This window comes from Zeus faber, assembly GCF_960531495.2.
Source record: "Zeus faber genome assembly, chromosome: 1".
Taxonomy (NCBI): domain Eukaryota; kingdom Metazoa; phylum Chordata; class Actinopteri; order Zeiformes; family Zeidae; genus Zeus; species Zeus faber.
This window is the reverse complement of record NC_137193.1, coordinates 56538351-56653528: the sequence shown is the minus strand read 5'-3', so window position 1 is coordinate 56653528 and position 115178 is coordinate 56538351. Positions and strand designations below refer to the sequence as shown.

The window sequence follows — 115178 nt, the reverse complement described above, 5'->3', positions numbered from 1 at the left end:
CTCAGTCAGTTGCCAAGCCAAGTTCTTGTGTCATGAGGTCATAAGCAGGTGGGGACTTCCAGATCGCATATCTTCAGATAATGGGAAAGAGTTTGTGGATAAAACAGTAAAATTAATTCAGCAATAATTGGGAATTAAACAACTTCTAGGAGCTGTTTATCATCACAAGGTGTTTGTGAAAAAATGAATGGTGTGCTGAAAAATCGCATTGTTCAAATCTGTCAGCATACAGGACTGAATTGGGTAGAGGTGTGTAGTTAGGAGCTAACACTAGTAGAAAAATATCCATTCTAAATATCTGATTCCGTCATGTACTCAAAACTATTTTTGACTGAGAAAATGCATGGACAAAGGGGGGAAAAGGAAAATGTTAATCATATATTGGAATAATGTTAAAGCGTAATGCAAAAGTGAAACTATTATACTGTATTTGATGTGTGTGCAAGATACTGGCTGGTGAATTTTTCTTTCAGGACCAGTCTGAGGGTGGCTGTGTCCGGAGACCCTAACAGCCTACTGGACTTGAACACTCAAACATGGACATTCAAAAATGGAGGATGAAAATGGACGACGGAACCTGAAAGAGGACATCATGATCAGGCGTGTCGAGTGAAATATCATTAAAAGTGGATGGTGTTAAAAAGCAACAGTTCAATACATACATATGTGTTATGCAGGTTTTAATAATATTGGAGTTTGTTTATTACAAGGTAACCTGTATTATTGATGAAAAGTCTGTATTCTACATTAGATATTTTTAGCAAGACATATTACTTTGATTTAGTATTGTTTTCTTTGAAGTCTTCTGTAACGGTGAAATGAATATATTGGGACCTCAGGTGTTTTATTTTTTTTGCGGGGTTTTGAGGGACATTGATGATAGGCAGGGAAAGGTTCATTTGAAGGTCCGATGGGTCGACCAGCCTGACTTTGGACAAAATTTTTTATTTTTTTCTGAGGTTATGAATTTATGCATTTACATGTAACATCCTGTACAGTTGTCTAAACCCTTGTTCTTTGCGGTTAATTGATTTGGAGTGCAATAGGTGGTTGCCTGGGGCAGAGGAACCATGAGAGAATTTTCCTGTCTTGATTGTTTGTTGAAAGAACTAAGAAAGGAAGCTGCCAGATGGGTTTTTACCCTCTCACACTCCACAAATTTATTGTATTGCTACGACTAAGCATGTTCAGAAGGGTATATTATAATCAGTTTGTTTGTTAGTAGGTGATTTCTATTAAGCCAATTAATGTCGCAAGTTCAATGACTCTTATCTCTGTCAAGACTTTGTGTAGTCTCAAAGGGTTAGGGTTAGGGTTAGGGTTAGGGTTAGGGTTAGGGTTAGGGTTAGGGAAATATGAGGTGTCTGGGAATGAGTGGCGTCCCAAGACAGTACCCATTGTATAAAATAATAATTATTAACAGACGGTGCCAGGGGTCTCAAGAGAGAAAGACAGAGCCAATTGTCAGGGGTCCCGGTGATAAGGGAGGTGAAAACGTTAACGGTGACCTATGTAGGGGAATCAGAGGGTCAACGTTGTCTCTGGCTTAGCATAAAAGTACCTGCCTGAGTTTCATTCGACAGAGAATGCATCCAGCTCGGTTCTCTCCCGGACGTCCTAGGCAAGTCTGGTCTGATGCTGTTCTTTTGTAATAAATCTATTATTTTACTCAAGTCAGCGTCGACGGTCTCTGCTTCTTCATCAACACCTCAAATTCATCAAGAAACTACAACATTTACTGCCTCGCACTGTATAACTGTTTACACTCATTAATGCACTGTCTAGCATTGGACTTTTAAATGGCTACCTGCTTACCTGTTGCATTTCACTCTCTGCAATGTCTACCTGTTTACATTTAAAGCTTTGCACTGTATAACTGTTTACACTCACTACTGCACTGTTTCATCAATTGCCCTTGCACTGCTATCACCTAAAAACTGCACAATACTCTTTTTAACTTTTTTATATTCCATAACCTTACCAAAACCTGCACAATATACATAGATATACTACATGTATATATATAGTATTTATATAAAATGTCTATTTATACTCTCTGTACATAATCCCCCTATACTCCTGACAAACCTGTATTTATAACCTTTCACTGTTGTACATAATACATCTCTTTTGCCTACATAACTGCACAGAAACACTGTACTCAAATAGAACTTTGGTATTTAAATGCTTCTTTTGCACTTCTGGTTAGACGTCAACTGCATTTCATTGGTTCTGTACCTGTACTCTGCTAGTGACAATAAAGTTAAATCTAATCTAATCTAATCGAATTAATCATGAATTTTCAGTCTGCAGCTGTTGCCCAGACTGACTTTATTGAAGCAGGTTAAAATGTTATGCATGAGTTTAACTGTCTAAATAATAATGTTTTTGATGAAAATGTGAATTGTGTGACACCAGGTCATGCAAAGCAATGATTTAAAGGGGTTAATTTTGGAAAAGCTTAACATATTCTTAATATCCTCCTTGTCATAATGTATGCCAATAAAGGGCAGTGTAATTTAGCTCAGTTTCAGTGTACAGTGCCACAGTATAAACCTAATTAACAACCTAAATCACAAAATTATTCATCTAACCAAACTGTCAGATTAAATGTTATTATGGCAGTGCTTCAATAATGTTTGAAAGTTATCCCACAATTCTCCTCGTAACCTCTTAAATTGAAATTAAATGCGCATTTGTACAGACTTGTCATTTTAGAAAATAAATGTCTCTCCGTCATTTCAGCATAAACACCATGGTATAAACGCTTGCTGTTATCACCATGGAAATTCTTTCTTGTCATCATAAACTCAAGAGATTTATTTTTAAAACAGACAAAAATGCAGTCTGCCAGAAGCATCGATGTGAAAGGTAAAAGACTCGTCATGGTTGCTAAGCTCCAACATCCAATCGTACGCGAGGTCAAGGCTCCTGCACAACAACAAATTACATAACGGTAGAACACAGAAGACGACTCTGCTGGCAGAGCAACTTCATCACATATTTCACTGAGGAACATGTATTGCAACATAACATCACTGAGGTTGTATATAAACTGCACAGCAGACTGAGTGATGCGTTCTGAATGGGAGGTGTGGGAGCTGTTGCAGCCTGACTTTTAATGAATGAATGCATGCCATCTTGCATGAGGTTGTCTAATCCAGTGTAATCCCTTCCTGATGAAACCAGATAGATGGGGGAAAAATTGGCAAAAGAGAGGGATTAGTGACTGGGAAGTCTGGCAAAACATCTGATCTCGGCCGACAATGTGTGTGTGTGACACATTTTCCTCACTCCGCATGCAACTTTTTCCCTGTCACACACCGAGCACATTAAAGCTCTTAAGTTCATTCATGAGGTTTTTTTCTGCTTCTAAAATATGAAAGATTATCAAGAGGGTGTACTAATTGCTGTGTCGTCGAAATGGTTAAGTAAATCCAGTTTCTATGTTACGATTCTGTGATCGTGGTATCATTGTTCCTTATTCTATAGCATACAGTATAGGAGCACATAGATTCCCAGCTTCGTAAAAACATATATATATATATAAATATTTTTTTCTTCTTCTGGTTGGGGGATCTGGTGACCCAACACAGTCTTGTTTAGGAACAAACTGGGAAGGACAAAGCAAAGGTTTGGGTCAGTGGAAGATTAAAACTGCACTCTACATAAAAACACACAAAAAAAAATTAAAATAAATAAACAATACAACGGTTCAATGCTTTGTTTTGCACGAATGCAAAACATTTGTACATCTTCAAATTGGATACCACACCGGGCAATAAGATGATTCAATGGACAGAATCAGTACCTTTATGGTTAATTAAGCCACTTGCTGCTTGCCATTAAAACACAGCCCAAAGCAGGCAATATATCTTTAGTTAATGAGGAAAATTCTGCAGATCTTACAGGAAAAAGTATGGCCGCAGCACACTGACAGCAATCTCTGGAAATCCAATCAACCTGCTAATCCCCAGCATTTCCACAGGCTTTCAAAGGCATTTACATACATTACTGAATAGAATCATTATCAACTGTAAAGCCCTGATGCACATGCTACCTCCCCGTGGCCGCAGCAGGAGGATGTGATGCATTGAACTATTAATCCAATGTCATGTTACATTCCACTGATATTTTATACATTCATCAGGGACACTCATTTCTCATTTCATGTTTGGTTATATTGTTGAATTATGATGTGCACTTATCATTATACATTTTCTAACCAACGAATACATCCCTGAACTTTGCAAAGTCTATAAAACCTAGAAACTTCCCCTCTCTCGCTCTCTCTCTCTCTCTCTTTCTCTCTCTCTCTCTCTCGCTCTCTCCCTCTCTGCCCCCTCCGTTGTCCTCTTTCAGTTCAGTTAATTTCAGTTCAGTGCAATAATATTTCATTGCAACAGTTGTCCAAACAGTTTACTCTAGATTGGTGCCAAACAGCGGGGGGTTCAAAAATCCCCCCATTAGACCACCTGAAGACCTCATGACTTTAGAAAATGCTGTGATGCAGTATCAATAACTTTTGAAAATTGGAGATTTGTACATTTGGATGACAAGCACTGATTTCTGAAAATGTTTCAGAAAAATGGTCTAGGTGCCTAGATTTTGGGTCAAGAGTTTGATGAGCCTGTTATCATCCTAGAGGTCACAATAGGTCATTTTATACAATAAGGTCAAGTTTTAAAAAATGCGGACATTACATTGAAATGGTTACTATGAGGCCATATTTCATCACACATGAATGCAATTAGGCTCAGTCACAGGAGTCTCAGCTTTGTAGCCATACCCAATCTCTACAATTCCATGACTGTTTAGCTACCACAGTTTGCAGGAAATAGGGAATAGAAAAAAATAATGCAAAAATAACATATTTTCACTGCATGCAGAACACGGTGTGTTTAGGACCCTGAAGCCAACGTACCCTATGTAACTGACATAATGTCATGCATGGCTGTAAAGGTGAGACTCTTGCAGTTCTATTTAGCCAGATGCCGTTCAGAGATCTTGATGTGAGAGGTCAAGGGACCGGTTTGAAAATGGTCGTGCCCGTTTACTTTTGTCAAAAAAGATTACTGACTTTGACACTCGTTTACAATGCGAACTTACATGGACCCAAGTGGGTGCAGATCAAGACGCTCAACACGAGGTTAACATGCAGAGGACCGTGCAAGGTTGTGGGGTAAACTCCCTTAAAATGATCCTAATTTCCAGATTACCGTCCTTCCCACAAGCAGGATTCCATGTTTCATGATTATGCCTCAATATAACGCATACAATTTTGATTTCGGTTCCAATAAGAGTAGTCTGGTAAAAGAACAGTCAAATAGGAAATTCAATTGAAGTATGAATATGGTTTAAAATCATAATTTTTAAGTATTAAAGTATAACTTACTACTACTATTACTTACTATTAGTAAGTATTACTTTAAAGTATTAAAGCTCTATCGTTATGATTCTTAGGACTGGTATTACTTTATCAAGGATACATTGGATATTTTAACGCTAGATTGTTCGGTCATTTTTGTGTGTGCACAAGTCGAGCAGTTTACTGCGAATGCCACTGAGGCTGAATTTGGACACAATGGGTTTATCCCACTGCATTCAGGTCCTCCTCTTTCTTCAATAGACACAGTAATAGCTGCAGATGCATAAAAATGAAAGAAATCTTTAGTGTACAGCTATACATTTTTTATTACTATACTTTTTATTATTATATTACTTATAATTATTGTTCAGATAGTTTTTTATCATTACATTTCACTCAATGTACAAGGTGACAATACTACAGTATATGTTGAGTTTCAGCGAATAAATATGCATCAGTCGTTTAGGGAGCAACAATATTATGAATCATGATATTAATGTAGTGATGGACCCAGAGGTATAGCGCTGAGTATGGAATTTGGGAAGTTATAGCCTGGCTATAGGAAGGCATCGTGGGTACACGCCCTCTGAGTCAGTTTGTAACATTTTTCCAATTATTTGTGGATCTTTAATCCAGCATCAAACCTCTTTAATACAGTGGCACTCTAACAGGATTGGTGCTGTTAACCCCAGGGACATGGCTACCAGCTGTCTCAACCCCCCTGGTGGTGGGTCAGCGCACACAGGGCCTGGTTTTTGCCCTGATAGGCGGAGCAGTGTGGGAGGCGATGCCTGGAAAGTATGATGATCTTCTTAACTCAGATTGCCATGTTGGACGGACGAGTGCAACGCTCAGTCCCAAAGTGCTTTAAACGTGGAGGTTAAAAGGGATATCTCACAAAACATCCCACCTTTTCCTGCCACCACCCACCATCTTCTTTTCCCAATCCTGGCACCTGGGTTTCCGGAGTTGGAGAGCTGGTGTCTATATGGATTGCTGGTAAAGCACGGGCAGGTGTCTCACGATGGCTGTGGCTCTGGATGCGGCGTGGCTGAGGGTGAAGAATGTGTGCAAGCAGAACGGTCTCCTCATCCTCTCGGTGCTGGCTGTGGTCATAGGATGTCTTTTGGGGTTCTTCCTCAGGACTCGCCGCCTCACAGAGCAGGTCAGTTGCAGCCCCCCTCTTGAGGTGTATTGTCCATTTACTGTAGAACATGTTGTTTGGGCTTGAGCTTAAGGTGAATGGGTAAATGAAGGAAAACAAGGATTTGTTACCCATCTTTGTCCAAGGTCAGCCATTCCCAAATCTGCATCCTGACCCAAAGTGGTCATGAGGTTGACTTACTTCCAGCAGTAGCTGACAATTATAAGCCGTTCCTGGAATTTTAGTAACAGAAAGAACCAACTTCACGGCACTGGCTTCTACTGTATGGAATAAATCCTATTCAAGAGGGATGCACAAACTGAGAAACATCTGCATTAATATCGACAAAGCTTTTGACATAGTATCAAACAAGAGCAAGGTCAATCCCACCAGATACCACCAAACCAAATATAGTAGGACGTTATAAAGTCAATGAGGGTTTTTAAACATGGCTCCAAATGAAAGCAAATCATTGTTTCTGTTAGGTAGTTCTGTTAAGATTTATTTTCTGAATCTTTCAAATGATTGGCACGATTCTGTAAGTTCCCACATTAATTCTGCTATTTCCTCTAGAAACAGCAGTATAGGCTTTTCGCGATTTCTGAATGTTGTTCATTTCCAATGAAAATGTATTCTTTTAGAAATGTTTATTTTGTTTATTGATTTAAAAAAAAATGTGTTGGCACACAAATATCCCCAATGTAATGCTTTGTGTCCGCTTAGATTTATACAAACTCCATCTGATCAAGTTAAGTTCAACATTATTATCTGGCCATTGAATCTTCTGTTTTATTAGTCATTTTGGTTTTTACTAGTTTTTGTATCTAAGGCACTGCTCCATAAGTTTTGTAGTTGATCACATATTAAGTGAACTCAAAATTTTGGATGGACCTTAGATTTGCAAAATGCATGGAGATGCATACACCCTCACACAAATGCACACGCGCATGCAGACACACGGAGAGAAACAGACATACACACATGCAGAATGAGTGCAATTCTCAACAGTGACCAAATGAAATGAGATGCCGATGCCAGCTTTGGCACAATACTTCTTTTTCCCAGTGATGTCACGAGGGGTTGATTGAGGCAGGTTGTCTAGACTTTTACTTCATGTCTACTCCTATTCACAAAACGCCTTCTCATATTCTCAAATCTCAAATAGGCCTAAAAATAACCAGCGGGCCCTTTACTCTCTCAGTAGAGGATTAGCATCCAATCAAGCAAATGCTTGCTGTATTTGTAGATGAACCAAGAGCCCCTGTCAGTGTGACACACTAAAAAGAATTACACACTGGAGACACAGACCTCTGTGTATTCAGAAAAATTAGAGTGGGCTTTAGGCCTTTGTGTTGCGGGAGCTGGTAAGGGAGAAGAATATTTGTGTCTAAATGTGTGTGTGTGTGTGTGTGTGTGTGTGTGTGTGTGTGTGTGTGTGCGTGTGTGTGCGTGCGTGCGTGCATGCGTGTGTGTGTGTCTATAAGTCACCATAGCAGGGAAATTGCTTTTGCTATTGTGAACCGTACTCATATATATTTCATCAAATTTTGTAGTCACTGTACTACACTAAATAACACCATGAATACATAAATACAACAATTCACAAAAATGGAACAAGTATGTATATTTCATTGGCATGATATCTAATTATTGATATGACGAAGCATTTTCATGAGATATGCATATTATGCTTAATATATGATTAAGTTTTTCCGAAAAAATCCTATATAATTTATGTAAAAATAAGTGTAAAGGTAACACAATGGTTAAGGTGAATTGTCAGACACAGACTTGGCTACATCCATATGATGTAGGTTGGGTTGTGCCCCTAGCTATGCCACAAAAAAAGAAAAAATATCCATACCCCCCAAACCACATAACTATGCAAATGTGCACATTAATGAGGTGAACATAAAAAGTATTTTTATGTTATTGTCCGTGCAAACTTTTTATATCTTTGTTAAGACTCAGCTTGCTTCCATTTGACTTATGATCTCTCGTAGGAGTGGTATTTGGTTTTCATAATGTCTATTAACTCTTCAATAATTACTCTAATCTAGTGGAATAAAGGATTGATGCAGTTTTGAAAAGCACTATTTAAAACAAGTGATGCATTTTGATACAGCCTTGCATGAATGCAATGAAAATAAAGGGCAAGCAGAATCCCCAAATAAGCCTTTAACGCATCAGCCCCATGTGCAGTCTCTCCCAGCAATGTTCCGGAACTGTTTCTGCTTGGGGTCATGTGTGAATGGGAGTGGGGATCGATATTTCAAGTAATCTATTCTGGCAATTTCCCACCTCAAGACATAATATAATTTCCGGGAAAATGCCGGGACAGCTATGGTACAGCTGTGTTGTGATTATTTATTTCGTACATTATTTTTTATTTAGAGTCCAAACCGAGACCAAACCGTTGACTTCGGCTGCAAAGACAAGAAACTGAAATGCATCCAGTCTCTACGGAGACAGGTCTTTCTTTTTCTTCTTAAAAATGCCTCTCACACCCTAGACTTGTCTTTGTGAGTTAGGGGTGCAGTACCGGGACATTGGTCCCAAACACTTTGCTTGCCTGCAGGCTGCACCAGAGCACGCAGTCGGAGAGAGAGCGAGTAGACAGGGAGAGGCTAAACGGGTGGAGAACCTTCCTTCTCCGGAGGGAGAAGTGTACATTAGCACAGGTTGAAAATGATCACACCGATTTAATAACACCGGGTTAGGGTTATTGCATCTGGGGACGCGGGGCTCCCTCTGTTCCAGGTCCATTAATGGAGGTAACTAAGTCGGTCAAGGAGGGGCAGAGAGACGGGGAGACAGGGAGACGGGGAGACGGGGAGACGGGGAGCAAAGTGCTGGTCTCTGAGAAGGAAAAAGGAAAATTACGAAACTGGTTCAGATTGTACATCGATTGCCGACCTAAATGATCGCATCTACACTGAAACGGACTGTACCCATCTATTCCAGTATTGTCATGGCATGTGTAAAAGGCGCAAGACGGAAATGTTCTGGAATGTAGCTGCATGTGTGAATAGTGAAAATCAATAGCGGTGCCAGAAAGGATCCCAGTAATTTATCGGGAACCATGTGTGAAAGGGCTTATAGTTGTCAAAGGTTTGTAAGCATTTTAATGTGAACTATATGTTGCAACAGCAAAAAAATAAAGTTACCTTTTTCCACAATTTAAATTAAGAGAATCATGACTCAAATGCAAAGTGGATTTGATAGTAGTTAAACTGAAAGCCGTTAATGTATAAGGAATTATGACCAACAAAGACCAGTTAAATAAATAAACACTGAAATGCACAGGCAGGCACCAACCATTCAGACCCGCATCATGTGCTGGCCGTTTTCGTATTTCATCACTCTTGATGCTACGATCAGAATGGCTCGCTGCCACCGTGACCCTGACCCGGATAAATAACATGTTAATGGATACAGGGTCTCCATCATCAGGCAGGATGTAAATTCTCTCCTTTTACAGATGGAGAGAGGTGGAGAGCTCAGCAGCATTACTTACTGCTCCTATACAACTGTGCTCGTAGTCATGAAAAAATTAATCTATCGAATCGTGAACACGATTGTCCGTTGTTGTTTTTTTTTCACGCTAAATAGAACTACATTTAAATGAATTCATTTAAATGGAGAGATTTTCTTCAACTTAGAAGGGGGGTGTTATGGATACGGTCTGGTGAACCCAAATGCAGGACACAACAAGGTCTTAGGAGTAGGTGTAAGGTTTAATGTTGAACTGGCGATGGATCAAGGTCCAGGAACAGGCAGGGAATCAGGATCGTAGACAGGACCGAGAATTCAATAGAGACACACAGAGAGACACAACAATCGGACAGCGACAGAGTGAATGGGGATCAGGTTAAATACAATTGGAGAGAGGAGGAAGGTGAAGACAGGTGGTGAGATTGCTGTCTGGGAACAGGTGCACAGTGGCAGGGATATGAAACCAGAGACAGACAGAGGGAGCCAGAGAGGGACAGAGGCAGAGAGACAGATAACAAGCAAGAGCAGGGCAGGATCCTGAAAAGGGGGCTTGAGGAAGGGCGCAGATACATATACTAAAACTAAAACTAACCTGACGAAAGTGCGCCACCATGTGGAGGTTGTGGGGGGGACCATAGATGAAATTAAATTTTGTTCTGACTAGGAAATAAAAGCGGGATACTGGGTGTACTTTTTCTCTGTTGTATACTGTAGTCTATCAAATTTAAGGCTGGGCGAGAATAGGGATACAAGATCATACCCTCATTAGGATAATTTAACTGTATATAAATGTCAGCATTTGCACGCCTGGCTGCAAATTTGAATGTACCCATCAGACAGTGCGGTAAACATTTCCATGGCAACAGCGAGCTCCACCAATCACAGACGTTGCATGATATAGTGAATTTAAAATGTTTTTCTGAAAACAAGGTTTATATCATACAGATTTTATTGGACTATAATATTTGTAACATACATAAGACAATCCACAGAGCTTATTGTGTGTAATCACCGGGTGTCATGACATTTCACTGCATGTATGACAGTATGTATATGTATGTGACAAATAATCTCTTGAACTTGAACTTGAAATGTGTGCCAGGATCCACAAATATCTCCCTATCCACAAACTTGTATTTGTTTATTTGTGTTGTGTAAAGTCCTATTAACAAAAATACGGACGATTTACAAATATGCATAACTTAGTCTGTAAACACATATTTTAATAAAACATAATAATGTTATACGTTCTACAAATGTAAATATTTTCACCACAACAAATACATGTAAAGTCAATTTGCACCTTATTTTTACCTGAGAAGAAATTAACAAATGTGAGCTGCAGTTATTGGCTACACCAGCAGGTGGTGGGACACAGAGTAAAAAAATATCCCATTATATTTAATTTCGATTATGAATGGTCTTGGAATCCACACTTTGCATCCCACTGCATTGACGGGATTGGATTTTTTTCACTTTGTCATAGAACAAAACCAAACACATTTTTGGAAAGGAATCAGCTTGTAGGTTAACATATGTACGTTTGAGATATTTCTGTGCACCCTAAACTAAGACCACCCTAAACTATTGACCTTTGAACCCTGACGAGGTCACCTTTGAAGCCCTATATCTCAGAAATTAAAGAGCCCCCAAAACAAGGTCAGCTGTTTTGGGAAGCTCTGGAAATGTACTTTTAGAGGGGTGGTAGCGTCTTAGCGGGGGCCACTTAAAATGGCCTAACATATAATTCAGGGCTTTGCAAGTTACATGTGCAAAAGCAGGCATATTCAACGACCAAATTAACCCCCAGTAACACATGCATGTATTTTTTCACCAATAACTAATTTTCCTTTTTAAGTTAATAATATTGTAACTAACTTACCCATGATGCAATTGCATAATGGGTAATTTTAGTTTTTGTAGTTGACTAGGGTTAGGGTAAAATGTTTAAGAATAATTTCGTAGATATGCCTTTCACTCAGGGATTGGATGATGCGTAAATATTACACAGTGTATATAATAATTCATTTTTTCTCCCATAGAAGCCTAAAGTCTGTATGATATCAACCATATTTTAAGAAAAAAAAACATGTTTTATTCTTGATGTCATGGAGAAGTACTACACTAGCCACAATACTAAGTATAAGAGTGTAACAGCTCTCTGTTGCATGGAAATGTTCTACAGCATTGTCTGATGGGTACATTAAAATTCCAGCCAGGCGTGCAAAAGCTGAAAATTTATTTACAGTTAAATTATATTTATGAGTCAAATTCATACTGAGGGTATGACCCTCCATCCCTATTCTCACTTAACCTTGACTTTAAAAGACTATTCAATAGAAAAAAAGTGAAACGAGTATCCCACTTTCATTTCATGCTAGTTTGCCTGTCTGTCTGTCTGTCTGTCTGTCTTTCTGTCTGTCTGTCTGTCTGCCTGTCTGTCTGTCGCTCTGTCTATCTATATATCTATATATATATATGAAAGAAAATAAAAAGGAGAGGAGAGATTTGGGTCTAATATCCTAACTTTGACAGTGGTTCGTGTGCTCTCTCTGTCACACTTGGCTGTAAAAACTGTCACACTCTGGTTGCCCTGTTGACTAGTCCTTTGGCAACAGATGCAGTTGCTCCTCATGTTACAAACACACACACACACACACACACACACACACACACACACACACACACACACACGCACACACACGCACACACACGCACCCACACGCACCCACACGCACCCACACGCACACACACACATACACACACATACACACACACACACACACATTTTCCACACACACACACATTTTCTGTCATATGCAAGTGCTGATCCTGCTCTTATACAGTAGAGCAAACTAAGCTCTCTCTGCTTAATGCCGTACAGAAAAGCTCTTTAGCTGTCATTATGCGGCAGCCTCGCTCTGTCCCTCAATCCAGTTCCTTTCTCGCTAGCCTGACACCGCCAATCTTACGTTCCCTTCCCTCTACTGCAAACAATACAATTCACTTTGCTTGTATAAAGTTATTTTTTTTACTCTCCTCTGATGTCTTTCAATCATTCCCAACATGTTCTCATTGAATGTTATGTATTTACCAGTTGTTTTCCCTCTAAGTTGATACATAATTTGACACGTAATTTTGTGTATTGTGGGATTGACTCACACCATATATAAACAAGGAATTTCCAAACATACCTTCATTCTTTTAATTCATAGAGATATAGTGTAGCCAAAAATCCGACAAATTTGTGTCTATCTTTAATGAAAAATTTCCCTCACTCCGGTGTGTGGATTCTGTTCTGTACAAAAAATCTGTTCTCAAGTCACACACACATTTTTCAGAGCCAAACTGCAGCTCATGTACTAATTTTTTTGACATAAGCTGTTGCATGTCAGGGTGGCGTCACGGTGCAGTGGTTCGGGCTGTAACCTCACAGCTTCAGATCAGAGACATGTGTTCAAATCTCATCTGGGTTATCTCATGCCTATGTGGAAATTGCATTTACTCCAGTGAGTGTGCGGGGTTGTTCTCCCAGCTGTTCCTCCCAGCTCCTGGTTTTTTGCTAATTGGAGAGACCCATACTGCCCTTGGGTGGGAGCATTCGAATGTATGTAGCCTTGCGATAAACCGGCATCCAATTTAATCTTTCTCCTCCTCGCCCTGCACCCGTTGTGAGCTGAATAGGCTGCAGCTCCTCGTACTGTGATCCGGGGCAGGGGAGAAGAGAAAATAAAAAGTGTGTATGTAGACATTTAGGCAATTTTTTTGATATGTAGTTCAAATTCAAGTTCAAGTTCAGGTTATTTGTCACATAGCAGTGAAATCATGTCATGTAAGCATATTATTCATCATATTAGTCCTTTCCTGAAATAAAATTCCCACAGTGTGAGGGAGATAGGAGAAGGTTGATCAACTGAATTGTAATCACCCGTAACTAACTAACTACATCTCTGTAGCATAAATCCTCAATAGTAAAGCATTGGACAGAATCCCAGAAATATGGAGCAAATTTTTGCATGAATGTTGTGTTGATGCTCCCAGGTTTATAAAGCTGTATATCCTCCTGAGACCTGTGAGTAGAACGCTGTCTCCGTGAAAATGATGCGATGCGGGCCGAAAACCTTTTTCCCTGACCTCAAAACAGAACTCAGAACTCTTACCTCTGGGATTTCTGTTTTTTATTTTATTTATATTTTGATACAAATTCACCTATAAATTCTTCGTACAACTGTAACAACCCCCCAAAAACTGCATTGAAATCATGTCATTGTTATCTTAATATGACAGGTCTTCTAAAGGAGAAAAAGGTTTATACACATAGATTGTGTGTCTCAGCTGCATATTTTTGAATATGCAAACACAACAGTGAACATGCTTTAGATATTAACATTGTATGTTCCATTTATGTTCCATGTTTTTTTAAGAGATATACCGTTTGTTCACTCTACCGAAGGCATCCACACGAAAATTATTTCAAAACATCAGCTGACCAGTCAATACGAGGGGCGGGACGTAATGCTCCCATTCTCACAGAAGAATCATAATTACATCTAAATTGGCTTTAGGATTCATTGCTTGAAAATATAGCTGAGGTTATCGAGGCTGAATTGGACCCATCCTTATTTTGAGTTACACATTAAGGTTAGGGTTAGGGTCGTTATTGGTGTTGAGCCCTGAGTTTAACTATGACCAAAATTCCTAAAGTCGCCAGACCGTGAAAATAACAATTTAATCCGTTCTTCCTATGTCGATTGTCATCTTAAACATTTATTTCTCCCCACAACAGGAAGTGAAGTATTTCCAGTTTCCCGGTGAGCTGCTGATGAGGATGTTGAAGATGCTGATTCTGCCCCTGGTGGTGTCTAGGTAAACCTGTTGTCAAAACAGTCCCCAGCTCTCACGTCCATTCAGTTTGACATGTTGCAGCCTCTTATGACTCTTCCTGTATTCCACTTGAAGCATCTTGGGTCGCACTTTTTATTATGGGTCATGGCATTTTTGTCTTTAATATTCTTCGGAAATCATGATGGGTTATTCATTTTTTTGTTTATTTGTTTATCTTGTTAAAAGGGACTTGCAAATTCATTAAAACAGCATGACTTTGTTGTATACTTTCGAGTAGTAAAACATTTCCCCAACTTGTTCAAACAACTTGGTAAGTTGTAACGAGATCAACTTTGCCTTTTTCACCTCATCACTGAGGGCTTACATTATATCCAATGAATTCATAGCGAATTATTTTAGATGGCGTCCGTTTGAAAATGAAGAGAATAAGTGTGTTTAGGGATATTACAAGGTCAAAAGTAAGCTACACTTTTGGCTCTGAACACGAATAGTATTTAAATTGCAACATACATTTTATATGGAAGAAGGAGAATAATTTTCTCCAAAACATAAATTACATCACCTTGAGATTTGTTAACATAACTTTTTGTAAAGAAGGAGCAGTATGAAATATAACAAAGACAGACTCTCTCTGTACTCAGGCAGCTGGTGCTGCTCTTCTTATGTAAGCAGGGGTCAAGCGTCTGAATGAGATTATTGTAATTATTGATTTAAAGATAGGCGGTCGGGGAGGATAATACAATTAACCTAAAGGGCTCTATTCTCAAAAAGGAGCTGTTTGCTACCCAACCCGGTCTCCCTTTTTTTTATGCTTATAGTCACAAAAATTAATCTTTTGAATCATGTCGTGGAGCATGATTGTCAGATTTTTTTCATGCTACACATAATAAAATGTAAACCAATTGATTTGAATGGGGAGATATTTTGCGCTACACAGAATAAAATTCAAACCAATTCATTTGAATGGGGAGATTTTCATTTACTTTAGCTCTCTCTCTCTCTCTCTCTCTCTCTCTCTCTCTCTCTCTCTCTCGCTCTCTCTCTCGCTCCCTCTCTCTCTCTGCCCCCTCCTTTGTCCTCTTCCAGTTCAGTTCATTTCAGTTCAGTGCAATAATATTTCATTGCAACAGTTGTCCAAACAGTTTGCTCTAGATTGGTGCCAAACAGCTTGTCTCACTCACTCCACACAGTTGTTTTGCTTACGCTTTTAACCTGTTAAGCTCGGAGCCACTTTCTTTGGGGAGTTTAGGGAATGGGCATGGGGAAGGTGGGTGGGGAGACGCAGATACACTAACACTACACTAAACTAACCTGACCAAAATACCCCACTTACATACATTGCATAATATTTACGCAGTAATTTATGAACGTTTGAAACTCTAGCACTTAACCTTAACTCTAAAAACTACACAAATTACAATTCCGCATCATTTTGTTATGCATCTTTGACCCATAAATGCATTTCATTTTTAGGTTTTTGATAATGCAACTTTTTCACCCATGAGACAATTGCATCAAGATGTATTACAAAAGGTTACATAATAGACCATTCAATAGAGAAAAGGCGAAGCCAGTATCCGACTTCTCATTTGTGATAGTACTAAACGAGAACAAAATTTAAACCAATGCATTTTAAATGTAATTACATCCATGCCATGTCCATTTTCGTGACTATAAGCACAAAAAAGCGTGATCCCACCAGAAAAAATGCCTTTCCAAATGACTGGGCTAAAGCAAAAAAATAAATAAAATAGACATAATTTATAATATTTTACAATGCTGAGATCATTGTGAAATATTCTGTACAACTCAAATACAAATATGTATAATAACTAATTTAATAAAGAACACCATTTAGTAGGTTGTTTTAGTAGGTAATAATAATAATAATAATAATAATAATAATAATAATAATAATAATAACCTCAATTCAGAGAAGTAGAAAGAAAACAAATAAAATATCAGTGCATTAAAAGAGTCAGATGAGGTAATATAAAAAAATAAGAATATGCAAATAAAAGAAAAGAAACAAAAGTGCATAAAAAGAACACAATCAATTTAATTCAACAATTAAAATTAGGTCTATTAGCTAACCTGAAAAGATAGATTTTCAGCCTTCACTTGAATACACTTACAGTCAGTGCCTCACCTACCTCTGTAATATTGTTTTAAAATTGTGTTGCAAAATTTAGAAGCAGTGTTAAATGGAATTTAGAACGGCAGCTATTCTGTAATTTATGGATTTTGGACTTCATGATCGAATCTAAATAATGCTGGTCGCCAGTCCAGTGTAGCTAAAACTGAAGTGATATGCTCACTTTCTTGTTTTTGTTAAAAGTCCAGCTGCCAAGTTCTGGATAAGTTGAAATCTCTCAATAGATGTTTTAGGAAGGCCAGCTGTCGTCCAATTGACTTGTAGTAAATGCAACATCTCTTCAGCACCTTTCTGGATCAGGAATAGCTGTACTTTGGCAATGTTTTTAAGATAAAGGATTGCTCTTCTGGTCACCTTCTTTTCATGGGAATGAGAACCAGGCTTGTTACTTAGAATTTGATCTAATTTACATCTGATTTGAAGACCTAGTGGCTTTCTCCGCAGCTTCAGTAGCAAATCTGATAGCCTTCCTCTTTGTCTCTCCAGTGATGCCCAGTAGTGTAAACGCAGCCCACCTCCTCAGGCTCACAGTGAGTTTGTCAGCATTGCATTCTGCACTCTTCCACAAGCTCCTGGTACTTGTTGCACTTCCTCTCGTTGGCCTCCTCCACACTCTCTTCCCAGGGAACTGTGAGTTCCAGCATGATCAGATGCTAGATGGACTCTCAGCAACTGCCTTACGCATCCTGGGGCTAAGGGCTTTTTGTCAGCTGTTGTTCCAATGATCATCTCCCAGAACAGCGAGGGCAGGAAGGTGTCTCACCTTTGCCCTATATGTAAAGTTTTCTGGTCTTGGTAGGACATCATAGACACCTTGGACCGTGAACCTGATGCAATGGAAGTGTGCTTGCCAGATGTTGGACCAGGTTATCTTTCGCTGCAGTACACTTTCCCATCTAGTCCATGTTCCTTGCTGTCCAATCCCTACCATCCTGCTGGCTTGTACCTCCTCCAAGTCTGCCCGCACTTCCTCCTGAACGAGATGTTACCACTCTTTGCCCTGGACATTGTCGACCCTGGTCGCTGGAAAGTAGCCTATGCCTCCACACCCTGTTGCTACCGACCCCCCCAGTGCCTTCTGACTCAGCCACCTCCAGATTTGTCTGTGCTCTATTTCCTCTCTGTTCGAATGTCGACAGATGCCACTTTCAGATCCCTGGATTCTCTGTGGAGAGCTTCCCGTGTCTGGGACACCATGAACTCTTCAGCGAGGTTACTGATTGGGAACTGCAGGATGTTACTGGTGCCATTCAGAGCAGCACTGCTCAGGCTGTCGAGTAGGCCTAGCCATCTTCGCAAGTAACTGCTGATCTTCCAATCCAGGGCCTCAACGATCATTATGGACACTGCATAAACACGCGCAGAGAACACACGATCCGAGGTAGTATTGAATGTTGGTAAATCCACGCCTTGAACCTCCCTGGCAGGCCTATTTTGTCCACCTTGGTGAGCCAGGCCTCAAGCACTTTGCTGGTTTTCTGGATGGAAGCAGCATCTTTGAGGCTGCAGCCAAAGATCTTCCCAAGTTGCTTGACTGGCTGCTCTGTAATGGACGGGATAGTGACACCGGTCAGTGAGAACCAGAAATTGTCTACTACTTTCCCCCTCTTCAGCACTAAAGACCTTGATTTTATTGGTTTAAAGCCGGGACACATGTAGAAGTGATAGTCAGGTCATGCATCAATGCTTTTATTGGGAGCTGTCGCACTCTGTGGTAGCAATTTGTATTAATAAGGACTCACAAATGAGAGGATGTCTTGCTGGGTTTTATTCACTCCTGCAGGACGACTCCCACAGCCTTCAGCAGCAGCCAGAAACACACAACATACCAATTTTAACTTTCTTCTCTAGGTTTTTAGTATATTTCTTATTGAAATTCTGCTTTTATTCATTATTTTTACAGTGATCAAGAATAAAATAAAAAAATAAATAATCCTATTGCATGCATGGCATTGAGTTATTTCCAGTGTCACATTTCACGTGTGTGTTTTGTGACAAAATGTAGCTTGAAGACTCGTCACCGATCAGTCATGTAGTGTGCAAACCACAAGACTGCAAGATCCTAAGAGATCTTACAATCTTTGAAAGTCATGTAGTGTGCCCATGGCATTACCAATGCTTTGGCACCTGCATCTGCCTTAGAAGTGGGAAGGGCTTCAACCATTTTAGAAAACATGTAAACAATTCAAAGACAATATTTCCTTCCTTAACTCAATGTTAGCTCAATAAAGTCCATTTGCAAGTGATCAAAAGGTTCATCTGGTGGTGGGTATGCGCTGATTGGTCTACTGTCCTCTGCCAATGTGTAGCACAAACATTTTTTGCAAAATACTTTAGAGTAATTTGAGAAACGTGTAATGAACCAATGTCTCTTGATTTCTGACATCATTCGACCTTTGGCATTGCGCATTTAATCAAAGAAGGGAAACAGATATTTAGGTGAGCATGGTTTATCAAACTCCATCCTTCACATATGCTTGTGATTTCTTCCAGAGGGCCTTCTCTTCACACGTGGCTCTGCTCTGCAATACCTGTGAATCAGATGTTCGTGTTAGTGTGTTAATTAGAGGGAGAAAAGAGTTTCTTTACTGGAAAAATAGGTGTGTGCACCGGTAATGTTTCACATGGAACAATTATGTTTGCCTTTTTCCAGCATGCTTGTGTGAAGATGTGCGTGTGTGTGTTCTGGCACAAATTGTACACTTCTTTGAGGGTGAAAATGTGTTTAACAGCACTGTTTAAATGTCTAAAGCCCCGGACTATAGAAAACATGTTTTGTTTCTGTTTCCTGCCACCCAGTGACGTGCGGTGAGGTTTGTGGCTGGTGAGGCACTGACTTTTTCAGAGTCAGATTTACAAATATATGAACCCAATAGAGTAGCTTAAATTCACCATTCAGTTGGCAGCTTGCACATTGACTACTTGTTGTGTTTCATATCTCATATCAGCATTCTTTACACACATAAAGTTAAGGAAGAACGTTAATTTTATAGCAGCTCAGAGAAAGAGCCCATTTGCTCTGCACAATCCGTGTGTTTTAATTTGCCATCGCAATTCCACAAGTACTATTAGTATTTAATTAATTACATACTCATTCAATACAAATAAAAGGATATACTACAGTGTATGGATGGTCTTACCTTTACTTGTAAATGAATTCCATTCTCCTATCCTTCTGGACAAAAATCTCTGTGACTTTGTTGTAAAAGTCCTCCTTATCTTCCTTTAGTTTTAAAAGTCTCTCCGTCTCAATGGAGATTATTGACACACACGCCCCCTTCAGTGAGGCAGAGGTACTGGCAGCCTCATCTCATGCTTTTTTTTTTTTTTTTTTCAGGGCGGTTTCAGATAAGCAAGACTGAATATGTCATACACATACATGAAATATATTAACTATTTTATGGAAAGTGAGGACATATAATAAAAGTCTCTACAAACATTACATTGGTGACAAACAGTGAGAAAGCAAAAGCCCCCTGCGCTCAACCCAGTTTGTGAGGGATTGCACAATCTGAGATAAGGCTCCGCTCCTCGCTGTCTCACCTCGCGCGTCCCCCCTCTAATTGAACAGACAATATGCAAATTCAGCGATTTTGATAATAAACATGATTGAAATGATTGGAATCGTACATAAATTACATTTATAGCACAGATCAGTAGACAAATATTAATATTTATTTATTTTATCATCATTTGTTTTTTCTTTTCATGATAGCAGGTGAGGCTCTGCCTCACCTGCCTCCCCTGATCGCACGTCCCTGCTGCCACCGGTGATCCTCTTTACACTGACTGACCCATTGTCCCAAATCGTGCCATCTCTGATGTGGAGCTTTGGCTAAAACATGGGGAATGGAACTGTAAACACGGGAAAACTCCCGTTGCACTTTCTCTGGTAACACAACACCTATAGCACACACTGAATCATTCCAAAACATCCAATCTGTTCCCAAGATATCACTTTCCTGACCTTTTCTAAACCATTAGACTTCATACTCTGAATTTGGCCCCGAAGAGACGTATGTGGTAGTGTGCAGTGAAGTGTCATGAACACTGTTGTTCCCTTTGTCATGTGTCTGTGCCTCCTGTAGCCGATTTCTATTTATAAATCCTGGCCCTATGTTTGTAAATCACCATTCATGCACATGTCATAATTCCTCTAGGCTATATTGTATCAGTACTGTATAAGGACTCCCAGACAAGAGGATGTCTTGTTGGCTTTTATTCACTCCTGCAGGAGGACTCCCACAGCCTTCACGTTGCACGCTCAAGCCGGGAGTGACATTCTCATCCTGTCTGGGTTTTAATGCATTTAGTACAAGCATCAGTTTTGAACACGTGTGTAGGGGAGATGAGAGTTACATTGGAAGAAGGATGCTGAGGATGGAGCTGCCAGGCAAGAGGAAAAGAGGAAGGCCAAAGAGAAGGTTCATGGATTTGGTGAGGGAGGACAGAAGATGCGCAGAACAGAAGGTATTAGAGGCAGATGATCCGCTGTGGCGACCCCTAACGGGAGCAGCCACATGAAGAAGAAGAAGGGTGGAATGATCAGTTTATAGACATTTAAAGGTAGCTGGCAATTGTATTTTTGGACAGGATATATTTCGTAGCAAAGACTCCAGCTTCTGGTTTCTCTCTGGGTCGCTAAAGGTGTTGTGAAGAAAGGTGTTCACATCCTCAGCTGAGCACATCAGACTGCCTCTGCGCTTGTAGTAGCTTCTTGGTGAAGCTCTTTCTTTCCTGGGTGCCACGCTCCACGGGGTCATGAGCTTGTTTCTTTGGATATTTTTGGGGAGCTTGGCAAGCGGTTGCTTTTCCTCTTTGCTAGCCACTCTGTGCTGTTTTTTTGGGGGATTTGAAGCTCTTGCCACAGCTGCTGTATCTTGGTGGACCCACGGTGGACGTATAGGTTGACCTGGTGTTGCCTCTCTCGATGTGGCCAAAGCTCTCAGAAACATAGCTGACTATGATAGCCATCATCGCCTCAAGCTATGGGGTGAGTCCTGCCCAGGCTCCTCCTGCGTCTCACCAAGATCAGATCCTGTGGGCTGCAGTTTATTCTCCCGCTCCATGCACTACATCGTGCCCTGGTGTATTTTTAGGCCACGTGGACTCTTGCATACTTTTCCACAGATGCATCTTGTGTTTGTTGTCAAATTTCCATTTGCATGGGTCTATAACCTTGTGTCCATCCTGTTTGGGTTCTCATTCTCCCCCCCAAAGCATTGGCCTGTATCATTGGCCTTATTTTTAGTGGTTTTGTAGTAGAACGAGAAACATTCACATCAATAGAGCCTTAGATTCCTTTAATGGCTGATACAAAAGCAGCCAGGTGTAGAAGAGTCAGTTGGCCAACGTCTGACCTAGTTGAATTGCTTGCTTGAAGGACTCTTGGAAGAATTCTGAAATTTATCGAAAACTCATGAATTGTGCTTTTACTCTTTCATTTGGTATGGTCGTCATCCAGGGTTTAAATTAATTATTATTAATTATTATTTCCTGTGTGTGTGTGTGTGTGTGTGTGTGTGTGTGTGTGTGTGTGTGTGTGTGTGTGTGTGTGTGTGAGAGAGAGAGAGAGAGGTGGAGGGTGAGGTGGGGGTTGATAGGAGTGGAGAGATTTGTCCCTGAATGAGAGCAATGAAGGATTCAAAACTGTAGTTCACTCTGACAGTATATAGCCTGCAGACATTGCTATTAATTTTTGAACCATGGTTGTAACAGCAGATATCAACAACAAAATAAGGGATGATAATATTATTATTATTATTGTTGTTGTTGGGGCTGTTGCCCGTTCAAAATGGCATTTTCACAACATTTAAGGACAACGTTGCAATATAAAATGAGCACAGAATGTGAAAATATAGGCCTGTTAGAACTTCAGGAGGATCAGTCCAGGGTTTTTCAGTCAATGATTTAGTTGCGTTAAAGTGGACTGCGCTCCGCTCGCCGCGCAGGGGTCTCCTCCTTGGCTGGGGGGGACTTGAACAGTGGGTGGGTATCTCTGGATCAGCCCGGCAGTGGCTCTCCTTCTACCTCTCTGATAGGAATTGGTAGCTTTGCCTCCTTATCTGAAACTCTGTATTGTGGTGTGCCCCAAGGTTCAGTCCTTGGTCCCATTCTGTTTGCCTTGTATGTGCTTCCCCTTGACTACTGCAAATCCCTTTTCACCTGCCTCGTTTACAAGCGGTCTAAAATGCTGCTGGGAAACTCTTGACGAGGTCCTCCAAAAGGTCTCATGTGACACTGATTCTCATTGCCCTTTCACTGGCTCCTCATCAAATTCAGAATCCAGTCTAAAGTTCTTGTCATCATCTAAAGAGCTCTGTATGGTCAGGCACCCTTTAGACGTAAGATCTATCGACACCGTAAACAATTCTCAAAAGCAGCTCAAGACCCGTTTGTTTAAACTTGCCTTTGTGTAATTTGTCTACTTCAATTTCTTTTCTGTTTTTATTGTGTTTTATATATGTATGTACACGATTTACTAGCTTTGTGAAGCTGACGTCCCTGCTCTTGAACGGTGCTATACAAATAAAGTTACTTACTTACATACAGACAGAGCAATAGCGATAATAATAATAATAGTAATAATGAAAGACCACAATTATAAATAAGAAAGAATATAATTAGTCTGTAGTTTCTGATGCAATAGACTATCGCCTTATTAACTTAAGGGGACTAAAAAAAGGCTTTGAATATTTTATATGCAATTACAAAACACAAATGTTACCAAGAGCTGTCTACAAAACAACACACAATACTTTTGTATCCATTGTACAGTGGTACCTCGACTTATGACTGTAATTCGTTCTATAAGAACGGTTGTATGTTAAAACAGTCGTATGTCGAAGCAATTTTTCCCATATAAATTATGAAATCATGAGTGAAATCAAGAGTGAAAATAAACAAAATACACAGCACAAACACAGTAAATGTGAAAAAAACATCAATAAGCCACGAACTCCGTGCACACAGGTGTAGGTTGCCCGCTGACTGACTGCTGACTGTTCGCCGACGCGCCAACTGCAAATTTCCACGATCGTATCTTGGAGCAGTCGGGAAAGTAGCCAGGAGCAGACGGAACATGTCATGACACAGGGCTGCCATCCTGACTGAGTGTGTGGACGGGGTTTTTAAACCTGAGGCTCGATAGCCCAACCAACGCGCATCAGGTGTGGCTGCTCAAGCCACCCCATCCACCACAAAAATTTTCCCTCTCTACCCTAGCCTCATGTCGGGGCTGGCCGCCCTAGATGCCAAGTGCTCCAGCCGTCTTGGTCTGATCACCGTATCCTACTACCTGTGGACCACCTTTGTTGCCGTGGTAGTGGGCATCATCATGGTGTCTATCATCCACCCGGGCGGCGCGGCGCAGAAGGAGGACTCTGAAGACAGCGGCAAGGCCATTATGAGCTCTGCTGATGCCCTGCTCGACCTCATCCGGTAAGTAACACAAAATGTGCATAACAATGTACAAACAATGTCCAAATAATATAATGTGATGTTAAATATATATACAGTATATATATATATATATATATATATATATATATATATATTCATATAAATATATCAATATTTGATTAATACATATACTGTACAGTATATAGTATATGTACTGTATATACAGATAACAAAATCTAACCTAAAATGATAAAAATATTAGAACATGAAAATGAAGACAAGATATATATAAAATAAATATATAGCAAATAAGTGCCTTTTTGTTTATATATATGTATATACATGTGTATATATGAATACAAATAAGGATATGGACTAAAATACTATGTCTATGTCTATCTCTTTACATACACATTTATTAAAAAAACAAAGTTTTTCAGATTTTCACAATCTTACAAACTTTTTAGAGGGTCGTAGACATGTATGTGATCCTTAAACTGTGTATATTCAGATTCATAAACTGTGCGAAGTTCACAGCCATAAAACCACCTGAGAGACCAAGTATATTTAAACAGCATTTTAAGATGCATGACTAAGAATTAAATAAAGAAAGTAGTATTAATTCATGCTAATTAAAATAGTAGTAGTTTAGTATATATATATATATATATATTTTTTTTTTTTTTTTTACAAAAAAAGACTAAAATGACTTACTTTGTCATAAAATACAGTATGTAACCCAAAACGTAATATCAAACTTAATTCAACTTGAATCATTCAAATGGGTTTGTCTATTTTGCCTCCTATGTAGGGTCCTTGAATTGCCATCTCTTTACATTGGCAAGGCATTGGCTGGTTCTCTGGTTTGTAACTTTCTTAAATAATATTTTCTAACTTTATAGCTGCTTGGTTTATGTCACCAAATGAAAAGAGCGAGCAAACAAGTTAATGGTGGTGTCCCGATAAGAAGAGGACATACAAATGTACCTGCTTATGATAAATGTGCCTCTGCATGCCAAACGCGTAATGCGTGTTTAGAACAGAAGCTCTGTGATTTTTGCATACATGCGGTCCGGTGCAGTTCTACATCAAAAACAAAAGAATCAAAGATCCAAGGCACTTTTCTGCCAAATAGATTAAAACCCTTTATTGTGGACACAATTTGATAATGGTATTCGGAAGATATTGGAAGCACATTGTATAATGGATTTGGGCTGCAGCGTGCACCGTGCACGTAACAGCAAAATGAGAAACTACAGCAATATGTCCATTTCCTCTGTAAGAGTATTCTCTTCACAAGAGCACCCTCATCACATTGCATATTGCAAATTTTCATTGCAGTTCTTTCCAAAGCGTTGTTGTTGAAACATTGTCTTTTTTTTAATGAGGGAGAGGTCAAAGTAATGCTCAACATGAACACATTGTGGCGCGCCCATTCTGTGCCACTTATTTCAATGCATTTTGTGAGGGTTTCTCCCAGGGGGTGTTGGTATTATTTGGCTGCTGAACTGTAAACCTTCATCCAAGTTCAAGCAGAGACCTTCACTGTAACTGAGTTCAACTCCAACGTATTGGATTCAGAACTGCAGGGAATCCTATATTCCCAAAAGCTATGCTAAATAGAGACTCAAAAGTAGAAAAAAAAAGTTGCCTGTAAACCTGTTGGATATTGCAAGGCTTTTGTCCATTGAGGCATCCGGCATAGTTTTCTGTATTGACCATATCTTTTTATCACAGGAACTTTGTTAATCTGGCATAGTGCTGTGTAATATTAGACAGACAGACAGATAGATAGAAAATAGAGAATATACAAAAAACTCTAAAAATCAATCGAAATGTAAACCTAAGATAAACAATGAAAAATATATAATTGACTATTACAAAAAGCTATTGGTAGACAATAAGTGCAACCCAAACGCACATTCAGAATCCAGCCTGAAGCAGCCTGTATTACATGCAGATATGTGTGGTGGTTCTGTGGTCAAATGGCGGTTTCGCTCGGCTCATTTGACTGATCGTTGGCGAGCTAACATGGCGCATGCGATTTGGTTTCCAACGAGTAGCTCCTTAGCCAAGAAGCCACAAGAGCAGAGTGACCAGGCATCACAGTTTTCCCCAGCACAGCCCTCATTTTGAGCATGGGTGTTCCAGTGTCACAAGCAATGTGAAATATTCAGATGTACAGCATGTTGTTTACTGGACCGCAGCGTGGGATTGCCTCTGGATGGAACAAAACACGTGGTCAGGTCGGGATCCATTTCCCTTCTGTGGAGGAGATCGTCACGAATTTCCCTTCCCAATTGATTGATGTGTGTTTTGTGTTTTCCTCTGTCTATCTACCCTTGTGTTAAATGAACGTGTTATAAACGAGTTTATAATCTTTAATGCAAAACTCTGTCTTACTCTACTCTTGTGGGGGTTTTTTTAAGGAAGCAAACGCAATTTTCCTCGGAATTGTCACGCTAATTTGTTAACATTCACTCAACTTCCACAATGTTCTTCTTCCACCACTAGTTGTCTTGCAGCCCCGTCGACCTGAACACTAATTATTGTCTATTTTTCTTTTTCTTTCGTCTCATTTTTGAGGCTTCTTTGTATTATTACTAGAAATACCCAGATGTACATGAACAAAACGCAACGGTCCTAGTCATAGTTGCAGTGGGAGTACAGGGATAATATTTTTCCTCGTACGCTCCAATGAGTCGCATCACATAAGGCAACATCTTCATTGACTGATCGGTTGCCCTTCGCCATCTTCTCCTTCGCAGCAATATGTTTCCATCCAATCTGGTCCAGGCCACGTTTCAACAGGTGAGGCCTTTGTGCAAAAAGAAATAGCGTGCATAATATCATCTATGGTGATCAGTTTTGTTTTAACACCATATTGTTTTATTCTGCGCCCCCAGTATCGAACAAGCACTGAGATCGTCATGAAGCCTAAACCCACCGTGAGTCAGGGCCTGTCCGAGTCCAGCACGCGCCGCGCCCTCATCTACGGCATCCAGGACGACAATGGCACCGACGTCCAAAACTTCTCCCTGGACCTGACTCCGCCTCCAGACGTGCTTGTAAGCACGCGGCCGGGCACGAGTGACGGAATGAACGTCCTCGGAATCGTCATCTTTTCGGCCACCATGGGTAAAAAAGATAAAAATAAAAAGACGTACTTTCACAGTGCTTCTCGGCCAACGTTTTAAAGCTTGGGTGCGTGAAATGGAACTGCATGTTCGCTAAAGAGGAGTGTGCTGTGTTCCGCAGGGATCATGCTTGGAAGGATGGGACCCAATGGCAGCGCCCTGGTTAACTTCTGCCAGAGCTTAAACGAAGCGGTCTTGAAAATCGTCGCCATTGTGATCTGGTAACCCTTCGCTTCTGCACATTTTGGACACGGCTCTTTGCGTGCGACGATCCAGAGCCAAGGAATATGCTTGTGGTAGCCTCAAAACAATTGCTTTCTTATCTACTTTCCCTCCCAGGTACTTCCCCTTTGGCATTGTTTTCCTGGTGGCCGGTAAGATCCTGGAGATGAGTGACCCTTCGGCGATGGGGAAGAAACTGGGGTTCTACGCCGTCACCGTAGTGTTTGGCCTGATACTGCACGGCCTCTTCATCCTGCCGGCCATGTACTTTTTCATCACCAAGAAAAGTCCCATTGTTTACATACGAGGAATCCTCCAGGCTCTGCTCATAGCCTTGGCCACGTCCTCCAGGTACAGTAGTTTGCACTTACCTTTTGCTCAAAAAATAAGGAGGAGATTTTCTTAAGATGAGAGTGGAAAGTGGAGCAGGGAGTGGATCAAAAAAGAGTGGAAAGATAATGGAGAACAGAACGTGCACAAAGTGGTGTCCACTGAATAGCCCATTTAAACTAAATCGTAACTTTAAATTAAATTGAACTGTGTTATTACTATTTAGTCAGTCGGCAAGGACAGGACCGGTGTCGACATGGTATGTGACTGTGGTTTTCATGCAGACTCAATGGAGCGATGACAAAAAGGACATTCACGCGGATTTGAATACGTTGAATATGGACTTGAAGGTTTATTTATTCATTTGATTGAGTTGTTTTTTTTGCGTCTAATTTTCCCAGCTCCGCCACGTTGCCTATCACCTTCAAGTGCCTCTTAGAGAACAACCATATCGACCGTCGGATCATCCGCTTCGTGCTCCCCGTGGGGGCCACCATCAACATGGACGGCACGGCGCTCTATGAGGCGGTGGCCGCCATATTCATTGCCCAGGTCAACAACTACGAACTGGACTTTGGCCAGATCATCACCATCAGGTCAGTGATGAAGGGGTTAACACCCAGGGGCACTATGGGACAACAACCCTTCTTAATTTGATAAAAATACGATCATTTGGTAAGATAGGTAGTTATATTTCACTTCAGTGAGTGGTCAAACCTCATTGTATCCAAACTCCTGTCAGGAGGTTTCTGCTAACTTGTCAAATGCTACAATAATCAAAATACTGGAAAAGAAAACCCTACATTTGATTTTTTTATTTTAATGTTCAATAATAATTTATATCCTTTGTAAATCCATATTAAATTAGTAGACACGGAAACTGCCCAGTAATCTGCCATGTGACCTCAATAATATACCATTTCTGTCACGCCACCACTTTACCACCGACCACCCACCCCCATACACACACACACACACACACACACACACACACTCCGTCGCTACTGTCGCTACTGTCGCTACTGTATAATGCTGTTGTTAGTCACCTCAGTCCAGCTGTGTGGGCTTTCAACTGGATGACCTAATACGCAGACTCAATAAAGGCCAAAAGTAGCACAAAAAAAAAGTATAGGAAGATGATTTTTGCTAAGATCTTGCAGACCACAGAGCTGCATTCTACACTTAAGTTATCAATTCTGACCGTCATGCAAATTACAAAATGAAAACAAAATATATTTTTGCATCTCCCACAGCATCACAGCCACTGCCGCCAGCATCGGTGCGGCAGGAATTCCCCAGGCCGGCCTGGTCACCATGGTGATCGTTCTAACATCCGTCGGGCTGCCGACCGACGACATCACTCTTATCATCGCGGTCGACTGGGCTTTGTAAGCAGCCTGCGGAATTTCAGAATTGAATCTCAGAAAAAAAATTCTCTCCAGCTGCCTGAAATGCATTTTCTCTCTGCAGAGACAGATTCCGCACCATGGTAAATGTCATGGGTGACGCATTGGCCACAGGTATCATGGCGCACATATGCAGGAAAGACTTCATGCAAGAGGGCGACGGGGTGAGTTCTCTGACTGTGACGTGGTGAATACATGAAATCGCTCCAGGTCGTTGGTGCTCAAACGCACCAAAAGGCATCTTTGGCACTGGATATGCAACGCACAGCGTGATAAAGCAAGTTCTGAGGCTTGTTTTGGTTTGATGAGTTAGTTTCACGATCACACTGTGAACCTCAAATGTTGATTTTGTCATTGCGCAAGATTTTCTTCTATAAATATTTGAGAGCTGGAAAAACTATAACATCACATTGTATAACACCACCTCCTCCGCCTTCCTCCCTGCTCACTCCCTAGGTGCCTTTGATATGCGAGACCAAGCCCATGCTGAACAGCCAGCCGCTGATGAACTGCCACAACAACAACGGGAGCTACCATCCCTCGTCTTTCGGGGTCAAGGCGGAGCTCCTGTCTCCCGACGTGGCGAGGCTCATGCAGCTGGAGGAGGGAGTGCGGCCGCTGCCTCCGCCCGAGAGGAAAAAGCCTCCTATACCTCCACGGTACGCGAAAAAGGACAAGGAGCACTGCACCATCGATATGAATGGCCTTGAGACCAATGTATAGCCCCGCTCTCCAAAACCCACATCAAAGATCAGTGTTTGACATGGACAGAGAACATGGCAGGACTGTTGGCTTTTTGGGCGCTGTTGTGGCTTTTATTGTCACTACTGACATTATTTCCACCCATGTGATGGAGATCTCAGGCCAAAAGGACCTGGCCTCTCTGCAGGTCACTAACAAAACGCAAACAAATCAGGCTCCTGAGGATGGCACGATGCGACTTTTATGAGGGATTTTCTGCAACCAAACAGACAACATAGACATATTGTTACCGCATTTGGTCTGCAAAGAGTGTTACACATATTTAATTTTTTGTATATATTTGGGAATATGAATTATTTTCTATTTTATATCCAACTTTTATATTATTTTGTCAATTTCTTAATAATGCAATTCATTTTGTATGATTTCACTTGATTATAGTTTAATAACCACTTAGCAATTTATTTGTTAAGTTTACATGTTGCGCAATGTATTATGACCAACATGTTTATAATGTTTTAGTGTGTTTTCTTTTTTGATTTTGCTATTGCAGTCAGCCAGCATGTCATAGAGAATGGGACTCGGGTGTCTGATCTAAGCTGATGCCTAGTGGCTCTTAGTTCTATTTGTTTTATTTTGCCTTAATAATGCTGGTGGTGCTAGGTTGATGATGAATAGATGATGAGGATGACAGGGATTTGGGGACCATTCTCATCTAAAATGAAAATAAATATCTTTAAATCTGTGATTAGATGATGCCGCATTGCGGTCATACTGTATTAAGTGACATTTTTGAAAAGTGCTAAACAAAAAAAAGAGGCACTGTTTGGTTTTTTTCGTTGGCCCTGGAAAGAAACAAGCCCCCACTGTGATCTGTCCACCAACCCCACCATGCACCAGGATCACACAGGGCATCATTATCTGGTGCAATGAGAACCAAACACAATGTAGTCGCCAGCGTAAGATGAAAAACGAGGAGTCAGAGCACATTTACATGGAATGATTACAGAGTTGCAGGTGTTGCATTTTAATGATGTAATGGCTCCAATTTGCTCCTTCAACTATTTATTTCCCCATATAAATTGTAATTGTTGCCCGTCTTTGTCAGCCTTGCACACAGACAGCACAAAATACATACTATTACACAATGATCAGCCACAACATTCAAACCACTGACAGGTGAAGTTTATAACATTGCTCATCTCATTCCAATGGCACAATGGTAAACAGTCAGTTCTTGGATTAGATGTGTTGGAAGCAGGAAAAATGGGCAAGCGTAAGGCTTGGTCTGATGAATCATGTTTTCTTCTACATCATGTGGATGGCCGGGGTTAGGGTCCGATCCGAGAGCATCTGTGGGATGTGCTGGAACAACAAGGCCGATCCATGGGGACACCACCTCACAACTTCCAGGACTTAAAGGATCTGCTGCTATTGTCTTGTTGCCAGATACCAAAGGACATCTTCAGAGGTCCTGTTGGAGTCCATGCCTCGACGGGTCAGGGCTGTTTTGGCGGCACGGGGGAGAGCTACGCAATATTTGTGGTGGTTTTAATGCTGTGGCTGATCGGTGTAGATGTTTTCTGGTGAACACTGTATGTCAGGCTGCCAACATCTCATTGTCTCATTGTCGTGGCAAAGTGATAGTGTGGTGTTTGTGGCGCAGGTCTTTGACAAATACACAGTCACAATGTCCGTTTCTGCCGTCTATATGTTTGTACGGGAGATATCTGAGCTAGGTTGCATGTAAACACACAAGCTAAATAGAAAAAAGAAAGATGCAAATTGACTTTAATTATGGTATCATTTTTTCTAAATGACAAATCCCTCTGCAAGAAACAGATGAGTACTAAAGTATATTCTATATTCCTATACAGCAAATACAGTCCGACTGTTTATCTGCTGCTCTTGAAATCTTTAAAAAAAAAATTGTAAAACAATTTATATCTAGAGTCAATAAAAACATAATAACCTGTGTAATGATGATTGTTTGTGGACTGTAAATGGACAGATTTGTATTTATAACAGAAAGGTTTTAATATAATACGATATTCCAAGTTGTTGTGTGCGGTCTAAATAGGTCATGATGCTATGATGTAGCACACACTAACATGTATCTCTGCAAATTAAAAAGGAGGATTTCCGCTGTAATGTTAAGAAACACACATGTTGTCGCCCTTTTCAATGAATATATTGTTGTTGTCATCAGCATAACTGTCAGTGGCCGAGCACAATCATAGAAATATAGTGTGTTTAATAGCATTATGATGTCCTATAAAAATAGGTTTTATTTTGATTTCATAGAATAAAAGGGTAATGAAGTGAAGAAGTCGCAGCATGTGTAAACACTCCTCGTAGCTATAAATTGCTTATATGGAATGTTATAAACCTCGCATAATGAGAGTATTGTCGACATAATTCCTCTGCATAACTGTCTCACAGACACAAGATTGTCTGCATATATATTGTCGCATATCTTTGTTTAATTAGTTAAGACTACGAGAAACATTACTGATGTTAAAACTTTTTTTTGCACTTAGTCACTACCATGCCATGCCACCTGTGGTACTAAAACCCAAAACTACTTCACATACTTAATGAGAAGATGTGAAAGTTTCACAAAGACAGTGCAGAGAGGCAGACATTATATAATCAACCTATTACCGAATGGAATTTAGGTTGGATTCTACAGAAAAGCAATAGAAAAAGCAAATTAATATTGATAATATACATTTAGTAACAACAGTTGGAAAACAACTAAAAGAGCTTGTGTTTTTCAAACGGTGGAAAATCTAGTTGGTCAGAGTTTAAAGGTTTATGAGGCAGATTTGTAGAGTCAGGATCGCTGGATATGTGGAGCATTTTTGTGCAAATCAAAATTACTGTGCAAGACATAGAATTTTGACCTTTAATTATAGCGCCCCCATCTGGCAGACGGGGGTCATATTTCTTGTGTGGCATTTTTTTTTTACAGCTTTCAGTCATTCAAAAACGTAATGTCTTTACAATTTTATATGTCACAGGAATTTGAGAAATGACAGAAAAAAGGAAAACAATAATAACAGATCTGCATAAAAACAATAGAGTTTCTGCACTACGGGCTTAAACCCCTAAAAGCTCAGGCTCATAAAATACAACGGCAACCTTGAGCAGCCCCGAAATACACAAAAAGAATAAAACTTAATCCGGTTTCCTGCACCAGAAACATGAGAATCCACCATTCAATGGCAAAATGCATCATGGTTCAGCTTTGTATCGTTGCAACAGTGCAGTCCAATGACAATGTGAATACAGTTTGATGGATTTAGGTCTCTTCCTTCCTCTCCTCTTCTTCATCCCCCTCTTGATTAAAGGGCAAATCGCCGCTGTCCGGGCCGATGTCCAGAACCTGCAGGTTGGTCAGGTGCGCAAAAGAGCTCTCGCTCAGCGAGTCGACAGAGAGACGGTTTGATCTGAAGGAAAAATTAAAAAAGACGCAGGCATGGGTGGTTAGATTGGAAAAACAACACATCAGAGTCAAACAGAACGGTTGCATAACTATTTCAGATGCATTCAGCCGGACAGCGTCGATCAGAGGAACCATTAGCACGGTGGCTGGAGCCACTTTCAAAGAACACAAGCCACTATCAGTAGCCAGGCCTAATTAAAACTGCCGCTCCATCCGAACCATAAAGACTGGATGCATCACATCAACTCAGAAAGGGAAAATACTTACATGTGTATTCTGTCCTTAGCAACAAAGAACCACTTATCACTGATGATATACATGTGCATGTTATCTGCCGAAAATCAAACAGGCATGCGTGCACACACGCACATACAAACACTCGTTTAAATCCTGCTTCCTCTACCCCCCACTGATACAAGTGGACCAGAAGGCCTAAATTGGCTTAGGCCACAGACTCCCAGATGTAGAGGGGATTTGGAGAAGAAAAAAAAACAAAAAGAAAAAACATTTTCGAACCGATGCGACAGCAGCTGCTTGGAGCAGCATAAAGAGCGCAACCGCCTGTCTGGGTCATACACCAAAGACACGTGCAAAAACGCAATGCTGCCCTAGGGTTAGATGTATTAACAAAACAAAGCCCGGTGCCAGTTGTTCGGTAAAACTCAGGATGTTTTTTTTCTGAGCTATGCAAAAAAAAAAAAAAACAGTTTAAATGACATGGATTTAAGGAGTTGGAGGCATTAATTAACTGAATGAAGGTCAATCGGTAGTGAAACCAGGATGAATCAAAACATTTTGTTTGCCTTTTTTTGTTTCTATAATAACAATAACTGTCAGCGAGATAGATAACTAGGAAAATAAAATCATTATCGCTCAGTCAGCTGTAAAACAATTACAGTTCTTGTTTCAACAAGGCGAAAAACAATGGTGTAACATTACTTTGCCACAGCGGTCTCCTGAAATTAGAGACGTCCAAACAAACCCACAATTCCTACGCAGACATTCCTCCGCACCACTTGCGTAATCATCTCCTCAACATGGATCAATCCAAATGGAAAAGAAATGTGCAGAGCACGGAGAGCCCCCACCCACATTTCTTTTTACAAAAGATTTATCTCCAGGTTAGTATTCAGCAGCACAGGCATCAACGGATAAATCCAGCATTCGCCAAAGCTCGTTATATTATCGGTACACAATTAGTTGACAGTTGACAGTGATCTATGTTTAAATCTTGATCCTTCGCCCTAAAATGGTCCTTTGGAAACGTATGTTTTATTTTCAATTCGGTTTTTCCATGTGTTGACATGTGCGTTAATGCTGCTTACCGGAGGAAGATGCCTTTAATGTTTGGTGTGCCCTCGAAGGCTGTGGCAGGAACACTGGTGATGCGATTGCTCTGCAGATAAACGTACTCCAGAGACTCGGGCAGGTCCGAAGGAATGTGGGAAAGCTGATTTCCAGACAGGTCCAACGTCTAAAAGAGCAACAGTCTCATTTCAGCAGGGATCTCCTTGACTGATGTGATGCTCAATCATCAGCTGTTCTTTGTATAAAGGGATGTCGTAAAAAGTAAAGAGCTCAAACCATCATTAACAAGGGACTTGATTTCACAAGATAGTTCTCGAAGAAGCAAAGGGCTTGAGGTTTACCCAACTTGAATTCTCATTTTGTTTGGGTTGTGATAGATTAGTGCTCTCTCTTGTGGTCATAATGTGCACATTGATCGATTTTAAGTACGCACAATTTTTTTCCTCCTGCATCTCTCACAGTGGGAAGCAGCTGGAATGCTTTTCAACATATTGCTTTTTCTTTACTGATGTGTCTGTGTGTGTTTGTGTTTATGTGTGCATGCAGTAGGTGTTGGGGTGTGTGTGGCTGCGCGTTTGTGTGTATGTTTGCATGTGTGAGATAACACTTGAATCCATGGCGGGAGATTTAAGGAAGAAAGTAAACGCAGGGTTGAAGGTGAGTACATAGCATGTGGCGGTGTGTGTGAGTGAATGAGTGAATATCTTGTTTGTTTCCCTCCCCTCGTATCCCTCTCACCGTCAGTGAAGTGAGCTCCATCCAGGCTCCCTGGTAGATGGAGTTCAGCTTCAGCTTGTTGTTGCTCAGGTGGATCTCTTTCAGATTTACCATGCCTGTCAGGGCACCGTCGGGTATGGAGCTCAGCTCGTTGTCCTTGATCTTCAGCACCTTTAGGCTGTAGGGAAGGCCCAGGGGCAGCGAGTGGAGGCTGTTCCCAGAGAGGTCCAGGGTTTCGAGCTTGCGTAGTTTCCTGAACGCCTCTCGGTGCAGCATGGGGCTGGTCAGACGGTTGTAGCTGAGGTTGAGCTCAGTGAGGGTGTACAGCATGACCAGGTCATTGCGGCTGATCTCGGCTATGGCATTGTGGAGCAGCATGAGCGTCTTGGCCCGGCGGGGCAAACCCCTGGGGACCCGCTCCAGCAGGTTGTTGTACATGTGGATAGTATGCAGCTTCTTCAAGCCCTAGAGAGATAAAAATAAATAAATAAATATATATATTTATTAGACACTATGTCGAAAAAGCTTTCAAGCTGCTTTCCACTATGAGGGATGCTGGAGGAAAACCATTTGCAAACTGAAAAAAACACTTCTAGATACATTGAAGTTACAATGTGCAAATTATAACCACTAGAGGGAGCAATTATCTATCATAACTCTATCAAAACCAAACGAGTTCAAAGTCCGAATACTTAAATCCTTTGCTTCATGGAGAGCTCTCGATCTACCGCATATTTCCCCATGGAGTCCAACAGACAAAAGATACCATGTGATCCCTCATAATATGTTCATCTTTTGGGGGGTTTTGATTATTGAAAAACAAATACTAATCACTGCATCAATTATTGCACTTCTTAAAAATACTTGAGTAATGATAGACCTTTTGTAGGCGTTACTTTCTCTGACAGCTTTCAAATCAAGGGCTGGAGCTCTTTCATACATGGTGAATTCAAATTATTTTCTGGCGTAGACCTGCAACGCATTTGGGGGAGCTCCAAAGAGGATGACGCGAAGCTGCAGGTGAAGAACTGTACCTGAAAGGCAGCGGGGTGAATGGAGCGCGAACGCAGCTTGTTGTTGTGCAGCAGCAGGTACTCCAGGTTTTTGACAGCGATCAGGGCGTCTCCGGGGATGCTGCGGATGGAGTTCTTTTCGAGATGAAGCAGCACCAGATTGCGAGGGAGACCCATGGGGACGACAGTCAGGTTGTTGTTGGACAAGTCCAGACACTCCAGGCTGTTCAGTTGGCTGCCAAAGAGAGGATCAGAGGTCATCGCATCCACAGGCTTCTGTTTTCAAGTTTCTGAAGTACCCTCTATACAGATGGACCAGTGGATGTTTTTGTTTGGTGTGTGTGTGTGTGTGTGTGTGTGTGTGTGTGTGTGTGTGTGTGTGTGTGTGTGTGTGTGTGTGTGTGTGTGTGTGTGTGTGTGTGTGTGTGTGTGTGTGTGTGTGTGTGTGTGTGTGTGTGTGTGCGTGCGTGCGTGCGTGCACCCGAAGGTCTCATTGTCCATGCCCTCGTTACTCAGCAGATTGTTCTGCAGGTAGAGCTCTCTGAGGTTCAACAAGTTGTCAAAGGCTCCTGCTGGGATTTTCTCCAACTTGTTACTCTGGAAACCAAGTGACGTGAGTCATTACACTTCATCATCATCATCATCATCATCATCATCATCATCATCATCATGTATGAGAATTGGCTGTCTGCGAACTGTCGCTCGCACCTTCAGATGCAGACGATGGAGGGTGGACGGAAGGTTTTTTGGGACGAGGCGCAAGAAGTTGCTGGACATAATGAGGATCTCCAAGTTGTCCGAGCCGTTGAACATGTGGTCTGGAAGCCCTGCGTCGGTCAGCTTGTTGTTATGGAGATATACCGACCTGGGGGGAGGATATTTGACGTTTGTAGGCACGGAACCCGGGGGTTAATGGGAGGTTGTAAAAGGACATTTATCATGGAAGCGATTCAGTAGACACATGCATACTTACTTTAGTTTGGGTTTCTGGCCAAATGTATATGGGTAGATCTTCATCAGCTGGTTAGCGGCAAAATCAGCACTGACCAAAGAAGGAGGTAGGTGTTTGGGTGCTGAGGTGAGCTGCAAACAAGATCGAATTAAATGTTACCGCACGAAATACTCTACTTTGATTTATTTTGGCAGAGTACGTTTGTCTCATATTTGACTTGGCAGCAAGGGCTATTACACCTCAGCCAACACTAGCGAGTGGAACTGGGAAAGCAAGACTCCGAGTGAAAACTTTCACTACTTTGGCAACTGTGAGTAACACAGCAGACATATGGCAAGTTCCCTCCAGCCCTCCGTCTAAAGGCGCTGTTCTCCATTTTAGTGAGGCGTCCCTATGTGAACAATCTATTGTAAATGGCATCAAATATAGGAAATCTGAGCGAAGCTGGTGAGATTAGTTTTTAGTGTTCATGTGGGTTTTAGAGCTCTCTCCTTCATAAAATGGTTCATGGATTAAAGCAGCATGGGTGTCTTTGAGGCTTAGTGAGCACTTTAAAAATCCCCTATTCTTTCTGCTTCCCCCTTGCCTATTCATCCCTTTTAAGTCACAGACAATCCAATTCCACGGACCATCGAATTTCTTACTTCTCTTCCTTTCTCTCTCTCTCTCTCTCTTTACTTCTCTACCCCCCCCCCCCCCCCCCCCCCCCCTCCGTTTCTCTGTTTCTGTTGCGGTCCAAAAAGGTCTGGATGCCAGTAACATTTCAGCTCTGCCAAACTGGCACAGGTTGGGAGTGATTACAAGCATAAGCCTTCACACAGTGTGTGAAAGGAGAGGGGATGTCGCTGCCACCTCTACCCCTGGCAGCAAACAGACAGCTGGCACAATATTTGGAATAATATAGTTGGGAATAGAATATAACTAAATAGAATAGAAACAACCCCATGATTGCAACTATGCTAGTCCAAAGGCACGTTCTTTTTTTAGGTCCATCTGACTCACCTTATTATTTGCCAAGTACAAATAAGCCAGCAACTCCAGGACTTCAAACCCTTCGTCTTCCAGACCTGAAAACACACCGTTAGGGAGAATTAAATCAAGCTCGTAAATTAATTCATCACAAGCCCAAAACAAATAGGGTGATTAAGTTTCAGTTAGGCAAGCGGTGCACATCATGAAAGTAATGTTTGAATCATAAGATTATGGAACGGCGACAGCTTGGCGGGACAGGTTTTTAACTGTGACCCATAACCGTCACCCTACAACCAGGGCCTCCAAAACGCCGCCGCGGAAACTAATCAACACCAGGGGGGACAGAGCACGGCCGAATCCAAGCAGCTCTCTCGGTGGACGAGCAAGACGCCTGCAGATTATGTGTCCGCCATTTGCACCCCTGCCGTACGTCTGCTCGCTGCCAGGACTTTACTCCGGCGAGGAGGAGGAGGAGGAGGAGAGTTTTTACCGTGCGTGGTGAGCCAGTTGTTCTGGAGGTTGAGAGTCTCCAGCTGGTTCAGATAGGATATGTGCTCCACCGTCATCTTTTCAATTTGGTTGTTCTGCATCAGGAAGACAGAGGGTTGTTTGTTGCTGGAACGTATTCAGCCTTTCGCTTTACATCTATAGATTCTTTCAATTAAATTCTCAAACACGCGTGTGTCTCCCCTTGCCTCCATTTTTTCCATGTTTGAGTTGGGGACAAGCACTGGCAGGTAACACAGAAACAAAACGGATCATGGGGAAACACTGAGGTGTGAAGGCCAATATAAAGTACACTAAATGTGCAGCAATGCAAAGTTGGTCCAAGTTAAGGCGTCGAAGGCACAAGGGAGGATCAAAATGGCGTTATTTCAAATTCTATGTATGTGTGTGCAGGACAAAAATGAATATTTTCTCACAGTATAATAACAGGACACTTTAAACTGAGAAACAGTTTGAAGTGGACGTCACCACTGGGAATGAGCGTTCACAGATAGTTTTTCTCACAATTCCAAGCTTTGATATTTATAGCATTTTAAGCATTTTCAGCCAGTTGTATCATGAGTGTGTCTTGCGTGCGTGCGTGTGCACGTGTGTGTGTATGTGTGTGTGGACCTGCAGCGAGAGCTGACGGGTGTTCTCGGAGAGGTCCGTGGGGAACTCGGTGAGGTCGACTCCGGCGCAGTCCACGGCCCCCTCCGGCGTGCAGCTGCACTCCGGCGGACAGCGGAGCAGTCTTTCAGCTTTCGCCACCGCCACTGTGGAGATGACGGTCTCCTCCATCGGCTCGACCTCCTCCTCCTCCTCCTCCTCCTCCTCCTGCTCTTCCTCCCGCTCGAGAGGAGCCTGGCCGTGCACCAACAGCCAGGCCAAGAGCAGCACACTCAGGGCCTGCAGGATGGAATGCCTGGGAAAGGCCATGTCCAGTCTTCTGATTGCACAAGTGCTGAGACAAAAACAACAAGTTGGAAGATATCACTGATTTGAACTCCAAAACACTTTTTGTACTCTAATTTGGGTTTCTATATCTATATATATCTATATAATGTGAATGCAAAAATATCTCTCCTCTCTGTATCTCTTTCCGATAATTAAAATTCTCTGAATGAATAAGAAATGAATTAAATTACACTCTTGTCTTCACAGAATAGTTTACATGTGGTTCACAGCCCCAGACATTCTGATAAAAGTTGTACATTTGAAAGATAATGTCTATAAAAGGGCATCATATTGATTAAAAAAAAACTTCAATTGCTTTCATGTTTGGCCATTATGAAATTATTAGGTTTTCTGGCCCTGGTCCGTGCTGTGTGTCCGGCTATTCTACCTTAATGTTCCAAAACAATTTTGGAGAAATGACACATAACATACATAGCATACATCACACATACGACTTAAATGCATTGCAAACATGTGCGTATGCAAACACCCATGCGTAATACAACAGCGTAAAAGATGACCAATTCCCATTACCGAGCAATATCTGTAATCTATAGCACATTTGAGAACAAAAGGAAAGACATTATGGGATTAGAGACACTAACCACATGTGGTTCATTACAGTGATAAAACGAAGTTCATAGCGGTAATAATCTTTGTCATTTTAATACATGGTTGGTTGATATTGATAGAAAGAAAGGTGCCTTGAAGCCACCGTTAGTTTTGTTAATTTTGCGAAATCTGAGCACTCCCCTGGGAGACATTTTTGGTATTTTTACATATAGCAATACAATTTAAATGCGAAAAAAAATTGACTGCCTACCAAGATCAGAAAACAATAGAAGTGTTGTTTTTTGCATTACAAATTTGCTTGACAAGTGAATCATAATTTTCTTTGTGATGAAACCTCCATCTGCGTCAAGAGGGTCAGGGAAAGAAAAGTGTTTTGGAACAGCAGGGGAAGGAACAGCTCTGTAATCATCTCTGTCACCGTCGATGGATATATTCCAAATGGGCACTCAAAGCTCCAGGCAAACCTTTAAAAGCTACCCAGCAGACAGAGATGGCTTTTTCTGCCTTTCCTCTCTGCACAACAATTACCGTCTACTACATGTCCTTGACAGAAATCATAATATAAAAACATACATGGGAAAAGATGTGCTCTCTCTCACACACACACACACACACACACACACACACACACACACACACACACACACACACACACACACACACACACACACACACACACAGACACACACACAGCAAATGGAAAACAAACAAGGACCATTGGAGACCACTTCATGGGAGAATACATGCTCTTATAAAACAACCTGACTCTCTGTCTCTCTCTCTCTCTCTCTCCCTCTCTCGCACGCACGCACGCACGCACACACGAACACACACACACACACACACACACACACACACACACACACACACGCACACACACACACACACACAGCCAAGGCAATGGAAAACAAACAAGGACCAATGCACTTGCGGTCTCGGCATTACTGTAGGTGTGTTTCCTCTCCCAAAATGATCTATTTCAGTCGTTGCAGCCAAGGGTTCATATAGGTAATTTAAGACAATAAGGTTAGTCTATGAGGTAACCACATAATGTTGTTCCATTCATCTATTCACAGACAGCTTTGCAGCTGTTGGTTTCTGGGTTTTGACCATGGAAATGAACACTTCTGTAATAACACTTGGATTATTTGGAAAGCATGCAGCACAGAACAACATCATGCATGAGTCACTGCCATGATAAGATTAGTTCAGATGAATGGAACAAAAACGGACCTCAACCTGAGCGTTTAAATGTGTATGTATTAACGACTTACATTTTTAAGGTTTTGTGGAGTCCGGTAAGGTCTAATATCCAGTCCCACCATATACTGTCCCATAGCAAGCACGGAGTCACCACCACTCCAGATACCCTCCAGATGTGAGAGTGAGAGTGGGAGTGGGAGTGGGGAAGTTCAGAAAAGAGAAAGGAAGAAAGAAAGCTCGCGCCTGAACGGGAGCCAAAATCCAAAATTCTTTGCTTTTTTTTATACACATATTTATTTCCTCGTAGTGCTGCCCCCCCCCACCCCCACCCCCAACTTGTGACAGATCTTTCCATCCAAACTATGGGAAAATGCACTAATTTTGTGTTGTGTTTATTTCATTGAATATAATTTTTTTTATTCAATACGGTACTATTTTCCTCTGGAATTAAAAAAAAACAACAAAAAACACAACGTCTGATCCCACACCGTTCAATTGGGATCAGGTTTGTTTGGCAGGGATGAGAACTTCCTCGTCTATTAAAACCAGATTCCTGGAAAAAAGATGCTGATTCATACAAGTTGAATGTTGTGCAGAAAGCAAAACTAAAACTTCTGTACAGTAACGTTTCCTCCAGAGTCACTTTGAAAAGTGAATCCAAGATCATATTGCTGTGAGAGGTAATTGAAGTTATTTAAGAAATCATTTGGGGTGACTGGTCTGTTTGGAGATACAATATTATTTGGGGGGAAAAAAAACACCAGATGAGCTTCATAAATATTTCAATACAAAAGGAAGAAGCAGAGGCCAAAAGGGGCGACAGGATGTGATCTAATGTCTCCCATGTTTCAGAAGATTCCCATTTAACAAGCGTACCTCACACCAAGCAGTGTTTGCACATCTGCACATTGCCTTTTAATTATGATCGATATGCAGGTTTTAAAGTCTTGTCGTCTTTCAGTTTGCCTGTAAAATGGGGAAATCAGAAAGGAAAAAAATGTATTGTGAACTCTCAGAAACTCTGTTGACAAATTCTCATGGCCAAATCACCTTTCTGTCGTAGAATCATTTCAATGATTGATCTGATGATTTAGAAAAACGTGTACAATGTGTACAAAGTTTGTTAAAGATGAAAGATCCCTTGATTGGTATTTTTTGAATGACAGTGTAGTACTGTATGACACAGTTGGTGTAGGTATACTTTTGTAGGTATAATTTTTCTTAAAACAAAGTCTTTGGCAAGTGCACATAGACAGATAAGTACCAAGTACGGAAAATACTTACATTAACATTTAAATATTTTTCATTTTCAATCATTTACTAACTCCACTTCTGTCCCATATCAGAATATAAGGGAACATTTAGAAAAATATTTTGCCCCATTCAGAACCATTCTGTTATCTGCCACCCACCCTATCCATTAGGCTTGAGGTGATAATTATAAAAGTGAGAAAATAAAAAGAGGAAAACATATGTGCAGGGGAAGACTAAGGTTATACATCTTGTCACATAATTCTGACAGTATACAACATTGGTCAGAATAAAATAGTTTGGTTTTCTTCACAGGTGTTTTAATGGAAACGTACAGAACATGTAAAAATGTAAAATAAAATTTAAAAACGTTCAAGTCTCAACGTTTTTTTTTTTTTGGACCCATACATGAAATGTCAACCATAAAGTCATGGCGACCAATTAATCTGAGTTTATAATGAGAGTTGATTCCCGCCGAGGTCGAGAGGAGCCCCGCTAATACAGCAATGGAATTTAGGTCAGAGCTTGTTCACAGATTTGAGTTTTAGCCACTCTCTTCCATTTACAAAGGAAAAACTACAGCGTGGCAGTCTGGAACCAGGTCACGACAGTGTTGGAAACTAAAAAGGCCATCCAAACGGGGAACAACAGACACCCCTACAGTGGGACACTGTTCTGAAACACAGTTTGCAGGTGAGATCTTAAGCGCTTTTATATTGAGCTGCACTAAAATGAAGGCGACGATCACAGGGCAGCGGGGGGGAGGCATGACATTAAAGCAGGATAACATGTCAGGCAGACCATGCATACCACAAACAGAACATCCATTTCCTGTTTAATGCTGTAGCACCAGTTGCAGTTAATGTGCGCAACATTAACATCTGGCCTGTTTCCCTTTCCTCAAGGTCATGAACAACTCACTGTTAACATCGGTTTATACAAGTCAAGATGATTCCTGTTGCTGGCACAGAACAAGCTATTTAGATCAAATTTTACACACTTTTAGGTTATACATAAGATGGTAACTGTTGCACTGAGTGCCAAATACACACAAAAAAACACAACAGAAAGAACACTGCGGTTAGAAAATGTTTTATTTAGTAGAAATCGACGTGACTGACAATACATGAGATCAAATTACATTGAGAGAGCTGTTACTGATTAATTAGGGGCTATAGTGGAAAAACATATGCACGGTGGAGTTGTTTTCTGCTTGTAACAGAAGACCACAATATTAAATATGAGGAGGCACTTCATATTTCACTTGTCATGAATACCGTTAAAAGGCCCTGAAGAAATGTACACTCCACCGTCAGTTTGACCTTTCACGGAGACACAAAAAGCATTTAGAGAATCCACCGTAAGGAGAAGCCAAATTTCAACACCGTCAATACAAGTATTTCAAACATTGGATTAAATGGCTAACAAACAGCAGTCAAGTAGGGGACACACCTCTCATGTACCTAGTAATCATCTACGATGAGAAGTGAACCGATCATCTTTCTTTTCGTCCATTTGTGCACCTATAAACAGTCCAACTGGCTGTAGATCCCATATAACAGTACAGCATCAAAATAAATTCCGAACAGGTTAAATGTGTGGTGTTAAATCTACGTTGCTCAACCGTCGTATAAAGAATTCAACGCTACGGACAGAGCAGTCGTCTAGAGCTTGGCTTTGCCCGGCTGCAGCTGCAGGCTCTGCAGCTTCATGGCCAATCCCATGTTCCCTGTGATCTTCAGCTTGCCCTGGAAAAACGCCTGTGAATCACAATGAAGGACAGCGTCAGGCCAGCAATCTTGGAAATGCACAAAAGAGAAAAGAATCCTATGCACACGGAAGCATGAACTAACATAATAGTAGTACATAGTCAGAAGCCATTCTCCACAATAACAACGTTCTTATTGTCGCGGCCTGTGAATGTGGCCGAAGCAACACAAATGTAAGGTACGGACTGAGTTGCATGCCGTGGTATACAGAGTTTGAGTAGAGATTAACTCCGCTCAGGGGAAAGTGGGGCAACAGCCAGGGCTTATGAGGAGGCAGGAAACAGTGCACGTCGCACAGGCCCAGGGAGGCTCTGTTGAAGGGGAAATTAGTGTATGCACACGTCACGGACAATATGTGGAGAGAGGGAGAAAGAGGGAGAGAGAGAGAGAGAGAGAGGTCGCTGGTCGCAGGTCCTTTAACCCATTTTAACCTGAAAGGAATCCAAGAACAACGAGAGAGAGAAGAGAGAAAAAAAGAAAAGAAAAAAAAAAGCCTGCGGCTGCCTCGCACAAGATACACAGAGAGAAAAACATTTATACTGTAATTTATGGTGGATTAAGCATTGGAAAAATTCCTGACACTGACTTTAAGAGACTTCTCAATGCTTCCCTCTTGCGCCAAAGCAAGTGTGAAAAACAGAGGTATTTCTCATGGGGCACTCAAGGAAAATGTGTGAATTAATGTAAAAATAAAAACGGGAAAACTTTAAAAACAAATAAAACTTTTATTCGGAACAGCATTTTACAAAAGCTGACAATATAGTGTGGCATTGGAAATTGTCTCAATCCCCACCCCCCGCTAAAAAGTTAATCTCATTGTGATTTTTGTAGCATCAGACATTTGCAAAACTGCATAGAATGACTCTCTCAAGGGGAACATCAGGTGTAGCAGGTCATTCGTTTTCCATTAGTTTACTACTCATCAATGCCACCCTCTTCAGCTAAAAACTTCCACATGTTTCTGAGAGAGACATTCCAAGCTGCTTAATGGAAGGTCAAGGCAGACTGATTGAGAGCGGGGTAAAACACATTGAGGACATACTGGTTCACTTTCAGTCCCCTGATGGAAAAACAGCATTGACTCACATTTGACTTGACTCAAATAATAGTAATTATAAAAAAAATAGTGATTGACTCACAAACACAGTCCATGACAGTGGGCTGCTAAGGTCACTGTGGCAGACCAAGGGGCCTGGTCAAGCGCTGGCTGCAGACGAGAGCATAGGTCCCTTTCCTGCGGCCGCCAAGCTGCTTTGAATCGGCCCCGATAGGTCCGACTTGGGGCAGGGAGCTTTCTTAATGTTTGTCTGTCTTGCAAAGGCAATCTGCACACAGGCTTGTCAGCAAACCAGGAGCCAGAACAGAACACCAGCTTCAAGACCCCTCTTGTATGAAGAAACTAGTCGCATGGATTGCGCAGGTGTGATTTTTGCCCATTCTTCCCCACAAACTATCTTCAAATCTGGAAGGTTCCGGGGGCCTCTTCTATGAACTCTGATCTTCAGTTCGTTCCATAGATTTTCAATTGGATTCAAGTCAGGTGATTGACTGGGCCATTCTCGAAGCTTTATTATCTTTCTCTGAAACCAATGGAGAGTTTCCTTGACCATGTGTTTGGGATCATTGTCTTGCTGAAATGTCCACCCTCATTTCATCTTCAGCATCCTGCTAGATGACAGCAGATCAAGAATGTCTCGGTACATTTCTCCATTCATCCTTTATTTAATTATGTGAAGTCTGCCCGTACCATATGCTGAAAAACAGCCCCACACCATGATGTTTCCACCTCCAAACTTCACTGTTGGTATGGTGTTTTTAGACTCATGTGCAGTGCCATTTCTCCTCCAAACATGGTGTGTGCTATGACATCCAAAGAGTTAAATTCTGGTCTCATCTGACCAGAATATGTTATCCCAGTATTTCATTGGCTTGTCCAAATGTTGTGCAGCAAACTTTAAACGAGCCTCAACATGCTTTTTCTTCAGCAATGGTGTCTTGCGCGGTGAGCATGGATAGAGGCCATGGCGGTTGAGTGCATTACTTATTGTTTTCTTTGAAACAACTGTACCTGCTAATTCCAGGTCTTTCTGAAGCTCTCTGTAAGTGGTCATTGGTTCTTGGACAACACTTCTAATTATTCTCTCTGTCTCTCTGAGACTCCTCTGTCAGAAATCTTGTGAGGAGCACCTGGTCGTGGCTGGTTGATGGTGAAATGATGTTCTTTCCACTTCCGGATAATGGCCCCAATGTTGCTCACTGGAACATCCAGAAGTTTAGAAATACGTCTGTAACCAATGCCATCAGTATGTTTTGCAACAATAAGGTTGAGAGAGCTCTTTGGTTTTACTCATCATGAGATGCTTCTTGTGTAACACCATGGTAATGAGAAACCTTTTTATAGGCCATCAATTAGGACTAAACCAGCTGATATTCATTTGCACTTATAGGGGGCGGGATTGCTACCTAAATACTGACAGATTTCAGCTGCTATATATATATATATATATATATATATATATATATATATATATATATATTACATCCCTCCCTAAACCCCTACCTGTGGGCAGAGACTCCCACATGTGGCACCTGAACAGGGAGGCAGGGCGGGAGGGGTAGGGCGCCGAGAGAAAGGCGCCCGAGAGCCCATCCACTGGCTGCGGAAACGCCTCACAGACAAGGAGGAGGAGCCGGACTTCTTCCGCTCCCAGTTGGAGCGTGTTCTCACAAGCATGGGCTCCCGGGAGCACAACACGACCAGCCTCTGGCCCGTTGCCGCCAACCAGGAGCTGGCCAGAGGACCACACCAGACTGCGTCCGACCCCAGGACCCATGCCGCTGCACCCACAGGCGTCAGGAGATGCCCCCTTTCTTTCCCGCATGATCCCCCTCCCGCCAGCCCGCGGGAGGGCGGATGTCTACCAGCCAGGTCCTGTGGTGCTGCTGGACACTGTCTCCCCTTCCTGTCCCCTGTCAGCTCCCAGGGCGGTGATGCCACAGGAAATCAGGGAGCTGCGCAGATGTCTGCATAGGGGTGCGGGCATTGCGGGCGGCCCGGCCACAACCGCCGGTACTGTCCCCGGATGGAACTCAGCCAGGTGGTCCGGACTGCCGGCCTGCCGGACCCCTCCCCCCGTTGAGAAGGGACCTACCAAGTAGCAGTAGGGCTACAAGCGGGTAGACATCAGGCTTTGCTGGACTCGGGCTGTTTGCAGACGATGGTCCAGCAACGCCTGGTTCGACCCGGGGGCATTGGTGGAGGCGTCACAGGTGGAGGTTCGTTGTGTGCATGGGGATGTTCACACGTATCCGATGGTCTGGCTTGAAATTCATTACAAGGGGAAAAAGCATAGGGTGCAGACTGCAGTCAGTTACCGCCTGTCGCACTCGTTTATGGGAACGGATTGGCCAGGTTTGATGTGTTGATAGGGAGGCTGGGGAAGTGTATTCACAGTTGGTAGGGAGATGTGAGTGTCGCACGGTGACACAGCAGGGTCGTCGGTGGCCACAACGAATGCCAGGGAGGCAGAATCCCAAGTGGGATCTTCTCCAGTCACCTTGACCTTCCCTATCGATGATTTTTGGCTGGAGCATTGGCCCCTACACGGGGCCTTTGAGAGGGTAGTTAAAGATGACGGCATATCGATGCGCCTAGACGCTGTGCTCACTCACCCGTATTTTTCGTGATTAGGGGTAGGTTATATCGAGTGAGCCGTGACATTCACACAGGAGAGGAGATAACCCGGTTCTTGGTGCTGAAGAGCCGTCGGGAAATGTTCTTCCAGGCGGCTCACCATATTCTGATGGCCGGTCACCTCGGTCACGATAAAACACGACAACGGATAATGGCCCGTTTCTATTGGCCAGGCATTTGGGCAGATGTGTGTAAATGGTGCGCTCCGTGTCCTGAGTGCCAGTTAGTCACCCATCTCGGGCTACACCAAGAGTGCCGTTGAGGCCCCTCCCCCTAGTTGAGGTCCCTCGAGGTATGGACCTCATCAGGCCATCAGACCGTAATGCCCGCGAGTATCGTTTTGTGTTAGTCCTAGTGGATTATGCAACCTGGTACCCGGAAGCAGTATTACGGCCAAAAGTGTGGCACAGGCGGCATTTCAGGTCATCTCCCGAGTCGGGATTCCAAAGGAAATCCCGACCGACCAGGCACAACCTTTATGTCACCCAAATCGGACCAGCGTTTGCCATCCCCTGACCGACGGTCTGGTGGAGCGCTTGAATAAAGCACTGAAAAATATGATTCGAAAGTTCATTCACGACAAGCTGTAATTGGGACATTGGTTGGACCCCCTGTTGTTTACCATGTTCCCCAGGTCTTCACGCAATCTTTTCCCTCTAAACTCCTCTTTGGCAGGAGATCCCGGAGGATGCTAGACCTAATTGAAGAAAACTGGGAGGAAGGTCCCCGCACCAGTAAGAAAGAAATACAGTATGTTATGGACCTGAGAGAAAAATTACACGTGCTGATTCGGCCGTCATCACGGAAGAATTTCTCCGGGCTCAGGAACATCAGCGCGTCTTATATGACAGGGGGGCTCAGCTCAGACAATTCGCACAGGGATTCAAGGTGTTAGTGTTGCTCCCTACGGCGAGCTCTAAACTGCTAGCAAATTGGCAAGGGTCTTTTGTGGTCACATGGCGGGTCGGCGAGGTCGATTATAAGGTTGAATGGTCTGACAGGCAGGGGGTGACAGAGATATATCACCTAAACCTTTTAAAAGAATGGAGGAACAGGGCGGCTGTGGCTCTGGTCACGCCGGTCATTGAGCAGGGTGAGTAGGGTCGGAGGTTCAAGAAGCAGCCAATCATACCGCGGCCATGTTAAGTGACCATCTCGCTCTGTCCCAGAGGGCGGACATGGCTGCACTTCAGCGTTGCTTCTCTGATGTTTTCTCCTCCCTGCCAGGCCTCGCGTCCCTCATACACCACCAGGTTGAGACGACCCCGGGGGTGAAGGTGCGCTCTTGGCTCCATCGCCTGCCTAAACACAAATGCAAGATCTTGCAGGTAGAATTAGGGCGTGATTGAGGAGTCCACGACTGACTGATCTAGTCCCATCGTGCTGGTGGGTAAGCCCGATTGGTCGATCCGGTTCTGCATAGAAGACCGAAGAGGGAACACGGTGTCAAAGTTTGATGCCTACCCGACCCGCCCTGGGTCGATGAACTTCTCGACCAGTTTGGTACAGCTCTTTTTTTCACAACACTGGATTTAACCAAGGGCTACTGTCAGACACCCTTGTCGCAGGAGTCCAAGGAAAAATCTGCGTTTTCCACTCCGTTTGGGTTGTACGACTTTCGCACAATTCCGTCCGGGTTGTTCGGTGCCCCAGCCACCTTTCAAAGATTCATGGATTGCGTCCTGCATCCGCATGTAGCATACATTGCGGCCTACCTAGACGAAGTAATCATTCACAGCGACACATGGTAGCGGCAAATGCAGCATGTGGGCGTAGTGCTTGAGTCACTGAGTTCAAGTTCAAGTTCAATTTCAAGAGATTATTTGTCACATACATACACATACAGTCGTACATATATGCAGTAAAATGTCATGACACCCGGTGATTACGCACAAGCTCTATAAGCTTGAAAAATACTCAAATGTGCATAATTGACATGCGGTGCTCGCGCAGGCGGCCCCGAGGGGCGGCGCCACAATCGCGATGGGTGGGACTCACCGCCAACCCAAAGAAGTGTGCCGTGGGACGAAGGTAGGTATGGTATCTGGGGTACCACTTGGGTGAAGGCCTGGTTGACCCCAGCTTCATAAAACTGCTGCGGTCGCAAACATGCCGTGACCCAAGACCAAGAAGGAGGTGAAGCAGTTCTTGGGGCTGGCCGGAAGTAATCATTCACAGCGACACATGGTAGCGGCAAATGCAGCATGTGGGCGTAGTGCTTGAGTCACTGAGTTCAAGTTCAAGTTCAATTTCAAGAGATTATTTGTCACATACATACACATACAGTCGTACATATATGCAGTAAAATGTCATGACACCCGGTGATTACGCACAAGCTCTATAAGCTTGAAAAATACTCAAATGTGCATAATTGACATGCGGTGCTCGCGCAGGCGGCCCCGAGGGGCGGCGCCACAATCGCAATGGGTGGGACTCACCGCCAACCCAAAGAAGTGTGCCGTGGGACGAAGGTAGGTATGGTATCTGGGGTACCACTTGGGTGAAGGCCTGGTTGACCCCAGCTTCATAAAACTGCTGCGGTCGCAAACATGCCGAGACCCAAGACCAAGAAGGAGGTGAAGCAGTTCTTGGGGCTGGCCGGCTACTATACGAGGTTTGTTCCCGTCTTTTCAGAGCTAACGGACGTCTGTCGGACGTCTGTCGGCCGGACGGCTCCCCGGCCTAAGTCTGGTGGCGGGGGTATGTGGCAGACCAAGGGGCATGGTCAAGCACCGGCTGCAGACAACAGCATGGCCCCCTTTTTCGCGGCCACCAAGCTGCCTTGAATTGGCCAAATCAGAGGGGATCGGCGCACAGGCTTGTCAGCCGACCAGGAGCCAGAGCAGAACGCCATTCCTCCTGCGCCCGAAACCATCATCACCATCATCATCATTATTGTTATTCTTATTAATAATACTTCGAGCCTGCAAGCCTTTTATTCATGGACATAATAAAAACTCTCGCCATGTTGGTAAACCACGGCAAAAAGGACTCCGTCTCCCTCCCTAAACCTATACCTGTGGGCAGAGACTCTCACAGTCACTTTCCACGGTACTAAGAATTTGTACTGCTCTGCTCTGTATTGCTTTGGCTGCTGTGGTGAGAAAGGGCTGGTTATTGACTAAAATATATACCCTTCATTTTGTTTCCTCTTCATCTTACCAACCTGACGGTACTGCGACGGTCACTGTACTGAATCCAACGAGGTCTTTAAGTAAGACCTGACTGATCTGATTATGCCACAAACAACTAATCTGATATGAGCTTTTGGGGTTTTCAGGTTAGAATGAAGGGGGAACCTTGTCAGGATAGCATCAAGTCCAACGTTCTGATGGTAGGCAAAGCAAAGAGGATCCACCTTGATCCATGAGAGCACCAGGCGTGCAGAGCATTTAATGATGGCAGTTTAAAGTCCCAAGGCTCAGGTAATATTGGGTAGTTCACTTTTGGTCTTGGTTAACAATAGAAATTCTGATCATCCTGTTCAACTCTTAAGTCATATTTGTTGACTATAAAAAGCTGATCAGGGACTCTACAAACAGTAATACGTATTCCAAGTATTCCTCAAAGCCTTTCAGATTTATTCTTATCTGTCCTCCCTGACAGTCTTTCGACTTTACCTCTTTAGTTTGTTCCAAGTTTTTCTTTGATGATTTTTAACCCCGGTCCATCTCCTGACTTCTTGTTATTTAATGTTCTTTCAAGATCTTTTGTTTCCAAGGTTGGTTTTTTTTTCAACACTTTATACTGTTTAGATGGTACAATACATAGATTCCTGGCAGAAATGTATACAGCCAGTCTCATTTGGGAAGGAATTCTTGGATACAAGCCTTCCACTTAAATTTCATCAAATATGATTATATGATAAAGTCATGTCTCAGGCAAGAATTCTAGGATTTCAAGCCCACTGGAATTTTGGCGTCACGACATGCAGAATAATGTAAAATTGTGAGTATTTCAAACTCAGGAGGATCAAACTTGGCTATCCAAAGGGATAATGTCTAGGTTGCGAAGACAACCATGGTTCCCTGAGAAGGGACCAGATCTATTACTCATTGAACTGGTGGACAGATCATGTGATCCAATAGAAGACTCTCCATTCATGCCAAATGGCAGAGGAAGTGACGACGTGCGCAACTGTTCCGCCCAAGGCTAAATGACCGCAGCTCACATTCCTCTCTTTCGGTTTTCGCTTCTGCTGAGCCAAATGACGTGTGGTCACCATCTGAATTTTAATTGGCATTAGATTCTTGTTTACAATTTGCAGGTCTAATATCGGGCTAATATCTATATCTTATAACCTGTGGATGCACCTGTGTAACACTCAATAGATCAGGTGCGTGCCCGCTCATGGCCAATCCTGGATGGGATCCCAAGGTTTATGACTTTCGCACACTATATTCTCAAGCTGGACTCAAGCTGAGCTTTGCGGTACTGTGGGGCCCCATGTGCAGTGAACCCGCGTTAATAGTTCAAGACCTGCTTTCTGTGACAGCGGAGCCCTGCTGCAATCTCGGCCGAGATGGGCAATGTAACTGGGAGTGTTGTGGTCGCAGGGTTAGTTGCTGCCCTTGCGTCTGCCCGGCGGGGTGGACCACGTTCCAGTTCCAGCCCCAGAGGATCTGCAAAGGTGGAAGGGGGCAGAAGCCGCGCTTGTTGTTCTTGTGTTTGACGTACATGGGCCAGGCGTGACCGTCAAACCTCTTCTGTGTCAACTTTGCTTTCATGAGGCCCATCACCTCAACGAAGGCGCCGTTGTGGCACACCGGAGCGTCCAGGAGTGGCAGCTTGTCCCAGCCCTGGAGCTCGGTCAGGCCTTGCCAAGAGGGCCTGATGTAGGGCTACGCTCGCGCCCATGCTACACACATGGTAGCCTGGGCCAAGCAGCGAGTGAGGTGGAGGGAAGGGTCTGTGACCTTCCACAGCTCCACCAGCATCTCCTCATTTACTGTGGCCGAGCCAGCCAGCTTCACCAGCAGCTTGGCCTGATAGCAGCGGAGGGCTTGGGCCTGTGTGTTGAGGGTGCAGGCCGCCTGCCCCGACATCAAGTGGGTTTTCTCCACCAGCTGCTTGGCCGCCTTAGAGGATAGATCAGGGCTCTTTTCCAGGCTTATGCCCTCCCCTGGATCTATTAAGCTGGCGATGGACCCCTCCACCAGGGGAAAGGATAGGTAGCCCAGTTCCCGGGCCTGGTCCACATGGAGGAAAGCTTCGAAGCCCCTCACTGTCGTCGGTGCTGAAAAGGGATTAGCCCAGCCCTTCGACAGCTTTGCTTGCACCTCACAGAACAGCGGTATATATTCCGTAAGGCTGTGTTGGGGAGGCTCATCCTGCTTGCTGCTGACTGGGACACCTTGAGAAGCTCAGCCCCCATTAGCCTAGCCAAGGTCGGAGATGAGGACAGATGGAGCTCGCCTGGTAGCTCAGACAGCTCTCCCTGTCGTCTGACTCGTTTGAGTCCAATGACTCCGTCCTGGCTCTAAAAGATATTCATTACTGCGGTTCCTCCGGGATATGTACTGGGAAGTATGTACTAGGGGTATGGGGGCTGGGCTAGTGCTAGGAAGGCCCAAACGGGGCCAGCTCCTGCCCTAACACTAGCAGGGGGGAAAGGGCGTGTCCTCTGACATACTGTAGCCCCTTCACCGGCGTCCTCTTTACGCCAGGATGTGAGCGCAGTGTCGTCACTTTCTCTGCCATTCGGTGTGAATGTGGTCTTCGATTGGATTACATGATCAGTCCATCAGTCCCATGAGCAATAGATTGCAGTCCCTGCGATAGGGAACTGAGGGGAATGTCTTGATGGGACTGGATGTGATCAACTGGACAATTGGGCTGATCCTTACAATTAAAATAAAAAGCTAAGAGCCTGCACATTATATGCTTGCTGTTCGTTAATTGCTGAAGTAGTATTTAATCAAACAATTTATGTGACAGACACGTCATTATATAAACTACAGCACTAAACCACAGGAAACTACAGCAGAATACTCACAGTCTGCGGGTTCATCTTTCCCGTCATCAAGGCCAACAAATCAGTGTCTGTCATAGAAATGGTACAATCCGCTTTCTTATCTAAATGAGGAGGAAGGAAAAGGCTGCATTAATGCTAATATTGCAACACTCAATTCACCAATAGAAACTACAGAAAATATTAGGGGTGTCACGATTCTCTAAATCCATGATTCAGTTGGACTTTCAATTTTGAGGCCTCAATTCCATTCGATTTTCAGCACTGACAGCTATGAAATTGTTAGACTATCGAGTCCGCAAGCCGTTGGTTGGGAACCTCTGCACTAGAGGAAATACGTTGGTGATGGTCGGGTTTATTTCCCACTTTCATCGCCACATCTGTGGAATTACTGGACATTCTGGTCAAAGGCACACTTTCCCTTGTTGCTTTCCTAACTTCGAACCAGATTTCATGAAAGTCTGTTCAGAGCCGGAAGCCGCAGTCCACCCGGGTCCCGCACCCCCCAGCACTCACTACATTTGTTCACTGGCAGATATTGGCCGCCCCAATATGGTGACAATGACAACATTACCCACAAAAATATGGGGAGAATAACGAAGCTGCTTGTGATTTGAAGTTCGAAATCAAACACTAATTTAGACCGATTTTCGATTTGGAATCATGACACACCTAGAAAATACAATTTCACTGTTTCACAATTATAAATGTTACTAAAGTCTGTTGTATTCCTCATATTTAGGTTTTGAGCTAAATTAAGTGTGCATGCAGAGCACAGGAAGTCATTATCTTCAAGGAAATTCTCCATTCATAACAGGAAGTGAAAAAATTGATCAACCTTGGAAATGTAAAAAAAACAAAACAAAAGAACTGTTTTAAATCCTAAAATAGTTTGAATGTTGTTTATGTCTTACCCGTGTCATTGTGAACGCAGCCCTTGCCATTCTTTACATCTACAAACCAAGTTGCCTCCTTTCCATTTGGTCCATCCCTTACTTTAAAGGCAAAAACTCCTCCGATCTTTTTCACAAACTGTTCCCCATCCTGCTCAACAAACACAGGAGAAAAGAAAAGAATAACACTTCACACTGACATCTGACTTTTAAATGGACATCAGCTTTTGTTGCACGTGTGGCAGAGAATGATGAGCGAAAATGTTAGAAGAAAGGCGGTAAAATTCCACTTTTCTCTAAAATATTACATTACCTCCTCGAGCTTCTTGTTTATCTCCTGGAACACAGCGTGTGCCTTGAATGCCTCCAATGCATCACCTGCACTGGTGTGAACTGCTTCAAGTCTCTGTCTGTTGAGAGCAGCCATGTTCAAAATCATCACAAGCGCTGGGTGGAAACAGGCCCAGTAATTAAGTACTCGATTATTTATTGTAAATTTAAGCTACATTGGTGTTGGTATCGTCAAATATTGTAGCTTATTTGTCTGCACACTTTCATTTCGTATAGACAATGTCAACCAATGATGTGGACGGATTCTCATGACATATATGGTATAATGGCGTTAGAAAGTAAACCAAGTCGTCTAATATAATTCATCAGACTAATGGATCGGGTGAATGATCGAGGCTTCCTCTAAGCCTGATTTTACCTGCATTTGTTTTTATTACAACAGCTTGCGGCAGGCTGCAGGCTATAAGTGAAGTGAAGTGAACTTTTCCTGAAGTTGTCAATATCGAACTAGACGATCACCACATTGTCAACGAGTGGAAGCCATCTAGGATTGTCTGGGTTGGGTGGATGACACAAAAACTCTGACAATTACATTCAAAACTCGGGTTTACCCTGGTCGGTCACTTCCTTTACACGCACGTAATGCTTTTTTTCTGGTCGGTTGATTTTTTTTTTTTTCTTTATCCAAAAGGTGCCGTTTATTAATATTAATAAGCATCAATCGAGACAGTGCACTGACCACAACTATCTACATTGGTTTATGAAATTCACTTCTTCCATATGGCACATCAATGCATTCTGCACCGAGAAAGGCGGACCCCGTCACCAGCGGTGGGAACAGAGCATAGAGGAGGCACAGAACGCAAAGACATTGAATGGCTGTTCCTTGTAAAGTGCAAGCAAATTAAATCTGGGTTAAGTGTTAAATACGGGATTTGTTTGAACAAAATAATCTGACGGTTTACCACTTTAAATAGGACACCAAGCGGGACGACATGACCTCGAGGAGTTATTGAGCACCGGGTTCCGTGATACGGGTCACACGATCGGACTTGAGCATTCTCACCGATATTTCTGTAATTCGGGCATTTCTGGGGAGATGCCGACGGTGCCGACAAACAGCCTAACGACGCGGAAGTGGTGGCTACCGGCTACAGCGGCCCGTTGGAGAGCTGTTCCCACTTCCGGAATCCCGGGGCGTCACGTGACGTCAGACGACGCGAGCTGTTTTCCAGACTAAAAGCATCGATTCCCGAAACGATGATTTGTTTTAATTTTCTTGCTTTTTTTTTTCTCCTGTTGGTGATAATAAAATGACTTAAATAAGAAGTAGGTAACCCAATGTATTAGAAGCAGTATTATATAAAGTGTTTGCTTTGAAATGTAGTGGAGTGAAGGGTGAAAGTCTTGTGCAGAATATACAGTACTTTCGAAACTTAGTTACTTTCTACTAGTGGCATTAAAATAATTATTACAGTTATTCTCCAATGGTTGATGGTTTCAGGGGTTTCTGTACATCAAGTGAATAGTTTAATGAGGGCGAACATAAACTTCACCTCATTAGTATTTTTTTGATGATTTCTTTACGATTTATTTCTGTATAGTCCCCATGCTCCGCTGTGCGTTGCTGTGAATGCAAACGTTAAGAGAGCACTGTCCTCTGCTGGTCACAAGTACTTCATGCGACGCAGTGCGTTTTGCACCGAGGGAAATGGGAATTTTAGGATTTATATTTAATATATTCCTATATTGACTCTCTGTGAAGCGAAAATCTGAATGTATGGATGGATTAGGGAGTCTAGAAGAACCAATATTTTATCTATGGCACCGTTCAGATAAAGACCTATTGTAGATTATGGTCGAACTATAAATTATTATTATTATTATTATTATTATTATTATTATTATAACTATTATTATTATAACTATTGTTATTATTTTACTCATTATCCAACACTGTCAACAACTGAAGATCTTATCAAAGTTCTTGTTGTCCTTCCCTTACGTTTGAGTCCTCTTAATTGAATTGTTAATTGTATTTGTCTAATTGTACATTGTTTACATTGCGACCCAAATCTGTGGCTATAATATTCAGTGATTATAGTCAATTTAAAACTATTCCCATGGATCTGGTTTAGGCGCCTACATCCAAAACGACAGCAACACGGTGCTTGCTGTAGTTACTTAAAAAATAATGGCAACAAGAACAATAACAATTTAAATAATACTGTATAACAATACTGTATAACAATACTGTATAACAATACTGTATAATAATACTGTATAACAATACTGTATAATAATACTGTATAATAATACTGTATAACAATACTGTATAATAATACTGTATGATAATACTGTATAATACTACTGTATGATAATACTGTATAATAATACTGTATGATAATACTGTATACTAATACTGTATGATAATACTGTATGATAATACTGTATAATAATACTGTATAATACTACTGTATGATAATACTGTATAATAATACTGTATGATAATACTGTATACTAATACTGTATGATAATACTGTATAATAATACTGTATAATAATACTGTATAATAATACTGTATGATCAATAGGTCTTGCCTCGTGGAGTCACGTGACCCCCGCAGTCACCCTACTTCCGGCTGTCGCTTCCTCCCCGAATGGCAGCTTTTGTTTTACCTCTAATTGAGCCGTGTAGCGTCGGTTCTACGTGTAGCTTTTGAACATTTTGAACGATAGATGAATAGATCTCGAACAGTCACTGAAGACGATGTACGTAAACTAAGATCAATAACAACCGAAAGACGGGTCTTGGCTGACCTCCTCAACACCGACCATAAGGAAGTGCGGCGTGAAAGTGCCCCAGCGAGCTCGTTTGTGTCAACGTTTCTCTGACATTACGTACAACAATATCGGCGGGCGGTCGGGCATTGCAGTACAATGAATTTGCTGTCCATGCAACTGAGCGCGTCGTTGAGGAAAAGCGGCGGCCTGGCGCCACCCACAGCCTCTGCGTTGGTCATCGCGAGGAGAGGCTACAAAAACGAGTCTCCGTCCGAGTACCTGCACCGGAGCATAGTGCCGTCGATGCACTACCAGAAGAGTCTGCCGAGGTGAGTGTTCGTATGTTGTTTAATGGCCATTTCTGCTTCTCCTTTTGGTGAACGACGTTGTGTTTCTATTCTTTACCGCTGTTCGACCACGACGTCCTTCAGGGAATGAATAAAGTATCCCTCCAGATGGGGAGTATCTTACATTTACATTGTGCATTCCTTCCCTCGTTAACAGCAAAGAAACAAACAAACAAACAAAAAAAGATGGCAAATACGTTGTGGTCAATTTAATGCGACGCAGAAGGTGACTTTAATCCTTTTAAAGTGAATGTAGGTGAAAGTGCACAATAGACCGGAGTGGCCTTGTTGTGGCGCTGTCTGCGGTAGCGTCGTAGCGTTACAGCAGCTCAAGTCCAAAACAGTGGGCAACAGTAAGAAACTAATATGAATTCAAATAGAACAGAATTGGCAATACACAATAAACCAATACAAAAATCTGGACAATTTTGCAATATACAATAATTGTTCAATAAACCTCTGTATCAACAATTCACTCTGTCAAACATAGGAAATTGTAAACTTTCCACAGCAAATAGGGAAACCTCACTTGTGCCTGCTGTGGTCTGTGTGTGTCACTCGTCTAGGCTGCCGATACCCAGTCTGGAAGACACTATCCGGAGGTACCTGGCCGCTCAGAGGGCGCTTTTGGATGATGAACAATTCCGGTGAGAGCGATCGAAAGCGGTGAATTGATCTGATAGTGACCACATCTGAAACTTTAACACACAGATCTTCAATATTTTTTTCATGCACACTCAGAACGACAGAGAGTCTAGCAAAAGACTTTCAGAACAGTTTCGGTAAAAAGCTGCACGGTGAGCTGGTCGCCCTGGACAAGAACAACAAGCACACCAGCTATATTTCGGGTGAGTGCCCATCCGCCCGCATCCTCTCAGACAGCGCCACGTTGCTGTGATGAATATGCCAACACGTTCTGTCGTACTCAAATTTTCTCTTTCAGCCCCCTGGTTTGACATGTACTTGTCAGCACGCGAGTCCATCGTTTTGAACTTCAACCCCTTCATGTCCTTCAATCCGGACCCGAAGCCTGAGTACAACGACCAGCTTGTGCGAGCGACGAACGTAGTCTGCTCGACCGTGCGCTTCATGAAGACCCTTCGGGCTGGGCTGCTGGAGCCGGAAGTTTTCCACCTTAACCCGGCCAAAAGCGACACAGACGGCTTCAAGAAGCTCATCCGCTGGGTCCCCTCTTCCCTGTCTTGGTACGGAGCCTACATGGTGAACGCTTACCCCCTGGACATGTCCCAGTACTACCGCCTCTTCAACTCTACGCGCATCCCCAGACAAGGAAAGGACGAGCTCTTCACCGACCAGAAGGGCCGCCATCTCCTCGTGATGAGGAACGGCAACATGTATGTTTTCGATATCGTGGACGGGGACGGGAATTTGGTGAAGCCCGCGGAGATTCAGTCACACTTGAAGTACGTTTTGTCCGACCAGACGCCGGCGCCGGCCTTCCCGCTCGGAGTCCTGACGAGCGAAAACAGGGATGAGTGGGCCAGGCTGAGGGACAAGCTGGTGGCGGCTGGAAACGGAGACGCTCTGGAGGTCATCGACAGCGCTGTTTTCTGTCTCTGTCTGGATGATGAGGCCATGCGGGACCACATTCATATCTCTCACAACATGCTGCACGGGGATGGGTGCAACCGTTGGTACGACAAGTCCTTCTCCGTCATTCTGACAAAAGACGGACAGGCCGCCATCAATTTTGAGCACTCTTGGGGCGATGGTGTCGCCGTCCTCCGCTTACAAAATGAGATCTTCAAAGACACCACGGAGAAGCCGCTGGTGAACCCCAACTCTGTCCCCGCATCGGTGGACTCTGCCTCTGCCGTGCGCAGACTGCAGTTTAACCTGGACAGTGAGATACAGAACGGGATTGGTAAAGCCAGGGAGAACTTTCACACAGCCGTGTCCAAACTTACTATTGATGCCCTGGAGTTTAAAAGGGGGGGGAAGGAACAGCTGAAGCGGAAGAAGTTGAGCCCCGACGCTATTGTTCAGCTGGCATTTCAGATGGGCTTCCTACGGCAACACGGACAGACAGTGGCCACCTATGAGTCCTGCAGCACTGCAGCATTCAAGCATGGCCGCACAGAGACCATCCGGCCGGCCACAGCGCACACGAAACGCTGTGCACATGCATTTGTTTGCCAGCCAGGGCAACATAGTGCAGAGCAACTTCTGGATATGCTGAACGAATGCTCCAAATATCATGGGCAGCTAACCAAGGAAGCTGCTATGGGTGAGTATTGGTCTCTATGGCTATGCATATACACATTAGGAAATTGCACTAATCTGAGTGTTAAACTCGGACACCAAGCTTCAAAGACACTTCATGTTCTTGGGCGTTACATTGCGTGACTAGTGACAGTAATGGTAGACAATCATTTTTTTTTCTCACCAGGTCAAGGCTTTGATCGCCATCTGTTTGCCATGCGCTATCTGGCCAATTCCAAAGGCCAGGCTCTACATGACTTGTACAGCGACCCGGCTTACACGGCCATCAACCACAATATCCTGTCAACAAGCACCCTGACAAGTCCAGCTGTCAACCTAGGCGGCTTCGCGCCAGTCGTTCCCGATGGTTTTGGTGTGGGCTACGGCGTTCACGATAACTGGATCGGCTGCAATGTGTCTAGCTACCCGGCTCGAAATGTTCATGAGTTCTTGCAGTGTGTTCATAAATCCTTGGAAGATATCTTCACCGTCGTGGAAGGAAAGTCCATCGGTTAAGGCGTTCCTCACAATTAAAAGGGGAATAAGGCACTTTGAATCTCAAACAAATGTGAGAACAGCCACTGTCCACCTCAAGACATTATGGGTGTAACTGAGTCACAGACAGTTGGCTTTAGTAGTGATTTAACCCAAGAAAGAAACTGAGAATATTTTCACTTTACCATGTGGGCTTTGGGAATTTTCAATACGTGGGATACGTGTTAACACGGTTATGTTTGGCTGTACACTTTGTTTCATCCAACTATATGTTGGAATTCTGCTAAAATAGCAGCTGTATCCCCAATCCAGGCTCGAACCCAGTTGATGTCAAAACAAATGAATCAGGGGTTAAAGGCGATGCATTATGTTATGGCACAGCATAATAGTTAACTGATCAAATTTGTTTGGTTAGTAAAAAATAACTCACATGTGATGCCTTATCTAAGCCTCAGCTGAACCAAATGTGTTTTTTCCCCTTTGCTGTGACAGCTATAGGATAAGTTATGCCTTACTTTCAGGCAGTTATAATTGATTGCCTGTGATTTTGTGAATGTATAGAAATAACCAGATTTCATCGCTTTATATTTGAGACATTTTGAATTATTTCAAACCTTTCAATTGAAGTATATTAGCCACCCAAAACAAACTTGTCTCTCGAGTAAATTATGACAAGAGTTAAGATTTTTGAATTGTTTATTGAAAATAAAAAGTTTTCACAAGCAAAATAATAAAAAAAAAAATTGTACAAAAGCTGTACTGAACATGAACATTAAAGTGATTCGCAAGAAAAAAAAAAACTTCTTAGATGGGCTTGATTTTGAAGTGTAGGCCAATTAGACTGAAGACAAGACATTTGAGATCTTGAACCAGGTAGTAGAAAACACGGAGCCCTTCTGGATCTCTAACAAAAAAAAAAAGGAAATTGTACAGATTTAGTCATTTTGCGTGGTTCTTCAACCTGTACGGCACATTACTGTGTGGTACTTACTTAGACTGATTGACATCAATCAAAGAACCAATCTTTGATGTTGTGAATGAAATGTGTTCATCTCCGATCACAATCTCCAGCTCCTGTGAGATTGGGAGGGGTCAGTGTTACATAAGTGCAAATTAAATCAAGAGTATGATCTGCCAAAACCAACTTTTTAATGAGCATATCAAACAGCTTTATATTTGTAGAAGATACTAAACCTTTTATGTACCAACAGAAAATGGGGAAAAAATGTATTTTAAAGATGAAATGTTGAATCACAACAGGACAGAACGCAGAAAGTGTGCCAAATTAAATACAAGCAAGTGGTGTTGCCAAACCTGTCTTCCAACTCTGTCAGGCGATGGCCACAGAGCATCGTCCTCCTTGGTGATTTCGCTGTCGTCAATAATTCTCTTCAGCTCCTCCATCACACTCTTGTGTACATAGGCCTGAATGGGGGGAACATTCAAATCAATTGTATTTATTTCTTTTAAATACATAATTAGGGCTTAGTGATGCCAATTACGCTTATACATGCAAGGAATTGGACAATGATTGTCAGTGACTCAATTTTCATGCAAAACACAGTAAATGGCAATAAACAGAGGAAAAGGTAAAGCAATGTTCAAGGAAGAAATGTAACACCAAGCACGATTTTGCATATAGAAGATTAACAATGAGTGCAACAGTGCACACAGCATGTCCAATGAGGAGGACTTATACACTCAGTGTGCACTTTATTAGGTACAATTTGATACACCAACTCAAGTTTTGGTTTATGTTGCCGATAATGGTCAGGGTTCTGGGTAGACTGTCACAGAAGAGGTGTTGATTCAATGATATGTTTTGGCATCGGGGGTCATAGTTGGTGGTGGACTGAGCTGCATCATATTCAGAGGTGTTTCCAATGTGCTGTGCCACTCATGTATGTCAACGAGGAGAACAAAATATAAACACCTCAATATAATGTAGTTCAGTACAACACATTTAACTGTGAGCTCAGTCATAAACATACAATTGAAATTACATATTTCCCGCTCTGTCAACAAAAACGTATTATAAAATTCACAAAAGTAAAATTCATGGCAGAGCTGGTGTATAGGATTACATTGGAATGTACAGATGTACATAATAAAGTGCACACTAAGTGTACATAGATAGGGACACAATTATGTCAACAATCAGGAGGCGATGTAAGTTGGATTACACAGAGCTACACACACTGTCTGTTGTAAATGTTGATATTCACATGTTCAGCCAAAGAAAAACATTCCAATCCGATACCTCTTTTCTGATCATCACGTCGTTCTTGTAGTTGCTGTTGTTTGCATACCGCAGCTTGCCTGCAAAGCAAACGTTTAGTTTGGAAACACGTCCAAGCAAACACACAAGTTAGCTGCGGACGCAAATTACGGAAATCACCGGTGCTACATGCGGGCTCAATGCGAAGATCAAAAGTGCAAGGCTTCCATTATTATGTATGCTTTGCTTTGTTCCTTAACATTTGACGTTAAAAATTAATTAAATGCATTGTTTTATTTAACAATTCGTAGAATCACTGCGAGGAGGCAACTCCGGCTCCAAGCGGCCTAATAAGCACCAACGTCCTGGTGTGAGCGGCGTTAGCTTAGCAATAGCTTAACTCACCATCGGGTCTGAACTCAAATTCCAGGAACTCGTGTCCGAATTTCCCTTTGTGTCCGACGTAATACCTCAAATAAAAGTCACTCGTCGACATTGCAGCTTTCGAAGAATAAAACTGGCGATAGTTTGGTTCGAAGGAACAACGGCAACGCTGTTGACTGAGGGAACGACTACCGCGCTGCCGCCCCTGCGCATGCGTACAGTGCACACAAAGGTACACGTCGCATTGTGATGACGTCTCACCTTCCCGCATCGCCGTGAAAGATTCTTCTCCCTTTTTCAGATTCGGTTCTTGGCGAGACGCTCAGTAGAAAAGAGCCGTTCAAACGCTCCGACGCTTCGTTCGTTTGGTTTGGTTGCGCTGCAAAGACATTTCACTGCATATATGTCTGAAAGTATGTACATGTATTTGACAAATAAACATCCTGAATCTCTTGAAGTTATCGAGCCGCGGACGAAAAAAAAAAAGGAACGGCTACTTCATTCGCTACGAACAAGTCGTTCGCGGGTTTCACATCGCTTCTTCCGCTCCGACCAGTCGCGCACACGTGTGGCGGTTGAAGAGCTGGGAACATGGCCGGCTCGGTCTCACAGCAGCTCGAGGAATTATTAAACCCGTTACCGAAGTTTGCGGACCCGGAGGACGATGGAGACGAGGAGACCAGAGCCAAGGTCGTCGACAAGTTTGAGGAAGACGAGGACGACGCTGGTGTCAGTGCTCTGCGGAGGCACAACGCGTCCCTGCTTGCAGAGACGGACAAGCGGTATCTGGGGAAGAGGATCTCCCGTAAACAGCTCCTCATGGATGTTGACGGTTCCGATGATGATGATGATGACGACGACGACGACGACGACGAAGAAGAAGGAGACGGCGATATAAATGACCTTGAAGGTGATCAGGAAGACGAAGATTCCCTAGAGGATGAAGACGTCGAATCCGGAGATGGAAATGATGGCGAAGACGATTCAGACAACCAGGAGGCGGTGGGGACGTCTAAAACGCGGCACAGTGACGACATATTTCCCGGGCAAATAGACCTCCAGAGGTTAACAGAAGGCATGGAAGACTTGGGAGAGAGTGAAGAAGATGACAGTGAGGAGGACGAGGGAGATGATGACGATGATGATGATGATGATGATGATGATGATAACGACGACGATGATGGGGGAACAGTTAAGACCTTCTCCACCGAGAAGGTAGACGAGGAGGTGGAGAAAGGGAAGGCCGTGAAGGATCAACTTGCCCTGTGGGATCAACTGCTCGAGGGCCGGATCAAAATTCAGAAGGCTCTCGCCACTGCCAACCAGCTTCCGCAGCCACAGACCTTCCCCGAGTTCAAGAGGAGGGGTGGGCCAGAGTTTATCGGCGCGCTGAAGAACAGCCACAAGGCCTTGAAGGCGCTGCAAAGGTCCCTGTTGCGGCTGCAGGATCAGCTGCTGTACCAGAACCCGGACACAAGGCCCATCTCCCTCGGGAACAGATGGGGATCAGGTGATCGGGGCGAGGATGAGGATCATAGTGGGGAGGAGGACGACGACGAGAAAGAGCCGGCGAGATCTGTGAGGGAAGTCGGTCCGCTGAAACGTAAACTGGACATGGCAGAGTACCCAGGCTTGATGGCGAAACGTTTCTCTGACTTCCAACCTTACTGTAATGCCACGTTGCAGAAGTGGCATGATAAAACCAGACTGACCATGGGGAAAAGCACCAAGGGCTTTGCTGCATTTGACAGGAACATACTCACCCAGGTGGAACAGGTGCTGATGGACAAGGAGAGACTACTGCGGCGCACCCAAACTCGGCGATCCGAGTACAGAGTCCTGGGTAAAAAGGATTCCTCTTCAGCCGCCCCAGAAACCATCAGCCCGGAGGGTGATGAGCCGGCAGCAGAGCAGCTGCTCAAGGCCAACAGGCACCTCAAAGACCTGGACGAGGACATATTTGACGACGACGATTTTTACCACCAGCTCCTCAGAGAGCTCATTGAACGCAAAACCAGTGCAGCGGACCCCAATGATCAGGTGGCCATGGGCAGGCAGTGGCTGGCCATTCAGAAACTACGCAGCAAAATCAAGAAGAAAGTGGATACCAAGGCCAGCAAAGGACGCAAAGTGCGATTCACCATCCACAGCAAGCTAGTGAACTTTATGGCTCCGGTCGATCACAGTCCGATGAATGATGAGGCGCGTACCGAGTTGTATCGTTGCTTATTTGGAGTGACCTCAGAATAAACGAGACAACCATAAATACAAAAAATGCTTCTCCCACCAAGAATAGAGTTGAATCAGAACAGATGTTGAACTGACAGTTTTGGGGCCTCAGCTTTCAAGGCTTGATGTGGACTCAGTTTTTAAGAAAATGGGACTTTCATTTCTCAGTTTCTCGTTCTTTTTAACTATTGCTAATGTGTTAATGACAGTCTAAAATACCAAGGGAGTGCCTCAACTCAGGCTTTGCGAAAAGGACATGATAATGTATGTCAAAATATATTACATTATAGTACATTATATTATTACTATATTGTACTTCAAAAGACTTTATTCTTGAGGTTCATCCTTTTGTACTGTCAGTCTTCTGAAATATTAAATTGTCTTTGTTTCCATATCAAAACCTTTTTAATTAGTCGATGGTAACATTTCCCTTGTATTAATGGAAATACCTTGATTATTAATGTTATTTCCACATTTAGACCCCTGAATTCATGGCTATATTTCACTATTTGACAAGAGGTCGTTTTGAAAATGAAAGTTTATTGTAACAAGTGGTGCATGGGTCAATTAAAATAAGTAAAAATAAATTTATTACCTGAGAAATCTATGTACATGAAAAGCTGCACAGAAAGCAAAACAGGATGTGCATCCTGATTATACTGCAAAACAGAATGGAGCGGTCAGCAATACAGTACTTGTAATTCAGTTAAAACACCTGATTTGTAATGTGGCTGGGAAATGTCATCCCATACATCTTATAACAATAGATATAGCACTGAGGTAAGTCCAGAACAGTGTAGGCGTGAGTGCACATTTCATGATTTTTTTTAAGTAGCTGTCACACTACTACTGAAACAAACTATTATGTGATAAAGTGGAAAAAGTGTCTTTGGTGATCTTGTCAGCATAACATGTTACTAGTGAGATGTTTTTTGTCTGAGATCTAAATAACAACATACACTATACAGATATTGCTTTGGGCAGCATATAACAAAAGCCAAACCATACATGAATCATTTAAAAAAGTACAAGTAAAAAGAAAGAGGTTCATATTAGCTACATACTGTATGATCTTTCATTAGCTTATACATTTGCATTGATAGTCACAACTTGCCGTTTGAGTGGACAGAAAAGCCCTGCTGTTAAGACAGCACTTTGCTGTGTTGCATTTTCTTACAGTATATTTAGTGAATGTAAGTCGGATCAGCCAAATAGTCAGCGTTTTTATTTTTCAGCACCTTCGTGTTCGGCTTAATGGAAGCCGTAATCATCAAAAGGATGGAACTTCAAGTGAGCACAAAGGCTGACGTTTGCACTACCCGCCCAACTCCTTCATTCAAGACAGTAAAGGAAAAGAAAACCCCTTCAGATGCAGCAACAGACGTCCATCAGTCCAAAACGGTTAACACCAATGGAGAATGTTGTTTTGGTAGAATATCCCCGTTCTCGCCGGGTTCAATGTGTGCAGGACTCTGCTCTGGGGGTGTTTCGTCGACATCCAGACAGTCAGTCATTCGTTTGGTTAATCCGCTGTTAAGAATGTCCTGGATATGTTGAACTATAAGGTTTATGGCCACTGGATTTAGAGAAAAGGGTACATGTTTAAATTAGGCATCGTGTCTAAATAAGGCATTTTGAAGTCGTGTTTAAGGCACGTTAATCTAGACGCACTTGAAACACGCAGATTACTTTGCTCTCAGAACTGTGAAGGCTTCCTGATTTACTGTCTTCATCCAATGAGCACAATTCCCACTTTGCGGCAGGGTTAGATAAACATAGCTGTGTCTTTCGTGATTACACTTGAGTCTAGCATCTCAGAGAATCCTCATCATTAAAAAGGCATGAGGCGGTACATCTGGATTTGCATTTCGAATATTCAGAAAAGTGATTCTTCGCCTGCAACGAACGAACTGCCAAAGCGGTTCTGACATGACAACTGAGTCTAATCCCTGCTAGGTGCAAACATACTTGGCACATATACCGCCTCTGATGTCGAAAAAAATCTCAAGTCAAAATCAACTCACCAAGGTTATCAGCTCCTCTGGGTATGATCACATCAGCATATTTCTTTGTCTAGACGGGGGGAGGGGGAGAAAAAAAAAAAGTTTGACAACAAATTCCTATCCAGGGACATGTTCACACAAAGTGACTCGGAGCTTTGCATGTGGAATCATTCTCTCACCGGTAAACAATACTCCTCAAACGCCGGCTTGACAAAGGTGATGTACTGTGCAAGGACGCTTTCCAGGTCCCGTCCTCGTTTGCTTATGTCGCGGAGGACTGGGGGGAAGGAAATGGCACTTTTCAGTGGGGCCACCCCCCCTCCAACTTTGAATTTGAGGAACCAATTTGTTGTCAGGTCGGGGTTGAGCTCACCTCGACGCGAGAGGCGTGTGTCTGCGTCCGTGTCGACAAACAGCTTCATTTGAAAAAGGTCTCGGATCTCCTGGCGGTAGAACATCAGGATCCCTTCGAACAGCACCACGTCGGCAGGGTACACCGTCACCGTCTCCTCTTTCCTGACAAATTTTATACAAGTGTTAAGAGCTCCTGTTTCCCCTTTGTTCTCCTTCATGGATGATATCATGTACCAACATTAAATTCTGGCGATTATATTTAGGTATACACACTCAAAAGAGGAACCCACCTGGAATGGGTGACAAAGTCATACACAGGGATCTGCACCGTTTTACCCTCCAAGATGTCCCAGAGAGTGGCGACCATGAGATCATTATCAAATGCATCTGAAGTAGAGAAAAGAGGTCACAGAAGCCGCAGTCCAGCGATTCCACTTCCACACCAATTAATTCATTCTATGACGCAAACACATTCCGGCTCAGACCGCTGCAAAACTCAGCATTTCCGTGGGGAAGAATCACCTGGATGATCGAAGTTGAAGTGTCCCCTGAGCGCCTTTGCCTTCTGCTCCGGGGTGAGGACCCTGTAAAAGCTGTCCTGGCTGAAGATGGCCACCTGCCGCTGGTGGCGGTCGATTTTGTTCTGGCCCAACAACTCCATGATTTTACCGCACACGGACGACTGGCCACATGGGAAAAGAAAAAGCCAAACATACGTGACGACCGTTGGGACATCGACGGGAGAGCCTCGGTATGTAAACACGACGCCAGGAGTGATGTTGAAACCATAGACTGATGGGACAGACACAGAAGTCGGGTAAAGAACAGGTGGCTCAGTGAACAGTTACTCCTTAACGGGTGAAGAGGCATGACACCAGGAAGTCAAACCCACAGGAGACTTTCAGGTCGGCCATCGCTAGCGTTCTCTCGATTCGTTTCATTTGAAATCCTTGAATTACTTGATTTACGGTCGATTATCAGTTTGCATAATTGAAAAAAAAAAAAAAAAAAATTACATCGAATCGATGTAAAATTGTCACATGTTAAGTGCAGGCTATTTGAGAGAACTGTGGAAAGCATATGTCTGACTGGGAAATAATACAAGTCTATCTCACTCTAAAATAATGTGTTTTGACAATTATGGTACCTATACTACGCAAAACCAATTTTCGGTTATGCATGGACCAAATCAATATTTATACATACACTAAGGATTATTATTAATCATAAACGATATCACCTAATGTACTGCGATTTCCGAAGAATTGTAGGGTTGTATGTGTATATATATATATATATATATATATATATATATATTTCATTTTAATTGGAAGTCCTGACATTAGTGTTTGTTTTTCCCCAAATTGTTAGTGCACAGCTGACACCATTTCATTTAATTAGGAAGGGAATACCATCTAATTGAAAAATGTATTATTATTATTATTATTATTAATAATAATAATAATAATAATACATATATATATCGGTATGTAGATGTAAATTATTGAAATATACAGTACATTACCACTGTAGGCCTAATTAAATGTGCTTTGGTGAGAGGAAGAATGTATTTAAATTTGACTTTGTCATCCCAAATTTCCTCATTGATGGATCCTAATTCCACAAAACGACGCACTCGCGTTGTGTCTGTTCCCGTCAATTAGCTGGGCGGGTCAATGTAATTCTTCATAATAGTTAAAGCGTTAAAGGCCGACCTTGCCACTGGCGGTTCCTCCGGCGACGCCGATAAGAAACGGCTGCCGGTAGTGATGTCGGTTTTGGGTTTGGTCGTCGGGCTTTGTCTCGCTGTCCCCTGCCATGCTGACCGCTCCTCTGACACCTCGGAATGCAGGGCTCCTGGTGCGCTCCCCGCACGGCGACAACGACGTCGAATCGGGGTTCGCAAACTGGGGTCCGCGGCCCCCTAGTGGTGCTCGGAGGAATTAAAAAAATAAGAAGAAAAAACAGTATATATACACTTTGTTTGTGTGTGTGTGTGTTGTGTGGGTGTGTGTGTGTGTGTGTGTATGTATATATATATATATATACATACACACACACACACACACACCCACACAATATATATACATACACACACACACACACACACCCACACAACACACACACACACACAAAGTCGATTCAGCTTGTGTTCATATAGGGCCAGGGTCAGTGGACCCCCTAATGAAGATGCAGTCTGACAGCCATAAAAATGTTTTGGAACCCCTCATTTAGGCGGTGGTTCTCAAACTTATTTTTCAGCCTTATGGGGGAGAAAAGGTTTTTACGCCTTTTCGATTTTTTTCGTATATAATCACCAAAATGTCAACGGCATTCAACAGTCATTTTCAACTTGTAATCGATAGTTAGCACAGAGTAATAATTCATATTATTGTTTACAATGTTCTGCCTATATACCATTTACCCTGTGCATGGAATAGTATTGCATGGCATTTGTATATTTCTATGTCTGACCTTTTTTTTGTTTTGTATCATTCTCTGTATCTTATTTGTATAAATCTGACATTTCATTTTCAAATTGTATCCTAGTTTATTTTACTTTCATTCTCCCTTTCCTTTCGGACTGTTAAGCGTTTTATTTGTTCGACGCTATGGTCCGTACTGGAGTGCACCAAACCTGCCCAAAAAGGAATTATTCGTTTGTGCAAATCGTGGTACCCCTTTTGTCGTCACTTGAATCAAGGATGACGAAAGAGCCCAATATATTTTGATACGTTTCGAAATTGTATTGTATCAAATTACAATCCAGTTCAACCCCGCTGTATTGGATTGAATGACTTTTATTTTATTTTATCCTTGTGTGTGTGTGTGTGTGTGTGTGTGTGTGTGCGTGTGCGTGTGAGTGTGTGTAAGTGAGTGTGTGTGTGTGTGTGTGTGTGTGTGTATAGGGCGCCTCTCGGCCGAATGGACGCACTTAGTTCGGAATTGGGAATACGGAGCCGGAATGGCCGAGTTCCACTCTCTAATGGAACGTAACATGGTAGCTTCACTGTCTCGCGAGATGGTTGAACCGGAAGTGTTTTTTATTGCGCTTTTACATCCGGGACCTTCCGAGACGAGCGCTGACCGTGCTTTAGCGGAACCTCGGATCAGTGTGGCTGTGGCGTGCGAAGGAGGGGGTTTGTCCGTCGGAATCCAACTTTAAGTTGAATTCAATTTCGGGTTAACGGAGGCTGGAGCCATGAGTACGATGTTCGCGGATACGATACTCATCGTGTTCATTTCTGTTTGCACGGCGCTGCTAGCGGAAGGTGAGTGCGGTGACAGCGCCCCCCCCCCCCCATCTCCCGGTGGTTACACCAACCTGGCAACCCGAGCCTTTGAGAGACTATTTAACATTCAGATCAAATCTAAACCAGGGTCAATGTTGTTGTTGTTATTATTATTATTATTATTATTATTATTATTATTCTTTTTATTATTATTTTTTTTTTAACAAATTCCTACTTCTCTTTGCTGTCAAAAAAATAAGAATCATAACCATATACTACTATGTTTTATACTGCCCCCACATAGCTATATATTTGTTGTGTTGTTGTTTTTTTTATCAGTTTCTAAAGAGTTCAGCCATTAGGTATTTGTCACATTAATCTAACTATGAACAAGACCCATTTTTTGACATTGCAGTTTAACTTACCAAGGTTTTCTCACTCGGTCCTGGGTTTGATGCTCGGGCCTGTTGAATGAACAGTCACTGTTCGGCCCTGGCCGGGGACTAATCCCATCCACCCAAGAGACCCAGGCCTTTCCCTTGACCAAATGTGCGCTCAATGGGCGGTCTGTTAAAACAGACATTCACCAACTTTTTCAAGTGCCCGGACAAGGTTGGAGGAATGCATTTTATGTGTGCCGAAGGCCCCAGTTTTTAAAAACGCTGTAGTAAAGAATTCAGAGCTCTTACTGCAATTAGCGTATTTATTTTAATTTTTTCCTGTCTTTAGGTATTACATGGGTTCTAGTGTACCGGACTGAAAAATACAAGAGGCTAAAGGCGGAGGTGGAGAAACAGAGCAAAAAACGTGAGTTACTTTGAGCTTGTAAGAATGTTTATTGCCCTTCATCTCAACGGTATTACTGAACATTTGCTCCTACATTTCAGTTGAGAAGAAGAAGGAAACCATCACAGAATCAGCAGGACGTCAGCAGAAGAAAAAGATCGGTAAGAAAAAAATCCAACTGTTAGAAATTCAGCACCAGCCAGGTGAATTTGCAGGGAAGGTGTCGGATCAGATGGAAAAAAATAAATAAATAAAAAATCGAATGCCTTTCAACATTGTTTTTCTAATGCACTACAGAGAGGCAAGAAGAAAAACTGAAAAACAACAACAGAGACCTGTCTATGGTAAGATGCCTTATCTTTCACAATGAAAACATTTTAATATAAAAGATGAGTCAGAATGTAAAGTGATTAACTTTTTTAAATAAAAAAAAAAATAAAAATTTTAAAGGTCCGCATGAAGTCCATGTTTGCCATCGGCTTCTGCTTTACCGCATTGATGGGAATGTTCAACTCCATGTGAGTGTTATTCAGTGATTCCTGACTATTAAAGTAATATTTGTCTTGTGTCAAATGTTTGTCTCATTTTAGTGTGTGAGGTCTTATGCCTTTACTTTTCTTCCTTCTCTTCTGTTTTCAGTTTTGATGGCAGGGTGGTGGCCAAGTTGCCATTCGTCCCACTCTCCTACATCCAGGGACTGTCGCATCGCAACCTTCTGGGCGAGGATTACACCGACTGCTCCTTTATCTTCCTGTACATCCTGTGCACTATGTCCATCAGACAGGTAACTTATACTTTGTCATGTTTTAGATGTATATTTTTTTGTTCAATACATTTCAAAGATTTAATTGAATATCAAATCTGGAAAAACCTTGATTCCTGCGTCCAATGTATATTAATAACATTTAATTGCCAAAACAGCTTTTCATATTGTCTGAAAAGTATTGCTTATAGTTTTAAAGATAACACTCTTCTATAATCGTTATATTATTGCATACTATATTTTAGAATGCCTGCGCTATCATATTCAACACTTCACTAATGTTATTCATGTTCAGTTTTCTACTTATTAAACAATATATTATATTATGCTCAACTAAAGTTTTTTTTTGTTTTTTTTTGTTTGTTTGTTTTGGTTTTTTTTAACCCTTATAACCAAGAGTCCTTTTCAAGACTGTTTCTCAATAATTTTTGTCCTAATTGGGCCATGTTTATAATTTCTTGTTCCAGAACATTCAGAAGATGCTTGGTCTCGCACCCTCCAGAGCTGCAACAAAACAAGCTGGAGGCTTCCTGGGACCCCCTCCCCAAGCTGCAAAGTTTTCCTAAACACCACCAGCATTTTTAACAATCCACTTCACACTCTAGGACTGCAAGTACCTGCAGCGGTGCCTGTGTCATACAAAAATCACAACTACTTTGGCGGAATAATCTTACTTTGACAAGTTGCAGCTAGGTACTTTGGCATAGTTTGAACGAACACATGTGCTTTGACTTGTTTTATTTTAAGATTTCTTAGCTTGTAAATGCAGAATTTAATTTATGTTTTGAGTTCTAACAGGTGATAGTGATAATGATAACATGTTTAGTATAGTGCAGCTGATTTGGTACACTGACTTCAGAGTTTGTGATAAATTGGCTAAATACATTTATTCATTCAGCAGTGTTACTGTAAGTAATTCTCTTTATCCTTGCTTATTTATAAGAGAAATACATTTTTATCAATGAATTTCATATTTGTTTGTTTCCCATTTGCCTAACTAGATTCTCAATTTAAGAATCTTTACGATGTTTGTTTTTTTTAATCCCCAATTTGATATTGATCCCACATTTATTTTGCTGGAACTCTATAAGAAGCAGCCATTTTTGGACACCTGCCAACCTGCACACATTTTGTGTATCAACCATGCAATCCTTGGTCAAAATACGCGGGTATGAAATTCCAGCTGAAACTACGCAAAAAAGAGATAGAAATTTAATTATGAAAAACAATAAATCAATACAAAACAATAATGTACATTTATTGGGTATTTAAACTACATCCCTGGGATTGGACCAGAGGCTACGACCTGTGGTCCTGTATCCCCTTCCTCCCTCTCACTAAACATCCACTGAGCGTCCTGAGCGCAGCCGTTATTTATTATCCACCGACATCGCATTGCTGAGGTAAAATGGGAAGTCGGGGAGTAATGAGCACAAAAACCGTAATGTTACCGTAACATATAAAGCGTTGATAATAGTTTTCAGCTTGATTGGCCGCGACCTGTGACCGGCCAATCAGATATATTTTCAGATTCTGTGCACGCCCGATACTGTGCTCAAGTACTCATAAAAATGCTCCGACACCCAAACCCAATAGGAATGTAATGTAACGTAGTTATGCATTTGACGCTCATAAAAGAGAGTGAATTAAGAAAATGTCGGCTGTTTGGAGTTATTTCAAGGTTAATGAAGATTGGATGAATTATTTTCTATTGCCAAGAGTGTCGTTAAGGGGGAGAAACCCCCCTAAATGTTTAGAAAATTGTTTGTTAGACAAAAATGTTGAATGACTATGTGATGAAAATGAAAACGTATAACCATAATCAGATCAGGCGTCTCTACCCAAACATCCTGTTTGTAGACTATTTTTAAATTGTAAAGTTAGGCACATGATGACTTAGACATATTTAAATATGTATTCTATTGGATATGTAAACTATTAAAGTTTTTTCTTTCAGTAGTAGGTTTTTATTACAGTAACCTTTGTATGAGCGAACATTAAACTGAAAATTCAACTTTGTTTACTCACTCCCTAGTGCCCAGACTGCCCCAGGTAGGCAGAAGCGTCCAGATGACTCTGATTTAGAGGAGAGCAGGGAGGAGGAGGAGGAGGAGGAGGAGGAGTTAAAGAGCAGCAGCAGTGCCAGTGGAGGAGTGATAGGAGATATTGAACAAGCAAGTCATAAGGGAGAGAAGAGTATGGACAGATTGGAAGTGAGAAAGGTGAGATTTAAGATGATCCAGCACCGTGGCCAGAGAAAGTACAAGACCACAAAGGAGAAGCTATTATTCGCAGACTATCCAACAGGTGTAGTGAGGAGACGGAACTGTATGAAATCATGCCCCCAGACTCAGTCAAGCCATTCCCCAACTATTTACAGTACGGTAAGTCAGCAAAGGGAAGAGAAAAGCTGCAGAGGGACTGGTTTATTTATCGTAAGAGTGTAAAGGCATTATATTGCATTCCATGTGTTATTTTTTCTCACCAGCAAAGTAAACCATCACCCAGTTCTCTGAATAGTAAGGATGGCTATAAGATATCATTGGTGAATTGGTGGCGGAGAATGTATGACCACCAGATCATGAGGATGGTGTGTCTCTCAGGAACTGTTACTGGAAATGGAAAAAATCTGTAGCATATCTTAACAATAGCAACAGGTATAGACAGTCAGCTGCAGAAAAAAATCTGTCCGGAAATGGATACAAATAAGAGCACTTCTAGAAATAATTTTTGGATGTGACACTGTACTTAACATCATGGAATCTGCCCTTCCGGGGGAAAACACTCAATCTCGATGATGTGCATGATGGACATTACCTAGGCTTACTTGAACTGTTGTCAAATTATGACCCGCTATTAAGTGAGCACTTACAGAAAGTTGGGGACAAAAAGAGAGGAGCACAACTGACTCATTACCTCAGCCCGGAGAGCCAGAACGAGTTCATAGAAATAGGTGGTCAAAGGGTTTTGAAAAACAACGCTTTATAAAAGAGAAGATGCAATCTATCACTCGGCTATATGTGATGCAACTCCAGACATTTCCCATTCCGAGCAAAATGTTTTATTGGTGAGAAATGTACACAAAGATAATGTTCAGGGAACAGGAGAATGGGAAATAATTTATCGTTTTCTTGAATTTAGAGATGCGTTAGAAAGACAGGCAATTAAGTTTCTGAAATGATTTTGAGTGCATTGGAAGGGCATGGTATTGACACAGCAGATTGCTGTGCTCAGGGCTATGACAATGGTGCAAATATGTCAGAGAGTGAAGGGAGTTCAAGCACACATGCTGCAAAATAATCCACTGGCCACATCCTCACCCTGTGCCACCCTCACTCTTAATCTCGTGGGTGTACATGCAGCTCAGTCATCCCCAGAAGTATGTACCTTTTTTTGGGCTGTGTGAATCGTCTTTACGATTCTTCTCAACCGCCTTTCAGACACGCGACGGAGTGCGCGTATTGCTGCGGTCCGACCAGCAGCAACTCATTTACCATCCGTCATCCGGGCCCTGGACGTGCTTCCTGTAACCTGCGGCCTGACAGACGGAGACAAATCTGAGGCAGAAGGTCTGAAAAGCTTCTTCATGGGTTTCAAGGCAAACCTTTCCGCTCACTATCTGAGTAAAAGTTTTGCAGGGTGCTGAGGATAGAAGCCTAATTCTTCAGTCAGGAAATATTTCTCTGGACACTGAAGCAGCTCACATTGAGGCACTACAGGAGGAAATGCAGGCTCTGCGTAATCAACGGGACGCTCTTCTGGCGGAAGCTTCCACGGTGGCAAATTAAATGGGTGTTAATAGTCAGTTTCACAGTGGGCAGAAGAGCCGCCAGGAAAAAAAAAAATGTTTCCCTGATGAGACTCAAGATGACAGAGCAAATTAACACAAGCCAGACACTGGATTCACAACACAGTGTTTTATGTGTCTCTGGATAGTATAATCAGTCATTTGGACATGCGGTTCCACATAATTTCATTCTTATATTTAGGAAAATGACTGGAAACCAAATTCATGTATCTTGCCACAAATTGAGAAACAAGTACTCCAAAGATCTCGAAGATGGTTTTGAAATTGAAGCGTGACATCTAAAGGCAATATATGGTGCCACTTTTTCACTGTTTCAGTTGGTCTTTCTCCTGTAGAGCTCCTAATTGCCACACACAAGATGCAGCTACAGAGCATTTTTGGAGAGGTGTGCAAACGCACTGCAAATCTTCTGTACGACGCCTGTAACAGTTGTTGGAGGTGAACGTGCCTTCAGGAAGCTGAAACTTATAAAGAACTATCTGAGATCTGCGATGTGCCAAGACAGGTTGAACAGCCTTGCCATCGTTTCAATTGAAAACCAGTTAGCTTGAAAATGTAACTTTAAAGACGTTAGAAATTAGTTTACTCACTCGCTGGCTCTTGGTGCAGTGTAACCTCTTGAGTTTTGTTGACAGGGAACACACACAAGGACAAATGCCTTCACCCATTCTACTCAAGTGCTGCCCAGGGATGGGCAAATACTGTTTCAGGGTTTTTTCTGTTGTGGTTTATCTCCTGTTGAACTTACTCAGGAATTACCACGTCATGTCTTGACACCATAGTCACAGTTTCAGAGATGCTGGTTCTCTGTAGGTACCACATTTATGCCTGCAGTTCAGGATTTTAATTGTTATTTGGGGAATAAGGTATTTAGGTATGTATTTAGGAATTATGCATAGGGTAGAAAATGGTTAGCCTTGTTTATAATAATTGGTAATAAATTGTTTAATCTGAATCGTGGATCATTGGTAATTTCTTCATTAAAACTGACTGCAATACCATTCTTCAAAATAAGTCACCAATTGTGTAGTTATTTATGATAAAGCATCATAAAAATCTCATGACACAGACAGCTTTAGGAACCAAAAATGTTTGCGATACTGTTAATGTAGGCAAAGGATGAAGGTGGAAACTAGAATCTGCACAATTGTAGTATAGAGCAGCAGAAGCTTATAGTAGTACATTTAATAACAACACATAATGTTCAGTGCGTTATTTTAATCAGAAACATTCTGATTTCTATGTTAGGGGCCCAGTAGGTTTTTTTTATGGGGCCCCTCTGGCAACGGCCTGTCTATCGCCTGACAGTATTCCAAAATTGTGCAGACTGCGTATCTATCGCTGTCACAGTGGAGCTCCGATCGGGATGAAAAGTTTGACTCTTTTTTGAGACTCGGTTCTGGACGACTCACTCAGTTAAACGTGTCGTTCGATTTGATTCAGTTGGTTTCATGCACGGTAAGTTCCAGTGAATGAGAGTAAGAAGAGTAAGTCATTTATTATTATTACTTTTTTTTTTTGCAATGATTGCAATTTATTTTGGAATGGCAAGTACCATATAAATATGATAGAAAAGTTATATTTGCACTTAAAAGTGAAATTTTAAACTGGACATTTGCATGTTAGTTATATGTTGTGTCCAGTTACAGGTTGAATTATACTGAAACTTGGTGACAGTCCCATTTTATTGGAACTCAGTGACCGCTCCATGTTGTAATTTATTTCATTGTAACTCAGGGACAGTTTCATGTTCTATTACTGTTCCATAGCGAATAATGGACAATAATAAACACTGTCAAAATCAGCAATCTCACTATTGTGGTAAGTGAGAATTGCAGAAGTAGTCTCTATGGGCAGCTTTCCTGTCACGTGAGCGAGATCAGATCACGTTATGTATTTGTCAATGACGTACAGAAGAAATACCCAGTGAGAGTAAATAATGAGAAAATGTGATTTCTAGAATATTAAACTCAAAATGATTGGACGACAAGGTAAAGGTTATTTAATAGTCAATGTTTTATTATGAGCATATGAGTGAATGAAAATCAGAATCGACAGATCAGACTTCTAAAAAATCGGAAATCGGAATCGGCAAAGAAGATTTCAATCAGTGCATCTCTCGTTGGTAAACGTGTTGGGTAACTTTACAAAATGATACATTTCAAGCGGTATATCCTAATGATATGAGTTTGTATACTGTATATAGTTAGCTGTAGAATTCAAGATTCAAGAGGTTTATTCGTCACATACATATACATACTTTCATACATATATGCAGTGAAATGTAATGCAACGCACCCGGCGATAACACACAATATGTCCTAGGAAAATTTTCTTTCTACTAGACCAACTAACTGCCTCCTAAAACGTAATACAGTAAGTAGAATACTTATAGAATACAATAAAAATATATAGAATAAAATAAAATGCAATAAAATAAAATGAAATAAAATGGAATAGATAGAGGGAATATGCTTATGTATATGGAATAGGCAATTATGTATATACAGATATGTGCATTAAAGTGGCATGTGAATAAAGTGAGGTAGTGTTTGGGATAATACAGCACAGTATACAACAGTACGGCGCAGCAATACGGCATCACGAACAACCCTGAACAGTGACACAGTATGCGGTACAGTATGCTACATACAGTACAATAGGTAGTGGAGCCTATGTGTGTGGCTCAGTGAGGACCCCTGGTGAGGTCAGCATTGACGGTTCTAATGGCGTGCGGGAAAAAACTCCGTCTCAGTCTCTCTGTTCTCGCTGTGTGACTGCGGAGGCTCTTGCCTGACCGCAGCAGCTGGAACAGTCCATTGTTGGGGTGATGCGGATCCTTCATGATCCTGCGTGCTCTGCTACTACACCTCCTGGTGTATAAGTCCTGCAGGGAGGGGAGGGTTGTTCCAGTGGTACGTTCAGCTGAACGCACCACCCTCTGCAGGGCCCGCCCGTCCTGAGCAGTACAGTTCCCAAACCAGGCAGTGATGTTGCCTGTCAGGATGCTCTCCACTGCTCCAGAGTAGAAGGACTTGAGGATCCTCACCGAGACCCGGAATTTCCTCAGCTGCCTGAGGTGGTTAAGACGCTGCCTCGCCTTTCTCACCAGAGTGTCTGTGTGAACAGTCCATGTTAAGTCCTCTGTGATGTGGACTCCCAGGTATTTGAAGCTGCTCACCCTGTCGACGCATGCGTCCTCGATTGTGATCCTCGCCTAAAGTCCACAATGAGCTCCTTAGTTTTGCTGACGTTCAGGTGGAGGCTGTTGTCCTGGCACCAGACAGGTCAGCCACCTCCTCGCCGTAGGCCTTCTCGTCGCAGTCGGTGATCAGGCCCACGACAACAGTGTCGTCAGAAAACTTTATGATGGTGTTGGAGCTGGACCTGGCCACACAGTCATGTGTGTACAGGGAGTACAGTAGGGGGCTGAGGACGCAGCCCTGGGGGGATCCTGTGTTCAGGGTGAGGGAGCTTGACATGGGCTTCCCCACCCTGACCACCTGGGGGCGGGCTGTGAGGAAGTCCAGGATCCAGGCGCACAGCGGACCATTCAGTCCGAGCTCCTTCAGCTTGACAGCCAGTCTGATGGGGACTATGGTGTTGAAAGCTGAACTGTAATCAATGAACAGCATTCTCACATAGGCCCCCTTCTGGCCATCCAGATGCGTAAGCGTGGTGTGCAGTACCTGAGAGACCGCGTCATCCGTGGATCTGTTCTGTTGGTACACGAACTGCAACGGGTCCAAGGTGCGGGGGAGGGAGGCGCAGATGTAATCCTTAATCAGCCTCTCGAAACACTTCATGACCACCGAGGTGAGGGCCACCGGACGGTAGTCATTCAGGCAGGCAGGAGAGGCGATCTTCGGGACAGGAACGACGGTGGACCTCCTGAAGCAGGACGGGACCACTGATTCAGCCAGGGAGATGCTCATTACATAGTATCTTACATACTATGTAATGAGCCTCGTTACGAGACGACTACGGTGTGAATAATTGATTATTCTGCAGTCATTTAGCTGCAGCGTGTCCTTGTTACACTATTGTGGTACTCAAAATATTTTCCTAAGATTGGCAGGTCTGTATTTGCATGATGTATGTACTCCTCTATATGCTATATATGCTGATTGTGGTGGGGTCCGCCTTTCCTGGAAAGAATGCAGAGATCGGCCACGCAAGAACTGAAAGCCAGTGGTGAATGTGATAAACCAGCGTAGCAAGGGGAAGTTGGTCAATTGTCTATATGGATCCCCCTGGATAAAAAAAATAACAATAAAAATATCCCTACCACCTCAGGTGAACAAATAAACTCCACCAACCAATCAATCAATCAATCGATTGTGACAAGGCAAACTTAAAAAAAAAATGTACTTGTCGGCGGAAGGAGGAAAAAGACCTTCCAGTTCCTAATGGAATTCTGCGACTTGTTTCCCACCCAACACAGATAATCTTACGGATCAGGGTTGTCGGATCTACCAAGCTAGCCCAACTGTGCGATCACGTTGCCATTTCAATAAAACCACAATGAAACTCTGTCTGAGGGCGACGGTGAATTCGCTGGTTTCCATCTTGCAACACTGTCACGGATTACCACTTAAATAATGGGAAAGTCCCGCGTATAACCTCGTTGAGCAAACCAATAAAAGTACCTTGGCGCAGCCTTATCGGCAAACGTTCCATAATTAAATATGAAGGCGGCGTTCTGACGGATGAAAGACAAAAACAAAACAAAAAAAAGGCCTTTCTCAATGTGCGTTCTTGTCTGTGCTTGTGTTCTTGTGGACTGGTGAAACGTCATCAGTCGCAGCCCAAGTACTGTTCCAATTCAAAGTCCGCGTCGAGCCAAGTCCAGTCCAAATGCCCGGATGTGGACTTGCGGGGCGTGGCTTCGGGGGGTTGGTTGGGGGGGGGGGTATAAATGGTCCGTGCGCGTTAACCCCTCCTGCCACTCCTTTCGAATTCCAACAAACCACCTGAGGTAAATGACCGCGAGTCCCCGAGTACGTCGGGGTACGGAGGGGTGGTCTCGGTGCGGGGCGTGCAGACCCCGCGTCTGCACGCCCCGCATGTCGACGTTTCCGACCCCGTTAACCGCGCAACGCGTTGTGAAAATGGCCGAATGCGCAACAAATCGGTGTTCATGCCGCGAACCGCCCGTGCTTCGCAGGTGCTGTGCGCGCTGAGAGAAAATGGCCCAGACCCTGCTCGGCACGATGCCCGCCGCCTCCACCGGGACCGTGGTGGTCACCGACCCGCTCAACTACTGGGGCGGACGGCGGGTCAAGCCCAGGGACGGGAAGAACTCCGAGCCCGTGTTCGAGCCTGCAACCGGTAAATCATACCACAAATGATATCGCTTGGCGTTTGAACTGTGTGCTTGTTATGGGTTCTGCCCCACGCTTTTTTTGCAGGATAATGCAACGTTTTTTGTTTGTTATTTGTTATCTGTTTTGGGAGGGACTCGTTTTTCACTTGTAACACAGAGGCACCAGAAATAATCTGTGTCAACAGATTGTTACACCCTCCAGTGGATAATACTTTGCATGTTCTCCCCGTGCTCACATAGGGTCTCCTCCATATAACATCATGTGTGTCGGGCCGCTGTGGCTGCACCTAATGCATTTGTTGTGGTGTGTATGTGACAATAAAAGATGAGCAAAAGCTTGTCTAGTTTAACCACATGTGTGTATTTTAAGTTAAGTAGTAGACTAAGATAGTAAGATAATGTGTTATATGGACGTTCTTTTGTTTTTTAATGCAGGCCGTGTTTTGTGTGACATGGTCCCTTGTGGGGCTGAGGAGGTTGACCAGGCTATTAAAAGTGCCCATGCTGCCTACCTGACATGGAGCAAGATGGCAGGCATGGAGAGGGCTCGGGTTATGCTGGAGGCCGCACGCATTATTAGGGTAAGCAATCAAATTTGGCGTCATGTAATTGCAGAGTTCCCTGTTGCTACCATTGAATATAAAATGTATTATTCGGTAATGCGCAGAATGACTCGGCGTGCGCCGTCAGCAACAGGAAGAGAAGAAAGGTTGGGAGGGGAACAGAGCGTTGCATGGCGCCTGCCTTCCCTTCCTCTGCCCTATTTCTAATGTGCACGCGCAGCAGTGTTTGAGCTTCGCAGCGAGCTAGAGCTTGTCCCCTTTCAGACGGTTAGGAGTCGAGTGGCTAGACAGGCCTGCTGACACACCCCCTGTCCTCACAGCTTAGTATGACCTGTCTCTGGCATGCGTCATTTGGTCTCCAAAAATCGAAGTCCAAGTCCCTAATCTCGGCTGTCAATGGATAACTCTTCAAAACCCTTCCGACAGAAGTTCATTCAGCTATAACACGAGGCAGAGGACAAAAGATTGGTAAGCTTCCATCAGGTGAAAGGGAATCGAGCCCCACCCCCACCAGAGAAGCGTATATTCAAGTTATTATCACGTAGTGGGTCAAAAGTGAATTGAAAATGAAAGGCTGCATGGAATATAAATGGTTCTTACTGCTATGGGAGCTCTTTTAACTACCGTGGTACGCTGTGTTCAAATGGTAACAGGAGCGAAGAGACAACATTGCCAAGCTGGAAGTTATCAACAACGGCAAATCGATTACCGAGGCTCAGGTGGATATTGACGTCGCCTGGCAGTGCATAGAGTACTACGCTGGCTTGGCGGCTACGCTTTCAGGTGCACTTTTTTTCATCCAAAATGCACAAAACCGATGTATCATCAGTTGTTTCATGCGTTAATTTTGGTTGTTTTGATATACACTGTATGTACTGTGTTGACATATACTCTAATAAATGATTCATCTTCCTTATCTTTGAGCTATTCAACTAATTTCAACCTTAAAATGACCATAAAATATGGCGCTGAGGTTCAAATTGACGGTACATTTATCACAATTCAATCATATAGTTTGTAATTGATTGATATGTGAACTCAACGGGACAAAATATTGGTTTCACAATTTGGGACCAAGGCCGGCATTCATATTTCCATTTTGCTGTCACAATGGCGTTCAAAAAAAACAAAACATTTGATGTTTCTTGGCGGGCGTTCATATTTACATTTTGCTGTCACAATGGTGTTGAAACAAAAAAAAATACCCAATATTTGTTTCTTTAGGTCAGCACATCCAGCTCCCCGGCGGGGCGTTTGCATACACAAGAAGGGAACCTCTTGGTGTGTGTGTGGGAATTGGTGCCTGGAACTATCCCTTCCAGATCGCGTCATGGAAGTCCGCTCCTGCCCTGGCCTGTGGTGAGTCTCTGTCTCTGTCTCTGTCTCTCTCTGTCTCTGTCTCTGTGTGAGTGTGTTTATCCTGCTGTCTCCAGTGTCTTGTGTGTCAACTCAAAACAAACTGTCCCAAACACCCCCCACCTTATGTGTGCTTGTTTCCGCTCACATTTAGGCAACGCCATGGTCTTCAAGCCGTCTCCGATGACCCCGGTGACAGCTGTCATCCTGGCTGAGATCTACAGGGAGGCGGGTGCCCCCGAGGGTCTGTTCAACGTGGTGCAGGGTGGAGCGGAGACCGGCACCTTGATGTGCCACCATCCGATGGTCGCTAAGGTCTCCTTCACTGGCAGCGTGCCAACTGGCAAAAAGGTACGCCGGCTTGGAATTCTTTGTCATTCCATTTCCCCCATGCCAACAAAGCGCTCCCAGAGGGTTTACTGGTCCTGCCCTGATGTGATGTAACCTGTCTTACACTCAGATCATGGAGATGTCTGCAAAGGGGGTGAAACCTGTGACTCTGGAGCTGGGGGGGAAATCTCCTCTCATCATCTTCAAGGACTGTGAGCTTGAGAATGCAGTGAAGGGAGCGCTGATGGCAAACTTTCTCACTCAAGGAGAGGTTAGGTTGTTTTTTTTGTTTTTTTGTGTGTATTTACTTGGATTCCACTTCCCACTTTTCTTGGATATCAGCTCACAATAAACAATGTCACGTTATCGCCTCTCCAAGTTGGGGTTTTACTCGAACGCCCTTCCTGATATGGTCAATGTTTTTCCTCCGTTCATACAGGTTTGCTGCAATGGAACTCGAGTGTTTGTGCAGAGGGAGATCATGCCTCAGTTTCTGGAGGAGGTGGTCAAGAGGACCAAGGCCATTAAAGTGGGCGACCCGCTGCTGGAAGGCACCAGAATGGGTGCTCTGATCAGCAAGCCTCACCTGACAAAAGTGCTTGGATTTGTTAGTCAAGCCAAGAAAGAGGTGCGTTGCTGTGCTTGTTCATTATGATTGTTTGTCATGATTCAAGTGCCATACTTGTTCAGCCATTGTGTAACCTCAAACTAGTGTTTTTGAATTCTGCCTTTTAGTTGTCATAGCCATGGTTATTTGACTAACGTTGATATTTTTCCCAGGGCGCAAAGGTTCTTTGTGGAGGGGAGCCTTTCGTCCCCAGTGATCCCAAACTGAAAAATGGCTACTTCATGTCACCATGTGTTCTTGGTATGTTTTTCCTCGTTTAGTTGTTTTCCCAGAAACTCGACTTGGTTTTCCCGACTGCTGACAAGTCTGTACCAAAAGATATGTTTCTCGCCTGCATATGCCCCTAGCACCCATCGTGCATCTAACCAGCGAATCTATTCCGACACAGATAACTGCAGAGACGACATGACCTGTGTGAAGGAGGAGATCTTTGGGCCTGTCATGTCCGTCTTGCCTTTCGACAACGAAGAGGAAGTTCTAAAGAGGGCAAATGACACCACCTTTGGATTAGCATCTGGAGTCTTCACCAGGTCAGTGGGGACATCAGTCGTCTGCACGACACAGCTTTTTTTTTCTCGCAAACCTTATCCTTATCTTTTTTTTTTTTTTTTGAATTACACAACCTTCAATCCATGGTTATTACAACATCTAATCCATTGCTTAAGAATGGTTCGTAGGGCAAGTCACTTTGGCCAAATAAACTGATGAGGCAGCATTTCACCACAGCTGATTGGATAGGTGCCACGATCTGATTCCTCATTTTTCCATTGTGCAATACATCCATGTAGACCTTGGTTTTTATTATCTCTATTTAGGGATATATCACGAGCCCACCGTGTGGCTGCGAACCTGGAAGCAGGAACCTGCTTCATAAACAACTACAATATCAGTCCGGTGGAGGTGCCATTTGGCGGATACAAGATGTCAGGTGGGCTTTGCAGGATTCCTACTTTTATTTTTCTGGTTGAAAAACTTTTTTTTTTTTTTTTTTTTGTGTGTGTTTTCAGCATCCAATGTATGACTCCAGATAATCACTTGGTGTAAAAATATTATTTGCTAACTGCTTCCATGTGTGCTATTTTTTTTTAACCAGGCTTTGGAAGGGAGAATGGCCAGGTGACCATTGAGTACTACTCACAGCTGAAGACCGTGGTGGTGGAGATGGGAGATGTGGACAGTCTCTTCTAGACTCTCCTTGTCAACACTGCTCTCTGCGGAACTTCTTGTGCCTTGTTGAAGTTTTTTTTTCTTTTTCCCCCAACTATGCACTATACATTGTTGAACTCCTTTCTATGCCACCTTTTTCTGCTTTTCAAAATAAAGCAAATGACCCAAAAAACGGTGTGAATAAAGCTTTTCACATTTGCCTTATTTGTCTTGTCAAACTTCCTGTCTCTTCGTGTGACGCACTCTTTTTGCCGACTTAAAAAATGCAAGAATTAAGAATAAGAAGTATTGGACTGAATGAAACAACAGTTGGGTGGTTGTGAAAGAAGAGAATTGTCTAGAGTCCGTTTATTGTAGCGTGGTTTTTTTGTTGTTTTTTTTAACTAATGAGAGGAATGAAACAATGAATAAATAGAATCTCTGTTTGCACTAATGTGAGTATTATCATATTGCACTGACATACATATATTTTACTAATAACACAATTTTTTTCTGATTCCTTACAGCATCTTGCACTTGAATCTGGTTGAATTTAGAAACAGGTGACCATGCACTTAAATTCGAGGTGGCTCCAGTGGTTGACGTACGCTTAAGTTGTTTCCAGCCTCTCGTTTGTCGCTTTGGACAAAAGCATCCAATCAATGAAAACATTTTAAATGTTTGGCCTATTTCCTGTGAAGAACGTCAAAACAAACAGGAATGTTTCCATCACCTCCCCACAACCATACACACCAACATGTCACAAAATTCCATGTAGTTGGAATACAGCCCTTTCCACAGCTATAAAGACATTTCTCTTATTCTGTATTGTTTTACATCTTCTCACTAGACCAGTTTGATGTCCGCAGGGAAGTGAAGGTGAAAATGCTGCTGCATTGTTCCAGCTCTACAACACATACACAAACACATGAAATCTTAAAAAAAACAAAAAAAAAAAAACTTTTTCCCAGATAAATGTGATTTATGACCCTATATTGTTATAGTTTCAAATACTGTATTTTTATATTGTATATTGTTATATTTGTATTTTTTATGTATACATTTGAATACAGTTAATTTCCTGGTTACTTTTAAATAATAATAATAATAATAATAGTAATATATGCTTGTATATTTGATAAACTATTTCTCCAAATTACAAATGACATAGATAGTGAGGTAGATAATGTATTGCTAAATCATACCCTTACTTTGAAGAGCAAAGGCCGGAAGTTGTTCTGCGTCTAAAGCAAGCGCCCGCTCTACCTAGTGTTGCTGCTTCTACGTGATATCTTCACGAACATGCAGGTAACAACTTCATATTGGCCATAATACTGCGAATATATTATTATATTGCGATATATATGTGCCATATATATCACCGATTTTATTATTTTTTTTAATTGGTGTGGATTTCCACTTTATAATTGCATTCGGTGTGAACGTCGCAGTGTTAGCATAGTGACAGGATAGCGTTTGCCATGTATTGGTTGCGCGCTAGAGGAGCTGTAAGCGGGATAGATGGGTCGATAGGTTGATAAGTAGATGATGTAGGTACTTTAATTCATGTCTGGAGAGAAAACAATGGGCAATATTCATAAAGTAATACGATTGTGGGGAAAAAAATAAAAAAATCTAAAATAAATTGCAGCATACAATAAACTTAAGTTTTCACAAAAGTCTGAATCAACAATTCACACTGTCAAAAATTAGGAAACTGCGCAAGTTTGCATAATAAATAGAAACTAAAAGCTTCCCAAAGTGTTGGGGGGTTGAACTGATTTTCCTTTTTTCCCTCTCATTCCACAGCAGCGAGAGGAGAAGCAGTTGGAGGCATCGGTTGAATCCCTCATTACTCGTGTGGCACATCTGAAAAATGCTCTCCTCAGCTTCATCTACAAGTTAGAAAACGAGTTCGAGCGACTAACGTGGTACGACAAACGCTGTCAGCTGTGCATTTGGGACATTAAAAGCATGTGTATGTTTTTTTGTTTTTTTTCTAAAATGTGGTGTTTTTCTTTGTCATATAACCAGGCCCTCTGTTCTGGACAACTTTGCACTTCTGTCCGGTCAACTCAACACCATCAATAAACTGCTTCGGAATGAGAAGACGCCCTCGTTTCGGAACCAGGTCATAATCCCCTTGCTGCTGTCTCCAGACCGAGATGAAGAGCTAGCAGTGAGTGCTAACTCCCAAGGAGCAGGATGGTGACCGAATGCTGATGTGGTGTCTTTTTGACCTGTATATATTGTTCACGTACAGAAACTAACGGAGCAGCGCGTGCCTGTGTTCAGCCATGAGATTGTCCCAGACCACCTGCGCACCAAGCCAGACCCGGAGGTGGAAGAGCAGGAGAAACTGCTGAGTGCAGAGGCCGCTCGTATCGGCCCAGAGGTGGCACAGGTAGGATGGCGGGGCTGAATGTCGCGGGTTTATCCACATTCACCAGATATCAGATGGTTCAAGATGATTTGAAGGAACTATAACCCAAGGAGGGTAAATATATTTCATGTCTGAATCTTTGGTCGTGCTGTTTTTCTCATTAGAAACAGATACAAACGCTGAATAAATTGTGTTCTAATCTACTGGAGAAACTGAATAACCCCCGTGATGACAGAGATGCAGAGAGTGCAGGTAAATTAGACCCGTTCTTTGTGTTTTTCATACATGGAGGCATAACCAATTTAGTGAACTATCTTCCTTTCTTTAATCTTTCAGCAATGCGACAGAGCAAACCGTCTTTCAACCCGACTGACACCAATGCGTTGGTTGGAGCGGTGGCGTTTGGAAAGGGACTTTCCAAATGCAGGCCTCCAGGCCCCGTGGCCCCTGGACATCCGGGACAAGGGCCTATGATCAGTGGGGGCCCCACCTTGCAGCAGGTCACCATCGGAGGTGGTTCGGGCCAACAAGCAGGTATGGGAGGGCCCGTCACACAGCAGCAGCAAGGGCAACCAGGTAGGAGCCCGCCACTGCTAAGCTGCATGGCTAGAGGAAAGACATATTAAGATATTACTATATATTAGCCACTATCACATGGGTGTCATAACATGGTCAATTGGGTTCTTAACGCAAGTATTATACTGATGCGCAGTCATACCAAAAATAATATACCAGATATTATGACCTGTGTTTACTCTGCTATGACACTCAAAAATGTCATAGCCAGGTCCATTCATGGTTCTTTGTATGTCATTAGTACACGTAGTATTGATAAATCTGTGTTTGGGGGGGAAAAATATGAAATAAAACAATGAAGTGATACCAAAAAAAATGATATTAACAGTTATAAAGGTTGAGAACCAATGTTTTAATAAGGCCTGGGTTGTAAAAATAGCTAACCTATCCTTTAACATGCATTGTAAAGTAACATGCATTCTTTTGTTAACGCATCCAATCTTCACATTTCAGGAAAAATGCCGAGCAGCATCAAGACAAACATCAAATCTGCCTCCAGTTCAATGCATCCCTACAACCGTTGATCTCATTGTATCTTTTTTGTATTTTTTTTTTTTGTTATCTTTAGTTATTGACCTAAATAGTAGCTTTTTTTCCACATAAACTATACATCCAACGTTGAAATTATATATTTTTTATTGCCTTGTATTCCCATGACTGGTATCGTTTAAAATATTGTAAAGTTGAACGTTTGAAGGTGTTGGTGTTTTTATTTTAACCCAGCGTTGTGTTTTTGTATTTAACTGTGTGCGCCACTAGATGGCAGCATATCACTGTGGGATTCAACCAGAGGCCGTTACGTTTTCGAGCTTGTAATGGTATTTTATTTGTAGAAAACGTTTTGTATTTACTACAGTGTTTTGTAATTTAAGTAAAGATTTGCAGATTCAAGACACAACCATCACGTGTGAATGGTGAACATGCGCATCAATTCCACGTAAAAGTCAAAGATGCATGTTTAGATGGATTGAGAAACTAACAGATTGCCCTCCTTTTACTGCGGGTGTTGTGTATAAATCCTGCTTTTGAAGACATGCCTGGGTTATCCATTAACTATATTACTATTAACGTGTCTAAAGCCGCATTTCCACCGCAGGAACTTTCCCCAGGAACTAGGAACCTTTGGAGGAACCTGGTGCGTTTCCACCCCAGGGACCAGGGTCTAAATTAAGTTTCGGGGGCCCAAAAAGTCCCTTCTCGGTGTGTGGTACTTTTCAAATGTCCAGGAACTTTGGGGGTGGAGCTTGCAGCGCTGAACATTTCTGACTGGTCGACTACTCACAGTCGCAGCATTTAATTTCAGAGACGATTAAAAAAATAAATAATCTGCAGCCACAAACTGATTACAGTTTTTTTTTTTTTTTTTGTTTTGTTTTTTTCGACACATCAACGTCGGTCGGCTGCGTTTCCACCCAAAGTGGAGGCTCGTTTACCCGTAACAAGGTAAACGCAGGGGATTCTCAGCGGTTGACCTTGTTTGTGCCTGCTCCGGGTTCCCTTTATTGGTCTTTTATTTTTTCCAGAACACACCGTCGTGTTTTCATTCTAATCTCCGCGGGTCGTTAGAACAACGGGCTGAAGGAACCTTTTAGTTCCTTGGAAAAATAAATCCTGGATATTTTAACTTATATTTACAAGAAGCCAAAACATGTCAACAATTTGCAAGCTCAAAACTGTCCACTGCCGCAAGTCCACAACAACTAATACATATCTTCTGTTATCTTAAGCGCACATCATACAACTCCAACCTCATCAGATGCTCAATGTATTTTCCTAGAATATGAACCTATTTCTTAAGCTTCAACCTTTACAACTGCAAACATTCATGCAATATCTAATTTATATAAGGATGTGAAGTTTAAAGGGAACGTGCAAATAACTAATGTTGGAAAGTCAGTCTAACCCTAAATAGCTACTACTACTGCATATATTTATTTTACAATCTAATCTTAATATTGTATTGCTATGAATCGGTATTGACTTTTGCAAACAGGTCGAGCTCAAGGACGATCCCCAAAAGAACACTGCATTTTGCGCAATGATCTGATGTCTGTTAAATGCTATATATATCTTTCTCGTATCTTGTAGCCATTATGCGTAGTGTAGAAAAGGTGAGAGTAATGTGTGTGGACGTCGCTGTGCCTGGCCTGATAATGTCAAAGTGTTTAAGAGAGGAAATGAGAAAGTTCATGGTGACATGTGAGGGGGCTCTCCATGCTCCGGGTCTGTCCACTCCAATCCCTGTCCCGCTGAGCGGCCGCGGCCGAGGACAATGACCGCCGCGCTGTCACAGGATGCGGGACGAAGGCTGACCTACATACACCCTCTGTCCCCAAACGGGCAGACGTCTCGCTGTGTCAGGGGCCGTGGTCAGTGGCTCTGCTGAGACAGCTCAAAGCTGCGCAAGGTCAGCCTGCATCCACACGCCGGCTTTTAACCACAAACAAAATATGTAATATGACCAATATCCTGTCTCGCCAACGTCAGGAAAAAAAACAAAAAAACATAAATGTTTAGTTTCAGTCTATTAGAATGAAGGCCAGAGGTCGCGGGACTCGATTTCCATAATGCAATCATCCTCCGAGTAACCTGTAGTTGTTTGGTTATTGTGATTGAATTTCATTTCTTGTTTTGTGAGAGGCTGAAAGTGCCGATGAAGAAGTGTGTAATTAGATTTACACTGATATTTAATTTCATCTGTGAAGAAGATAAATAACATGAATAATATATGAGTACGTTCCTCTCACAGTGCTTCACTAAAATAACAAATACAAACAGACCTAATGCTTCTTTATTGCCATTTTCATTTTATCTTTTGATATTGTTATCTTGAGATGGGAAAAACATAATTCTATTGGAAATTACCATTTATATTATTTAGTCGTACACTGAGGTTCAATATTTCATTTAACCTATTTCAATTTGCAGTGTGTATTTTTTATTTCTTCTTACAATTGACAGCAATTATAGAATCAGCATCATAATACCATCAGGGTGGTGTCATCTTTGGCCATATTTATATTCATATTTATATTGACTGACGGAGAATCCTTATTAAAGGGATCTAATGGATAAATTATTACAGTACAAATTAGATGCTGTAGGGGATAAATCTCTTGCATCCGTTAATGAATTCCAATCGGCTTGTTCTTTGTATTTCTTCATTTAACGTGATGAAGATTATGGCCAGAGATAAAAAAAAAAATCGGAATCTTTTCAAATAGCTGTTAAAGCATAAAATGGCCTTGAACACTGTGGTCCTCAAACCGGTCACTCCGCTGTGGGTGTGTTGCAGTCAAACACACCATGAGAGGTCAGCAGTGTTTCACTGCAAACACCCAAATCCCATTGTCTGGGCCTAGTCCATGGAGGGAAAGTCAATAGCGAGGTGAACAGAATTGAACGTGGGTCTCTGGTTCATAAAGTGTTTGTACAGGTGTGTGCTGTGGCACCTACAGTTGGCCCATGTAGAGGACATCTTTGACATCACACATTGGATAAAATGATAAAGTTGACATGGCGGCTGCCTCCCAAATGGCACCTCCATGCTGTGAAACTAATACGGCGACATAATCAGCATTTATTACGGAAATAGAGGATTTCCCTAAAAACGATCAAAAGAGGAGACTGAATGACTTTTCTGCACTGACACTGATAGATCACAGAATAAATGCTAAAATGTTTCACCGTGAGCATTTGCTAAATTGTACTCGTGAGTGATGTGACGGACAGAAAATCAAGATGCCGTCTGCCCTCACATTTGAGGAATTACGATTTGAAGTGAAATAGAGATGGTATATATTTGAATAATTTAGGATGCTTTAGGCAAACCTAAAGCAACAGACCGCCTTAGACTCACTGACAAACCGATATTGGCAAATACGGCGCAAAAAATGTAATCCAGACGTTCCACGGTTTAAATAACTTGAAAGGCGGGCGATGACACACGCCGATGTTTGAAATGTTTTCCAGAACGTCATCTTTGTGAAACTTGGGATCAGAGGAATCCATTACAAATCCGGGGGAGGCAAGACAACGCAAAACGGAGGCATTTAGCAACATTCCACGCGAGTCTGGTGCCAAGCTGAACCGTTTCCAAATCTGAAATCTGTACCATTAACTGGAACACACCCCGGGTCCTTACATTTAAGGGCCTTGTTTTTCCGCAAATCCCAGTTGAAAACTTTCTACTTGATCAAACGAAGCAAGTACTATTTTTCTTTTTCTTTTTTTTTTTACACAGTGAACTAGTAAGTGCCTCTGTGTGATCCATCAGCATTGAACACAATGTATTTTGAGGCCTTATTATACAAACCTACACCTAACACACTCCGCCGAGAGGCTTTCCCTGCAGCCGGCTCCCTGGCTACGGCTGCAGAGCCTTTAATTATCTTGCCCTCAGACCCCACATCTTCTCTGCCTCAGTAGCTGTTCCTCCAGGCATGCGTCGCAGGCTGCGATATGACTGATGCACATTATGCATGGTGAATAAGGCGAACCTTGTCGTGAGCCTTGTTATTGTCATTGATATAATGCAGCTCGGCGCCACGTGCGCGGCCGTCTGCCCCAGAGATTGATTGATATGACTTTGATGATCACAGCACTCCGGCGTGCACTTTGATAGATTCACCCCAGTGTGGGAATCGTCTGCTTTTCATACAATACCATTATTGTGTGGATAGCGTTTAAAGGTGTGCTAATCATTTCACTTCCCTAACGTGGGACGTAGAGAACGTAGAAAAATAAATGGGGGGGAAGAGCAATAATTTCATATTTATTGAGTTATTTTTTATAAACCTTTTTTTTGGAAATGACTGGAAAAGTTTCTCCTTGTGAGGCAACTGGTAAGAAGCATGAACATTTCTGCTTAAATAACATTAGATTGCGATGCAGATTGAATAAGTCGTCTCTGATTCATTGCCTAGCTCTAAGTTGAACCCTATTTTTTGGAACTCTTGCTGCTAACCTCGAAGGATAGTCTAGACATTATAGCAAAAAAAATGCATTTTTACAAGGAGAGGATTAGAGTGCGAAAAGTTGACGCTTTGAGTTTCTGTCGTGTTGGCCGTGCTATCAAACTATTTTTAACACACCTACAAACGTGGTCGCCGCGTTGAAAGCACAATCTAAATCCAGAGAGCTTAAATTGTGTGAATCCCTGTGACAGGTATTTCTAAATGCCCTCCACAACTGGAAACTGGAGTGGCCTATTTTATCACACCGGATATCAAATATCCAATGTGTGCATATTTGAGAGACTTGTTTTTATAATGACTACGTTTGATAGTTTTTAATGTCAATATTAAACTACTATAGTACAATTCTTGCATAGGAAAATAAAAAAAAACAGCCAATTAAGCCGATCCATCTGTTTAGGGAGTTATATACAGTAAATTCCAAGTTTAATTTTCAGGATGATATACAAAAAAAAAAAATGTTTTTCTACTATGACCAGTGCTGCAATTGGCCATAGTAGAAAGTAGCATTACTTCTAATAATAATATAGAAATGTGACAATGATATAAACATGGTTATATGTTCACAGGTTGTATACAGTTCTACATTATTAAGGCAATGTACATTAAGTATATTGGTTCCATCATGGGATTTATACCTTTTACCCATGCAGAATAGTGACTAATGAGCAGTTTGGAGCTCCTCAGTGAACAGATTCCGTTAATCATGGTGTAATAGGTCAGTGTGTTTGTGGAGTAATAAAGAAAAGCAGGGGCAGAGCTCTCACCGGTTCCACTTAGGAACGGGTTTACGCCATTTCTCCATGTCATTACTGAATCCTTCTCACAAGGCCTTGTGGTTTGGAAAGGTGGCTCATGAATAAATTAGGGGATCACACACGTCCGGCAGCTCCTGCTCTTTCAGCTGATCACACAGCGGCGAAAAGAAAAATCCCTTTGATAAGAACAAGGAGCCATTGCCATGTAATTATATTTGATCATGTTTGCAGACTGTATGTCACCCACCGTCACACTCTCCGATTTGAAATGGAAGTGGATGCCTCCCAAAACCTCTCTCCTTTTCCTTCTCCTCCTCCTCCTCTGGCGGAGGGCAAGAGGAAGGATGGGTTGGGAAAAAGAGGCAGAATCACACATCCCCTCTCATTTATCTGCGAGTGAGAGATAAGTGTATATTCCGCCTCTTTTCTGGGGAGGCACATTAACCATGCCTTGGAGGGCATGCTGGGTGTGTGTGTGTGTGTGTGTGTGTGTGTGTGTGTGTGTGTGTGTGTGTGTGTGTGTGTGTGTGTGTGTGTGAATTTCGGGAGGGGGTGGATTGTCTGCCTCTGCCTTAAAGCGCGCCACTTTCACTGCGTTAAAAAACTGTGAAAATGTCCCCCTCACACCTTGGCCATGTGAAGATAGCTCCATGCCTCCATGCAGCGTGTGAAGGAGTGTGACGTGCGAAAGCGTCCAGAGGTGCAGGGCTGACACGTCGACAAGGTGCAAACTTTGTGTCCTACAGTAACTTCTGACCGTGACCCTACTGATGTAGGCCCAGAGGGGAAAGGGCACCAGTGGGTTTTACAGGGTACAGGGAAATTCAACTTAATTCTAATAATATAAATATGAGTTAATGATAAATAAGGTTTTTAAAGGGGAGTAAAAAAAAAAATTGTATTTGGTTTATTCACGCCTATAAAGTTGAAAATGTAATTTGATTTTTGACATCATTTGTTAAAAATGAAAAATAATCAAAGCTTTGTAGGCCTTTTCACTGCCAAAAACATGGTTGACATTTTTTAACTTTTAAGTGACAAAATTCCCAAAATGAATGAACTGATTGATTGATTGAAAGTGGTTTCAAATTAAGCGTGCTTTATAGAGGTTTTTTCTATTTTACGTGTGGCTTCATATCTACTTTATTTGAATGATAATGGATTCAGACACCGCACAAATGGCATGGGCCCATATATATATATATATATATATACACGTGAACATACTATATAAATATATATATTAAAATGTACAAAAACTAAAAAGGCACATGCAAAAAATGACAAAACTGAAATTTATGCAACAAAAGAAACTATTTATTTGGAATATGCATTGCCAGTAAAAATGAAGAGAGACCATAAAACCTACACCTTTTCAGCTATTTTTTTCTCCACAGAAAACAGGTTTGGAATTGGAATTAAAAAGACAATAGTTTTTTTTTCATCTGATACCTTTTGTCGTCGTGTTTTTTTACATATGCAGATCGTAAAAGTTAAAACCTGTCGAGAAAAAGGTTCCACAAATTCACTGTTTTCCTTATATAAAAAAAGAAGTAACATTCAAAACACTGCAGTACATTATTTTATTGAAGAACAAAAGACATGCAACAAATAAAACATTTCATGTTTTACAAATTGTTCTGTTTCTTCTCTTTTTGTGTCTCTTTTACTTTTATTGTCAAAAAGAAAAAAACCCTAAAAGCATCATTACATGAAGCTTCCGTAATATTGGAGAGGCGATGTGAAAAGTCGTATTAAGCATTTTCGAGGGGTACAACGATCCAAAACCGCTTTCAGTTCAGTCGAGTTATTGAGAAACAAGTTCTACACTCAAACGCTGGGTGGCTCAACCGACCCGATGTAGCCTCCATATCGCCACGGAAACACAAAATAACGTTTCTTCTTCATGTACAACGAATACATTTGCACTTTTGTGTGGGAAGTGCAGCGGTTTGCGCTCTGAACTCGGTGTTGTACCTGTTTTGTGAGCAAATTTCAGTAAAATAAGCCATAAATCAACGTCACGGGGGCAACGTTAACACTAACCTTTCACGTCACCTTTTCAGTGGTCTGAAAGTACAAAATAAGGTCATGACTTCTTAAATATGTGGGAGACGGCAGCTGCTCAGCATCGGGCCGTGTTGGTTAAAAATGGATACCGTCCAAATTCCCCAAAAAGCAAATGAAAAGTAAAAAGGTGCATATCTACATATATAGCGCATTCTTGGGGCAAATTCACATATGATGTTGACATAAAAATAAATGCTTGTCCTGTAACCAAGCAAGAGGAGAGCAAGATGAAGGCGGGGGGGGGGGGGGGGGGGCGATGTGAGTCATTCACAACATGGAGACATAAAAATATATCCAAACATCTTCTGGATCTGTGTGCCATTACGGGATTTGTTTCCATTTAAATTCTATAAACATTGCTGTATTCCGACTGTGTTTCTTTGTTTTTTTGGCTTTTAGTGCAGAGTATACGAGAGCATTTTGGACGCTCGTCTGTACCTTAGATATTAAAATCCTACAAAAAAAGAGTTGATAAAGCTGATCCCAATGTCGAGAATAAAAAACCCGCTTTTATTTTGGTATCAAAGTATGGTAAACGCTGAAGATCTCTAAAATAACGATTCGTAATAATGTATACACCTTGGAGCAGATACTGTACAAACAACATAGGGTCACAAATTTAGCTTTACATTTTAGATTTGTTTTGATTTATGAATGTGGTAAATGTTGAAATAAAATAAACCTTTTTTTTTTTTTCTCAGAATCAAGTGTCCTAAAATCAGAATGAACTTATAATAACAAGAATATCACATTCATTCTGAGCCCACATATGGTTTTGGTTACCAGCAGTATTTGGCTATGTTGATCATATCGATGCAAATTGACGATGAGTAATAACATACTGTGTACACTATTCCATATATGAATACTATACTTTGTTATTGTACTGTGTCTCTTCGGCGTGTTACTCTGTGAGAGTCACTCTGCGAGTCATTCTGTAAGAGTCACTCTGTGAGAGTCACTCTGTGAGAGCCACTCTGTGAGAGTCATTCTATGAGAGTCAATCTGTAAGAGCCACTCTGTCAGAGTCATTCTGTGAGAGTCATTCTGTGAGAGTCACTCTGGGAGTCATTCTGTGAGAGTCATTCTCTGAGAGTCACTCTGTGAGAGTCATTCTGTGAGAGTCACTCTGAGAGTCATTCTGTGAGAGTCACTCTGAGAGTCATTCTGTGAGAGTCACTCTGAGAGTCACTCTGTGAGAGTCACTCTGAGAGTAACTCTGTGAGTCATTCTGTGAGAGTCACTCCGTGAGAGTCACTCTGAGTCTCACTGTGAGTCACTCTGTGAGAGTCACTCTGTGAGAGCCATTCTGAGAGAGCCATTCTGAGAGTCACTCTGTGAGAGTCACTCTGTGAGAATCACTCTGTGAGAGTAACTGTGCTTTAGCTCATGTTGACACGAAATTATTGTTGCCATCACCATCATCTGTTAAGTATTTCAGATTATCTATTTTTTTTTCTTCGAAATTTGCTTAAATTGTTTTCTTTCTTTGTAATAATTCTGAGGATCTACCAAATACGTCCAAAGGGATCTGTTTCTAATTCCAACCTTGAAATATTTGAAGTAATGACTAAGAAATGCTTGTTATCAGTTTTGCTTACAGATAACTGATAACACCTCATGTTGTTTACTTTGTTGTGAGCAAATAATTATAATTCTGGAAAATAAAATATGAAAATTCCTTGTATGTTGCTAACTGGTGTAAATGTTCTGACTACAAGCTATGTCAAATAAAGTTCTATGTTTTGAAATAAAGACAATACTATCGGTTTTTTTTTCCATAGCTAACACAAATTGTTACCTTAAAATATCTGCAGTACAGCATTGAAATAAGAATAGAAGAAGTACAAGTATAATGTAACAATATCAAAATCCATCCCCGGGGCTGAACTTTGGCACGACAGACAATATATGCAGGTGTGAGAGTGAAAAAACCCCAAAACAAAACAACAAAAACAATAACAAATGACAAGAGAAACAATGGAAAAAATATGGGTTGGTAATATTGATTTCAGTAAATAATAATAATCATCTTTGAGGGGGGAAAAAAAAAGAGACAAAAAGTGAAACATTAAAAGTTTCAAATGAATTTTCATTTAGTTTCTCGCTTGTTCTGTTGCTATTTTCAATAGAGGTAGTATGAAAGCGCTTCAGATTTACAGGACGTGGGCCGATATACTGATTCACTGGTTCGCCTACTGTGTAACACATCGTATGAGAAATACAAAGAGGCAACATGGACGTTGTGTGGAAACTGTACAAACCGCGTGGATGGTCCATCCCCTACGCAGGCGGAAGATGGCGTCAGGGTGGTCCAGATGTGGTGGAAGGGGGGAAAAAAAGAAGAAGAAGAAGAAGAAGAAGGAGAAGAAGAAGAAGAAGAAGAAGAAGAAGAAGAAGAAGAAGAAGAAGAAGAGGGAGATTTGTCTTTATTGGGCTGATTACACATCCCAGATAATTGTCCCAGAGCACCACCCCTGTCCCTCTCCTGTCCTGTGACCACATCACGCCACCGTCGGTCCGGGTGGGGTCGGAGGGAGTGGGAGTGTGTGTGTGTGTGTGTGTGTGTGTGTGTGTGTGTGTGGGGGGGGGTTATGGACACTGTAGTGGAGGTGGAGGTGGCGACGGTGGGATCAGTTGGAGGTGTCTGAGTGGACGCTGCCGGGTCCTTCTGTGGGCGAAGTAACCGACGAAGGGGTAGTTGGATCCTGCCAGCCGCCGTTTGCCTGAGAGAGACAGAGCGAGAGAGAGGAAAGCAGAGTCAGGGTGTGGAATAAATCCCGCGGTCCCCTCATCGCTCATGCGTCTGGGTCGTCCGCCCAACATCAATATCGTGGCACAATTAAGTCCTGAGGGGCGACGCGTGCCATCAATGCTCCATACACACACACACACACACACACACACACACACACACACACACACACACACACACACACACACACACACACACACACACACACACACACACACACACACACACAAACAGGTGATCCCTAGATCTCTGCCTCTGCAGAGATGTTCTGTTTGCCTCTGGGCAACTGGATTTGAGGTGAAGCTAACGTAGCCGGATTGGAGTTGTTATTATTCCAAAGTGGAGTACAATATCTAGACAAGAGCAAGAAATTTGGTGAATTGGAGTGATACCGTACCGTGCTGCACCCATCACGTATCGGAGATTCTAATCCCCATAATGACGAAAATGCGCCGTCTTAAGAAAACAATACCTCATACGCAGATGAGGCTTTGATGTAGATTCCCCGTCAAAAATAAATAAATAAAATAAAATAAAATAAAGCAAAAAATAAAAATAAAAGAAAGAAAAACAAAAGCCACAGTGGTGAAACAATGCCTCGTATCCAGTGGTTGTATCCAGTAATTATGAATTAAAAAATGGGAGTTAGTAGCGTACAATGAGAGATATTATGGCCCTTGCTGGCAGTGCCTGCGCAAGGGTATTTGGGATATTAATAGTGAATTTCATGCCGTCAGAGTCTGGGAATAGGCCTCGGCAGCCTTTCAATTCAAAGCCTGTTATTTAAGGCAACCAGTGTGCAATCATCGACGGGAGGAATGGATTGTAGAACGTCTGACGGAGAGGGAGGGGGAGGTGTGTGTGTGTGTGTGTGTGTGTGTGTGTGTGTGTGGGGGTGGGGGTCGTCCAAATTGTAATTAAAGCTGAGGGTGACTGCAAAATAAATTATGTATCTGCTCAGTTATCAACACACCATACGAAGAGGCCATTGTTTTAAGTCTGTTTCAATTTTAATTTAAATTCTTCATTGAAACGATCAGTGAGTGTCGGCTACATATCAAAACAGGTGTGTAACATATAATAATTATATTGAGCACTGACAAATAAATCACATCAAATTAACACCTCCAAATTAGAAAGCCGTTCCAGCAAACAATAAATTTTTATTTAATATCAACATTGAAGGAAGAAAGGGCAAGTAGGAGAGAGAAAGAAAAAAACAAAAAAGAATTTCACTTAGCAGACCGGGCTTCATAAATCATAAGCACAGCTTGGCAGGCCGACACCCGGCTCTCACATTATGCAGCGTGAGGCTTTTTTAAAAGGTAAAAAAAAATAAAAAAATAAAAAATAAAACAGTGGCGCGGGAAGTTGTGCTCGAGCAAGCAGGCGCCCAAGGAGAACCGCCTTCCGTGAGGTCGGAGGAGCGATCCGGAGAATACGTGAAGGGAGGGGGGGGGGGGGGGTCTCAGGGTTATCGCAGCCCAGGATGCGCTCCGAGTGGCCGTTTCAACGTGCAGCCATGTTTTTATGCAGGAGGCACTCGGGCTCATTAGCATACGGCCGTTGAGGCACGTCGAGGGCGGCGGGAACCCCGGTCGCACCCTCCGACGTCCTCGTCCTCCTCGCCGCGGCTCGCTGTCAGGGCCATTAGTGCGGCGGGAACGTGATCTGAGCAATGCGCTTGGATTGCTGTCCCAAGTCCACACTCCGCTCTCCTTGTGTCTGTCTTATCGATTTTCCCCTTTGCAACACGGCTTGTCGCTGTGAATTTCCCTGCTGCGCCGAGCCGCCAGCGAGCGACCCCCACCCACCCCCCCCCCCCCACCACCACCACCACCCCCGTCTCCCCAACCCCACCCCGCCCCACTCTGCCATCCCCACTTTTGTATGCATCCAATCTCTGCACACACAATCTCTCTCTCAAACTCAAAAGACGATAATACACGCACACACACACACACACACACAGACACACACACACGCACGCACGCACGCACACACACACGCACGCACGCACACACACACACACACACACACACACACACGCGCACACACACACACACACACACACACACACACACACACACACACACACACACACACACACACACACACACACAGGGTGTGGACCCCCGTGGCGCATGCAGTTTTTTTTTCCAAGCCGGCGGCTTGCGGTTTTATTTTTAGTGAAACTTTGGTGTTGGGAGCCCCCCCCCCCCACCCCCCGCCCGCCCCCCCCTCCCTGGGCGGCTAATCAAGGTTAGGTGGTCTCCGGGTGGGGGGGACTGGTGTGTGTGTGTGTGTGTGTGTATGTATGTGTCTGGGGGGCGGGTTCAAAGCCCGATGCAGGAAGTGTCACCTGTTTGTGCAGTCTCCTCATGGTCGGCCGTGTGGCTGCAGGTGCTACACCAGAGCTGATCGAACATGACAGCCTCAGACAGTGGCTCCCCATGTGTGTGTGCGTGAGTGTGTGTGTGTGTGTGTGTGTGTGTGTGTGTGTGTGTGTGTGTGTGTGTGTGTGTGTGTGTGTGTGTGTGTGTTTGTGCCCGCCTATGCCAGGCAACGCGCTGCCCATGGCGTGACCGATACAGCAGCAATCAACTAGGTGACCATGGAGCCGAGACAAGTCATACTAAGTGGCATTGTGAGCCCTATGGCTTTGAAATAATTGGTAGGGGGGGGGGAACCAAAAAAGAAAAAAGAAAAAAGGAATAGAAAAAAAGAGGAGGAGTGTGTGTGTGTGTGTATCTTTTTGTGTATTTCTTTTTCTCCTTACATTGATGCCCTGCGGACTGTACATCTGGTTGGCCGTGAGTCCCTCACTGTATCCGCCTGTCTGACTGATAACATGGCGAAGGGTATCCACCTGAAACATCCCAAAAAAACAACAAACAAAGCAAGGTCAGACTCGACGTGGAAGAAACACAAAGGAAAAAAAAACAAAAACAAAGAGGGATGACAAGACTAGAATGGGAACACTGCAATATGCCAGTACGGCAGTATAACCTTGGAAAGCAAAGACTTCTACCCAGACGTCACAGAAGTTAAAAAACCACAAACTGCGATGCAGGAAAATAAATTTTTTATTTTTTGGTGCTACAGTAGTTCCACCGTCCTAGCTGTCAAGGCAGCGCTAACAAATTCAATTTTGCAGCATAATAATGAGTAAAATTGTATCGACCCGCTCCAAAGCAGCAGAGGATGAACAGAGTTTGTAGCAGGCAAAAGATGGAACAGCCTCTGCGTTTTATTTTGATTTAATTTTTCTTATTTATTTATTTCTTCTCGTTATTTGCTACGCCTTTTTTTTTTCTTTTTTTTTTCTTTTTTTTTATTTCCAGGGCCCTACCTGTGACTGTACGTTGGCTCCCACCTGAGCCCCCTGGTACGAGTCCCCATTGAGAGACTGCACACTCATGAATAAGTCCCCGGAGTTTGACATGTTAAAAGAGCCGACGGAACCTGCAAGTAGAGAGGGAGCACCGGGATCACAGAGAGAAGAGAGGGCAAGCCAGGTGAGGTGCCCAGGCGGCATGCGGCGCCCGGGCAGGCCGGAGGCGTGAGAAAGCGGGTTGGGGGGAAGCAGGGGTGCAGCCACTATGTTAGGCTTCTGCCGCCCAGCAACGGATCGGCACAAAATTGAAAATCGATCATAAATGCGCGTCCGGGAGGGGGGAAAAATAAGCAAAGGTTAAATAAAGGGAACGGAATGTCAGTGCAGCGGAAAAATAAAGACATGTCTGTACACAGGGGCAATACTCAAACAACAGTGTTAATTTATGTGATGGAAGCCATGTGAGGAGACATGTCGCCCAGAACCCAGGGAGTCAAAGCATTGGTCCTGGGGTTTGCTTATCGATATAAAAGAATTTGCCGAGAACCCAAGCGACTCGTGTCCATAATGGGCCGTCCTATGGATCTTGTTTCATGTCAAAACAACTTTTTTTTCTGACACTGCCTGAGAAACCCTGAACCCTAGCATGTACCCGACCAGAGCACTACTGCTGATCTAAATGCTATGCTGACGCTAATGCTAATGCTAAGGATAATGCTAAGGCTAATGCTAAGGTAAATGCTCCGTTGTAGCACGGCGGCCAGATTTCCACGTGCCCACCGTGGACTCACCTGCAGAGTTTGGGGTGGAGGGTGAATTGGCTTGGCTTCCGTGCGAGGACACGTTGGCCGCGTTGACGGCGGTTCTCGCGGCGTACATGTTAGCTTCTTCTTGGAACTTCCCGATGTTCTTCTTGTATCTGATTCTTTTATTGCCAAACCAGTTGGAAACCTGAGTTTGGGGGGAAACAAATAGCAACGGGATGAGGTCTCCCACAGTCATGGCAATGGAGAGACTCAGGGGTTTCCTGACGCGTCTAAACTGAGGAGGCCGTTCAAAAAAATTGGCGGCTACATAGGCCGATGCTGTGAATCCACATTAGTGCCAGAATGGAATGATTGCCAGTAACGGTCTCATTATGTCACTATGGCGGCAGCCGTCGTCGGAACTCACGCAAGCGCCAATCAGTCAACATCCACTAACGCCCATTAGCGCTAATGGACTCCCAGAATCCCGGCGCTAATGATAAACAACATTAAAGTGAAAACCAAATCAATCCTACCAAGTTTCCGACGCACACAGAGTAGGTAAACATGTTCCTTTTATTATGACCCAGAAACAGACACTCGACAAATCATCCAGCCTGCGATCGGGCGTTGCCAGCGTGGCCAGATGCATCCCCAAACAGCTTAGTCACCAATTAAAAAATGTGATCAATTCATAATGATGGATTCAACATCGTAATAAACGGCTGTTTTTGCTCTTGACGAAGCTCTTTCTATTGTTTTGGTTAAAAGACACGACTGCTGGAATGTCGGCCGTACTGCAGGTATTGTTTTGTATTTTTTAATTTTTTTTTAAGATTACAGTTTTTAAGTGGATATCATTTCCCATTGCTGTGGTGTGTGTGCGTGTGAGTGTGTGTGTGTGTGTGTGTGTGTGTGTGTGTGTGTGTGAGTGTGTCTGTGTGTGCATGCGCTGTCTGGGGCTGCGATGCAATGTACCTGGGAGACTGTGATGGCACACTTCTTGGCCAGCTCCTCCTTGGCCTCCTCGCTGGGGTAGGGGTTGCTGAGGTGCGAGTAGAAATACTCGTTCAGGATCTCCGTCGCCTGCTTGTTGAAGTTCCGTCTTTTCCGTCTGCGAAAAAGAGAGAGAGCGTCGGTGGTCAAGAACGGAGGGCGAGAGAAGCTTGCGACAATAAAAAAAAACACGGCTACGACAAGCCACACGGCAGCTGAGGAGCTATTGTGCTCACAACAGCCAAATGTTATCAGGCGACCCTCGATACAAAACAAAGCTCATTGTTTTTGCATGAGGATTAAAAAAAAGAAAAAAAGCAAAATATCATGTGCAAATTGTCCTTGAGTTGACTGACCCCTCCATTTCCAGCACACATCAGGCTATGTCGGCGTGCGCCACATCTCGAGGCAGCTTTACATAAGCTGGAAGGGAACCCTCTCAAATCTCTTTCCATGTATCCACTGGTGAGAAGATTTGTGCGGAAATCTGTGTCTCACACTCCGAAAAAACCTTCTCGAGAATATGTAAATGTGCACAGCATGGGCTCCGGCAGCCAGTAGATTAATCAGTGGAGCTGAGCACGGTTCTGCCTCTCAACCAGTTAAAGCCTTTCCCCTTCCCCTCCGCCCCCCACCCCTTCCATACCCCTACCCCTTCCTCTTCCCTTCCCTTCCCTCCCTTCCCCTTCCTCCAATCCCTTCCCTTCCCTTCCCTTGCCTATCCCTTCCATTCCCCTATCCATTCCATTCCCCTGTCCCTTCCTCTTCCCTTCCCTTCCCTTCCTTCCCCTTCCTTCCCCTTCCTCCAATCCTTCCCCTTCCCTTCCCTTCCCTTCCCTTCCCGTCCCTTCCCTTCCATTCCCTTCCTTTCCCTTCCTTTCCCTTCCCTTCTCTCCCCTCCCCTTCCCTCCCCTTCCCTTCCCTTTCCGTCCCCGCCCTGCAGCGCCACAATCATTTGCAAAAGAATAGATAGGGAGCTTTGTACGGGAGCTCGAGCCTCATTTAAATGTTATGCCTCGAACTCGGAATTTGAGTGAGATTTAGCCTCAGAGAAATGTATGCAAATCCACAGCATGCATCAAAAGTAACAAGCAATTACATTAGGAAGGAAAACATTTAGCGTTAAAGAACATGTAGAGAACCGTTACTGGCCAAACGCTATTCTTGTGTAAACTGCTCTGAATGGTCTATTATGTCCAGGATAACACATGTTTACAACATAACTCAATGTGTAATATATGTTCAATGACACCACTGTTTGTAACATATCTCACATATTTAGTTGTATTGTATACTGCTGTTTTCCTATTTCCTATTTTTGGGTTTTTCTATTTTATTCTATCTATAGAGTTATTATTATTGCTATCTATCATCTGTCTATCTATCTATCTATCTATCTATCTATCTATCTATCTATCTATCTATCTATCTATCTATCTATCTATCTATCTATCTATCTATCTATATATCTATCTATCTATCTATCTATCTATCCCTCCATTGATCCATTTCTAAATATGTCTATAAATACAAAAATAATAATAAAAATATATTTTTTTATATATTTTTTTAATGTATATATATATATATATATATATATATAGTATATCTGTATATCTGTCTGTCTGTCTGTCTGTCTGTCTGTCTGTCTGTCTGTTTGTCTGTCTGTCTGTCTGTCTATCTATCCACCCACCCATCCATTTTATGTGTACGACCACACCCACACCCTCACACACACACACACACACACACACACACACACACACACACACACACACACACACACACACACACATACACACACACACACACACACACACACACACACACACACACACACACACACATACACACACACACACACACACACACACACACACACAGACACACACACACACACACACAAAAGCAGACCTGGCGTCGAGGAAGCGGGAGCGCAGGATCATGACAGCCTCGCAGGTGCTCTGCTTGAGCTGCATCTGGATGGAGCTGAACTTGCGGTGGATGATGCCCACCATGCGTTCGATCTCTTTGGGCGAGATGGGCCGCGTGCGGGACTGTTCCCTCAGCAGGTTCATCACATGGGTGGTGAACTCATTGCACGCCTGGAAACAAAACAAAACAAACAAACAAAAAAAACAAAAAAACGAAACGGAGAACAACGTGAACCCAGTGAACCGTGAGTCACACAGAGTAGCAGAAACGTTTATTATAAAGGTGAATACGACGTTAATTTGTGAATTTGTGAATTTGACCATACAATTACCTACATCTACATGCAGAGAGGATAAAAAAATATGGTGCATAAATGCATAAAAGGCATGGCAAAAGAAGAGAAAATGAAAAATGAAAATCAAGCCCTGCACTTAATGTTGTTTTGGAGCATCCGTTCTCAGGGGGCCGGGAGATGGGTGAGGGGGGCGGGGGGAGGGGGGAGGGGGGGTATAAGCGCTGATTTTTTTCATATTTAACAGAAGTGGTGATGGCAGTGTGTTGAGAGGATCCAATGACAGCTGCTCTCTCTGCTCACACACACAACACACGCACTTCACAATGTCGCCAGCCAGAGAGACGAGCACGCCACCATGTTACACTCATCGCCCCCCCCCCCCCCCCCCCCCCCCGTGTGACACCAGGCGTGAATCTGCCAAGATATTACACTCTGACTCCCCAGACTTTCTCCCGTCTCTGCCTTCCTCTACTTCTCCTTCCCTTCTATCTACAGCATCTCGCTGTTAATTTAGCCTTGTCACTTTTTGTCTGCGCGCGTCTGTTTAGCTGCCTGTTCCACATTCATCCGGATCCGAGTCTAATGTCATAAACGCGTACGCTATCAAGGTACAAGACTCTTTCCAGTGTGTTTTACCCCACGTGCCGAGGCTGTATTTGACATGCGCACGTATGCACGGAGCAAATTGTGCACATTGGGCCATTTAAGGGGCCAATTAAATTTTGAAACAATGTCGTGAATTCACACTGACAGCATCCCACTGTGTCAAACCTTTTTTTAGAATACAATTCTCACACGAGCTAGACACACACTCGCTTTCCAATGATCCCCTAACCTCAAATATTTCACTTTGATTTATTGGTATGATATTTAATTTTATCGCCTTGAATTTGCAAGTGCAGAAGTGGAGTTTTGATGTGAAGTAAAAATGAGTGAAAAGGCAGTGGGGACGTGGAGGCTGTTCAACACAACAGGCGTTCTGCACTATCGCATGTTACAAATGGGAAAAAAAAAAAAAAAAAAAGACCTAAAATTGACATAGACCAATCAGAAAGGAATGAAAGGCATTGCATAGTTTGGTGGAAGGACTGCATGGGAAGCTGCCGTGAATGCTTTTGTATCACTCGCTAAATAGTCCCACAGCTTTTATCTTTCCACTCCCCTGCCTAGCGATGGTGCTCCAGACCGTAACCCTGTCTACATGACCACAGCTAGTCTATGACTCCTGTAAATGGAAATCCAAGCAGTATCCAAAGCTATGCAAAAAATAAAGAAGGTTTTCATCCAACAGAGAATGTGTTTCATAACTAGGACTTTACGTTTGACTATGTGTACATTGGTTAGTGAACAGGCATAACAGTATGCAGTTAAATTGCACTTACTGGTTGATTTACTGATGTGGTAGATAGTTGGGGATATATGGGGGGAGAAGTGAATAACTGCCAATGCAAAAAGAACATGCATAAAAGACAACAGTATTTTTGTGCATGTATAAATATTAAATTATATTTGCAGAAGAACCACCAAATGGTTTGTCACAACAGGCATGTGACAATACATGGCCTTGTTGTCTGTCCCACCATTTAGATTATGTTTTTTTTTTGTTTCTAACAATCTACAGCTGAGAGTTGACATTTGTAAATACTATGAACCAACACATATGTTGGAAAGAGAGCAATAAAGACAATAACTGTAAAAGTAGGTGATGAAGGCCTCTTATGGCACTTTCTAGGAAGCCACATCTTTGTACATATGCCACAGTCCCAGAGACGATTCCATCAGGGTTAGTGATTTGTTAACAAGCTTTGTTCTTGTCCGAAGAAGGCTCTTCAGACAGAATCGGGGGTTCTCACCTGCTCGTACTTCTCCAGCTCCGTGTGGTAGATCTGTCTGATCTGTGACAGCTTGGCCCGGTAGTCCGAGTGCTCCGCCGAGTTGTCGGCCGTGGCACCGCCTGTGGCAGCGGCTGCGGCTGCAGCGGCGGCTGACCCGCCGCCCTTCTCCGGGCCGGAGACGCCCTCGGCCAGCAGCATGTTGTCCAACCGCATGAGCTGGGCGTCCGGGGGCTCCTCCTCCTGGGCTCCGCGGATACTCAGCACTGCAACGACAGGAGGGGTCGGAGGTCAGTCACACAGGGTCACACACACGGTGGCATGACGCACTGTAACAAGCTGTCAGCTGCAGAGCCCTGACACGGTGCCTGACACCGGGGCTCCGCAGCATAGTGGCCCTCAGCGCAGATGTCAGCTGAAGTTTGCAATATTCTCTGGTCTGCCGTGCAGCACGATCAGGAGCCACGGAAAGGTGAGGAGGAGAACGGTCAAGTGAGTGCAGCGGCATTTATGGGATGTCTAAACTGCTCTTTTATTATAAAAAAAAGAAAAACTAAAACAACAATTATCACAGAAAACAGTCTGAAGGGATGATGAATACAATAGTAAATAGCCAAATATATAAAAGTGGTCACATAATAAACCAAAAATAGCCAAATATACAAAGATATACAGAATGTACCAAATCCTATTATATGAAGAATATAATAAGTTAAGTTAAAAGGAAATAACAGGGGTTAAGTGGCAATATGGTTGCTAGTATGACTAAAGAGGATGAATAAATAGGTAAACACCAATTTAGGCATGGAAAACAATGGATTAGTAGGTCTAAATTATTACAATGTTTCAAGATTCAAGAGGTTTATTCGTCACAGACATATACATACTTTCATACATACTGTATATGCAGTGAAATGTCAATGCAACGCACCCGGTGATTATGCACAATATATTCTAGACTGAACACAATAGCTACCTAAAAATTTCTACTTAACTAACTAACTGATTCCTAAAACGTAATGCAGTAAGTCGAATACTATAGAATAAAATAAAAATATATAGAATAAAATAAAATAAGAACTCAAAGGTAATGCAGGATGGGGGTACAACATAGATAAAGGGAATAGGCTTATGTATATGGGATAGACTTATGTATATAGGATAGGCTAATTATGTATATACAGATATGTGCATTATAGTGGCATGTGAATAAAGTGAGGTAGTGTTTGTGAGATATACAGCACAGTATACAACAGTACGGCGCAGCAATACGGTAACACTGAACAACCCAGAACAGTGATACAGTATGCGGTACAGTATGCTACATACAGTACATTGCTTATTGCTTAATTACTAGTGTCTACAAAGGTTCAACCTCAGAGGACAGGGAAGCCCGTCTATGTGTGTGTGTCTTGCATCTATCTTTTGTTTACTGGATCGCGGTTGTGAGAGACCGTAATGGAGCGATAGAGTGGGTGGCCGGCGATAAAGGTCAGAAGATGGATTCAGAGCAAATGTCATCAGCAAATGGCACACACCTCAGCCTGCTTTGTCATTATGACGTTTAACGGATGAATCAGAGATGCAGAACATTCGCAGTTTTCTTTCGTTTTTTTCTTTGCCCATCGTAAATACTGCTAAACCAATGTAGAATCAGTTATCAGTCAGTTTTCCCCATCGCTGGATCCGTTACAGATGAATATTTATTTTCTGTCGTAATTACGTCCTAATCATCTGAACTGATGTGATGGAAAAGCTGGCTATAGAGCAATCATTGGCAAACAACATCTCACATGATATCCCCCAGCAGAGGTACGTAGGCTGTCAACAGCCCCCGAGCCCAGCAGGGTGAGGAGCCCCTCACCCCCACTAGAGGGCTCCCTCGCCGTTCCTAGGAAGAGCCCTGTCCAACCTTCCATTTTCTGGGGTGTAAATCTATACACCGACACTTTTTCCTCCGTCTGAGAAACCAGCCATTTCAATTACCAACACTTTCCCCCCTCTCTATGAAAACAAGCACAAATCGATCGGTGGGGAGACGGGCGGCCGCCGGATTGTCATCACTTCAGAGCCCCTCGGCCACTTATCCAGAGCACGACTTAGTGACTTTAAGGCCTTTGTGCCGGTTGCCATTTAAAATGTTGCCACTCGTCACGTGTCCTCTTTTGCCTCTGAATGAGAAGGGACAGGCAGGGAGCACTTCATTAATTCAGAGACAATGGAAGCGCTTGGTGCATTAACCCCAGACTGCTGTCCGGGTTGGGGAGGCCTGGGCAGGAGCTCACTAGGATGAGAATGAGGCCTGCTGTAGGACCAAGAAGGACGGAGGGGGGCTGGGGGTCCATCAGCTCCCCTCCTCCCCTTAAGTGGAGCTGGAAATGCAAATGTGGCGACTGTTGGCGAGTGGAAGAGGTCAGAGGTTCAGGCCACGGGCTCTGCGGGAGGTAGATTGAGTGTTGGGGAGGGGGTGGGGAGGGAGTGGGGGTTTTCTCCTGAGATGGAGGAGCTGCACGCAGACTCCTCTGTCACACTATCAATATACGGGAGGAGACTGAGGAGGAAAATCCCAGATTGCTTAGCTCCCTCGTCCTCACCTCTGAGAGCGTTGTCTCATGAACATGACTTCGCCCCAAATGCTGGAACGGAGCGACGTCATACGTCAACCAGAGCTCCCGCTCTCCCACCCGGCTCCTGAAGAGGCTCATGGGGGGGAAGTGTTTTGCCGCGGTCGCTACCTCACCAAGAGGAGGCTTAAGTGGGCGTTCAAATGAGCACACACACAACACTACACCGGTCTACCCCATGAGCATCTTTTTCTTTTTTTCGCTTTTTTCCCCCCTTTACTGTCTTACATACTTTTGTCACAAAACAAACCTCTCTCTAACACAAATGTACTTATTGTAAGTCGCTTTGGACGAAAGCATCTGATCAATGACATCATGTAATGTACACTATTTAGTCACTTGAAATTAGCTGTAGTTTGTAGTAGTAACTCTCAGACTTGTTTTTATTTTTTTGAGAAATTTACCAATTCAGTTTAAAATCATCTAATCCTATATTGGGCATCACAATGCACACAGGAAAGATATGTTTTCCATTCTGTCACAAAACACTTAAAAGCACTAATAGTCATATCTTCAAAAAACATTGAGGTGCTCAGAAGTAAAAAAAAAAAAAATGGATGGAGGTCAAAAAGAAAAACTAAATATAAAATAAACAAAACAAACAAACAAACAAATAAATAAATAAATAAGCAAATTCACCATATATGTGTTTTTCACTTTTCATTACCATGAACGCTTTAATGTTTTTGGAACGGAGAGATAAACATAACATTTTTTTCTTTCGCCTCTTTTTGCCACTCAGGGTAATTCAGTAGGCTTTCCGGTGACATTAGCAGTCATGATAGCGTTTCCAGCTCCGTTACCTCTTTCAGCTCTTGTCGCAGGGCAGCTCAACACTCCAGCGGCTCGTGTATTAAAATTATGCATTAAAGAGAAGCGGCAGAGACGTAGTTCTGAACCACAGCTGTTTGCAAGATGTATAGCAATGAGGTTATCATTTACCCTACTTAATAGAAATGCACTGTCAGTGTTCTCATTTTCTAATCTTTGTTATATAAAGGCATCAAACGACACGGACACCGTTGACCCAACAGCGGGAAACTTCTTTAAACTTCTTTAAAACGTATGGGCGCCGACGCCTGAATCCAGCCTATTGTTTTGGACCGCTCACTTGACCCTGTCCCTTCAATATCGGGGTGGTGTTGGGGTGGGGGTGGCGGGGAGCTGTCACTACATAATGACTAACAGCACTTTAGATTCACAGGGTGCACAGATATGAGGGAGGAAGCCCCTCTCAGATGTTTCAACTGAAAACCATGGCCTTCGGCTTTCTTCCCAAACTCATAAAACGTCTAGACTGTCAAATGAAAATGGAACATAAAAATTCCCCACGTCCACAAAATGATTCGATTCATGTCTGCCAAGTCCCGGCTTAACATTCACAAAGTGTTTATTTAACTTGGCTTCGAGCACCTCGGACATCAGTCTTTTGAGAGTGCGGCTGTTCCAGTGCAGGTCATTTCTTAGAAGATCTCTTGGAGGGAATAAACAGAGGAAAATCTAGTAAGCGTATACATGTCACGGGGTGAAATAAAACAAAGGTCAATCCAGCCAGGAAAGTTAAAAGCAATTTTTTTTTTTTACATTGCAGTAATATAGTATAGTATCCATGTGAAAATATATAGGTAACCTATAAAAACAACCCCCCAAATGATGGCGTATTGCAGCGTTAACATCTATATACCCTCTAAAATCAGCTCGATATTTGTGCTCCTGCTCTCGTGTGCAACCTAGATCCAAAAGCCCGGCTCATTTTTGTTGCTGATCCAGCGTCTTGGAGAGCATCTGTCAGTGGGGACCCAGGAAGGAACAATGCAACACGCCATGTTGGCTGTGTACTGTCATCCCTCATTGACAGCACATTGTCACACATACACCGCGTCCTCTGAGCTTGGAACAAGCGGCGGTTGCCTATAAAATCAGCCCCTTATCCACCGCGGGCTCTAATCCCACCGTCTGAGGGGGAAGGCGATCGCGTCCCGCGTCGAGTTTAAAACCTTTAAATTTCAGGGGGAAATTCACATGGCTAATCATTGGGTTGCGCTAATGGTGCGATATAGGCGGTGGAGGCGACCCGCACGCTGTACCTCATCCCGGAAAACACAAATGGTGATTTATTTATCCTGACCTCATCCAAAAGCACATAATTAAAACCACGGGATGTAGTATCTTAGGCAAATAAAACTAATTAAAAAAAAAAAAGAAGGAAGGGGGCCAATGCCCTTCTATGAAATTGGCTTTGCTCTGGGTCATAATTACACGACTCAGTGAGGGCTGTGTTATTGGGTAATGGCAGTCTAATTGATTCATACTAATGTTTCGGAGCCTTGGGTCTGTTGGGTTCTCCCTGTCCAATAGTGCTGGTGTACTTACTTAGCCACCCGCAGACATCGAAGGTTCTCCCAGGGATAAACAATTATCGGTGGGTGTGATTTCAGCCCACCCACCCCCAGCCCTGCCGCCCTCCTCCTCCTCCTCCTCCTCCTCCTCCTCCTCCTCCTCCTCCTCTCAGTGAACACACATTTGCTGGAAGTCTCTAATGGATGCCATTTCCCTCTTGGAAGCATTTCAAAGATGGCTTGTTGTCAGACAACGCCATATCCTCCTCCCCGCCGGTGACATACAAGCCTCACAAGGCAGCCAACGAGCTATTTCCTAAGGCCCGTAATAATACAATATAAAATAAAAACACTGGGTTATTGTGTTGTGTGCGACAACACGCAGGATGTTCATCTGTAGAACCTTGACGTAGAGAGATGGATTTAGGAGCAACCGATTACACTGAATCAGTTAGTTTCTCTCTCTGCATTTATACAGTGAGCATGTGGAATAGCAGATTTCTTAAAGGATGGATTACACTATGATAGCGAGCACGGGTCAGTTTTTTTTTGTTTTGCGCAAGACAAAATGTCACCAACCGAGCAAACACGAGGTACTGGAGAGAAAACACATCGAGGGAACATGACATTTATTCAACCTCAAAAAGCGTCTGGCCTTTTACGATTCAAATCGATATTTAATAAAATAAAAGCAACAAAAATACAAGGCAATTGGCTTTTGGAAAAGGTAGATGTTTAACTGTTCGGTCATTTATCTGAGAATGCCCCCCCCTTTCTGGCAAGTCAGGAAACTGCTTTTCTCTTTGAGGATAAGCTCGCAATATCATGCTCCGGGATGATTTACGTGTCTATTTAGAGAGAGCTGCTTTCCTCAAGCC

General features: G+C 42.8%; 11 protein-coding genes across 16 annotated transcripts in view; 6 read left to right on the top strand and 5 right to left on the bottom strand.

The window, feature by feature from the left end:
- Positions 1-6392: 6392 nt before the first annotated feature.
- On the top strand, positions 6393-30226 carry slc1a7b (solute carrier family 1 member 7b; the record flags this gene model as incomplete). Its single annotated transcript, XM_080016814.1, has 11 exons — positions 6393-6533; positions 14794-14873; positions 24232-24447; positions 27177-27219; positions 27315-27546; positions 27667-27766; positions 27885-28118; positions 28499-28693; positions 29351-29485; positions 29568-29667; positions 29960-30226. 11 exons carry the CDS (start codon positions 6393-6395, stop codon positions 30224-30226), a joined length of 1743 nt encoding a protein of 580 aa, XP_079872940.1.
- A 2873-nt stretch (positions 30227-33099) lies between these two features.
- On the bottom strand, positions 33100-42009 carry podn (podocan). The gene is made up of 11 exons (XM_080015749.1): positions 41906-42009; positions 39735-40065; positions 39106-39199; positions 38646-38710; positions 37665-37774; positions 37400-37556; positions 37173-37288; positions 36713-36926; positions 35700-36143; positions 34979-35127; positions 33100-33657 (listed from the first exon to the last, which is right to left on the bottom strand). The coding sequence occupies exons 2-11, from the start codon at positions 40038-40040 to the stop codon at positions 33510-33512; spliced, it is 1803 nt and encodes a 600-aa protein (XP_079871875.1). The 5' UTR covers positions 40041-40065; positions 41906-42009; the 3' UTR covers positions 33100-33509.
- Positions 42010-44167: 2158 nt separating this feature from the next.
- On the bottom strand, positions 44168-56902 carry scp2b (sterol carrier protein 2b). The gene is made up of 5 exons (XM_080018878.1): positions 56770-56902; positions 55726-55822; positions 55434-55563; positions 54544-54623; positions 44168-44845 (listed from the first exon to the last, which is right to left on the bottom strand). Exons 1-5 carry the CDS (start codon positions 56790-56792, stop codon positions 44750-44752), a joined length of 426 nt encoding a protein of 141 aa, XP_079875004.1. The 5' UTR covers positions 56793-56902; the 3' UTR covers positions 44168-44749.
- Positions 56903-58350: 1448 nt separating this feature from the next.
- cpt2 (carnitine palmitoyltransferase 2) lies at positions 58351-61572 on the top strand (the record flags this gene model as incomplete). The annotated part of the gene is made up of 5 exons (XM_079998343.1): positions 58351-58815; positions 59400-59480; positions 59575-59681; positions 59777-61081; positions 61244-61572. The coding sequence occupies exons 1-5, from the start codon at positions 58643-58645 to the stop codon at positions 61570-61572; spliced, it is 1995 nt and encodes a 664-aa protein (XP_079854469.1). The 5' UTR covers positions 58351-58642.
- A 742-nt stretch (positions 61573-62314) lies between these two features.
- On the bottom strand, positions 62315-64368 carry magoh (mago homolog, exon junction complex subunit). Its single transcript, XM_079998354.1, has 5 exons — positions 64175-64368; positions 63812-63870; positions 62866-62976; positions 62543-62625; positions 62315-62455 (listed from the first exon to the last, which is right to left on the bottom strand). Exons 1-5 carry the CDS (start codon positions 64263-64265, stop codon positions 62356-62358), a joined length of 444 nt encoding a protein of 147 aa, XP_079854480.1. The 5' UTR covers positions 64266-64368; the 3' UTR covers positions 62315-62355.
- Positions 64369-64744: 376 nt separating this feature from the next.
- aatf (apoptosis antagonizing transcription factor) lies at positions 64745-66939 on the top strand (the record flags this gene model as incomplete). Its single annotated transcript, XM_080013783.1, has 1 exon — positions 64745-66939. One exon carries the CDS (start codon positions 64745-64747, stop codon positions 66401-66403), a length of 1659 nt encoding a protein of 552 aa, XP_079869909.1. The 3' UTR covers positions 66404-66939.
- Positions 66939-70569, bottom strand: uck2a (uridine-cytidine kinase 2a). The gene is made up of 7 exons (XM_080013795.1): positions 70455-70569; positions 69262-69421; positions 69030-69126; positions 68759-68901; positions 68565-68662; positions 68407-68455; positions 66939-67958 (listed from the first exon to the last, which is right to left on the bottom strand). The coding sequence occupies exons 1-7, from the start codon at positions 70557-70559 to the stop codon at positions 67771-67773; spliced, it is 840 nt and encodes a 279-aa protein (XP_079869921.1). The 5' UTR covers positions 70560-70569; the 3' UTR covers positions 66939-67770.
- Positions 70570-71812: 1243 nt separating this feature from the next.
- tmco1 (transmembrane and coiled-coil domains 1) lies at positions 71813-75455 on the top strand. The gene is made up of 7 exons (XM_080016068.1): positions 71813-72011; positions 72702-72779; positions 72860-72919; positions 73056-73102; positions 73209-73276; positions 73398-73542; positions 73989-75455. The coding sequence occupies exons 1-7, from the start codon at positions 71942-71944 to the stop codon at positions 74085-74087; spliced, it is 567 nt and encodes a 188-aa protein (XP_079872194.1). The 5' UTR covers positions 71813-71941; the 3' UTR covers positions 74088-75455.
- Positions 75456-82228: 6773 nt separating this feature from the next.
- Positions 82229-86899, top strand: aldh9a1a.1 (aldehyde dehydrogenase 9 family, member A1a, tandem duplicate 1). Its single transcript, XM_080001814.1, has 12 exons — positions 82229-82307; positions 82497-82660; positions 83091-83236; positions 83872-84001; positions 84443-84577; positions 84729-84925; positions 85035-85175; positions 85344-85532; positions 85685-85772; positions 85921-86062; positions 86348-86460; positions 86626-86899. The coding sequence occupies exons 2-12, from the start codon at positions 82519-82521 to the stop codon at positions 86718-86720; spliced, it is 1518 nt and encodes a 505-aa protein (XP_079857940.1). The 5' UTR covers positions 82229-82307; positions 82497-82518; the 3' UTR covers positions 86721-86899.
- Positions 86900-87930: 1031 nt separating this feature from the next.
- On the top strand, positions 87931-90896 carry med8 (mediator complex subunit 8). Of its 3 annotated transcripts, XM_080000198.1 has the most exons (8): positions 87931-87986; positions 88488-88609; positions 88713-88857; positions 88942-89082; positions 89226-89313; positions 89398-89595; positions 90091-90168; positions 90717-90896. In XM_080000198.1, exons 1-7 carry the CDS (start codon positions 87981-87983, stop codon positions 90159-90161), a joined length of 771 nt encoding a protein of 256 aa, XP_079856324.1. In that variant the 5' UTR covers positions 87931-87980; the 3' UTR covers positions 90162-90168; positions 90717-90896. The 3 variants fall into 3 exon arrangements, with proteins under 3 accessions (XP_079856324.1, XP_079856323.1, XP_079856322.1); XM_080000197.1 differs by having other exon boundaries at positions 90091-90896; XM_080000196.1 differs by having other exon boundaries at positions 89398-89637; positions 90091-90896.
- A 6044-nt stretch (positions 90897-96940) lies between these two features.
- LOC307234584 (pre-B-cell leukemia transcription factor 1) overlaps positions 96941-115178 on the bottom strand; it is a 52836-nt gene continuing 34598 nt past the window's right edge. The window contains exons 3-10 of one of the 4 annotated variants that reach the window (XM_080006381.1): positions 109359-109603; positions 108888-108944; positions 107190-107380; positions 105258-105393; positions 104325-104484; positions 103549-103661; positions 102976-103065; positions 96941-100167 (exon numbers count right to left, since the gene is read on the bottom strand). In XM_080006381.1, the coding sequence (XP_079862507.1) occupies positions 100075-100167; positions 102976-103065; positions 103549-103661; positions 104325-104484; positions 105258-105393; positions 107190-107380; positions 108888-108944; positions 109359-109603 (1085 nt within the window). In that variant the 3' untranslated portion in view covers positions 96941-100074. The remainder of the gene's footprint in view (positions 100168-102975; positions 103066-103548; positions 103662-104324; positions 104485-105257; positions 105394-107189; positions 107381-108887; positions 108945-109358; positions 109604-115178) is intronic. The other 3 variants (XM_080006382.1, XM_080006383.1, XM_080006384.1) reach the window with 3 other exon arrangements.

Excerpts from the sequence above, each read along its gene's own strand:
- podn (XM_080015749.1), bottom strand. The coding sequence starts at position 40,040 with ATGGCCTTTCCCAGGCATTCCATCCTGCAGGCCCTGAGTGTGCTGCTC. Across the intron at positions 37,775-38,645 it reads TGTACTTGGCAAATAATAAG|CTCACCTCAGCACCCAAACA; the intron begins GTGAGTCAGATG and ends TCTTGTTTGCAG. Across the intron at positions 37,289-37,399 it reads TCCATCGTCTGCATCTGAAG|AGTAACAAGTTGGAGAAAAT; the intron begins GTGCGAGCGACA and ends CTTGGTTTCCAG.
- scp2b (XM_080018878.1), bottom strand. The coding sequence starts at position 56,792 with ATGCCCGAATTACAGAAATATCG. Across the intron at positions 54,624-55,433 it reads CTGCGTTCACAATGACACGG|ATAAGAAAGCGGATTGTACC; the intron begins GTAAGACATAAA and ends CTCCTCATTTAG. Across the intron at positions 44,846-54,543 it reads GAAAGATGAACCCGCAGACT|GCGTTTTTCCAGGGCAAGCT; the intron begins GTGAGTATTCTG and ends TGTGATTCACAG.
- magoh (XM_079998354.1), bottom strand. The coding sequence starts at position 64,265 with ATGTCGACGAGTGACTTTTATTTGAGGTATTACGTCGGACACAAAGGG. Across the intron at positions 62,626-62,865 it reads CTGACAGAGTTGGAAGACAG|GAGCTGGAGATTGTGATCGG; the intron begins GTTTGGCAACAC and ends CCAATCTCACAG. Across the intron at positions 62,456-62,542 it reads ATTGATGTCAATCAGTCTAA|AGATCCAGAAGGGCTCCGTG; the intron begins GTAAGTACCACA and ends TTTTTTTGTTAG.
- uck2a (XM_080013795.1), bottom strand. The coding sequence starts at position 70,559 with ATGGCAGGGGACAGCGAGACAAAGCCCGACGACCAAACCCAAAACCGA. Across the intron at positions 69,127-69,261 it reads CTTCAACTTCGATCATCCAG|ATGCATTTGATAATGATCTC; the intron begins GTGATTCTTCCC and ends TCTCTACTTCAG. Across the intron at positions 68,902-69,029 it reads GACTTTGTCACCCATTCCAG|GAAAGAGGAGACGGTGACGG; the intron begins GTGGGTTCCTCT and ends AAAATTTGTCAG.
- tmco1 (XM_080016068.1), top strand. The coding sequence starts at position 71,942 with ATGAGTACGATGTTCGCGGATACGATACTCATCGTGTTCATTTCTGTT. Across the intron at positions 72,920-73,055 it reads TCAGCAGAAGAAAAAGATCG|AGAGGCAAGAAGAAAAACTG; the intron begins GTAAGAAAAAAA and ends AATGCACTACAG. Across the intron at positions 73,277-73,397 it reads ATGGGAATGTTCAACTCCAT|TTTTGATGGCAGGGTGGTGG; the intron begins GTGAGTGTTATT and ends TTCTGTTTTCAG.
- aldh9a1a.1 (XM_080001814.1), top strand. The coding sequence starts at position 82,519 with ATGGCCCAGACCCTGCTCGGCACGATGCCCGCCGCCTCCACCGGGACC. Across the intron at positions 83,237-83,871 it reads AGGCCGCACGCATTATTAGG|GAGCGAAGAGACAACATTGC; the intron begins GTAAGCAATCAA and ends AAATGGTAACAG. Across the intron at positions 85,533-85,684 it reads TTAGTCAAGCCAAGAAAGAG|GGCGCAAAGGTTCTTTGTGG; the intron begins GTGCGTTGCTGT and ends TATTTTTCCCAG.
- med8 (XM_080000196.1), top strand. Across the intron at positions 88,610-88,712 it reads GAGTTCGAGCGACTAACGTG|GCCCTCTGTTCTGGACAACT; the intron begins GTACGACAAACG and ends TCATATAACCAG. Across the intron at positions 89,638-90,090 it reads GCAGCAGCAAGGGCAACCAG|GAAAAATGCCGAGCAGCATC; the intron begins GTAGGAGCCCGC and ends TTCACATTTCAG.